The 127,627-nt window shown below is 38.9% G+C and overlaps 2 protein-coding genes across 7 annotated transcripts in view; one reads left to right on the plus strand and one right to left on the minus strand.

Moving 5' to 3' along the window:
* The window catches only part of dcaf8 (DDB1 and CUL4 associated factor 8), a 13,910-nt gene extending 11,197 nt beyond the window's left edge, over window positions 1–2,713 (minus strand). The window contains exons 1-4 of one of the 2 annotated variants that reach the window (XM_047367592.1): window positions 2,428–2,713; window positions 1,919–1,994; window positions 1,721–1,816; window positions 1–628 (exon numbers count right to left, since the gene is read on the minus strand). The exon at window positions 1–628 is cut by the window's left edge and continues 31 nt beyond it. In XM_047367592.1, coding sequence (XP_047223548.1) covers window positions 1–628; window positions 1,721–1,816; window positions 1,919–1,955 — 761 coding nt within the window. In that variant the 5' untranslated portion in view covers window positions 1,956–1,994; window positions 2,428–2,713. The remainder of the gene's footprint in view (window positions 629–1,720; window positions 1,817–1,918; window positions 1,995–2,427) is intronic. The other variant, XM_047367591.1, reaches the window with a different exon arrangement.
* Window positions 2,714–29,598: 26,885 nt separating this feature from the next.
* LOC124869628 (guanine nucleotide exchange factor VAV3-like) lies at window positions 29,599–109,230 on the plus strand. Of its 5 annotated transcripts, none has more exons than XM_047367586.1 (28): window positions 29,599–29,978; window positions 34,200–34,316; window positions 51,432–51,490; window positions 51,976–52,041; window positions 52,631–52,748; window positions 54,117–54,209; window positions 54,600–54,668; window positions 54,762–54,865; window positions 56,264–56,363; window positions 56,731–56,826; window positions 59,335–59,403; window positions 59,674–59,760; window positions 61,333–61,418; window positions 61,616–61,748; window positions 65,623–65,732; window positions 68,518–68,619; window positions 69,032–69,123; window positions 70,638–70,660; window positions 78,449–78,473; window positions 80,601–80,731; window positions 86,391–86,456; window positions 86,705–86,739; window positions 86,875–86,991; window positions 93,952–94,039; window positions 94,309–94,438; window positions 101,351–101,410; window positions 103,149–103,297; window positions 107,253–109,230. In XM_047367586.1, exons 1-28 carry the CDS (start codon window positions 29,775–29,777, stop codon window positions 107,292–107,294), a joined length of 2,571 nt encoding a protein of 856 aa, XP_047223542.1. In that variant the 5' UTR covers window positions 29,599–29,774; the 3' UTR covers window positions 107,295–109,230. The 5 variants fall into 5 exon arrangements, with proteins under 5 accessions (XP_047223542.1, XP_047223544.1, XP_047223543.1 ...); XM_047367588.1 differs by having other exon boundaries at window positions 101,351–101,404; XM_047367587.1 differs by having other exon boundaries at window positions 54,120–54,209.
* Window positions 109,231–127,627: the final 18,397 nt, after the last annotated feature.

Below are 127,627 nucleotides of genomic sequence, written 5' to 3' on the forward strand. Positions count from 1 at the left end.
AATTCCAACTCTGCTCGGCGAATGGTCCAGTCCCAGATCACCACTCGCAGGTCATCACTGCCTGATGCCAGACGCGTACCAGAGGGATTGAAGTGCAACGTGTTGACGCAGCCAGTGTGCCTCTCCAAGCGTCCCTGTAGCTCCAACCTCTGCACGAGCCCGCGGGCTCCACACACGTGCCGGACAAACTGGTGCGTGTCCTTGCCGATCTCTCTAGAGCGAAGAGAGGGCACGGCCTGCCATGTAGGGCCGGGGAGGTCATGGAGCTCTGCTCCCAGCCAGGATTCCATAGCCTCGTCATCGTCGTCATCATCATCGTCGTCGTCATCATCCTCCTCCTTTTGCTCATCATCATCATCGTCGTCATCATCTGAGCTTGAGGAGTGATTGGTGCCACCTCCAGGTCTGATTCTCTTTCTGGCTGCCCTTTTGCTTCGATCCTTCTCTGTGGCCCTCTCTCGTCTCCCACCCTCACTCTCCCTCTCTGCATCCTCAGTTAAAGAAAACAGTCCGCTGCCGTCCATGCTGTCTGTATCTTCTTGATCCTCTCCTTCTCTGTTTGCACCTATCTCTCCTTCTGCCTTTGGCATGGATTTGTCTCCAGATGCCTCTGCTGTTTCTTTGGGAGCTGTGGAAATAGGAAGAGGCAATGTTAAGGCAAGGCCATCTTATTTGGAGATTCAAGGAGAAAAAACATACAAATAAGAAGGTTTTGATATTAATTGCCTAAACAGACAGTAAAGCCAGTATCAGAAGAATAAATCTTTGCAGGTTTGAAAAGAAAGCTGAAAATCTTGTGATAAAGTCCTTTCTAAAGGACCAATTGCTTCCCTACATCGTGGCAGTTGTAGATTTGTCACAACTTAATAACAACCAAATTCCTCACTCAGATCTACAAATGACAGAAAAATAACAAATGCCACAATGGCAAAAAAAATAACAGAAGAAGCAATAAATGAACAAATGCATACATTCAAGACTTAATTGAATATAATTAATGGAGCATCATTGAAAATGTAGACATATTTAAGAAATTTTAAAGGCCTAAAATTAACATTATTAAACTTAAGTGTTTTTGAATACTTTACAGAAACATTTTGTAACATTGGGAGTATGACAATTTGCTGGTTATCTAGTAAAGAATGCAGATCGCTGGTTCACAGACAGCTCACCATCTTTAGTTTCAGAACAGTGTTGCATTAATGTGGGTGGCCCTTTTCCAGTTTCCAGACCATGACTTTGTGTATTTGAAGACCAGTAATATTTCCAAACAGCCAAATCTGACTGGTCAGCCTTCTTTCAGCCAGCTGACCAGCCAGCAGTAATTATGTCAGTAGTGATGAATCTATTTTTTCCTGACTGCTCTCTGGCTCATTTGAAAAGCATGAATTCCTGAGACATGGAATTAAATTGTCAACAAATATTGCATTACAGTCTTTTACAATATTCATATTTTGCATGGTTATACTGTAATGATGATAGTTTTGCACTATATGCTGTGGTCCTAATTGATTTCCATAATTCCTAACTTAATTACAAAGAAAAACAAACTGATGAGCAATGGATTGAGTACATAGATCCAAACTGGTTTGTTTATGGAGGTAGGGTTGGCCCAAATGGAAACAAGTGGGAACAAAATGGATTAGGTGAATTGATCTGGAGCAGAATGTGGCACCTCAGATTTTCAAGGAAACCATTAAGACTACAAAGGTGGGCTTACCATCTTCAGTGGAAGACTGTGTCTGACCGTCTTTACTCCCAGAGGCGTCCCCCTCTTTGTGTTGATCTTCTCCGGGCTGCTTTTTATCTGAACCACCTAATAAACACAAACATTTTCTCTGATAAGCTCGCAGGTCCAATAATAGAAACCTGCAGGGTTATGATCAAAATATAACGAAACTGTATTTTCCATCTCTACCATTAAGCACGGGGGAGTTTCCGTCAGTTTCAGCCATTCTGTCTCCTTTATGTCCTTCGTCGTCCTGAGGTAGAAACTATAAGGTGTCAATACAAGAAAGCAGAATTTTGCCGGTTTTCTTGTTTACTAATCAGTCATGGGCATAGAGTAAGAAATGAAAACAAACAGAAATTAAATTATCTCCGTTGCCGATTCGCTGTATAGCTTTAAAACTATCAGGGTACTTTTAACAGCTTTATATTGCTGAACCTAAGATAACAAAACGGACTTCCCAGCTAGCCGACTCAGAGGCCCAACTAATGCCGTGTTTGCTTTGTGGTGTTCAACTGTCCTGTGCAAACTGCGACTGTTCCTCAAGCTGACACTCGTATTTTTGAAAGTAAAAGCTGCATCGTGTGTGTAAGGCGAACACATATCGAAGCTAAAACGGGGCATTTAAGTTGTACTCAGCAAACTGGTTGTCAAAATGCGGGTACTTGAACTTGCTAACTTAGCACTGCTAGCGTTACCTCTATTCGAAGGCCCGACGAGGCGCACTTCTTAGTTTAGTCCTAATCTTTATTGCAGATTTCTTTTCTCTCCCTCGCTACTTGGCAAACGAGCTAAGTGCCTCGACTGGGAGTTCTGTGACAGGAAATACACGACATTAGGAGTGACTGCATTAAGCTATGGTTCTTGCTTTAAAAAAAGTAAGACAACAATACGAGCTAGCTGCGTTCACACAAGGATGTCTTCTGCTCTGTTTATGTTTTGACGCTCCAGCTTGTTTTTTTTTTTTTTTTTTTTTGCTTAGTCTCCATTTCCGGTGTCGTACGTGCCTCTTATACGTAATTTTTTTGAAACCGGAAGTTTCCAGAAAAGAGAGACTGTGTTGTTATTATTATTATTATTATTAGTAGTAGTATACGGAATCCGCGAGGGGACATGGGGGAATTTTTTTATTTTGCGTTCGCTTGCAATACTTTAGTAGTAGTGATATAAATGCTATTATTTTGCAATCTTTTTTTTTTTTTACTTTTGTTTTATTTTGTATGTATTTTTTTTAACCATCTTAATCATGATCATGATGATATTTTACCAGAGGTCGGTAGAATAGCCTCAAGTAAGAGTAGCATCACTTCAATGTAGTTTTACTCAAGCAGACGTAAAAAGTAGCCACCCAAAAAATTACTCAAGTAAACCTAAACCAGTCAGCCAGTCAGTCATTTTCTATACCGCTTCTTCCATAGTGGGTTGCGGGGAAGCAGGTTCCTAACTCCGACAGTCTACGGGTGAGAGGTGGGGTACGACCTGGACAGGTCGCCTAAACAAGTATTTCATAAAATATCTACTCAAATAGCCTACTGAGTAACATCTGATTTAATTTGTAAAAAAATAATGTAAATGTAACCAATGAATAGAATGTACTCGGGTTCAGATAGCAGTTTACTATCAACCAATTCTGTTTATTACAAAAGCTCTGGATTGAAACACATCCAACTTCATCATACTTTCAGCATAAAACTTTTCCAGTACAAAAAAAAATAATAATTCACTCTAGAACTTTGAAACACTAACCGTGCAGGACAAATAATATATTGTCTTTAGTAAAAAAAAAAAAAATAACGCTGGCCAGCACAAAAAATCGTTTATATAGAGCTCTATATGTGTGTGGTGCATACGAAACAAAATAAGATGATCAGGGTTGTCCTAGCTGGAAACGACCACCAGGAACGATGATGGCAGATGCACTCCTCCACTGATGCAAGAAAAGGCTCAACGTCTCTGTCCTTCGCATCCACAGGTAAACCTCAGCCGTCTTCCCGTCTAGCAGGAAAGCATATTAGCAGGCATAAAAATCAGGTGCAGTGCAGAATGTGAACAGAGACACACACGTCTCAGCTCCGTAGCAGTTCTGATACTGTAAAGCCCGCGGTTTCCCTTAGGAACAGCAGTCGTAAAAGCTGCATTCTGATATAAGGTTTAATAACCTCCATCACAGAAATATAACCACATAAAATAATGAACAACTTTCTGTCAGCATAAGATGCATTCCATCCAACACAACACATCTTAGAAATCGAAAGACATGAAAATTCACTTAACACGTGACTAGCAATTATTTTAGCATGCAATGACCACGGTAAAAACATAAGTTTGGTTTCTAAAACTCTACCAAATTATGATCGACCTAATACGTAAAATAATACAGATGACAACACATTAACAATATTGCTTACCTAGCAGGAAAGCATATTAGCAAGCATAAAAATCAGGTGCAGTGCAGAATGTGAACAGAGACACACACGTCTCAGCTCCGCAGCAGTTCTGATACTGTAAAGCCCGCGGTTTCCCTTAGGAACAGCAGTCGTAAAAGCTGCATTCTGATATAAGGTTTAATAACCTCCATCACAGAAATATAACCACATAAAATAATGAACAACTTTCTGTCAGCATAAGATGCATTCCATCCAACACAACACATCTTAGAAATCGAAAGACATGAAAATTCACTTAACACGTGACTAGCAATTATTTTAGCATGCAATGACCACGGTAAAAACATAAGTTTGGTTTCTAAAACTCTACCAAATTATGATCGACCTAATACGTAAAATAATACAGATGACAACACATTAACAATATTGCTTACCTAGCAGGAAAGCATATTAGCAAGCATAAAAATCAGGTGCAGTGCAGAATGTGAACAGAGACACACACGTCTCAGCTCCGCAGCAGTTCTGATACTGTAAAGCCCGCGGTTTCCCTTAGGAACAGCAGTCGTAAAAGCTGCCGTAAAGTGACGTCACGCTTAACCCTTAAAGGGACACTACCTACAAAACCGAAACAATACTAGTATGACAGTAAACCCTCATACCACACAGACATATAAACAAAACAAAACACAAACAAAAGTGCAGCTGGGTTACATCCTCCCCCACTTAGAATGTGACGTCCTCGGCACTACCAGTAGTCAGGGACTGTGCTAACTCTGCAAATTGTTGTTGCAAGGACATCAAAAAACTACACAACAATGTCTGTTGGGTGGGTGGATACACACTATGATGTCTACAAAGAACTTTAGAGCCGACCTGATAGTCACTGAGATAGGCTGGTTGAACCCTCCACCTCTGGGGTCTTGCTTGTGGCAAAGCTGGACTAACTTCAGTCATTAACCCTGACAAATCAGCCTGGTCTGAAACAAACTCATAAGCGTGGGGATTCAGAGGAGTTTGAGATGGTGACATACTATGCATAGACATTTCTGAGGCTCCACACTGTGATTCCTGGGCTGTATTCCCTTCCTCAGTAGATGTGTCATTTTCTACATCCTTGTCATCAGTTGTCGCCGGAGCATGCAGCGGGAGGATCTGGGCAACACTGTCTCCAGCATCTGTTCCAACATCTGCAGGTAAAAATCCACAGGGAAGAAGCATGTCTCGATGCAGAACCCGCTCTCTGCCCTCTCAATCATCTGGTTTAACAACATAGACAGGGATACTCTCATCAGGATGTTTAACAACGATGTGAACAATGGGTTCCCACTTATCGGAGATTTTGTGTTTCTTTCTGAGACTGAGATTCCTTACAAGGACTCTATCACCTACTTCTAAAGGTAAGGCGGTCACTTTAGCATCCCAGCGCTTTTTGTTCAACAACAGTCTTTTCTCAGCATTTTTAGCTGCCAACTCATATGCATGTTTGAGTCTTTTCTTTAGGTCTCGCACATATTCTGAATGTGTTTTGGGATTGTAGCCTTGAGGGCTGATGCCAAAACAAAGGTCAATGGGGAGACGTGGTTCTCTGCCAAACATTAGAAGAAAAGGAGCTTGCCCAGTCACATCATTTTTTGTACAATTATAGGCATGCACCAGAGGCCTTACATATTTTCTCCACTCCTCTTTCTTTTTGTCCTCCAAAGTTCCAAGACGATCAAGCAGAGTTCTGTTGAATCATCCTACTGGATTGCCTCTTGGGTGGTAGGGTGTGGTTCAAGATTTGGAAATTCCAGCATGTTTACAAAATTCCGCCACAACCTCTGACTCAAAAGAGGCTCCCTGATCACTATGCAGTCAGCGGGGAAAACCATAATGACTAATAAAGTTCTCCCACAACACCGCAGCAACAGTTCTTGCAGTTTGATCTCTAGTCAGATATGCTTGAGCATATTTGGTATAGTGATCTGTTATCACTAAAATGTTTCGAGTGTCTTTGGAGTCAGGTTCCAGAGATAAAAAATCCATACAAACCAACTCGAGAGGAGCACTTACTTTGATGTTTACTAGTTTGGATGCATTCTGTACTCTTGCCGTTCGCCTCACACATCTCTCACAGGTTTTACACTTTGTCTCAATATATTTAGCCATTTTTGGCCAGCTCCAGAGTCCTTTCAATACCCATATGCCCTGTTTCATTATGGACGCCTTCAAATGCTCTCTCTCTGTGACTACTAGGCAGGATGAGCTGGTTAAAAGCTTCACCCCTTTAGTTAACAACTTTACAGTACAGCACTCCACCTATCAAAACTAGCTTTGACCTTTCTCGTAAAAGTAAAGCCACCTCTGGCTCCTCAACCGTGTTTAAAGTCTCAATATCAAGCTCATTTCCTATTATATGGATAACCCTTGCCAGACAGTCATCCTTCCTCTGCAATTGATACCAGTCCTCCCTAGACATTTCAGGCAACGCAAAGAGACCCGGCTCGAAAACTGGGTCTTGCAGGTCCTCTGGAATAGCATCTTCATCACACAATAGTGTCTCAACTGCGGATATCTCTCTGTCCTCTTTCCCTCTATCTTGTGAATCCGTGACATTATTCACACCAAGGCACATGAACAAACTGTTTACTGCCTCCCTATCTAAAATCCTAAACTCATCAGAGGACAGGCTGGCACGATCCAGTAGTGTTGTGATTCTTTGGTCTATCTCCTGAGACTCCTCATCATCTTGAGGTGGCATGTGGGGCCTCCTGGAGAGTCCATCCGCATCAACATTATGTTGACCCGATCTGTAATGAATGTCAAAGTCGTATAATGACAGCGCTGCAAGCCACCTGTGGCTTGTGGCATCGAGCTTAGCGCTGGTCAACACATATGTTAAAGGATTATTATCAGTGAGCACTTTGAAACTAGCCCCATACAAATAGTCATGGAACTTTTCACTGAAGGGCGAGAAACTCTAACTTATGCACAGGATAATTCTTCTCACTTCTAGAGAGACCACGACTTGCATATGCTATCACTCTGACCTGGCCATCCTGAAGCTGATAAAGGGCTGCACCTAAACCCGTCATGCTAGCGTCTGTGTGCAGCAAATATGGGAGTTGCCAGTTGGAGAAAGCAAGCACAGGGACTGATGTTAATTTTTCAATGATGAGCTCAAATGCAGCTTGACACACAGGGGTCCATCTTTCCCCCAGTGGATGTGACCGTTTTCGAAGCCAGTGACTAGAGTTCTTATTTCTAGTGCTCCAGTCTCCCTTTAACAAATAATTCAAAGGTCTAACAACTCTAGCATAATCCCTCACAAAACGTCGATAGTAGCCAGTGAAACCTAAAAATGACCGAAGCTCCTTAGCTGCTTGAGGGCGAGGCCACTCTTTTACTGCAGCCACCTTTTCTGGATCAGGTTCAATTCCCTGTGCAGATATCACATGCCCTAAGTATTTCACAGACGTCTGAAAGAATTTGCATTTGGAAGGGGACAGTTTGAGGCCAAAATCAGCAATGCGTTTAAGGACCTTCATTAATCTCTCCTCATGTTTTTCAAGAGAACTGGAGAATATTATAAGATCGTCAAGGAAAGCAACAACTTCCTGGAGGTTAATACCCTCCATCACTTTCTCCATAGTTCGTTGAAACTTGGCTGGAGAGTTAGTCAGACCTTGTGGCATCCTCCGAAACTGCCAGGTACCAAAGGGTGTTGTGAATGCTGTCTTTGGCCGATCTGTGGGTTCAACATCTAGCTGGTAATACCCATTTTTAAGATCAAGGACAGTGAACCACTTTGAGCTTGACAGCAGCGTGAATGTTTCCTCTATCCGAGGTAACGGGTAAGCATCCTTTTTAGTTAAATTGTTCAGTCTGCGGTAGTCTACCACCATTCGCAGCTCTCCATTCTTTTTCCGGACTAGAACAACTGGACAGGCATAAGGACTGTGAGACTCCTCTATAACACCTGCAGCCAAGAGATCTTGAAGATGCCTTTTTAAATCGTTAAAGTCTGCATGTGAGACACGTCTTGTCCGCTCTTTAAATGGCACATGAGACTCTAGTTCAATGCGATGACATACACCTGTAACACAACCAACATCTAGGTCATGTCTAGAGAAAGCACTAGTGACTTCAGTGTTGATCCTATGTTGGATGTGCTCTTTTAATTGTGGTGATATGGGGCTGTCATCAAAATCAAGATTGAGAATCTCAGTTGTTGACTTGATCTTTACATCACTAGCCATCAAAAGAGACTGTGCGTGGAGAACCTCAGAGTCTGATGAAATGTTTGGGTTGGAGGGAGCAACAGGCACTGCCCAGTCAATTGGGGAGCACACGGCGATGAGTTTTTGGGTATAAAGTTATGTCATGTTCTGAAATGTTTTTGACAGCTACTTGAAACTTGTTGTGGGATGCCAACTTTACATCCACAATCTGGTCGTAAACTATTAAGCCTCCTGGTGTAGGAGTTTCCTCTACACCACCCACAAGGGCTTGAAACTCACCATTCCCTTGTTTAGTATGGCAGATGCCTTTTAGCATGTAAAACTCACCACTCTGTAAGCGTACAGGCACCTTGCTGCTTAGCATGACACGCCGAACTTTAGCACTGTTTGTCTGAGAATCTGTCAAGTTACCACACTTGGAATAAACCATTACCCAATTAGCCTGAATAGGCAGGATTTCTAAAAATTTTGTTCCGCCTATCTTTATGCAATCCCGTATCATTAGACGCAGAACATTTGTGCCAACAAGAAGAGGGTATTTATTGTTGTATGCCTGATCCGGACTGACTAAAGCTAAGATGTGATAGCTTTGACCTGTCCCACATTCACCTTTTGGAAACTGAACCTCTACCTCTACATATCCAACAAATGGGACCTTTTGCCCAGCCGCCCCTTCGATGTCAAGTACCCTTTTGATAGAGAACAACTGTCTGTGAGATAGGTAGCTGGAATAAAAGGACTGAGATATTATTGTCACTTGTGACCCTGTGTCAATAATACACTTGCATTGAACTCCATCTAACCATGCTTCACTGTCACAGGGCTTCCCCACCAGTCCAGCAGGAATCCGAGATATTTCTTCTATATTTGAGGGCTCAGCGATACACCGAGTCAAAACAAAGGAACTCGTTTGACTTTGGGCCCCTGCCTGTTCCACAGCAGAAGCCCTCACTTCTTTGGCTGGGAGTTTTTATGTTGTGGTTTTAGTGTGAGCTGACTCTGCCTAGTTCGATGCCTCTCACACAGTTTCTTTTGCACAAGAGCAGCATTGGTTGGATTGTTGCATTGTGGCAGCATATGTGCACCATCTCTGCAGTTGTAACAAAACTTCCCAACTTTATTGAGAATTTTTGATGAAGTGCCTGGAATCACGGAAGTTGTAGGGCTACTTTTATTTCTTTGGTGAGGTTTCCTTACCGATTTATCCTCTTTGGAGGGATGTGGGTTTTTGACGGACACATTCCTCTGAAGCTCAGCCTCTAGCTGCCCGATCTTCTCCTCCAGTTGCTCCCTAGTAAGAACATCTGTTCCTATGGGGATATTACTGTTAGTGAACTCAGGGGCTTCAGTAGTGAAGTGGGTAATGGTATGGACTTTGGTTGAGCTTGCTCCCATATGTCGCTTTCTCCTTATTTCCTTTACATGACTCTCTTTCTCATATGCCCTTATTTTGAACAGCAATTGAGAACATCAAGATATTCTGATGGGGTTTGTTACTTAACTCTTTTAAATGCAGAGTAGTTGTTAAGGAATCATCCCAGCAGCCTCGGAGAAACTGCTTTAGCAACTGAGAGTCAGCATCCTGTTTAGCTACACCATTACTTTCTACAACTTCCTGTAGCAGTGTTTGGAGTCGACGGAGGTAGTCAAATGCTCTCTCCCCACTGTTTTGATGGGTCTCTAAAAACTGGATATAGAGCTCTTCCCCTCCTGTGACATTACCATATGCTTTGTCTAGTTCATGGAGATAAGCACTGGGTGTTGCTTGAGCTCCAATAAAAAGAGCCATATTTAAGGCAGGAGTAAGTAAGCTATCGAGCATGGCACGACGCTGCTGCCCCTCTGAGAGACTAATATCGTCTATTACTTGCTTAGCTCGAAGCCGCCATACCTTATAATCTACCTCTGCAAGAGGTTTTGGAGAGTTGCCAGAAAATAAGCGTATCTCTATCGTAGGGGGCTGGTGCGCTGGTGAGTCATGTTTTACAATGTGTTACACCACGATTTTCTGGACATCAGCAGGCAGAGGATTGATTAACACAGTCTCATTGGCTGCCTGTATACGACTGGACGCATGGTTTGCATCACCGGAGATCGCTGGTCTTGAATGTATAACAGGGTGGGTTTTAAGTGCAGCTGCTGGGGTTGAGGTTATGGGGCTTTTCTCATTCTTTTTCCCACAAATACGACTTGCGGCTACTTGACTTAAAGTAGCAGGGTCCATGTTGTATGCCAGGGCCAGCTCATGCATTTGCTCCTTAAAATTGACCGTTATGTCTCCAATAGCACGAGCAAGGGGCACTACATCTTCACAGAGTGACGCATTTTCCGACATAGGGGAGCAATAATCTTCTATCTGTATGACCTCCCAATATGCATCATCAACTGAGTGCTCACAGTCCAACAGCATTGGAGTAAAACCCTCACTAAACTGACATAGGAGGGTATCAGGAAGACTATTAATAAAGTGCACTTTAACAACATCATCAAGTACTGAAAAAGCCCTTTTTACATCATCCAGTTTAGTTGTAGCTGGAACACCCTTAAGCATTACAGTACACTCTGGGTCAAAATCATACATTTCGCAGAACTCCATTATGCTTTCTAAATTAACTCAAATGTTAAATTGTTAAATTATTAGACTTTAATTTGTGTATTCCTCTATATTAGAGATGAGTTGGATGCCTTTCAAGTCCCTGTTTGGGGGCCAATTTTTCTACTGCTCTGGTTGTAACCAATGAATAGAATTTACTCGGGTTCAGATAGCAGTTTAATATCAACCAGTTCTGTTTATTACAAAAGCTCTGGATTGAAACACATCCAACTTCATCATACTTTCAACATAAAACTTTTCCGGTACAAAAAATAATAATAATTCACTCTAGCACTTTGAAACACTAACCGTGCAGGACAAATAATATATTGTCTTTAGTAAAAAAAAAAAAATAACGCTGGCCAGCACAAAAAATCGTTTATATAGAGCTCTATATGTGTGTGGTGCATACGAAACAAAATAAGATGATCAGGGTTGTCCTAGCTGGAAACGACCACCAGGAACGATGATGGCAGATGCACTCCTCCACTGATGCAAGAAAAGGCTCAACGTCTCTGTCCTTCGCATCCACAGGTAAACCTCAGCCGTCTTCCCGTCTAGCAGGAAAGCATATTAGCAGGCATAAAAATCAGGTGCAGTGCAGAATGTGAACAGAGACACACACGTCTCAGCTCCGTAGCAGTTCTGATACTGTAAAGCCCGCGGTTTCCCTTAGGAACAGCAGTCGTAAAAGCTGCCGTAAAGTTACGTCACGCTTAACCCTTAAAGGGACACTACCTACAAAACCGAAACAATACTAGTATGACAGTAAACCCTCATACCACACAGACATATAAACAAAACAAAACACAAACAAAAGTGCAGCTGTGTTACATAAACAGACGAAAATATAACGTTATGTGCAAAATTCTCGTATTTAAAAAAGTAAAATAATAAAAATAAGTAACATCAATTCAGTAAGAAGAATTCAATCTATTTTTTCACAACTTAAAGCTTTCCAAAGACAATACTTATATCTCATTTATATGTTAGAATGGTGCAAAATATTTCCAGTCACCATATCTACTGTTTACTGAATATTCACTTGACCTCCAAATAGAACAGCAGGTTTAAAAACAGAGCAATGAAGCTTGTGTACAAACAAGAAATCTGAGTTTAACAACTTTAATACAAACTGTGTGTGTGTGGTGCGTTCTGGCTTGGTATTAATACAGTAAAGTAATTAGAGGTAGGTGGAGTAGGAAGAAACTGTACTCAAGTAGGAGTAGCGTTACTTCAAAATAATATTACTTAAGTAAAAGTACACTGCAAAACAATTACTCCAAGAAATACATTCTTTTCATAAAGTTACTGAAGTAAATGTAACTGATTACTACCCACCTCTGATTATTATTACTTAATAATTATACATTTGTTATTTTGCTTTATTTTGATTTTTTTTTTAACAAATTCAAAATAAAACTTCATCCTCATCATGCTTATGTGTTTTGATATTAATTTCAGATCTTTAGCTTGTGCCTTCTAAGTTACAGTTATTGTGGTTCCTCGCATTCATGAAATATACAACAGTAACAAAGGTTTCTTATGCAACAATAATGTATGCGTTTTTCCTCCCAAAGGGTGTGGAACTATGTCACTAGTCTAGTCAATCTGGTCAATATATGGTCTACCCTACAGGAGGAAAACAAGTATATAATAAAACCACTGTTAAGATGTATAAACTTGTCTTGAGAATTTGCTTCAGAAACCTTGAAGTTACTCTATATCTCAAAGCTGCTACTTAAAAAACATAATCAGTAATATCAAGAAAGTAGGATTAGAATTTTTAGATTTGCATATAAATGCAAGGGTTATTGCTTTTGAGATTGGTATTTACTAAATGAGCTGAAACGTATGATTTTGCATTCATTCTGTTTTAGAAGTGCAATGACCCAAATTATTTCAACCCATCTTTGACAATGATTTGAGCAGCTTTACTCTCTGAGAAACTGTTTATTTTTTTGTCTCCGAGACCCGGTTTCACAATCATTCACTCATTGGATTATACAAGGTGACTAATTTATGAGGGGTACTGGGATGCCGCCATTTCTTTGTTTTACTGCAGTCAGAAGAAAATGGAAAAGGATCAGAGGGTCCAACAGAGAGAGAGAGAGACTTTGTCCTGTGGGGACTGAGGTCGACCCCTGCTAATAAGCCTGTGACATAAACACAGGAAGGAAGGAGATCCTGGATTTCATCCTAAGTGAGGGAGCCAGATGTTTCTGAAGTTTGTGTAGTTCAGGTTCAGCACATATAATGGGGTAGAAAGGAAAACAAGTTATTTTCTTTATACTTCAGTGTGCTAGATTTAACAAAAAGTCATACATGTTTACATGTTATGTCATAACTCATGATGTGAGGTTTGGATAATTTTTGGTAAACTAAGCTTAGGACAGTTGTAAAAAAGATATTTGATATATTTAGTTGATCGAACCACTGAAACATATGTAAGAAGTTGCTAATTAGACACATATCTATATTACTTTAGTTATAGGGTTAGTTATAAAATTATGACTGTTATATGACATAAAATCAGACGTGGCCGGGGTTTGCATTCTGCAGCCCTGGTGCAAGTTGCTCTTTAGCTGGCTCTAATGGTTCTTTATAAATTTAACCTCTGTTGAGGTAGGAAAACTTTACTGGCCGTCAGTTAATTCTTACATTACTCCTCACCTCTCCCCGACTCTTTTATTTGGCTCCCAAAGGACAATCCTCAGTCAGAGATCAGTTGTACGCTTCCACAAGTTTATAAAAAAAACAATCTGAATTCAGAGAGGGGACACACACTTACACTGCTACCTAGAAACGTCTGTGTGTTGTCCGTTTTGGAGGGGCCACAAATACCTTTATATACCCCTCGCTGCTATGCAGTACACATACACAATCATTCTATCTGTGGATATCTCCCCAGCAACCATATAACCTCATATCCAAATAAGGAGTACTTCTGGTTCTTCTCTTATAACAAACGTATCCTGCCTTGTCTCTAGCCTTGTCTCCTTCCCCAATTTATGACCTTGCCCTCTCTGTGCGCTGTTCTCCCCTGTCTTCTTCTCCCCCATCAGTGATTCCTTGTCCTTCACTAATTTATGACTTTGGACTCTCTACTTCCCTCCCCAAGGACCTTGCACTTTCTATGCTTCACTCCCTAAGCTTGACCCCCCTATGCTCTATGTACACATGCCAGTTACACACAGAGATAGTTAATATTACACACATAAATAGTTTATATTCTACAATCCCCCTTTTGAACTCTAATAAAAGAGTTCACAATCTAAAATGTCCTTCTAAAAATAAGTAGAAATAAGTAAAAATATTACTGTACTACCTGTAAAAGAGAAAATCATTAAGAAAACATGCATCCATCCTATTATGCGTCCATGAATTCACACACTGAGTCCTCATCCACACAAAGTTAAATCATAACCTGAAAAGATACAGAAACACCAAAATGTAATATAAAATATAAAATGTTCGCCAAACAGTGTCTTCTGGGGGGAAGGAAGTTCCACCACTTCCAGTGAAAGAAACTCAATCATTCCGCCTCTTCTTCTGTCTTTGGGTTCAGTGTGGTGTCAACATTTACACACAGTATTTAAAGAGTATGTGGGTGTTATCTCTACTTAAAAGAGTTTATGCTTTATGGCCCTGAACCGTCCTCGGGTCAGGTGTAACAACGTTATCTATGCGACAATCCAGCAAAAGGTTTAAACAGGAATGTTCTAGTAATCAAGATCACATTACATAGAACCAAAGAATTGAATTCTGACATAACTATGTGTCTCTATGAATTCAACGAAAACAACAGAAATAAAATCCAGATGTTTATAACTGGAACTCAGTTCCATTAACAACAAAACACAAACTTCAGTTGTTATACAGTTCATCAATATTTCACTTAGAAATAAGTCACATATCATCCTGATTTGTCTAGCATGAAGATAAGTTTTAGATTAATGTAAATCCAATGTAATTTTGACACATACACTAAAATTTAAATCTAATAAATAATTCCTGTCAAATATGAAATCATAACTCTGATTCTTTATCAAAAATATATATTCCTTACTTTTGCATATCTTGAACTGTCAGCTAGCTTAATGGCATCAGGGAAACTTCCAATCTAATAAATCACCAATGATTCTGTATGCAAAACTAATTCTTCAAACTAGTGTAAACTATTTCATTAACCTTTTTATAGTAAAACACATAAATCCAAAAGTCATGCTACATCCTTAATTATTATACACAAAAAAAAAACATGTTTTTAAGGCAACAATCACTACAAGCATTTTGATTCTATTGTCTCTTAAACAGTGTTAAAACTCAGGAAGGGAGGTGCTGAGCATCACCATGACAACAAAGGCATGAACCAACCTGATAAGTGGGCGGAGTCAGGCAGAACTAACCTGTGATTGGCAGCCTATGGGCGGACCCACAGTTTCTTCATTCAAACCCATATTAGTGTAACTTAAACTGCAAAACTGTCAACATGCACCTACCTCAGAAACAAGCTGCTTCTTAACTCTCCTGAAAACTCAAAGTTTAATCAATCTGGGATTTAGAAACATTATTCTAAACATGGATTATTGTTTCATGCAACATATAAACAAACATTCATTCCAACAAAACAAAGACAAAACATCAAAGACAAACAAATGGCCAAATTTGAAGCTTCAAGAATTCAAAGAAATTTTTAACAATCTCTTTTCAGAATATTTTCTCAGCCATATCTTTTAATGCTGTAATTGATCAATTTTGTTATGACAATCTTCAGGATCCTTTTTTAAGATGAATGCACAAACTATTTAGAAGCACAGCAACAGTTTTCTCTTAAATTAATCCAAATTCACTGATGCTGAAACCTTTTGCCAATTCTTTGTACTGTAACTCTGTAATAATAACTACAATCCTGAGAGTTATTGTTATAATTCTCTTTTTGTTTTGCTCAATTTTGATTGCTGCTGCATTCAAGAATTTCTCTGCTCAGGTTAAATGCAAAGAAGTATTTTAAGCCGGCGTTGACATTTTTATGGTATACCCAAACAAAACAAAAACTGCAGTGTTTGACTTAATCAGAAATTAAGATAAGAAACTTGACTCCAAACTGGACTTTTTCCACATAGTGTTTCAAAGGGAAGACCCACATAATTTTCCTTAATTTGGCTATTTAAATTTTGAGAGTTGGGGAGAAACATTAGAAAAATTACTAGAACCCCTCTTTAATAATCCAGATGCTGATAAATGTTCCAATATTTTATGTTTTAATAATCTGAAATTACCTTGTGTACCTTTCCACTCCTATGTATTGTTTTAATCTTTAAACCCTAAGAAATCAAACAAGGAACCTTTATTTCTTTTCTTTTCCTAAAATGAAGGATTTTCTTTATCTTTATTTCGTTATAAAAATCCTAACCTTGGTTCCAAAACAAAACTCTTCAACCCCAATCTGTGTCACCCAGAGTAGAAATTTTGAGTATTATTGCATTTCAAAGCCACCTAATGGCTGGAACCCATCATTGGCTTAGATCTATTTTAATAGGCAATCGGTCTATCTTTAATTAAATATTATAATTTTATGGACCCAAAATCTATGGCTCATGGGCTTCAGGAGTCCAGAAACCACAGGTTGAGTACTCCTGCATTGAACAATGATGTTGGCTCTCTGCAGATTGAAGAGAGGATTGGCTAAATATCCCCAGACCTGTTAGTGTATTATTTCTGCTTGGACAATAATCAGATTTAAAATTATTAGTTCACAGCTCCTAATTTACCTCAGATCATATTTGCTCCTAACCCAGTTCATAAGCAGCTTCAGACAAACATTATGCTAAAAAGCCAAAAACAAAACAAAAATACAGATTTGTTTTAAAATAAAGAAAAAGCATGCTTAAAAACTTGGTACTGTGGTGGAAAATAACTCCACGGTTCTGAAGGCCTTTTCATGCAGAGTTTTTTATGGAACATGAGATTTGTTTAATTTTTGTGTGGTACCACTGTCCAATCAGATTCTTTCTTACCTTCAAAAATAACCAGTTTTCCCATTTTCATTTTAAAGGTTTGTTTTACCAAGGAAAATGTGTTTAACAAAACCAATTCCTCACAAAAGTTTTAAAAGTTTTTAGCTGGTGATATCTCAGAAAACAACAAGTGTTTTAATATTTCTGTGCAGCACAGAACTGATTAGGTGTCCTTTCCTTCCCCAAAGGGAGAAAAAAGAACCTGCAGAACCAAGCCTTTCATAGTTTTTGTCAGGACCTGATATAAGGTACAGTGTAAATCAACACGCGGCATGAATCAGAAGAGGGAAGGAAAAATTAATATAACCTCTTCCCAGCAGCTGCTGTGAAAAACAATGAATTTGTACTTTCCATAAGCGTCAGTTAGCACTTGCGGACAAAAATTGCACCCCACTGTAAGTACTGTGTCAGCGACTGTATGAAGACCATCTGCAGGAGAACTAAGCCTGTTTTAATGAGGTCTCTACACATTAGATTTATGGGATACAAACTCTGACAACAGAAAATAATACCTGAAGGAGAAACCCATCAGGTTTTACGCATGCGCTGGGTTTTAAAAAATGCTCCTTCATGAGATCTGTCCTGAGAATAACATAGAAAACACATGGTTACTGCTGAGTTTTGGAGATGTAACTTCCTCTGCTTTTAATAACTTTTAATAACTATAATAATTGACCCTGAATATTCCACGACGAAAGCGAACTTGTTTCTCTAAAAGAATTAACTGGAAAGTATCAAATGAGTTAAGTTATCACCCTTTTGAAGATACTTTTCTAACCCTAAAATAATATTTTAACCCGCTATATCTGTCAACGTCAAGCAAGCGTCACATGAGCAGCGGTTAATAAGCGTTCTTCGTTGCAGAAAATAGGAAAAGATTTATGCAAATGTGTGTTTGTACGTTACCCCCATCAGTTTCTTAATCGCTCCAGAGTCAGACTGTCATGGCACACAGTCCTCTATCAGTCCAAAAAACAACCAGGCCCTTCAGGTCTGTTGGTGAGACATTCAATCCTTCTTTGTCCGCTTTTAACTTCTCCAGGAGGGAGAAAGAACTTTGCTCCGGCCTGTTTCTCCGCATAAGATGTGCTTCCAATATAAATCCAGTGTATCGCTCTTCTGGCTCTGCAGCAGCATGGATCGTTGTCCATTTCTGTGGGTTTGGGCCAGACTACTTCTGAGTTTCGTTCTGTGGAAACTCACACCGTGATTTACAGCAGACAGGCAGGCAGGCTCTCTCTTTCAGGCTGTGCTGGAGAAGCGTCGAGTAGCCATGAGAAGGGCAGATTACTAAAGTCCAGACTCAAAAACACAGATGTTACACTCAAATCCCATACATGTACAGGTCCTTCTCAAAAAATTAGCATATTGTGATAAAGTTCATTATTTTCCATAATGTCATGATGAAATTTTAACATTCATATATTTTAGATTCATTGCACACTAACTGAAATATTTCAGGTCTTTTATTGTCTTAATACGGATGATTTTGGCATACAGCTCTTGAAAACCCAAAATTCCTATCTCACAAAATTAGCATATTATTAAAAGGGTCTCTAAACGAGCTATGAACCTAATCATCTGAATCAACGAGTTAACTCTAAACACCTGCAAAAGATTCCTGAGGCCTTTAAAACTCCCAGCCTGGTTCATCACTCAAAACCACAATCATGGGTAAGACTGCCGACCTGACTGCTGTCCAGAAGGCCACTATTGACACCCTCAAGCAAGAGGGTAAGACACAGAAAGAAATTTCTGAACGAATAGGCTGTTCCCAGAGTGCTTTATCAAGGCACCTCAGTAGGAAGTATGTGGGAAGGAAAAAGTGTGGCAGAAAATGCTGCACAACGAGAAGAGGTGACCGGACCCTGAGGAAGATTGTTGAGAAGGGCCAATTCCAGACCTTGGGGGACCTGCGGAAGCAGTGGACTGAGTCTGGAGTAGAAACATCCAGAGCCACCGTGCACAGGCGTGTGCAGGAAATGGGCTACAGGTGCCGCATTCCCCAGTCCTGGGCTACAGAGAAGCAGCACTGGACTGTTGCTCAGTGGTCCAAAGTACTTCTTTCGGATGAAAGCAAATTCTGCATGTCATTCGGAAATCAAGGTGCCAGAGTCTGGAGGAAGACTGGGGAGAAGGAAATGCCAAAATGCCAGAAGTCCAGTGTCAAGTACCCACAGTCAGTGATGGTCTGGGATGCCGTGTCAGCTGCTGGTGTTGGTCCACTGTGTTTTATCAAGGGCAGGGTCAATGCAGCTAGCTATCAGGAGATTTTGGAGCACTTCATGCTTCCATCTGCTGAAGAGCTTTATGGAGATGAAGATTTCATTTTTCAGCACGACCTGGCACCTGCTCACAGTGCCAAAACCACTGGTAAATGGTTTACTGACCATGGTATCACTGTGCTCAATTGGCCTGCCAACTCTCCTGACCTGAACCCCATAGAGAATCTGTGGGATATTGTGAAGAGAACGTTGAGAGACTCAAGACCCAACACTCTGGATGAGCTAAAGGCCGCTATCGAAGCATCCTGGGCCTCCATAAGACCTCAGCAGTGCCACAGGCTGATTGCCTCCATGCCACGCCGCATTGAAGCTGTCATTTCTGCAAAAGGATTCCCGACCAAGTATTGAGTGCATAACAGTACATGATTATTTGAAGGTTGACGTTGTTTGTATTAAAAACACTTTTCTTTTATTGGTCGGATGAAATATGCTAATTTTTTGAGAAGGACCTGTATGTGTGTGTGTGAGAGGCAGATGAAAAGTTTAGTATAAGTTCAGATTTTGCACACAGAAATATTATCAGTCAGTCAGTCAGTTGTCCACCATAACATGCACTATAGTCCTTTCTTTTCCGACTGATCGCAATATTTAAGACAAACGAAACTTCCTGCAGGAAAGTTTTAACTCTTTAACACCTTAATTGATGCACTCTGTGCTTTTTAATCTTTTTCTTATGTTTCTTATTTTTCTCATCTCCATCCATCAACTTTTTTACTTGAAACTATTTAAACTATTTAACTTATTTACCCTAAAACTTCCACTCTGTGAAAAACCAAACTTATCTTCCCAAATTAAAGCATATTTAACACAATCGCAGAAGGCCTTAAACCCTTCCACTCAGCGGGACTTTTTCAATCTCTCCTGGTCCGACCGCTGTGATGCCAAACCCAGTTTGACACCTAGGAATCAACACTCCGTTGACTCCCTGGAATTCCTTTTACTTACTCTTATTATTACAGTTTCACCATTTAAGTATCTCAACTGTCTTCCCTCACCTGCCAGTTCAGGGTCTCGGGGTCCTATCCCTGGCCACTTTGAGGTGTCCCAATCCCTCGGGGAGGCTCTTACTAACCCCAGCCTAAACACCCCAGTCCTCGTCAGGACTGAGTTTGGATTGCCAAATCCAGAACTTATTTGCTTCAACACCGTCACCATTTAAGTATGTTACAGCCTCAACATTCAAGTATCTCGGCTAAAATTTATCTTGTCTCAATCAACAAATATTTTTACACAATATATCATTTCTTTAGCGTAAGCCATTATTTCAACCAACAAATATTTTACCCAAAACTGATCAAGACTGTAAATTTAAGAGAAAATAGATATCTATTCCACAACACCACCTACACTATTAGCAGGCAAAAGGAGAATAAATATAGATCTCCTTACCATTTTGGTTTTGGGTCGACCCTGCGGTGTTGTAGAACGACGTCTGCCTCGTAGTCAATTAATTATCCTTTAGTTAATGCCAATCAGGGTCACGGCACCAATTGTTGAGGTAGGAAAACTTTACTGGCCGTCAGTTAATTCTTACATTACTCCTCACCTCTCCCCGACTCTTTTATTTGGCTCCCAAAGGACAATCCTCAGTCAGAGATCAGTTGTACGCTTCCACAAGTTTATAAAAAACCAATCTGAATTCAGAGAGGGGACATACACTTACACTGGTACCTAGAAACGTCTGTGTGTTGTCCGTTTTGGAGGGGCCACAAATACCTTTATATACCCCTCGCTGCTATGCAGTACACATACACAATCATTCTATCTGTGGATATCTCCCCAGCAACCATATAACCTCATATCCAAATAAGGAGTACTTCTGGTTCTTCTCTTATAACAAACGTATCCTGCCTTGTCTCTAGCCTCTCTGTGCGCTGTTCTCCCCTGTCTTCTTCTCCCCCATCAGTGATTCCTTGTCCTTCACTAATTTATGACTTTGGACTCTCTACTTCCCTCCCCAAGGACCTTGCACTTTCTATGCTTCACTCCCTAAGCTTGACCCCCCCATGCTCTATGTACACATGCCAGTTACACACAGAGATAGTTAATATTACACACATAAATAGTTTATATTCTACACCTCAAATGATGCTTGTTGGGGCCATCCATTTTGGTCGCACATTTTGACGCACGCAGCTCAACAGACGTCGCAGCTCTGAAGTCACTGGGAGCATAAACCAGCTGACATGCAGAGTTTCGTTGCCATTTCCCACCTGTCTCACAGGACAGCGCAACGGAGGCGCATATCTGGAGAGATAAAAGCTCGCAGGCGAACGTTTGCTCCACAAGGCCATTCCCGGAAGAGCTTGAAAGCTGGAAATCTGTCTGATACGAGAAGATCAGGAGATTTATTTACCGATCAAAGACCACGCCGACACCCGGCGCAGGTGGAAACCTACAGAGGTTCTATGTCCAAGGAGATGAGTTTTCTTCCTTGTATAATGCAGTCGACTAACGGTTTATCTTTTCCCTTCCTGGACGGATGAGAAATTACAGTTTTTTTTCTTTAATTTGATCACGGACGCGTGGTCCCCCTCCCCTCCTTTTTCAGCAGACCTGATCCATCCTCAATCGGTGGAAAGCAGAAATCAACTTCAAAGTAATTTCGTTCTTTTCATAGTAAACCGGATAGGTGCATTTAGAGGTCTGGGCGGGATGAGGTAGTTAAGGTGATGTAGGATCACCTGTAGTTAATCTCAGGTATTAACTTGTTGCATGCAATACTGATTGAATTATGTTATGCTGAGCTGTGTTTTGATTTGGTGCACAAGGCTGCTGAATTGTGCGTGGTTAATGTTTTGTCCGGCTAATCTCAAATCAGCCAGGAGTTAGAAGTTGGACTTTTAAAAGTTTTCATTCAAAGCAACTGCTGTCTGGGCCTCGCCCGACCACTCTTTGTTCCAGTTTTATTGGTGGAGATTTTCCACTGAGTTCCCGCCTCAGAGTTTTATGACCTTTTGTCAAGATTTTGGGCAATCAGCTGATAGTGGCTAAAGGGGCGTGGCCCCACCATTTCATCAGCTGATCGCTGCAATCGAGACATCAGCACAACAGGAGGACTTCCACCCAAATTACACATTTTGTCCATAAAACTACTGGTTTGATCTTCATAGACACTGTGATGGAAATTCTTGCAGTAAGCATTCCAAAGTGTATGACCTTTGGGTTACCTCACTCCTGTGAACATCTGTGTTAGAGGAGGAAGCTGTAAAAGCCATTATCAGAAGTTTAATGGTTAAGGACATTTGTTACGGTGATGCCTCGGGGAGAGTAGATGGTTGTTCCTAGGTAACCTTCTCACCTCTGAACCCGAGAAGGGTATGGGGTCGTAAAACACAGACTTTTTGAAGTTGAGATAACACTGTCATGTTCTGGTATAAATACTGTGTGTAAATGTTGTTATGGGCTCTATTTCACTGACTAACCTCAGTGTCAGGGTCTTCAAACGCTTTGAATAAAACTTATAAAGACAAAGTCCGGATTTTCTCTTGTTATGAGTCAACTTCTACCCACTTTGATAAGAGAATTCCACAACAATTTTAGCGTCACGAACAGGATCTAACGTGCCAGAGGAGACCGCAGGAGGGGACACGGATGCCTGGCCAGCCTGAGAGTTGTTCTCAGTCCACTTCCATTTTACGGAGGGGAGTTCTGGTGCCCGCCTGCGGCTTCTGGCCGATTTGATCCGAACAATTTGTCGTCAAATATATCTGGGTGAGAAGTTGCTCTGTATGATATAATGTATATTATTATTTTTTATTACACATTAACCATCATCTCCTAACTAATTAATTAGGTTCCAGAGTTGCGAGTGGGAGGACATCAGCTGAGTGCCCGGTTACCCTGCAAAAGGAATGGCAAGGAGGTTCTCATTGGTAACAATGGGATAAAGCAAAACACAGGGTTTTGCGGGTGGTTTTTAGCAATTTTCTACACCTCATAAAGGAGAAAAACCAGTGGGCAGATGTGCCGCTGAACAGGTAAAAAAAAATGGTTCCGGAACCTTGAGGCATCAGGGGTGTCTCCTTCTTCATACTCTGATTTATAAAATAATGAAAGGAAAACGTGGGGATGATTGTGTTAAATGTGCTTTAATTTGGAAGATAAGTTTGGTTTTTCACAACATGGAAGTTTGAGTGTAAATAAGTTAAATAGTTTAAATAGTTTCAAGTAAAACAGTTGATGGAAAAAATTTTAAAAAACATAAGGAAAAGATTAAAAAGCACAGAGTGCATCAATTAAGGGGTTAAAGAGTTAAAACTTTCCTGAAGGAAGTTTTGTTTGTCTTAAATATTGCGATCAGTCGGAAAAGAAGGTAAAAGTGAAAAGGGACATTAGAGAGTCGAAAATAAAGTTGTTTTAGAAAGGAGTATAGTTCATGTTATGAAAGGAAGTGACAGGCAGGGGGACAACTGACTGACTGACTGATAATATTTCTTTGTGCAAAATCTGAACCTATACTAAACTTTTCTTCTGCCTCTCTCACACACAAATACACACATATATGGGATTTGAGTTCAACATCTGCGTTTTTGAGTCTGGATTTTAGAAACCTGCCCTTCTCCATGGCTACTCCGCCAGAGACGCTTCTCCAGCACGGCCTGAAAGAGAGAGATCTGCCTTCCTGCTTGTTGAATATCGCAGTGTGACTTTCTACAAAAAAAAAAAAAAAAAACGAAACTCAAAAGAAGTCTGGACCCTCTGAGATGGACAACGATCCATGCTGTTTGCAAGAGCCAGAAGAGCGATACACTGGATTTATATTGAAAGCATCGTATGCGGGCAGAAGAGAAACCGGAGCAAAGTTTCTTCTTTCTCCCTCCTGGAGAAGTTAAAATGGACAAAGAATGATTGAATGTCTCACCAACAGACCTGGGAAGGGCCTGGTTGTTTTTTTTTTTTTTTGGACTGATAGAGGACTGTGTGCCATGACAGTCTGACTCTGGAGCGATTTAGAAACTGATGGGGGTAACGTACAAACGCACACACATTTGCATAAATCTTTTCCTATTTTCTGCAATGAAGAACGCTTATTAACCGCTGCTCATGTGATGCTTGCTTGACGTTGACAGATATAGCGGGTTAAAATATTATTTTAGGGTTAGAAAAGTATCTTTAAAAGGGTGATAACTTAACTCATTTGATACTTTCCAGTTAATTCTTTTAGAGAAACAAGTTCGCTTTCGTCGTGGAATATTCAGGGTCAATTATTATAGTTATTAAAAGTTATTAAAAGCAGAGGAAGTTACAACATCTCCAAAACTCAGCAGTAACCAAGTGTTTCTATGTTATTCTCAGGACAGATCTCATGAAGGAGCATTTTTTAAAACCCAGCGCATGCGTAAAACCTGATGGGTTTCTCCTTCAGGTATTATTTTCTGTTGTCAGAGTTTGTATCCCATAAATCTAATGGGTAGAGACCTCATTAAAACAGGCTTAGTTCTCCTGCAGATGGTCTTCATACAGTCTCTGACACAGTACTTACAGTTTGGTGCAGTTTTTGTCCGCAAGTGCTAACTGACGCTTATGGAAAGTACAAATTCATTGTTTTTCACAGCAGCTGCTGGGAAGAGGTTACAGGTCCTTCTCAAAAAATTAGCATATTGTGATAAAGTTCATTATTTTCTATAATGTAATGATGAAAATTTAATATTCATATATTTTAGATTCATTGCACATTAACTGAAATATTTCAGGTCTTTTATTGTCTTAATACGGATGATTTTGGCATACAGCTCATGAAAACCCAAACTTCTTATCTCACAAAATTAGCATATTTCATCCGACCAATAAAAGAAAAGTGTTTTTAATACAAAAAACGTCAACCTTCAAATAATCATGTACAGTTATGCACTCAATACTTGGTCGGGAATACTTTTGCAGAAATTACTGCTTCAATGCAGCGTGGGATGGAGGCAATCAGCCTGTGGCACTGCTGAGGTCTTATGGAGGCCCAGGATGCTTCGATAGCGGCCTTTAGCTCATCCAGAGTGTTGGGTCTTGAGTCTCTCAACGTTCTCTTCACAATATCCCACAGATTCTCTATGGGGTTCAGGTCAGGAGAGTTGGCAGGCCAATTGAGCACAGTGATACCATGGTCAGTAAACCATTTACCAGTGGTTTTGGCACTGTGAGCAGGTGCCAGGTCGTGCTGAAAAATGAAATCTTCATCTCCATAAAGCTTTTCAGCAGATGGAAGCATGAAGTGCTCCAAAATCTCCTGATAGCTAGCTGCATTGACTCTGCCCTTGATAAAACACAGTGGACCAACACCAGCAGCTGACACGGCACCCCAGACCATCACTGACTGTGGGTACTTGACACTGGACTTCTGGCATTTTGGCATTTCCTTCTCCCCAGTCTTCCTCCAGACTCTGGCACCTTGATTTCTGAATGACATGCAGAATTTGCTTTCATCCGAAAAAAGTGCTTTGGACCACTGAGCAACAGTCCAGTGCTGCTTCTCTGTAGCCCAGGACAGGCGCTTCTGCTGCTGTTTCTGGTTCAAAAGTGGCTTGACCTGGGGAATGCGGCACCTGTAGCCCATTTCCTGCACACGCCTGTGCACGGTGGCTCTGGATGTTTCTACTCCAGACTCAGTCCACTGCTTCCGCCGGTCCCCCAAGGTCTGGAATCGGCCCTTCTCCACAATCTTCCTCAGGGTCCGGTCACCTCTTCTCATTGTGCAGCGTTTTCTGCCACACTTTTTCCTTCCCACAGACTTCCCACTGAGGTGCCTTGATACAGCACTCTGGGAACAGCCTATTCGTTCAGAAATTTCTTTCTGTGTCTTACCCTCTTGCTTGAGGGTGTCAATAGTGGCCTTCTGGACAACAGTCAGGTCGGCAGTCTTACCCATGATTGGGGTTTTGAGTGATGAACCAGGCTGGGAGTTTTAAAGGCCTCTTTTGCAGGTGTTTAGAGTTAACTCGTTGATTCAGATGATTAGGTTCATAGCTCGTTTAGAGACCCTTTTAATGATATGCTAATTTTGTGAGATAGGAATTTTGGGTTTTCATGAGCTGTATGCCAAAATCATCCGTATTAAGACAATAAAAGACCTGAAATATTTCAGTTAGTGTGCAATGAATCTAAAATATATGAATGTTAAATTTTCATCATGACATTATGGAAAATAATGAACTTTATCACAATATGCTAATTTTTTGAGAAAGACCTGTATTTGTAAGTAATGATTTTTGGTTAAGAAAACATTTTTTTCAAATTATGATTTTAAATTATAATTCTTGATGTATATTAATTAATCAATAGTCATAATCCTTACATGCTGAAATAAAAATGTCTTTCAAAAGTAGCCATAACCCTTAAATGTTTTCAAATTTTGTCACATAAAATCACAGACTTCAATATTTTATTTGACAGATCAACACACAAGAGTGCATAGTTATCAAATGGATGGAATCAACTCGCTCCGATCTTCAACAAGTCACTGGAGACGTGTGAGGTCCCCTCCTGCCTCAAATGATCTACTATCATCCGGGTCCCTAAGAAACCCACCATGCTAGGATTAAATGACTACAGGCCTGTAGCCCTGATGTCTGTTGTCAAGAATCCTTTGAGCGCCTGGTGTTGAAGCACCTGAAAGACATCATAGACCCCTTGCTGAAACCCCTGCAATTTGCTTACCGAGCAAACAGGTCGGCAGATGATGCTGTTAACTTAGGTCTACACTTCATCCTGCAACACCTTGACCGTCCAGGGACGTACGCCAGGATCCTGTTTGTAGACTTCAGCTCGGCCTTCAACACCATCATACCAGACATCCTCCACCAGAAGCTCACCCAGCTCAACGTCCCAGCCTCCACCTGTCAGTGGATCAACAGCTTCCTGACGGACCCTGGTGCCCCTCAGGGGTGTGTTCTATCCCCACTCCTCTTCTCCCTGTACACAAATGACTGCACCTCAGCGGAGTCGTCCATGAAACTCCTGAAGTTTGCAGACGACACCACTGTCATTGGTCTGATCCAGGACAGTGATGAGTCTGCATACAGACAGCAGGTGGATCGGCTGATACACTGGTGCGGTCAGAACTACTTGGAACTCAACCCACTCAAGACTGTGGAAATGGTGGTAGACTTTCGGAGAACACCACCCCCATACACCCCCCTTACCATCCTCAACAACACTGTATCGGCCGTGGACCACTTCAGGTTCTTAGGAACCACCATCTCTGAGGACCTGAGATGGTCTTCACACATAGACACTGTTTGAAAGAAGGCCCAGCAGAGACTGTACTTCCTGAGGCAACTCAAGAAGTACAACCTTCCACAGGAGCTGCTGGTCATCTTCTACACTGCCATCATTCAGTCTGTCCTGTCTTCATCCATCTCAGTGTGGTTTGGCTCATCCACAAAACAGGACAGGTCCAGACTGCAACGAATAATCAGGACTGCAGAAAGAATAATCAGGACTGACCTTCCCTCTATCCAGGACTTATACAGGTCTAGGGTCAGAAAAAGAGCTGCAAAAATCTCTGCAGACCCCACACATCCTGCACATAAACTGTTTAGCGTTTTACCTTCAGGCCGCTGCTACAGAGCACTGTTCACTAAAACCAGCCGCCACGGAGACAGTTTATTCCCCCAGGCTGTTTCTCTGATGAACATTTAATACAACAGCATACAGATGTTGCAAATGCACCTTTTTATTTATATATGTGTATATACAGGGGTTGGACAATGAAACTGAAACACCTGTCATTTTAGTGTGGGAGGTTTCATGGCTAAATTGGACCAGCCTGGTAGCCAGTCTTCATTGATTGCACATTGCACCAGTAAGAGCAGAGTGTGAAGGTTCAATTAGCAGGGTAAGAGCACAGTTTTGCTCTTACCCTGTGTTTTGGAAGTGTGAGTCAGGAAACGTTTTCCTCCACCAGGATCCCGTAGTGACCTGGCCACTATCCTGCAAGAAGAATGGCTTAAAATCCCTCTGACCACTGTGCAGGACTTGTATATGTCATTCCCAAGACGAATTGACGCTGTATTGGCCGCAAAAGGAGGCCCTACACCATACTAATAAATTATTGTGGTCTAAAACCAGGTGTTTCAGTTTCATTGTCCAACCCCTGTATGTATATTCTTTAATGCAAAAAACAAAAACCAGAGAGCAAAGTGTACCGGAATCAAATTCTTTGTTTGTATGTCCGAACTTGGCAATAAAGCTGATTCTGAAAGGATATATGTTTTTAGAATTTGTTTTATGACTATGACCAACATGCTTGCCCCTGATTAAGAAAGTATTCAATGGCATGATGATACCACCACCATGTTTCCCTGAGGTGATGGTGTGTCCTCCATGGGTGAACTGTGAACAGTACATCTGATTGGTTTTCTTGCAACAATGGCTTTCTTCTTGCCACTCTTCCACAAAGACTGGATTTGTAAAGTGCACAACTAACAGTTTTAGAGTGAACAGATTCTCCCACCTGAGCTGTGAAACTCTGCAGCTCCTCCATAGTTACCTTGGGTCTGTTGGCTGCTTCTCTAGTTAGTGCTCACCTTTCCAGAATTGTTGGTTTAAGTGGATGACCATATGTCAGTAGGTTTGCATTTGTGCCATACTCGTGATTTTCAGTTGATGGATTGAACTTTGCTTCATGAGATGCTTAAGTACCTATTGTTTTATAATCTGATCCTGCATTTAACTTCTCCACAACGTTAAGCCTGACCTCTTTGCTGTACTCCTTGATTTTCATGATGATTCAATGTTGTTTTGAAGGACAGTTGTATTTATACTGAGGCATTTTGTATTTTCATCTGGGAACTATGCACTTCAGTATTTTTCTTCATTTTCCATTAATATTGAAAACAACTTGTTCCTGAATAAAGTGCTTCTTTCCCCCCATCATGTTTTTCTTTGTCCTAAATCCAGTTCTAAAAGTAGAAAAAAAAAACCCAGCATTCCTTAATTTTAAAATCAAATAAATTTGAATACAGCATATATATTTAGAAGTCTTGTTGAATAATTTATATTCTCCAAGGCTCAAGTAAACTTCACTGCTGTAAATGTAATTACACTTAAATAATTAAAAATCAACAAAATAATCTTGAATTAATAAATAAAATAAAAAATCAATAAAAATATGTTTTTTCACTTAAACTATTAATAGATAGATAGATAGATAGATAGATAGATAGATATATTTGTGAATTAGTGAACATAAGGAAACTGTGCAGCGCCTATTTTATTGAATTTGACGGGTTTATGTTGTTAACTCGCGTCAGAAGTTATACGTTTATACAAGACTTGCAACAAGAGAAGTAACGACGACTTCTGTGCAAATGTCTCAGAAGAAGGAAGGGGAAGTTTAGCCAGGCTGAGGGGGTTTCGCATCAGCCAACCGCCCCCGTTTGTTGCAGTTAGTCTCAAAATGCTGCAGCGACTCTGTCGTCCTTCCAGAGGCGATTCTGAAGTTCACGGACACGAGTGGACGACTGGAGGCGCAGTTTCTGTCATGACGCACAAGGATTTAAAGCAAGATCCAACTTTTTAACTGTATTTTCACGTTGGCCAGCTGATTATGGAGTACTGGAGGCAGTGTGCGATGTGGCTGATCGGCTGCAACGTGCTGCCGGCGAACCACCGGGTCACCGCGGATACGGCGCAGGTATTTGACCTGGCGCAGACCCTGCGGGACGGGGTGTTGCTGTGCCAGCTGCTAAACAACCTGAAGACCCACACCATCAACCTGAAGGAGATCAACCTGAGGCCGCAAATGTCCCAGGTACGCTGATCATCATTGTTAGTCTGCTTGTTGTTGTAACGCGCGCAAGGAAATGTGAAATTGGCAACTGAGCCAAACTAAAAGGAATCACACCAAAAAGCACCACTCAGACTAAATTTAAACCAATTAACTCAGTCTGGATACGTTTACATGATAAACATGTCATGTTTTAGAAGTGGTGGCCAGTTAGGGCCCAGTGATCATTTTTGGGATGTCACATGTCACCCCAAAACCAGAAAAAAGCAATAACTGAATTTTATTATGTTTTTTTTCCTTATTTACTCATTTATTGTTGGAATGGTAATTGGTGGAAATCCTTTTTTCTCTTTCCCCTTCACCCAAGATCAGTTACCTCAGTTAATTAGAATATCATTAAAAAGTTAATTTATTTCAGGAATTTAATTCAGTTAAATAAACCCTTATAGTCATTACACACACTACTTTTGAAAATTATGAAAAAACAGCAAATTAAAATCCAAAATTTAGATTGACAGAAAATTTAAACATTGATAAAATGAATCTTGCAGAAACGTGGGTCTATTGAATCATGGAGAAGAATGCTGACCTAACAGGTGTCCAGTTGACACCCTTCACATGGTGGTTACTAAAGTGTCTTAACTAAAGAAGCTGGCTGTTCACAGATTGTTGTATTAAAGGATATTCATAGAAAGTAAGGTGGAAGGAAAATGTGTGGTGGAGCAAAGCCTATTCAAAGATTAGACACATATACGAGTGGACATATCATAAAGAAGCTGGATAAACACAACTTCCAAAAAAGAAATATGCATATAAGACTATTAATCTATAACACAATACATAGATTGAAGACGAGGGGTTTTCAAAAAGCTTGTCACACCAGGCTCACTTAAATTGTCTAAATGTTCCACAGGAATAAACAAAATTCATATTGGGAGACTTTAATGTCTCATTTTGTTTTGTTATAGAGCAAAAATTAGCCTTCTTACACTGTAAAAAAAAAAAAAAAAAAGAACAGTTATCAGTTTGGTGTGACGTTTGGCTTTTTGCAAATAATGAAGACTTGTAGCTTTAGGCAACCATTTCCTTTTGGAACAAGCTAAATGCATCTTCTAAAGTTCTTTGGTGTTTTGCCAAACTGTCCTGAGACAAATGCATTCATTACCAGAATTGGTGTTGGCAGCTGCAGTTTAGTGGCTTAATTTATTTAACTCTCTAATTCATTAGTTGGAGATTTTTCCTTAGTACGTTAAACTCCTTACAGTCACTGGAGAGGTCTGATAAAATCCTGACTTTGATCCACCCGTTAGTCAGGAAACATGTGCAGTCTGGGCAGCAGCAGCATGTTTCCTTACGAAGCAAAAACTTTTAGACATACTGGGTGTGAAATAACTATTAAAAACATTGATGTTTTTCTAAGAAAAAACAAAAAAATTCAGTGTATGCTTGACTGTGTGTTTGTGGTCATTGTCTTGTTATCAAGAAAGTCCCAGTAAATTTCTCCATTCATCCTTGCAGTAGAGAGCGCTGCAACAACTATTTCTACTAGTTTTAGATGTTTCCGGAGCTCTCAGAAATGTTGCAAGGAGCACCTAGTCATAGTTGGTTTTGTGAGGAAAAGATGTTCTTTTCAATTATGAGTTATGGATCCAACATGAATATTCAGAATAGGGGTGGGAGAAAAAAAATGTTTTTGACGGATTTAGTTAGGCATCGTAAAAGGAAACACAAGGCAGTAGATCTAATAATAGCTTCCTAAGTTTCTTTCAAAAAGAAGAAAATAAAGCATTCAAGTTTTACATCAACGGCGGGGGGATTCATTCGAATTGAATTCCTTTTTAAGTGGAAAATTTATAAGATATATTTTCATGACCTAATTGTAATCCTTTTTATGAACTGCAGTGGTTGGTGTATGCTTGGTCAGTTCTGTCTACGTCCTTTTTATTTTCATTATAGACATTCAAAGTAAACCCAGAGTACAAAAGCCTGTAGCCTGCAGCTGTAGGCCATATGAGTATATGGTTAAGAGAGGCATGTGTGTCAGTGAGCTCCAGATTTTTAAGTGGCATTTTCATTGTTCTCCACTCTGCTAAGCTATGATTTATAGTAATGAAATGGGGACTTGAAGTGGAAAAAGAAAAGAAACAGGACAGTATGTTGTGAAGTAATTGTGTTCAGCTAAACATGGTGGTTTTGATGCAAAGTGATAGATAATCAATAAATCTTCTCCAATTTTTAGTATAATTTTGCCTCATCTCTTCATAAGTACACAAAGCAAATTCTAAACTAAAGATTTGTTTGCTGTACACAGAAACACCAATAAACCAAATATATATGTATACATACAATAAAGGGACAGAACCCTGATGCATATCAATAGCATAAAGGACCACTGAAACCGGCTGTTAAAGATTATTTCCCCCACAATCCTTCAGTCAGAATACTAAAAACATCAACCCACAATAGCTTTTTAAAGAGAAGTCACCAGATAGCCCATAGTTTCTCTGTTTTGCTTTATCTTATGTGTACAACAGACTGTGCACAAGAGCTGTGACTGTACTCAGAAGTATGAGGCTGCTGCTGGTGCAAAGCCATCGTGTTCAAGCACTTCCTCTGCAGAATACCAGGGCCCCAGGGGGCGGGGAAGTGATTACAGGCGTCTCCATGATAAGCTGATGAGATAAAAAGGAGCCTATCTGTTCTCAAGAATCTTCTAAGAATCTTCTCAGTCTTCTTTCAGAGTTATAGCATAATGACTTTTTAGATTAATTGCAGTTTGATATGCATTGGCAAATTTGTTTATTCATTATTTTTATTTAAATGAATACAATTCTTTTTATGAATGACACAAAAGGTGAATATGAACCATACCAAATTTGTGAACTTTTCTTTAAGTTATAAGTCATAACCATTAAAACGCTGTATTTCATAGAGCTGCCTACCCACTGACACGTAAATCCTGATAGAAAACGACACCTAAGGAGCGCATGGTTTTGGGTTTCATTTTATGCCGATATACTTTTAGTTTTTACTTTCAATTTGCAGAGAATGTGGATCAAGTTCACTATGGAGCTACTATAGGAGTAGCTTCGTATTTTCGGTGCTGTCATTGTAGTGATTATGTGATATTATGTGGGCTAAATAAAAAAAATATTTATTCGTTTCACCAAGAAACTGAAGATACACTTCAGTGACGGTGTTTTTGAATTTATGGTGTCCTGCAAAAAATAATCTTGCCCTTTTTCACATGTTTTCATGCTACACTCACAAACTTAGATGCATTTTGTGGGGATTTTTATGTAACAGACCAACACAAAGTAGAGCATAATTCATAAGTTGAAGGAAAATTATATAAAGCTTTCAAATTTTAAACAAACAAACAAACAAGCGTAGTGTGCATTTGTTTCATCAGCGTCCTTTACTTTTGACACCTCTGAATAAAATCCAGGGCAACTAAAAATGAGGGTCAAATAATATCAATGCCCTATATATGTAAAGATTTTATTCTGATTATTGCATCAGAACTTGAGCAACTACCTAAAGGATACTAAAGTGTGTAAGCACAAAGTTTAGTGACCTGATTAACATGAGAGAATTATAGAGGGAAATTGGTTTTCACATTGAGTGATGAGAGTCAAGAAGTTGAAGATGTCATCTAATTATTCGTGTGGTTCATGTTGTGAAAACCAAATATCTTAATTGTGGGGTTAATGTGAAGAAAGTCATCACACCACCCTCACCAAATAAGAGGAAACAAAACAATCTGTACTGTACTAAAACCAGGATTTTTACTATAATACCTGCCTGATTTAAGGTTTGTTTTAAACTATATTGAGTCCTGCTGAAACAGATTACCTTTATTTTAAATGATTATGTTGATTTTCTTTATTTCTCAGAGATGGTCCTTTCAAAGGACAGAATATCCATAGAAATGAAAAACGAAAGCTTTGAAAGCAACGTTATTCATAAAACTACTGAAACTGTGAGTTAAATGTAAAGTGTACAGTGAAACATTTCCCTGGTAATTGCTGTTGAGTTAAATGATGAGGACCCCAAATTTACTCAGAATTTTACATTTACAGTTTAAATAGCCGTCAAGAGTAAATGTAATTCTGGCACTGGGAAAGAGCCAGTTTGAGGGAATTAAGGTAATTTTCAAATAAATGCAAGAATATAGAAAAATGCTGTACTTTCAGAATTATTAATTATTAATGCTGAATGTCATTTTGTTTTTTCTTTTTTTAGTTCTTGTGCTTGAAGAACATCAGGACCTTCCTGTCTTCTTGCTGTGATGTGTTTGGGATGAAGAAAAGTGACTTATTTGAAGCCTTTGACCTTTTTGATGTCAGAGATTTTGGAAAGGTAAGCCACCCACTCATCAGTCTATCTGTCTGCTGCTGCATCACTGAGCAGATCTGTGTCCGAAGCATGAAGAGTTCAACTTCCCTATGTTCTTGTAGCACCTCTCAAGCGATTTACACATTTCAATGTGCTTTACAAGACAAAGCATGACATGCAGATTCAACAGTAACAGTTTCTAAAGTTAATTTGCATTAAAAGACAAATGTCTAAATTAAGAATATAAATAGGAAAGGTTGTAAATGGCCATTACTATACAATAAGTAATGACTTTTTTTCCTGTAACTTAGTATCCATAGTCGCTATAAATAGTTAGGGAACATGCTATTGAGATCCACAGCATATTCATGAAGACACGAAGGAAGACACAATAGGTTCTGTATTGTTATTTGTATATTTTTTGCAAGGCTTTACTTGTCCGATACATGCATTTAGAGATTGTAGGGTGGAGTGAAGGGACCTTTAAAAACTTTATCTTCAAAGAATTATATGCTTTTTTGTTCATGTTTTAAAATACAATTGAATTGAAGCAAGAGAAAAATCCACACTCCAGGTATTATGCATCATTTATATCCTTATGTCCAAAACGTTCACCTCCTCAGTTAGATGATCTATATATATATTCCCGGCCAGAGGTCTTTCTGCATGGAGTTTGCATGTTCTCCCCGTGCATGCGTGGGTTCTCACCGGGTACTCCGGCTTCCTCCCACAGTCCAAAGACATGCCTGTTAGGTTAATTGGTCACTCTAAAATTGCCCTTAGGTGTATGAATGAGTGTGTGCTTGGTTGTTTGTGTGTTGCCCTGTGATGGACGATGGACTGGCGACTTGTCCAGGGTGTACCCTGCCTCTTGCCCATAGACTGCTGGAGATAGGCACCAGCTCCCCCACGACCCACTATGGAATAAGCGGTAGAAAATGACTGACTGACTATATATATATATATATATATATATAGTATATTCAAAAAATAAAAGGGAACACTTAAACAACACAATATAACACCAAGTAAATCAAACTTCTGTGAAATCAAACTGTCCACTTAGGAAGCAACACTGATTGACAATCAATTTCACATGTTGTTGTGCAAATGGAATAGACAACAGGGGGAAATCTCCATCAGGCCACAAACGTGCATGTGTCTGCACAAACAGTTAGAAACCGACTCCATGAGGATGGTATGAAGGCCTGACGTCTGCAAATGGGGTTGTGCTCACAGCTCAACACCGTGCTGGACGGTTGGCATTTGCCAGAGAACACCAGGATTGGCAAATTCGCCACTGGTGCCCTGTGCTCTTCACAGATGAAAGCAGGTTCACACTGAGCACATGTGACAGATGTGACAGAGTCTGGAGACACCGTGGAGAGCAATCTGCTGCCTGCAACATCCTTCAGCATGACCAGTTTGGCAGTGGGTCAGTAATGGTGTGGAGTGGCATTTCTTCGGAGGGACGCACGGCCCTCCATGTGCTCGCCAGAGGTAGCCTGACTGTCATTAGGTACCGAGATGAGATCCTCAGACCCCATGTGAGACCATATGTTGGTGCGGTTGGCCCTGGGTTCCTCCTAATGCAGGACAATGCTAGACCTCATGTGGTTGGAGTGTGTCAGCAGTTCCTGCAAGATGAGGACATTGAAGCTATGGACTGGCCCGCCCGTTCCCCAGACCTGAATCTGATTGAGCACATCTGGGACATCATGTCTCGCTCCATCCACCAACGTCACGTTGCACCACAGACTGTCCAGGAGTTGGCAGATGCTTTAGTCCAGGTCTGGGAGGAGATCCCTCTGGAGACCATCTGCTGTCTCATCAGGAGCATGTCCAGGCGTTGTAGGGAGGTCATACAGACACATGGAGGCCACACACAATACTGAGCCTCATTTTGACTTGTTTTAAGGACATTACATCAAAGTTGGATCAGCCTGTAGTGTGTTTTTCCACTTTAATTTTGTGTGTGACTCCAAATCCAGGCCTCCATTGGTTAATAAATTTGATTTCCATTGATGATTTTTGTGTGATTTTGTTGTCAGCACATTCAACGTTGTACAGAACAAAGTATTCAATGAGAATATTTCATTCATTCAGATCTAGGATGTGTTATTTGAGTGTCCCCTTTATTTTTTTGAGCAGTGTATGTATATAATGACATAATGCAAGAAAAGGGCCAAGCGGATGAGCCTAAATAATGATTTTTTTGTACATATAATTTAGATATGACTAAAGTTTTATTTTATTTTTACTTAGATTGGGACTTATTGTGAGTACTTCTTTACTTTCTATACTAATTGGCAACATCTGATAGGATAAAGCACTTGAACTGAATCTTCCTAAAACATTTGCTTCCGTATTTACAGAATACAGATTATAAATCAATATAGTTTGGAGACCGTATCGTATGAAAAGGAGCTTTAGGTACCCATGTAAGCATCATGATGGTAATACATAATAATTAGATTTTTTTTGTGTTGTCTTTTAGTTTGTCATATTTCATTTATATTTGAGTATTATTTACTGACCTTTATCAGACAGTTGAGATAATAGATTAAAACATTTTTATTCACCCCATTGTTTAGGAAACCTTAGAGGAGATTATGTGCAACAGTCAGGTGTAAATGTAAATTAAATAGACAAATTAAGCTGCCGATTGAAGACTTTAGATGTTTTTCACATCTCAAGTAAATAAGATTTGCTATCAAAAAATTCATAAATTCATAAAATTTCATAACTCTACTTTCTTATCCCATTTTTGGTCATTACACCAATTGATCTGGATTTTTTAACTATATTCAGTGTCCGAGAGAGTAAAGATATAAATGCATATCTGTAGGCTGTGGTAAATGGTTTTAGAGTGGAAGTGCATAACTGCATAACTAGGTGAGTAAGTTTAGAGTCTTATAATTGGTTGACTTTTGCTCAACGTTCAGAAGCCTAATATACCCCTCTTAAGAAACCACACTGACTGCGAGCTGCTTTGTTCCTACCATTTCCTTAGCTGAGTGCCTCTGATGAGTCACTTCTGCTCAGTGCATCCGGAGCGCTCTAAATATTAATATCTAATCAGTCATAAAAAAAAAGTTTTTAATGTTTTGAGGCATTTAGTTATTGGGGTTGTGGAGTACATGTGCATCTAAATAAATATCTCTATTATAGCTAAGTTTCAATGGTTAAATTAAAAAAGTAAAACCCATATTATATAGATTCATTGCACAACTAATGATATGTTTCAAGCATTAATTTCTATTTGTTTTGATGATTGCAGCTAATGAAAATCCAAAATCCAGTTTCTCAGGAAATGAAAATATTGCTAAAGAAAAAGTTGGCCTACTGGAAATATTTTCCATCTACTGTGCAGTATATGCACCTAAAACCTGATAGAGGTTCCTTATACATTAACTATTGCATCGTGGCATGGAGGCCTAAGGTGCTGCTGGAATGTTAAGGAAGCCTAGGTTTCTTTAAATGTTGGCTTCAACTCATCTACATTGTTGGGTATGGTGTCTCTCATCTTAATGATACAAAATAGATTCTCTATGGGGTATTTTGAAGAGATTATTAAACCAGTTAATGGTAATTTTGTGAGTGTGGGCAGATTGATCCCTAAATCATCACTGACTATGCAAACTTCACTCTGGAATGCAATAGCTTATATTCTGTGCTTTTCCACTCCAGCCTCTGGGACCATGATTTCAAAATAAAATACAAAAAAATACTTTTATCTGAAAAGAGAACTTTTGACCAATAAGCAACAGCCCAGTCCTTTTTCTCCTTAGCCCAAGTAAGATGCTTTAGACAAATTTGGTTCAGGAGTGGCTCAACAGAAGGAATGACGCAGTAACAGCCCACGTCCTGGATATCTATGTTTGAAGCACTGAATGCAGTTTGCTTTATAATACTCTTAGGACTGCTGTTACCCCTGTTACTTGTGCATTTCTACCTACCACAGTTTTTTCTTTCACTTAATTTTCTACATAATATACTTTTATACAGCACTCCATAAGTAGCCAGACTCTTTTACAGCAGTCTTCCTCATCATTCTGCATGCTGTTACAAAGCAATCATGTAATGTTTTTGTATTAAAATACTTTTTCTTGTTGTTCTTAAGTAGGCCTGTAGAATATCTGGAAAAAACGTAATTATACATTTGGTAAAAATTGTGATATTGATTACAGTTCTCCCACATTCTCCTAAAACATTTTATTCCATTACACAATGTCTCCACCATCTTTGAGCTTTAGGATCTTAATATATAAAATATCTACATTAGATGTGGGCATTCGGGAGAGTTGATGTTCATCCAACTGGCCAAATGTATTATCCATATGCAGACTGTGAACCCCTGACACTTGAAATATAATATCTAACCAAATATTACATCCAAGGTGTCCTTTGTGAGTGCAATGCTGCACACTAATATTGCAATGATGAAGAAATTTAATATTTTTGGTTTTCATTAGCCATAAGACAAAATTGTGTAAAAGAAATACACGCTTGAAATACTTTTTACACATTTAAACTTTTGCTAATTCTTTTGATTACATCAATATAATTTAAAGAAGGTATAATGTGGTTTATAACTACGCCTGAGTAATTTAGTTTGAGCTGTGTGCATTCCTGTTACTTTCTTTTCTTCAGTTCACTGTGTTGTGACCTAAAGAAGCTTCTAGTTAATCTGGCTGCTGATAATCCCACAAGGGAGGTGCTGCCTGCAAATATGTACAGTACATCCAAGCTGGGCTGCATAATCTTAGTCATGTTCAAGGGTTATCCATCATGGGTACATGCTTGTGTTGGGAAAGGATTGCTCTGTGACATAGAAATATGGATTTCCGCAGGTTGGACTGGGTGATTGAGTTGGATTTGCCCCAGAAAGTGCTGTACAACTAAACAAGAAGTGGTCAATCTCTTCCTTATTTTAAATATTCACAAGAGAACATCGTAAATCTCAGGCAGTCTAATCCACTCGCGTTTAGGATGTGCCAAATGTGCCCATAGACTAAGCATTAGTCGGCTGAATATCTAATGAGAGCTGTCTAACCTACATTCCTCTGAGTTACTAAAGGCTTCACTGCAGGCTGCTTCTATGAGTAAATGCAGCAGCATGAAGGCTAAAAGCTGCAGAAGAGATGTAAAGAGGAAAAATGTGTGTTTATTTCTTACTTTATTATGCCATAAATTATCCCTTCCCCTGCCTTTTAATGTTAAATGAGTTTTTGGTCTTGGACAGTTTGAGGAAATTACCTACATGTCTTTAATGGGTGTTCTGAGGGACCATTGGTTTGTTAGGTTAACTTGTTCATCTTAAAGGGGAACCAATAGGAAATTCTCTGCTCTCTCACTGTAGTGTAATTTTATCCTTAGAATAACAACAATATGGAGGATAAATACGATTGAAACGAAGGAACTTTATTCTGAATTACAAGTCTTTTTATAGACTGTGGTGGTTCAAAAATTAATAGAAAAGGTTTTAATTATATTGTACACTGTTCAATAAAAAATAAATTATATTTATATATATTAAATAAAATACTGCAATTTTTATTCATTTTGGGAATTATAATTTGTAAAGCATTATTCTTTCAGTTTCAGTTTCCAAAATTATCCCAAATTATCCAAAACCAGAACTTAGTTAATTTTAGTTTTATTAGAATATTTTCATTTTACTGACCTGCTGTCACTTTAAGAGGAATTTGTACCTCCTCTTCCCATGACAGTGATGGGTGTTTGTGATGCCTATGAAGATCTTAAATAAAGTAAATTTGTTAATTCAGTAGTTCAATAACTAAGACACCCTCCAGTGTTGTTTTAGCACTACAGAGGAACATTGTCAAGGGACATGAATTCAGTTTGCTTGCTGCAATTTTACTGTCTCTGCCAGGTCAGCCTTTGGAAGACCAACATTTCCGTTCTTCTGTATGACAACCAAGCCATGGCATTGTCCTGAGTGACACATTTCAGATACTCATTCTTTCACATTGTCTTCATCTCATAATTTATTTATTTTTTTGTGCACCAGCCACATAGCTAATGTGGTCAACTAACGTCAGGAGATATCATTTTAGAGAAAATACCAGTCGCCTTATGTTACAAGTCAGCAAAGTGAAATTACAGAAATGTGTTCAATTTCCAGATTTATTTATGAGTGAAGGTGCAAAACTGGTAGCATTTAACATACCTGCCTTTACTGTATGAATTAAATGTCACATTTTTAAGGATGCCCAGCACACAACCTTATGGAGTCAAGACAAACTGAAAATAGCAGTAGCTAATCTACACCATCTAAGACCTAAAGTGCAGGTAAATAAGTGCAAGCTTCGGGCTGCTTTAAGACTTCTACCTCTCCAATTAGTCTCCAAGCTTGCATGAAGTAAATTCTGGTGAGTGCTTCAGAGCGGAAATAATTACTGAACTGTACGTTTGAAAGTAAAGTTACTGTGTTTGGGAGTTGCACAACGACAGATGACAAAAAGTTGTTTTTTTAAAATTGTCGTAACCTTTTTCACACTGCCCTTAGGGTTGATGATGCATTTACTAAATAGGCCACAGTAACTCAGCTAAGCTTGTGGCTTTGCATTTGATGTCAAATGTGGCTTAACCAGACAAACTGAGAGCAACTTGTTTTTAGGACTTTAAATCAAGCAGTAAAAAAGATTGCATCATTCATGATCAGACTGTCCTCGAACCTGAAGTCTACAATACTATTAAACTAACAGCACTTCCACTGTTTTTCTGAATCACGTCCTATTTTGACCTGTAGGACGTAAGTCTGTTTTTGGTTTTTCCTTGTAAATGTATGCAAAAGTCCTGTTAGGCCTGTAAATACATAAAAACAACTATACTGATGATTTAAATCATCTTGCATCAAGAGCAAATACTTATTTTGTTTAGTATAAAAAAATATATTGTCTGATTTTAATAACCTGTTTTTAAAGGTAGTTTCCAAGCTGGTCTTTCAAGTTATAAGTACACCTGTGTGCGCCAAAGCCACAGCATTTATTTACACAGGAAGAGGAGATAAACTGCATTTAGACAGACTGTTAGTTTCAACCCATCAGCTGTCTTCTTAGGTTTTTTTAATCATGTTTGTAAATCCAAACCCTCTGAATAAAACATTTAGTAATGTACATTATTTACAATTAATACTTTTGTATGCCAGAGACTAATGGTTAAAAGTCATAATAATAGTAAAATGGGATGAACTTTACTACTTCTCTAACAATATCTGGTACTAAGCGCTAGATAAAATGTGGATAATAGCACTAAGACAAGACTTTAGGATTACTATATTGGGGAATTTTATTGTCAGTTTCTTTATTCCAGTGCAACACATTTTTTTATTTTGATGGCAGCCATGCACCCTTTCCATTGAGAAGAAAAGGACAAAAAGAGGAAAAAAAGACAGAAAAAAGAAGTAAACTGATCTTATCACTCCCACTTTTTGGACATTTTTAATTCTTCATTTTAAAAGCTTTTTTTTTAGCCGCACCTTTCTGAAGCTGTTTTATATCTGAAACAGCGCACCCACCACCATCACACTGACACACACAGTGTGATGGATGGTTGTGAGTCAAAGTTACCACTTCCCTCTCCTGGAGACGCTGCATCTGTTTGTGGCTGTCAGTGTTCCCTCTGTCACGTTTATGTTTTGAGTTTTAAGTCAGTGACCCATGAAATGAATGTAGATCACTGGAGTTAAAGATGTTTTGTTATCATTTGCAAATTTTCACAGCACAGGATATTAGACACATTTTTGCAGTAAGAGTTTTAAATTTAAATACAGAAAACGTATGAAGCTGTATACTATGAAATTTGATAAAATACAATTAAAGTAATTCAAATTTTCTAAGGTAAATTATTAATTTTGTTTTCAGCCACCTTATTAACAGCTGCATTTTTACTTGATTGATGGAGATGTTGTGTATATGGGTGCTTCAATCAGTTGCCTACAGTCCTTGACTACGGTGTACCACTGCACTCTGAGATTTATCACTGGCTAAAGCTGTCTCATCCACCACTGTGAACTGTATGCGAAAGCTGACATGCCTTCTTTAAATATAAGCCAATATATAAACTGGATGACTGGTTTACAAGGCTCTGAACCGGTTGGTTCCTACTTATTCCTTGTGTTCGAACTGCCTCGGGAAGGAAAGCTTCCAGTTTCTCTGCCCCCTCTACATGGAAGGTCTTTCAATCTGAACTGAAATTGTTTCTCTAAAAGCCTTCCGCTCAGTCTTAGAAAACTGGCAATGGAAATCATTTGAACAATGGCTGTATTTTAAATCTTAAATTGTTACTACATTAATTTTGTATTGTTACTGTAGCAATAATTCCTTTACTTTGTTTGTCAAATTGCTCACACTTTACATACACTCACCGGCCACTTTATTAGGTACACCTGTCCAACTGCTTGTTAACGCAAATTTCTAATCAGCCAATCACATGGGAGCAACTCAATGCATTTAGCCATGTAGACATGGCCAAGACGATCTGCTGCAGTTCAAACCAAGCATCAGAATGGGGAAGAAAGGTGATTTAAGTGACTTTGAACGTGTCATGGTTGTTGGTGCCAGACGGGCTGGCCTCAGTATTTCAGAAACTGCTGATCTACAGGGATTTTCACACACTACCATCTCTAGAGTTTACAGAGAATTGCCCGAAAAAGAGAAAATATCCAGTGAGCAGCAGTTCTGTGGCCGCAAATGCCTTGTGGATGCCAGACGTCAGAGGAGAATGGCCAGACTGGTTTGAGCTGATAGAAAGGCAACACTAACTCAAATAACCACTTGTTACAACCAAGGCATGCAGAAGAGTATCTCTGAACGCACAACACGTCGAACCTTGAGGCGGATGGGCTACAGCAGCAGAAGACCACACCGGGTGCCACTCCTGTCAGCTAAGAACAGGAAACTGTGGCCACAATTCACGCAGGCTCACCGAAATTGGACAATGGAAGATTGGAAAAACATTGCCTGGTCTGCTGAGTCTCGACTTCTGCCGCGACATTCGGATGGTAGGGTCAAAATTTGGCGTCAACAACATGAAAGCATGGATCCATCCTGCCTTGTATCAACGGTTCAGCCCGGTGGTGGTGGTGTAATGGTGTGGGGGATATTTTCTTGGCACACTTTGGGCCCCTTAGTACCAGTTGAGCATCGTGTCAACACCACAGCCTACCTGAGTATTGTTGCTGACCATGTCCATCCCTTTATAACCACAGTGTATCCGTCTTCTGATGGTTACTTCCAACAGGATAACGTGCCATGTCTACAGTATGATTCATCTCATTCTGGTTTCTTGAACATGACAATGAGTTCACTGGACTCAAATGGCCTCCACAGTCACCAGATCTCAATCCAATAGAGCACCTTTGGGATGTGGTGGAACGGGAGATTCGCATCATGGATGTGCAGCCGACAAATGTGTAGCATCTGTGTGAAGCTATCATGTCAATATGGACCAAACTCTCTGAGGAATGTTTCCAGTACCTTGTTGAATCTATGCCACGAAGGATTAAGGCAGTTCTGAAGGCAAAAGGGGGTCCAACCCGGTACTAGCAAGGTATACCTAATAAAGTGGCCGTGAGTGTATATCTAATGTTTGTTTTGTTGTTGTCTATCTATCTTGTCCAATATGACATGTCCTGCTGCCTTTCTTGGCCAGGGACCCCTGTGAAAGAGGTCTTGATCTCAGTTTGTCTTTTATCTGGTCAAATAAAAGTTTAGTAAAAAAAATAAAAATAAATACTAGGTACACCTGCTTGTTAACACAGTTGGCCAATCACAGCCAATCACATGGCAGCGTCTCATTTCAAAGTTGCTGCCAGCATTTAAGTGACTTTGAGTGTGTCATGGTTGTTGATTTGAGACAGGCTTGTCTGACTGTTTCAGAAACTGCTGGTCTAAAGGGATTATCGCACACAACCAACTCAGGTTTAAATAGAATTGTTTGAATAAGAGAAAATATCCTGTGGGCTTCAGCTATGGGTACCGAAATACCCTGCTGATGTTAGAGATCAGAGGAGAATTGGCCGACTGGTTTAAGAGGATAGTAAAGGCAACAGTAGTTAAGAAAGTAACTTGCTATAACCAAGGTATGCGCAATACCATCTTTGAATGCAAAACACACTGAACCTTAAAGTAGATGGGCCACAGCAAAAGACCACACCAGGACCTTGGTTTGAAGACCTCTGTGCTGCATCCATGCATGCAAAGTAACTAGATGCTCAACTCAACATTATTCATGTACATGAGAAAGATAGGCACCTAAAAATGTAGCCATAAAATAATATTAGTGAAGTACATAATTGCTGGGTAATGGCAGCTTATCGACACAAAATGTACTGTACACTATTCAATATTGTTTAAATTTGTCCTATAGAAGTTTAGAAGTAACTTGGCAACCTCTTCAGTATTCCTTCTGGTGTTCTTTTTTTTTGTATTGTATTTTAAATTTTTTATGTATACTCTAAACTTCTTCCCACAGAATAGTCCTTCATTGTCCAGAAATGGCTTGGGATGTGACTGTACACCTTTATTGATTTGTAAATTCTTATTTGGTCTGCCTACATCTAATTCTGTTAGTTATTTGTAAGGCTCAGAGAAACTAACTTTGATTCATTAATATTGATTTAACTGATAATGTGGAGAATGTTTATGTGTGGAACTAAATTGCAAAATTCGATGTTTTGCCTCACAACTTTAAAAAGCAACACCAAAACATAGCAGATTTTGAGATTCAGGAAACGGTTTCTCGTTCAGCTACAGTGAGGATGGAAAAGCACACATAGAGCGCAGGCCTCCGCCAAGGCAGTAGGGTCGCTGACTCATGTTAGCTTTTTTCTATACTGAAGAGCTATAATCAGGATGACTAAAGACCGCTGTATGTCAGCTGCGGACAGGGTGACGAAGCATGTGGGAATTCCAAGTGGTCACACAATGGTCTGGCAATGATAAACATAAAAAAAATTCTGGATCCAGAAATTCTGGTTCTGCATAACCACCAATATTGAATCATCTGCTTCTTGTCCTATTATGCACCTTTTCTGACAATTTGATCCAAATTCGTTCATAACTTTTTGAGATATTTTGCAAAGACAGACAAAAAACCAACTCGGACAAAAATAAAACGTTGGCAAAAGTAATAAAGGTGGACGGAGCGTAAGCATTAGCTCAGCATTTTTCAACTCACTCTACTCTGAATTTGAAAGTAAACATCATTGGTACAGAGAAAAATAAGCTACAGTACAAGCAAAGCTGCCTATAGCATTCAACCAGCCCCGAATGCTGTCGGAGTCTCTTTAGCAGCAGACATGGGAGCAGACACACCTGGTGTCTGTCAAGAGGAGTCCTCCCTTCAGAGGGTGTTTTCCCACCAGTTACTTTTCCACATTGCATTCAAGAATAACTCGTACACTGGATTGTGTGTATATCAAAACAACTCCCTAGTGATTAAATGTCTGCATAGTCTTATTTTAAAAACCCCTAAACAAAAACACTGACCATTTTCAAGTATTTTAATCACTGTATGACATTATTGACAATCAAATTATTGTCAAGGAATTTTAACATTCTTTTTTCATGTTTGAATAAAGTAAAATAATACTCTTACGCTGAGAGAGAGAGAGACATGCTTGGCTCTAAATCCCAAACTGGTTGTTGTCTTTCATTGTTTGGCAAAAAACAATGAGCTACCAGGTAATGCTCTGCAGAATGAAGCAGAACTCTACCGCCTTAGTTTTTGTTGATCAATATGTCTCTTGTAAGTCATTACACAAAGACTTACACGAGTTCAACAACTTTCAAATTGCGTTTTGTAATTTCATTGGTTTCTAGACATTTACTCTAGATTTCTTAATGTTTTTATGGTATGCTCTGTGCTGTGCTTCACAGAAAAGGCGAGTGTGTGTTTACAGTAAACCACAAAGTCATTTCAAATACAGTTGCCACATTGACTATATAGAGAATGAAGGCAGGTTGACTGCAACACAGTGGGCGAAGTGTTCAACATGAAACTCTGTCTTTGCAAAATGGTTAAGGCGAATGCATTGTTAGATGGCAAGCTGGTGAATAGTTATAGTGTTAAGACTGCAGCTGTACTTGTGTGGTTCAGTTCCTAAAATGATTTATAGCAACGTTATAATGACACTAACTTGCTACTGTCTGAAACAGTTACTCAAATTAAACATCAGTTTTGCATGGTACAGATATCTGTTCAGTCTATTAGGTGCAACAGTTTCATTTTAAACCTTTTAAATCACTTTTTAGCGAATTCCGTGGGTTGCTATCTAACAAAGTGACACTGTACTTCTTTTTCAGTGTCTAATTTTTTTGTGTTTGTATAAAAGAGCTAGAAGAATATTTTAAATCCAAATCCATTTGGTTGCAGGTATTCTGTAGCTAGGTTTTAGATTGTAAATGTCACAGTTTGAGAAGGATATGTGATTATTTGTCCACAAGACAAAAATATTGTCTACCTTTTTGTATAGATATTGATAGCTAAAGGTCTGACAACATCACACAAAAACCGGCAGTGAAAAAAAATTTTTTGTATTATTTTTTGTAAAATAAATGATATAAAAATATTTGTTTTCATTTGCATTATCTGACAGAAGTGGCAGTTTTTGAATGGGGCAGTTGCCCAGGGCCACATCAGAGAAGGGATGGGCACACAACCACAGTTGTCATAAGAAGCTTCATAGATTAATAAGGCACCAGTAATGCTAAATAACATTTGCAAGTTATTTGAGAAACCATGGAGATATTTGCCCTATGTCTGCAAGGAAATACCTAAACTAATTCTTCACACATTTCAGCTGGTACAGATTCTTCAAGCCAGTATTTCAAGCTTGTTGTCCACTTAAACAAAAAACAGATCATAAAACAAAACCAATTCATAAATATGCAACTGTTCATATCTAAACTATTTAAAAGTTTCAGAAATCAGTCAATCTAAAGGAAAAAGAAGATTTTGTTTTTTTTATGATTAAGGTATAGCACAGATCAAATTAAGTAGATGTAAGCAAATATTATGTTTATTAATAATGACACTGTCTATTTCTCAATTATACATATATGTTATATATTTACAGTTCATACCAAAAGATTGGACACACCTTCTCATTCAAAGAGTTTTCTTTATTTTCATGACTATGAATATTGTAGCTTCACACTGAAGGCATCAAAACTATGAATTAACACATGTGGAATTATATACTGAACAAAAAAGTGTGAAACAACTGAAAATATGTCTTATATTCTAGGTTCTTCAAATGGTTAACAGCAGCTCAGATTAGAGAACAGGTCAATGCCACACAGAGTTCTAGCAGCAGACACATCTCTAGAACAATTGTTAAGAGGAGACTGTGTGAATCAGGCCTTCATGGTAAAATAGCTGCTAGGAAACCACTGCTGAGGACAGGCAACAAGCAGAAGAGACTTGTTTGGGCTAAAGAACACAAGGAATGGACATTAGACCAGTGGAAATCTGTGCTTTGCTCTGATGAGTCCAAGTTTGAGATCTTTGGTTCCAACCACCGTGTCTTTGTGCGGCGCAGAAGAGGTGAACGGATGGACTCTACATGCCTGGTTCCCACCGTGAAGCACGGAGGAGGAGGTGTGATGGTGTGGGGGTGCTTTGCTGTTGACACTGTTGGGGATTTATTCAAAATTGAAGGCATAGTGAACCAGCATGGCTACCACAGCATCTTGCAGCAGCATGCTATTCCATCCGGTTTGCGTTTAGTTGGACCATCATTTATTTTTCAACAGGACAATGACCCCAAACACACCTCCAGGCTGTGTAAGGGCTATTTGACCAAGAAGGAGAGTGATGGGGTGCTGCACCAGATGACCTGGCCTCCACAATCACCGGACCTGAACCCAATCGAGATGGTTTGGGGTGAGCTGGACCACAGAGTGAAGGCAAAAGGGCCAACAAGTGCTAAGCATCTCTGGGAACTCCTTCAAGACTGTTGGAAAACCATTTCAGATGACTACCTCTTGAAGCTCATCAACAGAATGCCAAGAGTGTGTGGAGCAGTAATCAAAGCAAAAGGTGGCTACTTTGAAGAACCTAGAATATAAGACATACAGGTCCTTCTCAAAATATTAGCATATTGTGATAAAGTTAATTATTTTCCATAATGTCATGATGAAAATTTAACATTCATATATTTTAGATTCATTGCACACTAACTGAAATATTTCAGGTCTTTTATTGTCTTAATACGGATGATTTTGGCATACAGCTCATGAAAACCCAAAATTCCTATCTCACAAAATTAGCATATCATTAAAAGGGTCTCTAAACGAGCTATGAACCTAATCATCTGAATCAACGAGTTAACTCTAAACACCTGCAAAAGATTCCTGAGGCCTTTAAAACTCCCAGCCTGGTTCATCACTCAAAACCCCAATCATGGGTAAGACTGCCGACCTGACTGCTGTCCAGAAGGCCACTATTGACACCCTCAACCAAGAGGGTAAGACACAGAAAGAAATTTCTGAACGAATAGGCTGTTCCCAGAGTGCTGTATCAAGGCACCTCAGTGGGAAGTCTGTGGGAAGGAAAAATGAGGCAGAAAACGCTGCACAACGAGAAGAGGTGACCGGACCCTGAGGAAGATTGTGGAGAAGGGCCGATTCCAGACCTTGGGGGACCTGCGGAAGCAGTGGACTGAGTCTGGAGTAGAAACATCCAGAGCCACCGTGCACAGGCGTGTGCAAGAAATGGGCTACAGGTGCCGCATTCCCCAGGTCAAGCCACTTTTGAACCAGAAACAGCAGCAGAAGCGCCTGTCCTGGGCTACAGAGAAGCAGCACTGGACTGTTGCTCAGTGGTCCAAAGCACTTTTTTCGGATGAAAGCAAATTCTGCATGTCATTCAGAAATCAAGGTGCCAGAGTCTGGAGGAAGACTGGGGAGAAGGAAATGCCAAAATGCCAGAAGTCCAGTGTCAAGTACCCACAGTCAGTGATGGTCTGGGGTGCCGTGTCAGCTGCTGGTGTTGGTCCACTGTGTTTTATCAAGGGCAGAGTCAATGCAGCTAGCTATCAGGAGATTTTGGAGCACTTCATGCTTCCATCTGCTGAAAAGCTTTATGGAGATGAAGATTTCATTTTTCAGCACGACCTGGCACCTGCTCACAGTGCCAAAACCACTGGTAAATGATTTACTGACCATGGTATCACTGTGCTCAATTGGCCTGCCAACTCTCCTGACCTGAACCCCATAGAGAATCTGTAGGATATTGTGAAGAGAACGTTGAGAGACTCAAGACCCAACACTCTGGATGAGCTAAAGACCGCTATCGAAGCATCCTGGGCCTCCATAAGACCTCAGCAGTGCCACAGGCAGATTGCCTCCATGCCACGCCGCATTGAAGCAGTCATTTCTGCCGAAGGATTCCCGACCAAGTATTGAGTGCATAACTGTACATGATTATTTGAACGTTGACGTTTTTTGTATTAAAAACACTTTTCTTTTATTGGTCGGATGAAATATGCTAATTTTGTGAGATAGGAATTTTGGGTTTTCATGAGCTGTATGCCAAAATCATCCGTATTAAGACAATAAAAGACCTGAAATATTTCAGTTAGTGTGCAATGAATCTAAAATATATGAATGTTAAATTTTCATCATGACATTATGGAAAATAATTAACTTTATCACAATATGCTAATATTTTGAGAAGGACCTGTATTTTCAGTTGTTTCACACTTTTTTGTTCAGTATATAATTTCACGTGTTAATTCATAGTTTTGATGACTTCAGGGTGAAGCTACAATATTCATAGTCAAAATAAAGAAAACTCTTTGAATGAGATGGTGTGTCCAAACCTTTGGTCTGTACTGTATATTTAAGTAAAACAAAGCATAAAAACTGAAAAAAAGTTTAATGAACAGCAGAAACAAATTTTACTTAGTCCTAAGAAACAGTTGGTTTTAGAATGAGAAATGGATGTTCATGATATTATCTAAAGTTGACCTTTTAGTTAACATTTTGTTTAGCTTTCTCTGCAGTTTAAACAAAGGGCAAACATTCTAATTTTGAGGTTTGATAACTAATAACTAGAGGAGTTTGATGACAGAAAAAAATAAAGAGGGATTAAAAATTTTGACACTACTTGGGCAGGCCAGTTTGTCGCCTCTGGACAAAAACCTTATTAGAAGAAGCACAATACTTTACTGTGGTCTTGATCTTGGTGTGTTACCTCTCAGTAAATCAGATTAGGTCTTTTTACTTGCAGTTCCCTCTGCCATATGTTCCTGCCCAGTGTCTCAGCTCAGCTGGGATTTTGCACATACAACAGCTTGCTCATTGTGCTGTAATTTATAGCTTATATTTCAAGATATTTCCAATTTAGATTTTAAATGTTGTTTTTGAACATGCTTACCCAATATTATTAAAAAACCATCATAAACCTATATAGCACAGTATAAAGTAAATAAGTGGACAAAATAAACACACATATAATGCAGGTATTAACTAAATCATAGCAAAGAAACTTAAGGGTACTTCACACAGAGTTTGAAAATGAACAAGTTTAATCTCTTTCTAGTACTGTCCACTGAGCATAAACGCTTATTTATATTTCTAATGGGATAATTATAGCACTTTATCATCTTTTGAGATAATATACAGTGGTCTATAGCTATTTTTTACATGCTGATGTAAATGTTAGAACATTGAAAGATAATTGTTGGCAAACATTAAATGACTAAAAGGTAATTGTTTAATGTTGATGTGTCAAATTAAGTCCAAGAAAAAACAGCAAATAATTGAATTCGTAACCAACAGCAATGCAGTGATAACATGCATTTGATGAGAAAATGGTTTTTTCAGTCAACTGGAAAAGAGACTTGATTTAGACTTGGGGTGAAAGACTGAAGACCTGACTTGGACTTCGGACAATTACTAGTGAACATCTTTTTGTAAAAGAGGTTGCAAGCAATGTTTCATCATCTTATTATTACATCTCTTTGAGTTTAAGGTACTAAACGTGTAATAATTATTTTGTATTATTTACGCAAAGAATAAAAACTATGATAACATTATAAAAATAAAATCAAATTTTTCACACTACGTCATTTAGAAATATGATCATGCAATTTTGTTTCACCAGGTCATGGACACTCTGTCAAAGCTCTCTCATACAGCAATTGCTCAGCAAGGAGGATTCAAGTAAGTCTTCAAACATACATTTTATGTATATATAAATATATATTTATAAGAGGTTTTGCTTGCACCTCTGTTTTATTTAAATTCACCTCCACCTCCACCCTCCCTCTTTACTGACACTGCAGACAAAATTACAGCCACAAGTCACCCACCAAATTTCCGTTTATTTCATTACAAGAAATGACATAAAAACCCCTGTTTTTCTTAATAATCAATATATTTATTTAACCTTTGATTAAGAGTAAAAGACAAAAACACAACCACTAAGTGCTGCGCTTTCACCCTGATTGGTAATGTGGAAAGACTAATAAAACTGAAATATGTTGAATTTAGGTTTGACCAATTTAGCTCTTGTTAATGTTTTATGATAGCACATCTGTTTGTTCTAATGTTTTGGTACAGTTAGAGATAAAAAAAAAAAAGTCACTTTTGCTATTAAATTTTCTTGTTGAATGACTGAAGTCCTGCTGCTTTACCGTCCTTTCTAGACCGTTTCCAATGGAGGAGAGCCTGAAAAACGAGGAGATTTACAACAACCTGGAAGACTTGATTGAGTATGTATGAGGCTCCGCTCTGTGGGCCCTTTAGTGGTGTTGATAGAGTGTAATTATTTCATTCAAACGAAATGCCGGTTTTAAAACTCACCATCCAGGATCTTCAGGGGGCTGCAGACACCCACATGTTTTGGTAAAAGCCTTGACTTAGTTTCCCTCTTACTGTTAGAGAAAACAAATGAGTAATTTGGGATGTTTTTGCTGAGTGCCGTTGTACCACCCACATTAAGATTCTGGATGAGAGCTGTTGTTAGTGTGATTGATAAAAACAAATATACCTCTGAGAACATATGGGGCAGATGCTATGTTTGTATTTGTTTTTTACAGCATCAGTGTTACAGATCAGTGTTATTTGAGTCATGGGCTGACATGTTAAAGAATTTCATTCTTTCATAACCACCTGTGGGTATGATGAGAAGCAATGATAACCAGCAATCCTTTTTTATGAAAAGAAACCTCTGTTAAATTGTACAAGCTTGTTCTGTACATTTAACACAAATTTTGGTTAATGCAATAAGGTACCTAACTTGTGACAGATGGTTTGCACAATTTAGACTTCTTAATGTTTTTGCATACATGTGTGCGATAGTGAGAATGTTCCTGAGGACGAAGATGACTTGTATGCAGCGGTATACGGGCTGGAAGAGGAGTATGCGGGCGGAGAGATCTATGCAGACCTTATGAGGACAGAACAGCATGCACCACTGGTACCACAATGAGTCAGACACACACATGCACGCACCAACAATTACTGGCAACATGAAACTACAATTTCTTACCAGGTGTATCACTATCTAGTGTACATCAACATTACAGTAACTTTAAGTACTGACATTTTAAAGGGCTAAGTGGCTTATCTGTCACACTGTGGTATGAAAAGAAAATACCCAATACCAGTTAATGTGCATTACCAATATCAAATCTTTTTGTTTTTTCACCAGAACCTAACTTCCTGGAGGCTTTTGTGTGTGTTTTGTGTGTGTTTGGACTGAGGGTTTGAAACTCGGACCATGTGCATAGATTATGGCCCCTAACAATTAGCAGGTCCTCCTCCTGCAGGAGTGCTGCTGCGATCTGGGGACCCAAATCCCCAACCACTGCAAGAGAAAAGTCCAGAATGCTATTAAAAATTGTAAATCCAGATTAATACATAATTAATCACATGTTGTTCGGTTATGGTAGTGGTATACCTCTGGCAAGAAAATAAAAAATTACTGCTACAATATTACAGTTGCCTATCTAGACACATCATTTTTGACAATTTCCCTGTGATGAAGCTCTGAAGTTGAATTAATACCAATTTTAACTCAGAAGAAGTTTGTAATTTCAATGATTTAACTTAAAATCCATGAATGATCAACAATTCTGTGATTGCTTTGATCTGCATCTCAAAACAAAAACAGTGAAAAAAATATTTCTACTTGATTGATTAAATTCTCTTAAGAAGGTTTTGATGAGAGTGTACATTTCTCTCCAAGGATCCATGGAAATGTTGAAAGCGGAGGTCCATGCTGTCTTTAATTAAATATTTCCACTAACATTGGTAGATTTTATCATAGTATTTTAAATCAAACTTTGTAAAACATTGTGATATTCATTTAAAGTTAACAGAAAATTGCAGAGGAGGATAAACTGGGAGGTGACCGAAACAAAATGCGAGGATTCTCAACCCATAAGAAATGTTTAACAACCTCTCAATAAAAAGTTCCACCCTAAGTTCAGGCGAAATACAAAAGGTCCTACGTCTCTAACCAGGGCTGTTGTCGAGGTCGATTCCTACCTGCTTAGATATTTTCCTTCCATTTTATAAAAATTCAAACTCTGTGTTGGTCTGTCTCATACCCAACCCTCCCAACATATATTGAAGTGTGTGGCTGTAACGTGCCAAAACGTGAAAACCATCAAAAACCAAAAAATGGCTACATATGCATAAAACCTGTTTATAGAATTGTTTTGTCACTTGCAAGCTTGTTTCCTGCACGTTTCTTGCCTTCGATAACACAAAAGAAATTGATGTTTCCCTATCAAATGGTGACCTTCAAACAGCATTTCCTCTTGTTCATGTGTATTTATAGAAGCAGGTGGAGGTTGATGTGCGTAGCTGCTGCCTTTCAGAGATTAAACAGACAGAAGAGCGATACACAGAGACATTGGAGTCCATTGAGAAGGTGCTGAAGTCATTTTCTGTGCAATCTTTTAATTATATTTATTACACATTAGGTGATAAATAAAATTAGATATGTCAGATAAATACCCTTCTAGGTGGCATATTTATATTCCACATTAAAACAACTGTTGTTGACTTGCTGTATGTCAGAAGTAAAAGTGATTATGATCTAAATGTCTCATAAATCCTGATCTGGTTACATGAAGATTATTCAACATAAAACAGAGAGAGGAAATTCCCAGGTAGCATTTCACCTCTCTTTCACACTATTGTCGTTTATGAATTGATACATCTGCGTGGTTTTAATATGAGTATCTAATTATTTTGAATTGTGGGAAGAAGCAGTTCCAAAGTATATTTTTACTATTGTTCTTGTTTCATGTCTTTCTAGTATTTCCTGAATCCATTGAAGAAATTCTTTTCTGAAGCTGAAATTGATAAAGTTTTTGTTAATATTCCTGTAAGTAGAATAGTATTTTTCACCTCTATCCACATAACATGAAGAAAAAATGTTCTCCTGTTCAGATGCTCATGGCTTTCTTCTACAATACAGGATTTGGTTAAAGTTCACAAGAGCCTAATGGTCGATCTGCAAGACTCGATCCTGAACAAAAACGCCCTTAATCTCTACCAAATCTTTATCAGCTATAAGGAAAGGTACTAAGTTTGACACAAGATAAGTTGCTTTGTTTGAATTATTGGTTCTAAAGTGTTAGATTAATTTCATTGTTAAAGACTTGGAAAATCATTTGTTGTTAGATGTTTTTTCATTCTATTTGTTGGTGTATTTCCTAGTTGAATTGCGTAAATCTTTCTCTTTTATCAACTTAAAAATGTTCGTTCCTTTAAGATCATATTTTGCAATATTTTCTTACTGCTTTGGTTGTTTGCATTATAACTTTTTTGAGAATGTGTAAGCTCATAGCAGACACATTTATAATACCACAAACATTCGTGTCTTTTACTGCGAGTTTATTTAATGATAAAATCTGACACGTGTGGTGAGCATGTTTGTTTAATCTCCAAATCACCTCCATCCCCCAACCTATCAACCTTTTCTAAAGCCACTTTTATAGTTACAGTTGCAACACTATTTGCAGCTGTAACTATGGCTCTATCATCTCTGCATATCTAAAGGCAAAAAAACTGCTGCCAGTTCTTAAATAATTTAAATTCAGTCAGATTAGATGGAGAGTATCTGTAAACACTGAAACAGTTTCATAAAAGGATTTGGGTTTTCCACACTGATTTGGCCATTCTAATACATTAATCTGTTTGATCTGAAGCATTCTTTTGTAGCTCTGGCTGTATGTTTAGGTTATTTTCCTGCTGGAAGGTGAACCTCTGCTCTAGTTTTAAGATTTTTGCCTCTAACGGGTGTTCTTCCAGGAAATTTAGCTCCACCCCTCTTCCCATCAACTCTTACCAGCTTCCTTGTACCTGCTGAAGAAGAGTAACCCACAGCATAATGCCGCCACCAGCATGTTTCACCATCCGGCTTCATTCTTCTGTGTTTGCAGTGGACTGAACTTTTTATACGTTTCTTTTGGAATGACTTTCTTCTAGCCACTGTTTAGTAAAAAGTCAGATTTTCTGAGTGCACAACTAACAGTTATCATGGTGATAACTATTAGTTATCCCCCCGAGCTGCAGCTGTAGCCTCTCCAGAGTTACCATGGGCCTCCTGGCTGCTTCCCTGATAAACGCCCTTCTTGGCTGGACTGATAGTTTAGACAGACAGTCATGTTTTGGTGGGTTTGTAGAAACTCTCTGAAGGAAATTGGTGGCAATAGATTTTATTTAGGCATGAAAGAGTAAAAATAGCCTAACCTAAATGTACTCGAACAGTTTAAGATCAGGTATCCTTTTTCCTACACTTCGTTTTGTCCTATCATATAAACTCCCAATAAAATACATTGATGTTTGTGGGTATGAATGCTTTTCAAAGCACTGTAAGCTATGACTATAAGCTATGATGGTTTTAAGGATGTTTTGGATGCATTATAGCAGTATCTTTCTCTCTTTAGTAAACCATCCTTTCATTGTGACTTGTAGACTTCTCATTTATGGGATATACTGCAGTCGGGTGGAAATTGCCATTGCTGTTTTAGACCTTATCTGCAAAGAGAAAGAGGACGTCCGCCTGAAGCTTGAGGTGAAACTTGTGAAGACCACAGTTCTAAAACTCCTCATGCCTCCTCGTACTGTACATTTAATGCTGTTGATAACCTGTACTGACCCCTAGTGTGTATTGTCTGCATTACATATACAAACATATGTTGAGGCTTTATTCTCGTTCAGGAGTAACAAATCTTGAACGTAATAAACCAAAGGGATTTGCATAAATGATTTTACATGAAGCAAAATATTTAAACCAGCAAAAAAATGTATACTTGAACAAAACATAGGCTTATTCCAGACCAAAAACAGTTAAAACCTTTTTATCACAAACATATACAGTCTTTGTCATTATGCAAATTGGCTTACACCAATGTAAATATGTGTGTTGTGTATTTTTGTAGGAGTGCTCTAAAAGGGCCAACAATGGGAAGTTCACACTGAGAGACCTGCTGGTTGTTCCCATGCAAAGAGTTCTAAAGTACCATCTCCTGCTACAGGTAGACCAGTGTCACTCACTGATTTGAAGAAGTATTAAAATAAGGATTATGGAAAAAATGGCAGTCTGTTGAACAGTTGATGTTTTAAGTTTCTGATTTTGAAATTAAAAGTATTATCATGGTGGACATCTTTTTTCAGCAGTCCCCTGTTGTTTTACACTTTATTCTTACTATACCCATCTCTACTATACCTATTTTCAGATAATTGCTTTAATGTTTAACCATATGAATATCTATTTTAATCTTTACTAATAGAACAATTATTGTATTTTAATTTTTGTTTTGGTAAATAAAAAATTCTAAATGTTGAATTGAATCAAATGTTAGAAAAAAATATTTTCTCTGTGAGACTGAGGACAGTTATTGTTTCCTATATTACTAATAAGGCTATATCTACATTTCAGAAACACAAGTAAAAACTAGTAATTAATATTATCATTTTGTCCAAGAAAATCTTCAAAGTGCTCAGAGTGATGGTCCAAAAATACAAGGTGCTAACATTTAACCCAAGAAGCAGAAGCTTTAAGTTTTTGAGCTGATACAATATTTTTTGTTTTAGGATGTAAGTCAACACTAGGGGGCGACATCCTCCACATGTTTGCTTCATAATTTTCCTTTTAGTCCTGTGGAGCAAAACTATATTTATGAGTAATTAACTTTTTGCATTACTTTTGAATTGTGATTTAGCAGACCAAAAATACTTTTTTTTCTTAAAATATGTCATACTGTAAAGATTTTAGGTGGAAAATCTCCTGTTAGTCACACCACTGAAAATGATTATGCATTATTTTTAAAATTTAAATTTTTTTGATCATCTGCCACTTTAGAAATTACAACTTGGCTTCAACACAAGGCAATATTGGGATGTGCTGTGAGGTTTCCTATGGAAACGAGCCTCTTCCATCAGATCTGGTTTGCATAGTTCCAACAACTGTTATGTGATAATTAAAGAAAATAAAAATAATTTAGCCAAACGTATATATACATTTTTTACAGGCACAAGTTAGGCATAATTTGTTCAACACAAGTTGGGAAAAAATATTCTGAATTCAAATACAATAAAACAGTTAAAACAAATACACCTTCTTTTAAGATTACATTACAAATCAACAAGAGTTAATCACTAAAATCCAAAGTTGAGGTTATTATTAATCAAACTTATGTACTCACAAATGCAAAAATGAATAATTAAAAAATGGAAAAAACACTAAGATCCTACACTAATTACATTCATATAAAGGGAAAAACACAAACATTCAAAACACTAATTAACTGATTAAATCATTAATCAAGAGCCGATCTGTCCCCTAAAAATCTAAACAAAGGGGTTTTACCAAGTAGTTCTGAGTTCTACTGTTTAATTTAATCAAAGAGGGGAAACTAAAAAGGGAGGATGAATTCAAAGTGGAGCAACCGAGACCTGCCAGCTTTCAGCACCAGAACTTCCACATTAGAACTTAAAAGAGTGCCTTACTTTTGTCCAACATGGTCTTTTATGGTCTCTCTCACAGACTCAGCTTAGATCTCATAATGTGCAGTTTCCACAGTCCTGTCTCTTGGGTCACTGAACACACAGACCATGTCAGTTTTAAGGTCACTCAAAGACTGGCTAGTGGTTCTGGTACAGGTTTTTTTTATCTAGAAGTTTTCATTGTTGGATTAGGAACTAATTAACTTAGAACGACATGATGCCATAGATAAATAACACTCCAACTCTTTCTTAGTATGCTTTTGAACCTGTAGTATATACAGTTCAATCACCATTTAAGCCAGGTAGCCACAAATGTGTTTTTTCCACGTGGTGAAAGCACTAAAGTTCTCATGTTCCATCTAGATCATGGGGCACTTATAGAACATTGAAGTCATTCCCAGATGGTCAGTTAAACAAAAGAAACCTGTGTTAACAATTTAAATGTAACGTACCAACTGTGAACTTCACACCTTTGATGCCACTACACATGCAGTATCTGGTGAAGCACAACATTTCCACTCATTTCATTATGTTGAGACCTGTTCAACATAAATTTTTCCAGCATAAATGGCAAAATAGGAAACAGTGTGTCGACTACTATTGTTGAAGGCTCCAATAGATAGGTTTACTGGGTTAAGCAGACTAAGACCCTACAGTGTGTAGGAAGGAAAGCACATACGAAGTTTTGACTAGATTTAAGGTATGGCAATGACTTTATGAAGTGTAGCTGAGTTGTTGTTCATGAAATACAACATTAAACAAGGGATGTTTATCCCACCGTTGAGGAGCGATTCCCTTGTCTGTTTTAAATTCTGTTTGAGGAACCACTACAACTAACTTACCTCTTTAACTGCTCTGAAATCAGAGTAAACGAAGAAAAGCACAGTCTTTTGAAGAAAAAAAAACAACACTCCTTGTCTTTATCAAACCAGTACTTTAGGTTATGGTTTTGAATGTCCATGTAATTGCATCTGTGTGCGTACGTTCAGATGAGAGATGTTGTCAGTTTTTGTTTTTTTGTCCTTTCTCTCTATCAGGAACTCGTCAAACACACTCACGAGGCTGCTCATAAGAGCAACCTGACGATCGCTCTTGATGCCATGAAGGCAAGTGCCTGTTTTGAATGGTATATAATCAGAGATATATAGCAGATATAGCAGATACTTTGACTTTACAGTTGCTTATTTGGTCCAAAAAGGTTATTAAGTAAGCTTTACTGTTATGCAGTAGTGAGCTGAGAGAGTTTAGTACATTAGTGCGCTACTAAAGTGCAATAGGTAGTTAGTTATATATATTTATGTATGTATACATTTAAAATGAAAATTCCCTTGCACAACATTAATCCAGTATGTGTGCTTTTTGTGTGTACTACATAGGACCTTGCTCAGTATGTCAACGAAGTGAAGAGAGATAATGAGACTCTGAGGGAGATCGACCAGTACCAGAGATCTATTGAAAACATGGTAAACCAAGAAATGTTTTTCTGAAACTATCAACGGCTGTTCGTATATGCGTTGTGAGATTTTTTAATATGTTAAGTCGAAAACAACAAATGATCATAGCTCAAATAAACTATATTGCCAAAAGTATTTGTCTGTCTACTTTTACATGTACATGAACTTTGATGACATCCTATACTTAAACTATATGGTCCAATTTGTTGATGGACCCACCGCTGTCAGCAATAGCAACTTTAACTATTCTGCAAACATCTTCCTAGAGGTTTAGGACCCCGTGTTCATAGTTAGAGGAGAAAAACAGAATTATCCCAAAGGTGTTCATGAAGGTTGAGGTCAGGACTGTGCAGGTCAGTCAGGTTTCTCCACACCAAACTTTATATACCTGAAGCCAGGGAAGTGATTGGAACACCAGAAGTCATTGATTTGATGGTGTGACCCAAGACTTTTGGCAATATAGTGTACCTGTATAAATGTTGAGGACTCTTCCATACCTCATTCTGAAACAGCAGATACTGATATTGGTTTATCTTGATAGGTCTGGGGATTTTAGCAGTTTTATTTTCCTTTTTTTATCCAGCAGACATCTTGCAAATACCAGTAGCTAACCAAAAAAATCTTTACTGATAACAGGAAAGCCTCTCCAAAATGGCTGTGCATTTGGAAGTTTTGGAATTTGATGATTTCAGTGAAAACACTTTGTAGATGCAGGTTTATATCATCTTAGGTTTTAATTTTTAGACATTCATAATCTAGAAAAACATTATTTTGTCTGTATCAGCTAAAATTTGTTTTAGCAGATTCAAGTTTTAGAAAATCGGTGTTCTTAAATTGGCCACAAAATCTCTGATCAGCACATCTCTTGGAATTTTCTTAGCAAGGTGTCTAACTTTCAATAATAAATGCAGGTCCTTTAAAACAACTCAACATTTTCTACGTTTTAATGGGTAAAATTGTGTGTGAAGATTAGTTAAAATACAGACTATCTGATCCTCATCAAACATGAATTAACCTCAGAGAGTATTTATGTGAAGGTTCTGAGTCAGGGATCAAAAAGCATTTAAAATTGGACCATCAGTTGCAGACAAACTCCCACAATGATGAAATAATATAGAACTCACACATAGTTAAGGCATAAAAAATACCCCAAAGACCACAGAAACATCAAACTCAACATTGCTCTACATACAGTTTACTGAAAAAGATCTGATATCATCTGTTGTAGTGCTAGTGAAGATCTCTAGTAATCCTCAAAACATCCACTTTCACAAGAAGATCAATGCTTGCGTGCATGAATATCAAACTTATCATTTACGAATTGTAGTTTTACATCGTGGAGGACCCGGAAAGATCTCTCAGCTCTGTAATTTTATATGGCCATGGTGTAGAGCAGCTTCATAAGCTTGTGCATTTCTGAATGTATGTTGCAGGTGTGGCATTCATTGCAAATGATACCAGAATCCCAGAGGTCCGACTTGCATTGCCTTATGCACAGACTTTTTGTGTCCAAATCTTTCGCAAAAGTGTCAACACCAACAGAATACATCAGTGCTTAACTCTTGTGTATTTCGTCTGCAGAATCAGCCTCTTGTCACTTTTGGTCGGCCAAAAGGAGATGGGGAGGTACGCTTGGTCTCCAGTGTTGACAAGAAGAAACAGGACAGGTTGGTGTGCTTCAGCATTGTTGTCCTCAAAAAGAAAGTACATTTTTAGACAGTAAAATTGCTTGTTAAAAGATGGATAAATGAACTTAGCCTTAGGATCAAGCTAATTGTGAGTAAAATGTAAAACAAATCAAGATGAGACTAAAGATAGGTATTGAATTACGAAAAAAGTGAAATACTGTGTTCTTGTTTTATAGGCACATATTTTTATTCGATGTAGCAGCCATTGTTTGCAAGCGAAGAGGAGACAACTACGAGATGAAGGACATACTAGATCTTAACTACTTCAAAGTTACAAACAATCCTACATCTGACAGAGAAAACAAAAAGGTCAGTTGAATAAAAAAATAAGGTTTACCATGAATTTTGTCTTGTGTTGCAAAATTGATCTCCAGATTTTGAAGTTGAGCATTCATATAGTCAGTGAAGAGTTAACTTCTTACCTGTTCTTTAGACTTTCTCTATTGAAAGAAATCCTGGTTTAGGAGCAATCTAAAGTATTCATCCCCCTCCAACATTTTTGCATTTTGTCATGTCACAAGCATAAACTTCAATGTATTTATTGTGATTTTATGTGATGTACCAAAATGTTTTCCATTTTAAGATTACACAAATGGGCTTTGGAGTACGCTTTGGACACCCCTGATCTAAGCTATTCCATTGTTGCTCTTGCTATATGTTTAGAGTCATTGACCTGCTGGAAAGTGAACCTTCACACCAGCTCAAGTCTTTTGCAGCATTTTCTTCCAGGATTGACCTGTATTTAGCTCCATCCATCTTCCCAACCACTGCGAGGAGTTTCCCTGTCTCTGCTGAAGAAAAGCTTTCACACCATGATCCTGCCACCACCATCATTCACGGTGGGGTTGGCATATTCAGAAAGATCTGTAGTTTTAGTATTCCCCCTCACAAAGTGTTTGTGTGTAAGCCCAGTGGTTCAGCACCTTCTTCCACATGCTTGCTACGCCGCATTTATGGCTTGTGGCAAACGTAAAAGGGGACATCTTTAGGCTTTCTTTATTTTTGCTAATCTTCCATAAAGGCAAGCTTTGTGAAGGGCACTAATAGTTTTACTGTTTTCCCAAATGAGTGGTGGATCTCTGGAGGTCTTCCATAGTTACCATGGGCCTCTTGGCTGCCTCTCAGATTAATGCTTCCCTTGTACTGCTAGCTAGTTTAGATGAGTGAACAGGTTTGCTCTTGTGCAAGGCGAGACAGGGAGATTGATTGGCATTGATGCAGATGGACTGAATGAAGCTGATAATTGGTGGCAATGGCTGAGAGTTGAACCAATCTAACCAAAGGAAATCTCTACTGAAATAACAGAACTTAAAATGCACCATGTGCAACCTGGAGAACATAAACAATAAAGATCAGAAGCCAGACCCAAAAAATAATAAAACAGAAATGAAGTCTGCCATTCTATTGTGACAAAATGTAAAACAGCTGAAGAAGTTGCAAGCCTCTGCTCATTGTTTTTTTTTTTTTACCAAATTTAACTTTTTCCCTTTCAGAAGCATATCCAGGCCATATTGCAGTGTAAGAGACTCGCTGATGTTGTGTTGATGGATGCCCACAGATGGCGTCTTCTCACTCTGGTGCTGATTGCTAACATGAAAGCGACAGCTCGCCAAAATATGATGTGGTTTTCATGAAAGGGAGCCTATTATCATCATCATTTCCTCTATTGAGCCATTGTGAGATGTGTGTTGGTGTGGGGTTTGTGCAATACAGTGATCGGTATTTAATATGTCATTGCCTTGATGTGCTTTTCAGGATAATTCATTTTTATGTGTTTTTTTTAGTTGCCAGTATTTTCAAATTAAATACAAATTTTGATTCAAGCCCCTTTTCAACATACAACTAAATCTGTTATACATTTCCTTTCAGTTGCACAAAGCAACACAACAGTACATGTAGAGATGTTTGGGCTTAATTTTAACCAATGACTGAAAGCATACTCTGCAGGACCGAGATGCTAAACTCAGATGATGAATTTGCATACTCTTCTAAGACTGCTTATCTCTACGCATCATTTTCTACTAAATAAAACTTCAACCTTTGAAAGTGGTTCTGCTGAACTGCACCCACACAGTCATCAATGATTTAAGACCCAGCAGAGCTCTTAAAGACTTAGGACTTTGCAGGTCAGCCTAATCACTGCTGGGCAAACTCAACAACTTTTCTCATTACTGAACATGACACCACCAGCAGAAGCAGATTGTTAGCTAAAGCAAGGACACTGATTTAAAAATTGATAAATCTAACGTGCTGCACTTGAGCTACTTAGTGGTCAACAGGTTAAAGAAATCCTTTTCTGAAATGTCTAAGAAATCCTTGTCATATTTTATGCTCTCATTTATCTTAATAACTGTAATACTCTTGTAACATAGAGTCTAAATCATTGACAGGGATTAAGTTTAGAGGCAGTAGTGATGAATTTATAAATTTAAAAGGAATTTAGCTCCACTAAAGCTGCATTTTTACAACCTGAACCCTTCAGTGCTCTTCAAGCTGAACTCTGGTTAAACTCATATTGGAGTTGCAGCTCTGTTGATGTTGAAGGAATTCAGCTGCCAGCATGTTTTCCTTGATCTGTGCAGCTGGTGACCTTATTGGCCCTAAAACCAGGGAGGATTGCTGACAGCGTCATGTCAGAGAGACGCCACTTATGCCTACCTTCTCATTATTAGAACTGGATAACTGGCATGGTGGCAACTTTAAAGTTGGCTTAGAGTGATTCACATTTTTGGAGATTACTGAATATTTTATTAATGATATTAATTATTCATTAAATTCTTCAACTTTAGAGTGGTGTTAATAATCATGTTTCTATTTAGCTATATAATTCAAAAAAAATGAATCTGCCCATCAGTGGGATTGAATGATTAAAATACACATGAGGTAACATACTGACAGGAACAGCTTCTAATTCTAGACAAAATTTTTATTTAGAGGATAATTATAAGTATAAAAATAAGCTCAGTACTTGTATTTAAGATGTATGTTTTGCTATGTGTTCAAAGAATGTTCCAGATTTTAAAGAAATTAAAGTACTATATATATATATATACCGTCATATTCAATAAATTAGAATATTACTGAAATAAATAACTATACATATCTATCTATATAGGTATATATGTAGTGTATATATATATATATATATATACACTACATATATACCTATATATACATATATATATATATATATGTATATATAGGTATATATGTAGTGTATATATATATATATATACACTACATATATACCTATATATACATATATATATATATATATGGGCTGCACGGTGGCGCAGTTGGTAGCACTGTTGCCTTGCAGCAAGAAGGTCCTGGGTTCAATTCCCGGCCTGGGGTCTTTCTGCATGGAGTTTGCATGTTCTCCCCATGCATGTGTGGGTTCTCATCGGGTACTCCGGCTTCCTCCCAAAGACATGCCTGTTAGTTTAATTGGTCACTCTAAATTGACCTTAGTGTGTGCATGGTTGTTTGTGTGTTGCCCCTGCGATGGACTGGCGATCTGTCCAGGGTGTACTCCGCCTCTCGCCCATAGACTGCTGGAGATAGGCACCAGCTCCCCCGCGACCCACTATGGAATAAGCGGTAGAAAATGACTGACTATATATATATATATATCAGCTGAACTAATAAAATGGACCAATTTTGCTGTTGTTCGGCCTTCCTGTTATCTGCTAAAGTCTCACTCCTTGTTGCAGTTTGACTTTTCACTGACTTCTCCACAAGTCACTGATACTAAAAATAGCAAACTTCTTTTTGCTGTAGTTAAAACTTTCACACCGAATATGTTCTGACTACCCAGTTAAGCTCAAAATTTCTGGTCACCAGATGATTTCTTCGCTCACTTGAAGTGCTTGGTAAAAAACAAAAAACAAAAAAAACATCAGTTCTTCATATTAATCTTTATTTAGTGCCTTTAACGGATGCATCACAAGTTGCACCTGTTCTTTGACATTTGAAAAAGGTTGAAAATTAGACCTACAACAATTCCACACCAACCTGCTGCGTTACACAACTGAAACACGGATGGAAAATACAAAAACATAATCAAACACGATAATGATTATTAATTAATAATAATTATTAGGTCATGGCAATTATTCTAACTCATGCATATGAGGCTTCAGAAGGTTTTACTTCTATTTTTCCTTTTTCTTGATATCCACAGTGGTGCTATGGCTTCTATGTGACGCATCAGCAGGGACATGCAGGCTTCGAGCTCTTCTTTAAGACCAGAGAGCTGAAGAAGAAGTGGTTGGATCAGTTTGAAATGGCGATGTAAGTACACCAAGGCAAGAACACCCGAGTCGTGAGTGGTAACTGTTTGACAAAAGGTCAGTGTATGCTTGTCTATACGTAGAATTTATTTACCTTTGTTTGCAGCTGTGTTGTTTCAATGCTGGGAGAGCTGTTGACTCTTTCATGTGTGCTGTTTGATCAGGTCTTAGCTGTAATCAAGCACACACGGCTGACAAAAGTACGAAAATACACATATACACACGCTTACACAGCTATGTGTTGCTATAAACAGAGCTGCGGAGCTACAGTAAACTCACGCTGCTGTGATGATTCCGCAGTTCAGTGCTCTGTGGACATAAACAGTTTTATTTGTGTTGTTCTGTAACATTTGGAGGAGTTTACTGGTAGATATCCTCTTTGTCTTTTTGATTGGAAAATGCTGTTTTGGTTTGACATTGCCTTATAAGTTTTGCTATTTTCCATTCATAAACACTTGAAGCTTTTACCTTACTGAACATATTTGAGCTCTGAAAATGTCATGATATTCTGAAGTGTTTTGCCGTAATGTAAATTGTACATTCCCAGGACCATAAAACCCTTGATACTTGCCTAAAACATAATGTGCATTTGACAAACATTACAAAAGAGAATTTTCTTTTCTCTCTTGAGTCCATACAGTTTTTTCTGCTGGGTTTAGTCAGAAATAAGCTTCGTGTGCTTTTGTGCATTGGGTAATAACACCAGAAGGTCCAATTCTGGAAGTGAAAATTGTGCCAAGTGAAGATGTGAGCTCATGATGAAAGACTCACTTGAGGTGGGGACTGATCTCTGGATTGGGTGTTCAGCGCTGAAAACGTTTTTGTTTATTTTTGTCATGCATGCTGCTTCTTCTATATTCCAGCTCATACAGAGCAACAATTATTTGCACTCTTTTACATTCTTCATTGGAATAAACATCATTTTTGACTCGGTAAAGCTGTTTTATTAATGTTATAAAGACCCTCACTTACATTGAAACAATAAATGTGCCTATTTCTTTAGATAAGGATGCACCGATTAGGCTTCTATTGGCCAAAGCCAATTTTGGATGACTATGTCACATATAAAATAATCACATATATTCTCCTTCAGGATTTTCTGCTAGTGAGCAAAATCATAGTTCTATCCATTACAGCAAGTCATCCAAGTCTTTAAGCACTTGATCTGTGCAGCTGGTGACCTTATTGGCACTAAAACCAGGGAGGATTGCTGACAGCGTCATGTCAGAGAGACGCCACTTATTCGCCCTCTATGCCTACCTTCTCATTATTAGAACTGGATAACTGGCATGGTGGCAACTTTAAGGTTGGCTTAGAGTGATTCACATTTTTGGAGATTACTGAATATTTTATTAATAATATTAATTATTCATTAAATTCTTCAACTTTAGAGTGGTGTTACTATTTAGCTATAGAATTCAAGAAAAATGAATCTGCCCATCAGTGGGATTGAATGATTAAAATACACATGAGGTAACATACTGACAGGAACAGCTTCTAATTCTAGACAACATTTTTATTTAGAGGATAATTATAAGTATAAAAATAAGCTCACACACTACCACACACTACCACCTCCATGTTTGACTGTTGTAATGATGTCTGAAATCCCGTTAGTTTAATACAAGATGTACTGTGATGTGCATCTTGCATAAAACCCCAATTTTTTCTTGTCAGCCCACAGAATATTTACCAAAATAACTTGGAGATGTACAATGTTTTTTTTTTGACAAATGTGAGATCGGTCTTTGTGTTTTGGTCATCAGTAGTTTGCATCTTGGATCTCATTGTAGCCCAGTCTATTTTCTTCTTGTTCCTCTTGATATTTTCCTCTTGATCTTAACTGAAGCATTTCCATTTTTACAACGGGCTGAGTTGTGGTTTGGATATCTATTTTTTCTTAATAAAGAGGATCATCATCTGAAAACTGATACAATTTTTTTGGTGATCTGAAACATTTAACTGTGACAGAAAAACAAAAACAAGAAATCAGTAAGGGTCAGCATTGTAAAACGAGAGATAATCTCCAACTGTCAGAGACCTCAGGCAAACCAGGCTCGTCACTGAAGTAATTAGTTTCTTAGGAAAAAGGAACGCCTGGTGTTAATACCGCAAAATCCTTTAAAACACAAAGATCAGCAATACTGATGTTCTAAAAGAACAAAAAACATAATCTTACCCACCCAAGACTTCACTGCTCTTAAAAATAACTTTGAACTCTGGAACTTTCTCCATCTGACTGTTCAGATATTAGGTGGTTCAAGCGAGAGTAGGTTTTGTTCACGTGGTCCTTACTACTGACTGGAGACCTGTAGCATAACCTGAGATTTTTCCTCCCAGTGAGAGAATTAGTTGTGAGTGCAGATTCTTTGTCAAGTGGTTTTACCCTAAGGTATTTGAAGGAAATATTGGACCATTTTTACAGAAAATTATGCTTTGAGCATCTTCAGACACTAGATTTTAAAATGACCGCTGAAAATGTCACAGCCTCTGTGAGATCTAAACTCATAGATATCTTTTACCAGATGTGAAAATAAATATGAAAGGCTAACAAGTGTCAAATTGAGCTCTATTCATAAAATCATATAACACTTATCAGAGTGGAGATTTATTTTTCTATGGTTATTATTGATTATTGATTTTATCTGTAAATACTGTATATCATATTATTATAAAGTAATTTCCTATTTGTGAATTTTACAAACTTTTCATCAACAGGTCTGCTTTTGCAATATCTGCGAATTTATAATTCGCAACACATTTTTTTGTTTTATTTTTGCTTTTAGCTCCAATATCCGGCCTGAAAAAGCCAACCACAACTCCCACCAGTTCAAGATGCACACATTTGAAAGGATCACTTCCTGTAGTTACTGTCACCTTTTGCTCAGGTAAGATTTAGGCACCAGTTAGACTGATCTGCAAATAGTTATGCACACCGAATGAAGAACCATTAGGGTAAAAAAGCTGCTGGAAAACCATGGTTTAATTCTGTTCTTGGATACATTAAACTTCTCAGATTTAAGGTAAGAAGGAACATAATGACATTTTACAGCTCAGTCTTCTAAAATGTTGAGATCCAACTGAGTTGTCCACTGTCATACAAACTATTTGCGGTCTCTGTTTTAAGCTCACCAGAGCAGTTTTTTTTTTTTTTTTTTGCTTCTTGAAAGCTGAGAGACATTTTCCGAGTCATTTCATTTATTTTGACAATGTGACAGAAGCCAAAAAATTCAAAATGTCAAAGAGTTTCTTTTCATTAAATATGTCCAGTGTTTTGATTATTTTTGTAACTGTCTGCAGGGGCATCTTTAACCAGGGTTATCTGTGTCAAAAATGTGACCTGGGGGCTCATAAAGAATGCCTGGGTCGACTGGGAGTCTGTGGGAGAACAGGTGAGGCAAAACACTAAATTAGCATTTTTTTTCATTTAACATAGTTTTACATGCATAGATGTGGTGTACAAGTGCGCTTAACAATTATTGGCACCCCTGGTAAAGATGTGCACAAAAGCTTTCAAATAATTGGTTGTTGTCGGGATTTGGTGACCCTAAGACTTAACCTTTTGCTGTAGTTCTCCAAAAGTGAGCTTTGTTTAGGTTTTTTACCGTTCTTACCATCCTTCTCACTGTGTGGTGTGGTAAGATCAAGTATCAGTATTAGTATTGTTTTGTTATAGTCCCTAGAGAAATATGCCATACAGCAAAGTGAAACACCTAAAAAACACAATCCATGGCCTTGTTTGCCAGGTTTTTAATTGAGTAATTATTGCTCTGACTGTAGGTATGAGCAAGTTTAAGCAGTTATCTATTTTCTTGTAGCCATTTTCTTATAAAGGTCCGCACATATCTGTTGGACCAGAGTGACATATCCTCTTATCTTTCCCAATTTTGAGAGTAACTATGAGAAAGGGCGTTCTTCTGGCTGTAGATATGCACAAGTTGTTAAGATTGGCAATTTCCTATCGTTTGACGATCATATCTCCCTTCCTTAAATGGCATGTTCTCTTGTTTTGCTTGTTTTGAAGAGAGTGTATTACTTTGACTCTAGATAAGATCAAGAATAAGCCAGTAGAATATTTCTTTTAGCTATTTCCTGGTATATGATGATCAACACACAGGTGCCTTACATGAATGGTATGTTCTGTTGATTTTCCTGCACTAGTTGTACATATTGGCATGTTTTGGCCAGTAGCTATTTTCTTGTTCCAATTTCCTGACATATGAAGATCCGCACACATCTTCTTTATACGAAGGACATGTTCTCTTATCTTTCCCATTTTGAATAGTGCCTTAAAGAAATGAGGAGAATCATGTCATATTTATAACCCAGCAAATCCAAAAGTCAAGAACTACTTATAAAAAGGTTTCTAGAGACTCTAATTAAGATAAAACAGTATAAACAGAAAAAAAGAACAATTTTTTCATTTGTTAGGAATTGTTGGGGGTGTCACTAAAGATGGAACCAGATATTTTGGTGAAAACTGTTAATGCTTTAGTTTAATTTTTGTAATAATGTAGTATGTTAACCTTACCCTACCCTTCTCTCCTAAAGAAAACATACTGTATTCTGTAATAAGGTGTTAAATAAAATATACTTTGTACCTATTTTAACAGTTTAAGAATATTAAAAAAATGTGTAGTTGTTGAATTTTAATGCTGCGTCTAGCCTTATGTCTGTGTCTCCAGGCTGGTACTTTCAGATACATTACCCTCACCTAGTTCACACACAGCCAAGGCCAGGCCAGGAATCTGACAAGCTTCCCTCTTTCACAACCACTATGGTTTTTATGCATTCAGAGGCATGATAAGGGGCCAGCAGAGGTTGACAGTTGAGGTTGGATGTCAAGAAGCCACCATAGTCTAATATTGTATTCCTCTCACTGTGTCTGTTTCTCACCTGCCTGCAGATCCTGTCAAGCCGAGGCCCAAGGTAAGACCTAATCTGTTTCTCTTCTTCGACTTAAGACATCTTAGCTAACGTAACAATTCAGGCATGAAACAGCAGCTGGACTACTATTTTGTCTGTGGTTACAGAGATAATGAAGGCTTTTGGTAATAACATCACCAAAGCCTTTAGTGACCTTGTTATTGCAGTTATAACTGTACTCGTTATTCTGGGATGAGGTTGATATGAGATGTGCTTTTTGAATAATGACTTCTCATTTCACTTTTAGATTTAGAGCATTTCTTAGAAGCTTTAACTCTTTAACTATTTTTCCAGAGTAGGTAGATAAAGTGGTGCTAAATGTGTTGCTGTTAATGCAGTAGTTTTTCCCATTTTGTCCCTTCTAGAGCTTGTCGATTATTAGGATTATGACTTAAAATGACAATTTTACTAACTAAAAATTCAGTTAGTGCAATGACCCTTAAAATACACTTGGTCAGAATATTGAGGCCTTTTTGTACAGAGGAATCTGAATTAATAAGCTCTATGACTATATAAATATTTATTATATAGGGATAAATATTTTATGTAATGGGCATCATTGTCACCTCTCTTTTACAATAAGAAGCAGAATTGTGACAACATAAAATTCCTGTATTTGTAAAAAAAATAAAAAAATACATTGAACTGTCCTTCCATCTATTCTTTCATTCACTTTCTTCTACTTTTCTTGGATCAGGTCCCGGAGGGAAATTCAAAAATACTTTATTCATTCCAAAAGGAAATTAAGCTCATATTATGCAGGTGTCCAAAGAGCTGTTTTAGATTCAATTCAATTCAATTCAATTCAGTTTTATTTATATAGCGCCAATTCACAACACATGTTGTCTCAAGGCACTTCACAACAGTCAGGTACATACATTCCAATTAATCCTAACCATGGAACAGTGCAGTCAGTTAGTTTATTTATTCAAATTGGATAAAAAGTTTTTCTGTCTAAGGAAACCCAGCAGATTGCATCCAGTCAGAGATTTGTAGCAGTCACTCCTCCTGGATGAGCTTGTAGACAGTCACTGGTGTTGACTTTGCAGCAATCCCTCATACTGAGCATGCATTTAGCGACAGTGGAGAGGAAAAACTCCCTTTTAACAGGAAGAAACCTCCAGCAGAACCAGGCTCAGTGTGAACGGCCATCTGCCACGACCGACTGGGGGTTTGAGAGAACAGAGCAGAGACACAAAGAAGCACTGATCCAGGAGTTCTTTCTATGGGAAGGAAAAGTAAATGTTTATGGATGTAGCTCCTTTACTCGTTTCACCTAGAAAGAAAGAACAGATAAACTCTGAGCCAGTTTTCAAGGTTAGAATCTGAAAGAGAGCACATAGAGTTTGTTACAGTTAAGCTCAGTCGATTGCTATGTCTAGGAGAGAGAAAGGATTAAACACTAAAAGACAGGGCTATGTGGATCATCGGTAGAGGGTGAGCATTAAGTTGTTGCCAGCAGAAGCTCGGACGATTCCCCTCTCCAGAAAGGTGTCACAGGCAAACACAGAGCCAGGCCAGGTGTAGCTTCTAGGAAGAGAAAAGAGAGAGAAAATAAAGTTAAACGCTGAAATAACAGCAAATAATGCAAAATTGGAGAGTAGTGTGAGAATGTAGCGAAGAGGGTGAAAGTGGTCGTTATGTCCTCCAGCAGCCTAAGCCTATAGCAGCATAACTACACAGATAGTTTCAGTTCAGATTATTTAGTTAAACGGCGCTTATTTACAACAATGTCGTCTCAAGGAACCCCACAAAGGGTCCCACTGATGGTCATTGTTATACTAAAAACCACAATGATTGAGATACCTCTCACTGTCACACTGATTATAACCATTGGAAAAGAGAAGGGGTCACACAGGTAGCAGAAATGGAGGGTGTGTTTGCACCTCAACCATTACTGAGCCGGTTTAGGCTAAACCTGACTCCTCCTTACTCCAACCAACAGGGAGGGAGGAAGGCTCCCTCCCTGATAACCTAAGCCACTCTAACTATAAGCTTTATAAAAAAGGAAAGTTTTAAGCCTAGCCTTAAAAGTAGACAGGGTGTCTGCCTCACGGACCAAAACCGGGAGCTGGTTCCACAGCTGTTTTAGATGCTGATAGTTGTGGGCAGGAAGGATCTCCTGTAGTGGTCCGTCTTACAGCAGATGTGAAGAACCCTCTGACTGAAGATACTCTGTTTTTGTACAACAGTCTCATGAAGAGGATGCTCAGGGTTCTCTATAATGTTTCTCATTTTATGAAGCATGCTTCTTTGCACAATGAGGAGTCCCAAGATCAGAGCCAGCCTTCTTTATTAGCTTGTTGAGCTTTTTTAAGTCCCTGGCTCTGATGCTGCTTCCCCAGCAGATGATGGGAGAAGAGATCACACTCTCCACAACAGATTTATAGAAGATATGCAGCATCTTGCTGCAAACACCAAAGGATCTAAGCTTCCTCAAGAAGTACAGTCTGATCTGTCCCTTCTTGTAGACGGCTTCACAGTTGCATCTCCACTCCAGTCTGTTGTCTAGGTGAACACAGATATTTACATTTGTCCACCATCTCCACTTCTCCCATGATGGAAATAGGGTTTGACCTATTCCCGTTTCTCTTAAAATCTACAATCATCTCCTTTGTTTTATTCATGTTCAAAATGAGATGATGGTTTCCACACCATGCCACAAAGCGGGCCATCAGCTCCCTGAACTCAGCTTCTTGTCCATCTCTGGTCCACTCCACGACTGCAGTATCATCCAAGTATTTCTGCAGATGACCGGAGTCTGTCTTGTACGGGAAGTCTGAGGTGTACAGAGGGAAGAGGAATGATGAGATAACAGTCCCCTGAGGTGCTCCTGTGCTGTTGACCACCTGGTTAGCCTCTCAAACTGTGTTCTGTTGATCAGGTAGTCATTGATCCAGGAGATTGTTGAAGCCTCCATCTAAGTTCTGGAGTTTCTGACAAAGCAAATCCGGTTCGATTGTGTTAAATGCATTGGAAAAATCAAAGAACATGATCACAGTGCTGCTGGCTTTGTCCAGATGACAGTGGATTTGTTGAAGCAGGTGTATGATGGCATCTTCAACTCCAACTCCACAGAGAAAGGCAAACTGAAGGGTGTCCTGATAGTTTACTGTTTGCTTACTCAGGTGGGCCAACAGGAGTCTCTCTAGGACCTTCATGATGTGGGATGTCAGGGCAACAGGTCTATAGTCATTGAGGACTGATGGGTGAGTTTTCTTTGGTACCAGAACAAGACAGGAGGTCTTCCGCAACACTGGAACCTTCGTCTGGACCAGGCTAAGATTGAAGAGGTGCTGCAGAATCCTACAGAGCTGCTCTGCACAGGCCTTCAGGACTCTAGAGCTGCAGCCTTATTCTGGTTCAGTCTTTCAAGTTCTGTCTTCACCCGACTTTAGACACAGATGGGATCCGGAGGCAAAGGGAGCATCAGCACCTTCTGATTTGGTTGAAGGTAAACATGTTGAAGCAGAAGGGTCCATGGCTGAGGTGGAAGATAAAACATTTGAGGTGTGACAGGAAAGGTGTGTGTCAAAGGAGGGTTGGATGTCTGTTTGGCTGTGAGCAGGAGAGGAGGATGCTGACCTTGTTTCTGAACTGAACCTATTGAAGAATGTGTTCAGTTCACAGTCCGATCTTTCTTCTGCTTGAAGCCTGTGATCTTCTTCATCCCTGATCACACATCTCTGATATTGTTTTGGTGGAGCTTGTTCTCCAGCTTCTTCTTGTACACCTCCTTGCTGTCTCTTATCTTGACTTTAAGTTGCTTCTGTAAACTCCTCAATAATTCCCCGTCTCCCTCTTTGAAGGCTCTTTTTTTCTTGTTAAGCAGGTCCTTCAGGTCACTGGTGATCCAGGGTTTGTTATTGGGAAGCATCTCACTGTTCTGGTGGGGATGGTGTTATCCACACAGAAGTTTATTTAGTGGGTGACACACTCAGTCATGGCATTGATGTCCTCTCCATGTGGCTGGCACAGTGCATCCCAGTCTGTAGCCTGAAAACAACCTAGCAGGGCTTCTTCAGCTTCCTGTGACCATTTTCTCACAGTCCTCTTTATTATGTGTTGCCTCTGAACAAGGGGCTTATAATTTGAGCAGAGAAAAACAAGATTGTGATCTGATTTGCCTAGAGGAGGTCTTGCTGTAGAGATGTATGAGTCCTTGACATTTGCATAAAACAAATCCAACATTTTGTTTTTTTGTGGTCAACTGACAAACTGTTGAAATGTTGGAAGTGTAGCAGAAAAGTGTAGCAGAGAGTGAAGCATGGTTAAAATTGCCAGATATTCCCACAAACGCATTGGGGTGTTGTGTCTGTAGCTTAGCAACAACTGAGCTAATGGCATCATATGCTGTGTTGGCAACAGCTAAAGGTGGAATGTAAACTGTTGCCAAAAAAACACTGGTGAACTCTCTGGGTAAATAATATGGACGAAAACGTAATTAACTCTTAACTCTGACCAGCTTCCCTTTCCTCCTTAATAAATGCACCCTACAGCATGCTGCTGCATCTTCTTCCAAGTGTTTGCCTTGTTCCCCATATGACTTGTGCAATTTGCAAACAGGGGTTCTTGTGGCTTTTTCTCAGCAATAACCTGTTTTTTGTGTTTTCATCGACGCAAACTCTGCCTCTGACTGTGGTAAACTGGTTCTTTCTCATCACCAGCTTGGAGCTGAGCCAGAGGAAGGAATCAATTTCATCAGGAGCTGGGGGCAGGCTTTTTAAGATATATAACCCATAAAAACGTTACAAGCGGCAGGTTAGAACTCTGCAGTAAGCTTAGTTTTTGATCTAATTTAAGACCAAAAAACACCCAGCTTCAACAATAAGAAAATGTCAGATAAGTATTGGAACAACAAAAGTTTTCTCTCTCTCTCTGATCATCCTTCCTTATATTTTGACATGACCCATCACTGGGTTTAAGTAGTTTCCAACTCAGTTCTTAAGCACTATCAGTCTTTAGTATCATCAGGTAGTGTCAATAAATTCTGTTGTAAATATGTGTAATTCCAGTTTTCTAGCGCTGCTGAGATTAGTAGATTGGGACTGTGACTCACTCACAAGCACTGTTTGCTGTTTTAAAACAGCATTTATAAGTTAAGTTAAGGTTGGTATATTTGGGGATCTGTTGGTGTGGTTTAATTGTCTCCAAGCACTATGATCCTACACAGAAACTCAATAAAACAGAGAGAATATTAAACATTTAGCGACAGTTGGCTCTTGAATTGCAGAAAACTAAACCAGTTCTTTCATAGAAACAGTTAGGAACAGATAATAGTACCAGCCCTGGTTAAGGACAGGAATAGCTTTGGTGGAAAAGCATTTTTGGGTTGCTTCTCTGATTTACTGTTTTTACCTGACCCATCAGTTTAGTTGGATGGCCATGCCCGGATAGGTTTGCAGTTGTTCATTCTCTTTCCGTTTTTCAAGTGATTCTACAAAGTATTGACTCAGAGCGGCTGAATACATTTGCATGCCACACTTTTCAGATTTTTATTTTTATAGTTTATTTTTATTTTTTAAAACCATGTATCATTTTCCCTCCACTTCACAATTATGTTCTACTTTGTGTTGATTTATGATGTACAATCTAAATAAATACATTGAATGTTGCTGCTGTTGTGTAACAAAATTGGAAGAATTCTAGGGATATCAATACTTTCACAAAACACTGTGTATAATCCCTGCACTGAGTCTACCCTGGGGTCCCCTTCCAGTGGGATGTACCTGGAAAACCTCAAAAAGTAGTTGCCTCAAGAGGCATCCTGATCAGATGCCCAGTCAAACTCGGCTAACTTTTTTCATTGATCTTTCCCAGGTAGACAGAGCTCCTCACCTCATATCTAAAGCTGAGCTCAGTCACCACAACGAGGAAGACAATTTCAGCTGCTTGTTTCTAGAATTTTTGTCTGGTAGTCATGATCAGTATTTAATATACTTGAGTGAGGGTTGGAAATGTAAATGGACCAGTAAATCCAAAGCTTGCATTTTTTTGGCTAAGTAGTAGGGTCATTTTAATCAAGTTAGTAGCTGCACTGTTTCATCCACTGTTGTCTTGGTTGCAACCATTAATTAATTTACTGTTGAAAAAATTTGGTGAATAAGTTTGAATGTAAATGACACAACAAATAAATTTTTTTAATCACATTTAACTGTTTCAAAAATCTTACATTTTTAGCAAAATGGAAAATTGAATATGAGCTTGAATGTGTCTATTAGAGTCCAGTTCTTTATTAATTTGTCCCATACAAAAACAGTTACCTTGAAACTGGGTCTTTAATGAGGCTCGAGCTAGAGAAGACCTCAGTTTGCCCCTTCTACTGTCTGCATGTACTTGCTGGCAAAGCACATCATAACGCTATCAGGTTATAAGGCTTTAATTAAAAAATCCCACATGAAATATGAATAAACATATTTGAGTGACATTTATAGAAACTGAACTGTTAACCAGGACAGAAATCATCTTTGAATAACAGTTTACTTTAAAAAAATATTATTAATATGGTGAATAATATTTGTCATATTTACCAGGTTTTGTTTTTGAAAAATACATATCTGAATATTTTTCAGCATGTATCATTAGAAATGTTTAAAGACACTAATTTAACATTGATGGTCTTAAAATATGTTTTCTCTGGTTAAAATCCAAAAACAGTTCGTCATTGAGTCATGCTTTTATTTTGAAAGCGTCTGTAAACGTGAATGCCTTAAAACTTAGTACTTCATCAAACTGAAATATTCTCTTGGTTAGAGTCAATAGGATACAGTAAACTACCACGACTAACAGTGCTATCTACTACCACATATACAACCCTCCTGACTTCTTTAGCAACAACATGACACAAATTAGCTGCTGCTAGCAGCACCTTTTCAGAACCAGTCAGCCATAATGAGGCTCAGCATCTAATTCCTAGAGGCTTGATCTCAGCCAATAGGAGAGAAGCTGAGAAGCATCAATGTCTCATCCAGGAGGTCTCAGACTTGAGATAGTATTTTTGAATATTATAGGTTTGAAAATATTTTTAATAATTTGCAGCCTCTCAAAGAGGGCCTACTAAGGCTTCCCTTTTGCAATGTAAGTTACTTGAATATCCCACAGACAAGGCAAACAATTATGACCTAATGGCTGAAATATAATATGTAAAATCTTTAAGATAAAGGGACCAAAGTCCGTCAATTTGGGCGGTATCATCTTAAGTGGATAAACAACCTCAGCAGGAGGACTGATGATTTATCTGCCATTTCTTGAACAAATAATCCCAACCTGTTTAAAAACCACCCAAAGCAAAGGTGAAGATGAGTAAAAGGTTCATAAAACAGCATTTGTATGACCTGCTATGACGTTTTTGAGATGAAAGTTGTTTTAAGATGGTAGAAGTCCTCTTTGGTCTGATTTCTGAGTAAGTCTCAACCTCTGGGACCAACTAAACTGGATTTATACCTGAAGAGAGCTACACTTTAGAAATTATGAACTATTCCTTTAATGGTGAGAAAAACTCTTGGCTTTAAAGAAAATGGGATGAACTGACCTACCTACCAGCCCATTGAGCCTGCAGAAGGTTTTTAAATCTTTGTTATGGCAGAAAACAATAGAAAAGAGTTCTGAATATTTTACTTTTAAATATAATTTTATCCTTTATTACTGCAAATGTTTAAAATGGTTAAACACAGTGTAACCCATCAACGTGATTGAGTGACTCATTTTTCAGGTCAGTCTGATCCTGCTCAATTTATTTTATCTTGTTCTCTTTCTCCCTTTCTCTCTTTTTCCTTCTTTCGCAATTTACAGGAGAACACAGCACGACCAGACTCAGGTCAGTATGATTTGACCATATGACCCAGTTTGTTAACCTGCAGAGGGCTTCACATGCTCTTCTAAAAAAAATCATTTAATATCATCTCTATAGCAGAGTGTTCACAGAGAGATGGAAATTATAGCTGATATTATATTTTCAGTCACAGAACTTTGCATTTTTTTAAAAGACATTCAGAATGTTATTTTTCTGTGAAATGCATGTCCATAAATCGACTCTCTTCTAAAGCAGAATGTCCAATTGACTGAGACATTTAACAAATTTTAATAACCGGATAAAAGTATGAGCTCGGGATCGTTAAACAGAGCCGGAAAGAAAGCCTCTTTCCTTCTGCTCGCCATGGTGCCTAAACCCTTGATCGCATTGAGATGAATTGGAGTGGGTGGAATGATTATGAGAAGCACGCTGGAGAAAAACTGGAAAAGAAATGCAGAATCGCTCCCCGAGCAATCCGTGGTGCCTCAGCCTCGGCTGGTGAGCTGAGCGAGCCTTTGTGATAAATCAATTTCCATAAGGGGTTTATGAGGAAGACAGCCGTGCTTATTGTTCTTATTAAAAACATGAATGTGAGCTATTCCATTCATCTGAGGTCACAGTCAGCTAATAGTTTCCTCAGGCTGGTTTGCAGGGGAGCGGGAGCTCGAAGGGTGATCTGTCTGAGGCGGGCTGTGTGAGTCAGTGGAGAGTAAGTGGCTGTGTCTTTTAAGTTGGCAGGGCTGTTTAGTCTTTGCCTCAGCCCTGTGCTTGTGGCTGTGTTGGTCTGCCGTACAGAGGAAAGATTGGTGCGGCACCTTTCAGGAATCAAAGAGATGGATTTCCTGTGATGGTAAATTGATGCTTTTAGGGTGGAATCATTTAAGTGCTTTAGATCTTTAAAGACATGGAAAAGAGTCAGGAATGAAACCAGCAAATTAATAGTAATAAAATAATTTGATGTGTTTGAGAATAAGGAATAGAACATTTAACTAAATGATGATCTGAATAACATTAGATATGTTGCCGTTGTACTGCTGAGTATCAATCCAAACACACATTTGTGGAGTTAAAAATCGAGATTTGTAATAATGTACTGGAGAATTTTGCGTTTAGGGATTACCTGATAAGTATTTTTTGGGGTCCCGATGAAAATAGTCATTCGCAGATTGTCAGTGTCAGTCTGATATTTCATTAGAGTAAAACAAATCCTTGAAAACATAGTAGCTTCAAAGGGCAGTAAAATAAAACACTGCATTTCATCATTATTACACGCACTCATCAATGATGTTAAGGACGCTGCAGCCTGTCCTGTACGGTTCTGCTTGATAGCGACTTTTGCTATTGAGAAAATGTGTTGATAGTGACAGTACTATTTGCCCCGTTACAGATTTCTTCTGTATTTGCTTTTTTGTCACATTTAAAATTTTTTATATCAGGCAAAGATAGTCTGATTGAACTCAAAAGACAGTTTCCTTCTTTTAGATTTTTTGGCACTAGTGGCCTTTATTGAATACTGATTTGACAGGAATGAGGGTTTAGTGAGGAGAAGGGAGCCAACAAATGGCCAGAGACTGGGAATCAAATGCAGGACGACTGACAACTGTATCTTTTGCAAACGGTGCTCCTGCTCTACCAACTGAGCCACGCAGCGCCCCAAAAAAGAAGTAATCTTTAATAAATGAATTCATCTAAATAATGATTTCATTTATGAAGGGAAAAAGCCAGCAGACCACCCCCACCATTAATGCACAATTCTTACGGATTAGTAGAATCAAGAAACTGCCTCACTAGAAACTGTGACACTAAAGAAATTCAACAACAGATTTAAAACAAAGTCATTGAGATCTATCAGTGTTCTTGGAAAACAAACGTTTTAGGATTTAAAGATCCTCTAGATGGCTACATTGTCATATTTTGTAGCAATTGGTAATTTATTTTTAGTTTTTCTTTATGTTTTTTAATATTTCTTGATCTTAGCATTGTTATAATATGCACCAACTGCCTCAAATTATTTAACTGGATTATTTTCAATTTCTTACTTAAAAGTGACAATTAGTCCACATAGTGATATTCCTCTACTTTCCTTTAATAATACTGGAAGCTAAAAGTAGAGAATGCTGAATTTGACTGTTTGTGTTCCCTGTCTGCCAGGTTTACCGAGGATGATTGTGATCAGAGACTACAGCGGCATCCCCAGTCCCCTGTGTGGGCCCCCACTAAGCATTCAGGCGGGGGATGTAATTGAGTTGATGTTTGCTGACCTGCACAGCTCCTGGTGGCAGGTGTGTGTCACACTCAACTCATTCCTGTTTTATGTCCACATCTGTGACTTTATGAAAAAATAATATGTTCAGACTCACTTCATTGGCAGGACACACACAATATCTTTGCACCACTACTGGTTTGAATATGTATTGCATTTTAACTCTGTTGTGTGTGACAAGCAAAAATGGTAGACTATTAACAAGATCAAAAACATCAACTGTTTATTTTTCTATAATCTTTTATGCTGATGAATGGCTTACTGTGTTGAGGTTTTTCCATCCTATTCTGTGTCTCGCCTTATGAGGTCAGCAACAATCAGAAATATCAAGGATTTGAATGAACTCACTGGACCCCAGCCGCATTACAGATAGGATGTCTGTCTTTTCTGTCACTGTTCAGATTAAATCAGAGCCCATATTGGTTGATCTAACCAATTAGTGACATCAGTTGATTAATTTTGTGTCACAATGAAACAATAAAACCACAAACCCTTTAGCCCCCGGTGGATGTTTTCCTGCTTATTTGCCACCTCATGTTCAGGCACATTTAGCAAACATGTCACGACGTCAGCCAGCAGTCCGGGGTCTTTGACCTTATCTATTTTCGAGAGGATAGTGATTTCTGGGGACCCTGGTAGCCCACCTCACTGCTTCCAACTCTGTTTTATGGTGGCATCAAAGCTTCATTCTCCTTCTGGTGCTGCTCCAATTACAGCGCAGCCTTTGCCAGCAGTCCGGCTGGGATTGTGGGCAGTTAACCCGAATTCTGATGCCCTATGATTCTCTCTGTTGTGTCACTGCACAAGTTGGAGGATGCATACATGAGTGCCTGGAGACTTGTTGTAAGCTGGCTGAATAGCAACCAGAATGTCATGCCCCAGAACTGACGGCACTGCATTGTTTGCTACCATGGCAACGATACATGCTGTCAGACATAATGAAAGCAATAATGTGGCGAAACACCTTTCTGCATCTATGTCTGCTGCATAATGATACTGGAAACAGCTTAACTAAAAGCAAGCAGTGGTAGAGCTGTGTTATACTAGACAGGTTCCCAGCATGTGGTCCAACAGTACTCAAGTAAAAATACAGTGCTTCATACCCATTGGAATTTCTCACATTTTGTCATGTTATTGCCACAGATTTGAATGTACCTAATTTGGATTGTATGTGATAGAATAACAAATTGTTGCAAATGATTGAAACTGGGTTAACAGTTTACACAGGGAACCAGGGAAACAAAGAAACCAGAAATGTGTACAACCCAGAAACAGAGCAAGATACCAAACAAAAGGCAACAAATAAACCCAGAAACAGGAACAACTGGAAAACATGAAGTTAAAAAAACACAGACCTCAAGGAAAATAAAACAGGAACTACTGTAAGATCTACGACTGCGTCTCAGATCAGGATATAAATACATTTGAAATATTTAAAGTACAAAACACAAGCACCAATAGTCTAAACTAAGGAATGAACTGAATATGAAATCCCAGGACTGACAATCCACAAATAAATTAAAACACAAAACCAAGGGTATAGTTTTCAACATGCTAGTGTTAAATATAATGTATCAGTTTCAAAATGGATCCTTTTACATTGTTTAATCATCTTTGGGCAGATGTCTTAGTGATTTTCTATTTAAAACTGCTTCTTGGTTGGGCTGTATCTACGTCCATCTTTCAGTCAACTCAGACCAACATAATGCTGCCACCACCATGTTATATGGTGGGTAATTGTGTTTTCAAGTTGTTTTTTGTAGGTCTGCATGGCTTGTGGCAAGCTTTGTGACTTTTCTGGAGTACATGAAAAATAGTTGTCCTGTTGACAGATTCCTCCATTTAAGCTATAGATCTCTGCAGCTCCTCTAGAGTTGCCAGAGGTATATTGGTTAGTTCTCTCCTTGCCTGGGCTGTCATTTTTAGGTTTTGGTAGGTTTGTTGTTGTGCTATGCTCTTTATAATTTGGGCATTGTTTCATAACCTAACCCTGCTTAAAACATATCCACAACTTTCTCTTTGACCCGTCTCCCTCATCTTTATCAAGCTTTTTGCTCTGTAATGATGTCTAGCAGACCTCTGAGGCCTTCACCGAACAACTGTCGTTATACAGATTTTACACACAGGTGGACTTTATTTACAATATTTCTGTGGCTTCTGAAGGCAGTTTGGTTCACTAAATTTATTTAGAAGTGTAAGATTAAAGGGTGTTGAATATAAATGTATTAAATGCTATCAGATTTTCATTTGTAAAAGAAAATTGGTGTTACAGTTTCAATAAACTACATTTTGGTTTGCGGTTGTCTTGTGACAAAATGTGAAAAGTTACAGGGGTATTAATAGTTTTGAATTTTATGCCTGTAAATATGATTTGAAGGAGTAAGCTCAACTTTAGAGAAAGTAAATAATTTAGCCATATGTGTGTGAGCTTAGGAATTCTCTGGATGACTGTTGTACCTAAAACATTGTTACTGTATTTATCAGGACTGTGCATGACTAACAGCTGAGAGTTTGCAATGAACATTAAGCTCCACAAGATTGTAATTAGTATGAAAAAGCAAATTCAAGCAGTCTCTTACTGCAGATGTTTTATGTGATATTGCATGAGATTATGTAGAATTATAAATTAAGTCAATTTTCGTTCTTCATGCATGTCATTATGGAGTTTTATCATAATCTTGAAATTTATTTTAATTGGGAAACCCAGCGTCTTGAAGGTGTAACAGCTTATGCATTTTTTACAACCTTTCATCGGATATTGGGGACGTGCAGTTGAACATAGGCCACTGTGAAATACTACTTCAGAGGTACTATAGGGTCGGATGGGTCTAACTTGGGTCAGCTGAAGGAACTCTATTGTGCAGGCCTGTAAAATGTGTGCGATTAAATTTTGACTATTGCAGTTCTGCACAGAATTACACAGAACAATGAGACAGGACCTCATCCAGAACCGCTAAAATGTGTCTGTTGAATATTATATTTGAAAAACATGATATTAAAATGAGAAGATACAACATTTACAGAGACTATTTGTGTAAAGAACTACTTTCAGGATTTGTCCTTTTTCCTCCTTCATTCAAAAATTTTGCAAATTTGGTGGGCAAGGTGATTGTTTCCAGCTGACCCAATTGTCCAGTCCAGATTTGATATGCTGGGACTGATCATTATACATATGCACAGACTTATGCCAGGTTTTTAATAAAAAGAGGCCCAATGTAACTAATTACTGATGGCAAATGTTATGAATCTACTCCACTGAAAAAGTGTTTGCTTTTACATGTTTCTAACATCACTTATCTTTGGAGTGAAAACCTTTACACAGTTAATTGAAAAGCAAAAATTGATTTAGACAACCACAATTAAAAAAGGTTTACATTGCCAGCAAATTTAAATTGTTTTATTATGTTTTGTGGCTGTGGTGATGGATCTCAAGAGCTAGTGGTGGTAAGGAACACCAAAAACTATTAAAGAATAATAAAACAAACAATTCTCATGAAGCTGCTTCATATAAACAAGTTTTAAAGGTCTTATAGTTGCACACAATGTGATTTTGGGAGAAACACAGAATCGGAACAGAACCTTATTTGTTTACAATGAAAACTCCACAGGGGGCCTTTAATCTTCAGCGTCCCCGGTGGCCCTAGAGGATGGAATTACAGAACACTGAGAATTCATATCCCCTGTTACCCAGAAGGCAATTATCCCCCATCCCCTTGGCAGAACAATACAATCAATCACTGTAATTTCATTTGATCCTCTGGCTGCTGCCTGTTTATGCCAACAGAGTAATAAGTTTAATCTGTATCATACGCTTATCGAAAGCATAACAAATAGAGAAGGGCTCCCTTAAAAACCTTTGATGAAATGTTATTACACAGAATGAATCATAGAGATGGGTAAAGATTCACTTTCCAATTTAGTTACTGTGAGGGTTTGCAAGGCTCCAAAAAGCATTTCATACCCTAATAAAGAGGAGTGAAGAGGAAAGCACAACCAGGACAGAAAGCTAAATGAGGAGTTTACTGTGTCCTCTCCACTCCTTGTCTTCTCGGGTTCGATCAGTGGACTTTAAATTGACCACAAATTCAGACCTGTAAACCCAGATTATTAGGTTAATGCTGACATATATTCTTGTTGTCTAAAACAGGAGATACATGGCAGTGAGTTAAAGGTGTATTTAAACTTTATCTTAGAATGGGTGCATGTTCTTACCATGGATGTGTGGGTTCTCTCCATGTACTCCGGTTTCCTCCACAAGTCCAAAAACATGACTGTTAGGTTAGTTGGTCTCTCTCAATTCCTCTTAGGTGTGAATGGGTGTGTTTGCACTGTGTTTCTTTACATTGCGACCTGTCCGGGGTGTACCCTGGACAATTGTTTTTTTTTTTTACCTTTTATAGCAACATTTCAGCTGCTAATTAGATATAGACTTAAAGTCTTCTAGTTGAAACACCATTTCATTTTATTATAGGATGCTTGTATTATTGGTTAGGAGTCTATCAGTGTGGCACATCTTGATTTTGGAACATTTTCCCACTCTGCCTTTCAAAATTACTTAAAATGTGTCAGATTTTTAGGACTTTCACGTGTCAAGCCCTCTTCAGATCATATGGTTTTTTGGTCCAATTTAGAGGTCTTGGCTCTGGCCAGGCGATTCCGAAACTGTAATGTTATTTCAAAACAGAAATTCCTGCAGCTCCTTTAATGCTGGTGTAGGCTTCTTAGTAGCCTCCCTAGCCAGTTTTCCTCTTTATCAATTTTGGATGGATGTCCAGTTCTTGGTTTTGTTATTGTTGTACCATCTATTCTCCATTTAATAATTAGTGTCTTGGCTACAATGCATAGTATACCTAATTCCTTGGAAATTTATTTGTATCCTTCTGACTGATATCGTTTGACAAAGAGATGCTGTTGAAACTCTCTGTAGACCATTTTACTGTGAGATGTAAGTAGGACAAATTTTATTATAAGAGGCTGAACTTTATTTGGGGTTTATCTGAGTCACTTCAAATGATGGCAGGTGTGTGCTGACCCTTATTTAAGACGAGTGTGTATGTGGTGGTTAATTCTGAACACAGCCACATATTCTGTAACAAAAGGGCTTGCATAGTTATGCAACCACATTAATTTAGTTTTTCATTGTATTGCTTTCCTAAATGATTTCAATTGACTTGTACAGGCCAAAGTCCACTTTAAAGTCGGAGAGACGAATTGTAACAGCTTGTAGTCTTTTTTATATGTTCAGTTTCTGCATGAGGAATAGAGCTGTTAGTTTTGGCAGTTGGGTTTATGGGACGCAGACAAACGTTTCTGTTGTTTTAAAGAAAAATCAGCATATAGAACTTGTGGTTGCTTCAGGCAGGCTTCTTAAAAGGGAGAATCATTGGCGTGAGCCTGTGCTCACACTGTTTGGTTATTAAAAGACCAGAATAAGATCCATTATTTAGTGTTAAACGAGGCTTTTGTTTTGATGCAGTATAAATCTAACTGCCGGCAGAGTTTGAACCATAATTAACTCATGCTGCAAATTAGATGCACTGCTTGTTGTGTACTAATTGCTAAAGATTAACTGAAGCGAAAGTGGGGGTATGGGGGGTTGCAAAAGGGAGAAATCGAGGGAGAAAGTTCATCTGAACCCATTCAAGTATAATGCAATTAACAAGCGGCTGACATTGCAGGGCAAAATTCTGGCGAAAAGCAAGACTGGCTTCTTTCCAAGTGATGCTGTGAGACCGTGTCCATGTGTAAGTGTTTGTATTTATCCAAATCAATAACACAAAATCTAGTGTGATTACAATGCATTCAGTAGATAATGGCTACTGTTGATGTCTCTGCAAGAAGATGTAGTACTTAGAATTGTCTTTTTTTTCACTGCAGAAGACATATTTTAGCTATCAGATGTGGCTTGAGCATCACATTACCACTGGTGACCTCCACCCTCTGTATTGATTGTATTGAAACACAAAATAACCACGATTCCTCTTTCCTCCAGGTTCCAAAACCTATCGATTATTCTTCCCAGCTTTGGTAAGAAAACAAAGATTGTGTCAGATTAACCATAATTCATTTTTACACTATATTATCGATTGCTATTTACTGTGTTAATTGTTATGTTATGAATGACCGTGGTGTAAGTGCAGTAGTTGTTTATTGATTGTTCAGGTTTGCAGGGCTAATGGAGAGACACCAAGCTGAGGTGGAGCTCATGGACAGAGGGAACAGCACTTATCTGGTTCGACACCGGAGCAAAGAGTGCAACGAATATGCCATCAGCATAAAGTGAGTCACATGATGGCATCCTTAAGTTTCCCATATGTCTCACCACAAGTAGTAGAACAGCAGATGAGGATCATGTTGTAAAGTTTATCTGAATGAAACCTAATCATTAGATTAGATTAGAATGGATACTGTATTACGTTGGGAAATTGGGAAATCATTTTGTAGCGTATAACATGATTTACAACATTTAAAACAATATGCACATCAAACAAGAATACAAATTAGAACTAAAAGCATTACAAATCAGAATGCAAAATCTAAACACTGCTTCTAAATGTATTAATCAAAAGAACAAAGAGTAATGACAATATGGATAATGGTTCAAATGAAAACATCACTGTCAGCCTCTAAGGCCCACTTCACAACAAATTTAGATCACCAAATTAAAAATTAGCCAGGACACAGATGGTCTCTGCATAGTCTTGGAGAGATCTTCAGGGTTGCAACAAGAATACAGTGTTCTCCCCATTACTCAAAATGGAGCTTGAGAGGTTCCCCGACTCTTTTGAGCTTTCACAGAACTGACGTTATAAAATTAAGGTCCTCTTGTTGGCAGCATATCAGGGCCCTGGGTGATGTGTCCAGGAGCCTAGTAGAAGTGGTATCTAGATGACGCTACATCCTTATCCCACCCACACAAGGCTGTCAGTGTTCCAGTTAATGTAATGTAATGTTCTTGCACCTGCAATGCACAATGATCAGCCTAAACAAAAAAATATGATTTCCTCATCAACAGATGTTTTGCCTTGTAAAGTTGCAAAATATGAAAAATATTACCACAATTTCTGTGTGCACAAAATTTTAATCACAAAAAATAGTTTGGAATGCAATATTTGTATTATTATATTTCAAACATCACAAAATCACACTCTACATGGCAATATATTCAGTGAGGAACATGATTTCCTATTATTATGCAACACCATCACTATGCTTAGACCCCTTGCATATAGACATTTGGGCTGGAATCCCCATTAAATTGGGCTCCCATCTGGGGAGAAGCACACACACCTCCAAATTGCACATAGGCTAATTGTTTGAAAGCAGTATAGATCACATGCCATTATTGAAAAATAAACAAAGAAGCCAATGACAGAAATGGTGGAACTTATCCATCCACAGTGGAGCATCCACAGTGCAATGCATGTAATGCCCACACAGACCATGTCCGTCTGTGGCGCCTACTGCGGTGCATCTTTTTATGTCTTTTTACCCAAAATGCAGATGATCAAGATATTCCCAGCTGTCGCTATGTTTATTTTCTTCTGAATTCTGAAAATAACTTAGAACCGTCTTCTGGTGGTTTCATTGCCAAATCAACCATGCTGATTTAATAAATGGATTGAAAGCAAAAGGGCAGGGACATTTGACTACTTTAGAAACACGCTGACCTGTGCATAAAAGGAGCATAAATGGGCTCTTACAGGGAAATTCTTAGATTTTGAAGCAAATCATGGTGCAAAGCTGATAACCGTGATAGGAGCATTATAGTAGGACGGCCAGGTAGGCATAGGAGAAAAAACTATTTATTGAATAGTAAGAGCGCAGTAGTACCACGACTGCCTTCACAGAGAAAATAGATTTTCCAGGTTTATTGCAACCCAGCCACTTTCAAGTGGTCATTGAGATCCTGGAGACTGTGGATCGTGTTTATCTTGTTGAAGAAACCTAATTAAAGAATGATGATTGTCTGCCTGGGTTTTGTGTTGCACAATTTAATATATTTACATGTGACATTTACCAGTGTTTGTCTGGACATCATTAAAAAATATACTGAACAGCTAAAAAATTATGATCATGAAGCATGCAACAAGCTTTTTAAAATTTTACAAAAAAAATGATTATAACAAACCTTATAAGCAAGGTATCATAAAATTTTCTAACCATAGAAATTAGCTCCTCAATGAACTTAACCCATGTTTTTCTTTCTCTTTTTGCCTTTTATTGAATCAATTTGTACATTAATAGCTTAAGGGATACAGATTTCTCTGAACATAAGATGCACCGCAAAGGCAAGGCAAAGGTTACTAAATTAGTTTATGATGGTGTATTCAGACTGACTGCGAATGACGCGACAGGAGCGAGTGATTTACATGTTAACCCTGTGTAGAGGCGCGTTCAGGGCGAAGAGATGCAAAGCGATGCGAAGGGTGCATCAGATAGAAGCAGATAGAAGCTCCTCCAATTTGATGACACGGTGAAGGGAGTGGAGCGTTGTCGGCCGTTGGCCATGCGAATTGCTGGCGAAATGTCAGGTGAGTGACAACACATGAATGAGGCAAAAATTTTGCTCAAATCGTGGGCGATCTGGATCTGAACGCACCATTAGACTGCCAGTCTAGGCCAGTCAAACATATTAGATTTAGAAGCAGCAAAACTAATAAATGTACAAAGCTGACATGCCCAATTTCCTATGATATATGAAGAAAGCTTTTACAGAAAAGCAGATTTTATGACTACTATGCCTACAAAATGATTTCCAAGAAAGGTGATTCAGTCAACCTGCTGCAGAATCCCTACTGTTGCCCAGTGTTCATTGATGTGTAGGGAGCAAAGGTGACGAGATACTGTGGATCCCATTATACAGCCATTAAATAGCTGAGAACCTTTATGTATGCTCTGATAGAAAGGTGTTAGATCACACAGTCTGACCGGTAAGGACGCCCATGCTGAGCTTTTTCCATTGTTAAAAGTGTCTATGATGGACAGGCAAGTGAATGAAACAATGAAATATCAGTAGTCTGATTTCATGAATCACTTTTTAACTTTCTATCATGTGGAAAAACGGTGTCAAAAGAATGCACAGCAGGAAGATGGCAATCTGATAGAGGAACTATGGTGCATTGAGTGATGATCCTCTTGAAAACCTCACACATTTTTTTAAAGCAACATTTTGTATTTCCTGATGGCATCCAATAGCAGTAGAATACACCATCGTGAAAGTGACATATTGTCTTGGTCTCTTTCTTGGTCTTGGTCTAAAACCATGGACCATTCACCTTCCACTTGCAAATTATTACATTGGTCTATCACATAAAATCACAAAAAACATACACAGAAGTTTGTGTTTGTAATGTGAGTACTTCTGCAATGCGCTGATTTCATGTAAGTCTTATAATACTTACATGAAATACTTGCTATAAGATAAGACTTTGTTTTGGTATAAACGTTATTTTTAACTCAGTTCATGCATATCTTCTAAATATGGCCTTGAGAAAATCTGAAAATGGATCGTCTGCTTCATTATCCAGCTATGATTCTCAGACCTAGAAAATACTCAATAGGTCTGAGAATCCTATTAATGGACTTTTGTTACAACCCTTAGAAATGTATTTCAAAGGAGGGTTAACAGCACTTCTGAATGGTAGATACCACATACAATCTCACAAAGCCTCAATAATAGGCTGTTTTATCTACAAGCAGTCCATTCTTTTCTCTTGTTTGAAATACAACTTTGTCTGTTTAACAAGTGAACATCTTTCAAGCCACATTAAAACGTCTTCAGTCTTTTAAAAGAAAAAAGGACCCATGGAGTCCTCCTGACCTGGCATGACAATTGCAGGAGATTATAACGATGGACTCTGAAATAGTGTTTGGATGTTAAGACTGTTTAGCCAGTGACACACCATTCCAGCCCATTTATTTTTGGTCGGCTCATGCAGTTACTCATTCCTTGCTTTGATCTAGCGGGCCAGTTTCTGAACAGTCCAATCCTAATTGCCCGTCTCAGTGCTTAAGATCATTATCAGGATGGCTGTTTGAGATAATGGAGCTTTCTGGAGCAAGCTCTAACTGATCAACTAGAACTGTTTAATGACAAACTACACCACAAGTGGTCAGCCTATGTGCATATTTGTGTGTTAAATTCTATTTTTGTACATTTTGCTGCCTAGCGATTACAAGATAGACTCTCTCTTCTGGAAACCCACTTTATCTGTCTCTATGCATTATAATGCAACACATGCTGTATACATTATATATTATTAAGTAAAGTATAGAACTAATGGAATAAATACATGCCATATTATTTTAGTTTTAATCCTGGCCACTGTTTTTATAAGTTTTAATGGGCAAGAAAGCTTGCATGAAACTGATTTATTTAAATATTAAGCAATACCACCATGACCAGACACTCCTGAAAAGCTTGATGTAATATTATGTAGCAAAAAAAAACTGAGGAAGAAATAGTGGCCAGAAAATGCAGTAAAAACATTTCAGTTATGTTCAATTGAAATTTTTCTTAAAATTCTCCAAATTGTCCAAACATCATCTCATCTTCAATATTGAGGGCCAAACGTGCCTCAATTCTACACATATAGGTCTATTATTAGACATTTATATATGTAACAAATGTGATAAAATACAAAATTCATACATTAAATAAATTAATATGTAATTATTTTAGTGTTTTAATAATATATTATTATATACACAATTAGATATTTTAATAATTGATTGAAATTTGGATTGTATATCATTGTTTTTGTATTTTATTGAATTATTCTACAGGCTTGTTTTGCAGCATATCTTTACCAATCACAGATGCTAGCATCTACTTGACAAGCCATAGAGACATTTCATTTTATGAAGGACCGTATAACAGGAAATATTAAATAGTAACTTAATTGATTTTGATTTTAAAACAAAATTAATATGTTTTAATTATTTAATACTAATTCTGAATTTTGGATGCCTTGCTGGCAAGGAAGTACAGGTTGATTTTGCACAGTGTACAAAGAGTTGTAATAATCTAAGCAGGAGGAGATACCTATTTCCATAAAGACCAGACTTGTCAAATGCATCACTAATAGTAGAGGATTACTTTCTTTTTTGGTAAGAAAACCTTCATCTTAGATCAGTTGTCCACAGCATGTTTTAGATGTGTTGCAACTCCAAGACAGCTGATTTAAATGGTGTGATTATCTCCTCATTATGCCATCATGTGCCACATTTTAATATTCATTTAATTCATGCGTGTTGGACAGCAGAAAAATTTGCTGGGCGCCAGCGCTTGAAAACCGATATTGGATACCATAACTTTACACAGTTTAGCTCAAATAACCCCCCCTAATTTGGGTCTCAAGTTTAAAATCTTCAAAAATATAAATTAAGCTAGAGGGCCAATGGCTCTGTGGTAGTGATCTAAATAATGAAACAATTTCAGTTTTATTGTTTGTTAAAATTAGGCTATTGATCAATTTAAGACGATATGTCCTTAAATTGTACTGTAGGTTTGTTATTATCAGCAAAGAAAGGAAAATACTGTATTGTATTATTATCATCCCAGTGGTAACAAATGTACATAAAAAAATATGGTCCGAAAATAGAGCCCTGAGGCTCTCCAGATCTAATAGGCAATGCTAATAAGGAATACTGAACAAATGAATAGAAAAGCTCCTGTTTAACAAAAGGGACCAGAATCATTTAAGACTGGATGAGATGAAAGCATTTTATGGTTCACTATGTAAAAAGCAGCTGGGTGTTGCAATTCAAAATTGTTTATGAGGAAAAACTCTTCCAAGTAGAACCTTTTTTAGCCATTCTGCTCAAACTGTTTCTAAACATTTTCCTGTAAAAACAACTTCATTCTTTCATTCACCTTCTGTAACGCTTATTCCATAGTGAGTGTCTAAGTACCTCTTTAAAGAGGCCTTCTGCGCGTTCGTTTATTCACCATAACCTGGAGGAATTCACACACATTAGGATAAATCACACAGAGACAGCTGTATGTTATTCAAAGTACCTGGACCAGGGAAGCTCTCATGTGATCAGGACACACACCGAGACGACTTCAGAGCTTCTCACTGGGCACATTGCTTTTATTAAAACACACATTAAAATGGGCAGCGCCCTGTTTACAGTTTTTTCTCACATGTAGTCACCTACACACTTTTTCCGGCTTACCATATTTAGACAGTCATTGTCCAGCAGCTGCACCCCGTATCTACTGATATAAGCAGGGAGTAACACTTATCACTAATTTTCACACACTTCTGCAGTTTTCAGTAATTTTCCACTTCACCTCTTCTGTGAGAAATGCTTCTGCTGACCACACAATACACAATGTCTTTATACTAACACATGTTATACATTTTATTTCCCACACTGGTTATGAACATAATAATAATGATGCACACACATAATATATCTCCACATGGGTCATGGGGGAGCTGTTGCCTATCTCCAGCAGTTTACGGGCGAAAGACGGAGTACACCCTGGACAGGTCGTCTAGAAAACAACTTTTATATTTAAATTTAGTGACATAAAAGAGAAAATGGAAGAGCTAGATGATTATGAACTTTGCCTGATAAAAAGAAAACCCCAACACAAACAGTAGTATGCCAGTATGCCGAGCATTTTTCCTTAAGAAAAGCTGACAAGATGGCAGTAAAGCCACATGATTAAACTGCTCAGCACTTCAGTTCAGCTCTTGGTTGTAACTAATTGCATTAATAAGGGTTCCTACTTTGTCAAATGGGTTGTGATAAAGACATATTCTATATTGTAATGATATATGCCACTAAACAGAAACATTATACATTAAATTGTAAGTAAATATATATTTTGTTTTGTTATCCAGCATAGCCCAAATTGTTTTTTTTTTTTTTTTAAATCCTTTTAAATAATTGGTTTATTACATAAAAGTTTGTTAATGCCTCTTTCATGGTGTTATGAATATAGTATCAGCTGATCAATAACACATTAAAAGAAATATAGCTTAAAATACATAATTTCAAGTAACATTTTACTGAGTAAAATTGATGAGGTCTGTGACACTTTCAATTTTTATAGCGGAGAAAACCATTTTTCCTCTTCAGTTTGTTATGCAAACATACTTGCTGGCATGACAACCAACTATCTTCTCAGGCAGACACGCTTTATGGTTCACCCTAGAGACCAAATGAATGTGAAAGCATGTATAGTTGATTAGCAGCCCGTGTCCTATTCATCTTCCACAGGTTCAACGATAAAGTCAAGCACATTAAGATTCTGACCAAGGATGGATGTTTTTACATCGCTGAGAGTCAACTATTCAAGACTGTGCTGGTAAAGGTTTTGATTCTGTATGGATTTTTAAATTTTGCGCCACAGAACTCTTTGATATTAACAGGTCAAATCATTTTGACATTAGTTTTGCTGCTCGCTGTTGAGATATATGCAGTTTTTGAACACTAAAAAATGTTTCCTTGTGTCAGCCTTTTTGTATTTATACTGAAAATTAAATGATCAGGATCCATCTATCTATGTATACACTAGTGTAAATAATACCCAGGCTTGGTAAGTTTGTTTTTTCTTCTTGTGCTCGTCTGACACAGGACTTGGTGGAGTACTATAAACAGCACTCTCTGAAAGAGGGTTTCAGCAGTCTTGACACCACTCTGCAGGTTCCCTACCGAGTGCTGTCCAATGGAAACATGCCTACGGCCATTACCAAGGTTGGCAACGGTGAGTCTGCTTCACAAACATCCAGGTTTCTTCCCTGACATTTTCTGCCTGACAGGTGGAAACACTACAGGCTCAGATCATATCATATCGGTTATATCTGAAAGACATTCATAGCAAAGTTTTTGTTTTTGACCTGTTTTCAAGACCAGCATTGTGGCTTTTGCTATAAACAACAGTTCAGATAAAAGAAAGATGAGTTTTGTTCTTTTTTTTTCTTGGATGGCTCCTATCCTTCCAACTGTGCATAACAGGCACAGTCAGTTCTGTTTACTTTCATGTTATTTGAAATTGTTTTATGCACCAATTTGCTGAAATCTCACCCAATAAACCTAAAACATTTTTTAAAACAAGCCAGTTTGTTCTTGGGGAGCTGAGATAAAAACTGCAGTAATATGTGAAGTACTCTGACTTATAAAGTAGCAAATCTGCCATGAATTGCACCCTGGAGTAACCCATTCTGCTTGCCCCCTTCACGTCCCACCCCACTTTGATTCTCCATCCGCCCAAACAAACCAACAAAGCTCATTCAGCTGAAGCACTAACACTCACTCTCTCTGCTACATTCTCATTCTACTCTCCAATTTTGCTGTTATTTCAGCTTTTAACTTTATGTTCTGCCAGCAACTTAATGCTCACCATCTACTGATGATACACTTGGCCCTGTCTTTCAGTGTTTAACCCTATTTTTCTCCTAGACATAGCTACTGACCGTGTTGCTGGCTTATGAAAATCTCTAAATGGCATTGTATTCAGGCCAATCTACGCCTGCAAACTCAGGATACTACCTTCCATGAAGGGGGGAGCGCAATTCAGGTGGTGCTTCATAACACCAGATTACTTAATTTTGGGACCTGTATTCTATATGATGTGATCTCTACTTATAACTAGGATCTATTTTTCATAACGGCAAACTGGCAAACTCCAGAGGACAACTGCGCATTCTCGGATCTCCTTCCCCTGGATTATTTCTATCACAGTACTCCAAGCTGAGGGGGGAGAGGTTGGGGGAATGTAAGTAAGTAGGAAGTAAAATGGATTTATAATTTCACAGACACACATCACAAAGTATTGTACAAAAAAATCACATTAAGATCTACATAAAAAACACAATAAAATCATGACATAAAAGCCTGATGGAACAGAACAGTTTTCAATTGGTTTTTAAAAATCTCTACAGTAAGCAAAGCGAAGCTGCCACCTCCAACTTAGTTGCCACCGCCAACTTAGTTCTCCAAAACTCTGACAACCCAGGGTTCAGACCAGGAAGCAGGGTCGTAGTTTAATACTCCTCTCTGCAGCTTCTGTACTGCTACCCACCGATTACCCTATTAAGACAGTGTCTCGCCCACGACCAAAATTGAATAGATTAAAAAATAACCTAGAAGGGGGAAATCATGAAAATCTCATAAAAATAAACACAACTCAGACTAAAAAGAAAAATAAACAAATGTGGCTTGCATTTGATACAGTTGATCACAATATTCATTTAGAAAGGCTGTAATATGCTATATGGATCAGGGGAACAGCGCTAGGCTGGTTTAAATCTTGTCTGACAGGTTCCAGTTTGTTCATGTAAATGATTAATCATCTTCAAACTTCAGGGTTAATTATGGAGTACCACAGGGTTCAGTGCTTGGGCCAATTCTCTTCACTATATGTATACTTCCAATAGGTAAAATTATCAGGCAGCATAGGATACATTTTCACTATTACACTGATGATACTCAGCTTTACTTATCCATAAATCCTGATGAACCCAACCAGTTAGATAGACTACAAGCATGTCTTGAAGATATAAAAACTTGGATGACTTTAAATTTTCTGCTTCTAAATTTAGACAAGACAGAAGTTGTCACCTTTGGACCGAAGTCTTTAAAAAAGCAACTGCTTAGCCAATCACTTAACCTGAATGGCATTAAATTGACCTCTGGTAATAAAGTAAAAAACCTTGGTGTTATTTTTGATCAGGACATGTCATTTAAATCCAATTTTAAACAGCTTTCTAGGATTTCCTTGTTTTACCTCCGGAAAATGCCAAAATTAGAAATATCCTGTCCAGGAGTGACACTGAAAAACTAGTCCATGCATTTTTTACTTCAAGGCTGGACTATTGTAATTCCTTACTATCAGGATGTCCACAAAATGCAGTTAAAAGCCTTCAGTCGATTCAAAATGCTGCAGCAAGAGTTCTGAGGAAAATTAAAGAGAGATCATATTTCTCCTATTTTAGCTTCCCTTCATTGGCTCTCTGTTAAATTTAGAATAGAATTTACAATTCTCCTCCTCACATATAAAGCCCTTAATGATCTAGCTCCATCATACATTAGAGATCTGATTGTTCCATATATTCCTAACAGAGCACTTTGTTCTCAGACTGCAGGTTTACTGGTGGTTCCTAGAGACTCTAGAAGTATAATGGGAGGCAGATCCTTTAGTTATCAGGCTCCTCTCCTGTGGAACCAGCTCCCAGTTTTAGTCCGTGAAGCAGACACCCTGTCTACTTTTAAGGCTAGGCTTAAAACTTTCATTTTTGATAAAGCTTATAGTTAGAGTGGCTTAGGTTATCCTGAGATATCGCTGTAGTTATGCTGCTATAGGTTTAGACTGCTGGAGGACATAATGACCACTTTCATTCTCATTCTCATTCTACTCTCCAATTTTGCTGTTATTTCAGCTTTTAACTTTATGTGCTGCCAACAACTTAATGCTCACATACAGATGATCCACATAGCCCTGTTTTTCAGTGTTTAACCCTATTTTTCTCCCAGACATAGCTACTGACTGAGCTTTTACTGTAACTAACTGTATATGCTCTCTCTCATACTCTAAACTTTTAAACTGGCTCAGAGTTTATCTGTTTTTTCTTCCTAGATGAAACCACTAAAGGAGCTACATCCATTAACATTCACTTTTCCTTCCCATTGAAAGTACTCCATCAGTGCTTCTGTGTTCTTTTTCCTTCTCTGCTCTGTTCTCTCTAACCCCCAGTCTGTCGTGGCAGTTTGCTGCTCACACTGAGCCTGGTCCTGGTGGTGGTTTCTTCCTGTTAGAAGAGAGTTTTTCCTCTCCACTGTCACTATATGCATGCTCAGTATGAGGGATTGCTGCAAAGTCAACGCCAGTGACTGTCCACTGTCTCTACATGGTCATCCAGGAGGAGTGAATGCTTCGGGTCACTGACTCGATGCAATCTGCTGGGTATCTGAAACTGCCCTGTTTACTTAGTTTTAGAAAGCAATGCACAATAACCAGCATGTACAACATTCGCTACATTTGTTCTTAAATAAAAGCCACCTGCCACCTGATTGTTCACAGATGACTTCAGTAAATAAACTCCACACTGCAGCATGCATGTGATGAATGCTGGGTCTGTTAATGTTCTGTTCATCTACTACACCTGCTAGTTACTACATCTACTAGTACAATATTTGTCATGTTGAATTATAATAAAATAAAAAAAGATCAATCTGGTTGGTAATGTTAACTGGTACTATTTAGAAAACAACTGAATGTCCCATATTTCCCTTATACATGTTAAGAGTAAATAGCTTTAAGGACCCATAGGGGAAGAACATGCTTTGGAAAATAAAGGACTAAGCTAAAAACAATGGAGAGAGTGGGAAGCAAACTGACAGATAAATAAAAAGGAGCCTCAGCAGCTCATCGTCTTTTGCGGGAAGGTCCCAGTAAGGGCTGAGTGCCTCAGGCAACCACCAAGAACCTTCTACTCCAAAACGTCACACTCCGAACTCTCCTTAGCTGTGAGATGGCTTCACAATCGTACTGACAGGACATGACATTTCACTTGGGCTGGCGGCAGCAACAATAAAAAGTGGTGTGACAGTCGCCTCCTGACATACACCTGGGGGAATACCCCTGGTCCAACTGAGGGACTGCGACTGCTTCCACAAAACAGGGAAAAGTTTCCAAATGTGATCTAATCTAGACAAGCGGAAGGCAGCTGGAGGTAAGCTGTCTTTACTTAAAGAGAGGCAAATAGGTAAACAACCAGAAGCGAAGGCGAGCAGAAGAGCGCTGAAACAAAGTAAGAGTTGGTCCTTTGTGGCTGTTTGGATGTAAAATTCTGCTGCATCCTCGTCCCTTTGCTTCTTTTGGCAAAGTCGGTCTCGGGGTGTATCAAGCTGCAAAGCACCTCTGTAAGAGGTGCTTTTGTGTTCTGCTGCCACTCACAGCACTACATTCTCTCATGAAATCTTGACAGAACCGCTGCTGCTCTGTGCTTTGCGGGGTGGATTATTATTGCCTTAAGTCATCCACCCCCGTAGACACAGTAGTGTGGGCACCGTATTCTCTGTCAGGTAAACAGCCTTTGTGGAAAGATAGATGTCATGCAAAATCAAAATAATAATAAAAAAAGCTTTGAATCTCAAAACAACGTGCTGCATGGCAAGGAAAAAACAAAAATGTATGGCTGAGCAAAATACACAAAGATTCAAAACTACAGAAAAGCTATTACAGTTGCTGATAAATGTTCTTGGACAATGCCAAGCAATGAGGTTTAATGAAGTCTGACTTAGTGCTTGTTATTGTGTATTTGTATGCTGGAATCAGGAAATGATTTGCGATGTAATGATAATAATGAAAAATCTTTAAGAGTTGTTTTATTCATGTTACTAGGGTTCTCAGGTCTGCTTTTCTTCTGTGATGAAAATCTTAAAGCCAGTACGCCTGCAATAAATTAGGTCTTTGAATAAGTAGAAATGTTACTATTACCAGTTCTGAGACCGGATTTCATTTGATAATTAACTTGTCAAATACACATCACTATTTGCATGTAGGCAAAAAAAGTTTAGTTTTAGATTTCATCTGACCCAAGTACCTTCTTCCACATGATTGCTGTATTCCCGCAATCTCTTTTAACATTAGCTTTCTTCTTTTCACTCTTCCATAAAGCTCAGATTTTTAGCTGTGCTGGACACAGATTCTCCCACCTGACCTGTGGATCTCTGCAGGTTCTCCAAAGTCACCATGGGCCTCTTGGCTGCTTCCCTGATTAAGGCTGTCTGGGTAGGCTTTCTATTTTCAGATGAGGGATTGAACAGTGCTCTGTGAGATGCTCAAAGCTTGGAATATTGTTCTATAGCCTAACCCTTCTTTAAAATTTTCCACAACTTTTTTTCCTTGTCTGCTGTGTAGGGATAGGTACCAAATTTTAACAACTTTTAAATTTTTTTTTACTACTTTTATTGGTATTGACCGAATTCCATCGGTACTACCGAGTACCTATTCACGTAAAATCAAACGGTACCATGTTTCGGTACCTAAACGCATCATTGTGACACTGAGGGAGTGGATGAGTGGGTGATTTTCCATGCCAGACGTGAACACAGCAATGGACGCACAAGAGCGTAATGATGTCAGTAGCTGCTGGTACAGTCAATAAAGCAAGCATGGCTGATAGATAGCGCTCGAAGGTATGGCTCCACTTTTCAAAATACGATGCAGATTATGCTCGCTGCAATATTTGTGACACGAAGTGCAAGATCACCGACAGGAATACCTCTAATCCGAGGAAGCACCTGTTTAAACACAAGATTCCTCTCAAGGCTGAAGAGTGCACAATTTTTGACAGCCTCAGATCTACGGCTATAACTCCTACATTCGGCACCATTAGCACGCCTGCATGCGTTAGCAACTTGTCGTCCGCAACCAGCAACATGGGAGTAGAAATGTTTGAAACAACTGAGATGTTACAATACCAGCAGCTGGATGTTGTTTTGATATATTCATTAAGTGTATATTATTGAGAAATGGAGCTGTTGGTCTGCATGTTGCTGTTTATTAATGGATGTTCTCAAACCTCTGAGGTCTTCACAGAACAACTGAATTTACATTGTGATTATATTACAGGTGAATTTACTTTTTTTGTTGTTGCTATTTTCTACTGACATAACTGTTGGTTGTACTGGATTTTATTTAGCATATCAGAATAAAGAGAGTTAAAAACAAATGAACCCCACTATTTCAGTTTTGTTTTTCATTTAAGACCATGCATTATTTTCTTTCAGCTAGAAAATTTATCACAAAATACCATCAAGTTTTTTGTTACAACATGAGAAAATGACAAAATAGTCAAGAGGTATGAATATTTTAACAAGACACTGGTGGGGGAACTGCTTGTCAAAAATCTTATGCATGTGCTCATGTCAGTATTGCAGAGTTACACGCCATGCCCCTTTTGATTCTGTGATTGCAGCTGCATGTTTTGAAAGCCCACCAAGCCCATCTTAGTTATCTTAGGGGCCCATTTGTATGATGTGACACAAAAATGATTTGTAAAGAGGAGTTGGTAGTGGTGTTATTTTCACAGAGCTATGACCTGTTTGAGGCTTTAGATGTGTACTTGTCAGGCCCCCGTACTTGACTGCATTCTTTTGGCTCATCTGGACTGAAGCTGAAAGGATTGTTAATACCAATAGATTATAAAGAGTTCCCAGACAATCCCCATTAACTCAATAGTCCAATAACAGTTAGTTATGACTAGCCTTTCCAAATTGTTTGTATTACTGTCATTTACTGTTATGTCTCTGCCTTGTACCTATACTAAAACGTATGAAATGTTTCAGAACCATTTTCCAAAAACGTATGTGTGCAAAGTTTTCCTTAATACTTACTTGTGCCTTGTAAAATGACAATTCTGTCTGATGGCTTCACTCTTTTGCCCATTTCTCTCACAGCACTTCAGCTGTATTTTCTTTTTCTTTTTACTTTGACAACTTTTCTTTCTTTCTCCTCTCTGCACCATCTCACACCCTCTATCTGTCAAACTTCTGTTTACTTTACTTATGTTTTCTCTCTTTGCTCCCACTACGGACTGAACCTCCTCCGCCCTACCCACCACCCCCACCCCACTCTGCTTTCTCCTCCATCTCTTGCTATGTTTCTCTGTAGTTCCTCCTGGCGGCGGCAGCTTTGTTCCTCCTTCCTCCTCGCCTTTCTGGTCAGGTACAGGTGCAGCTTTTCTGTTCTTCTTTGTCTCTTGCTGTATGCCCACATTTCAGAGTTTATCAAGCAGAATGGACTTTATTTATTATGTATTAGGTAACATTTAAATGTATCTGCATAAATTACAACAGTGCCAAAAAGTGTATTTATTTCAGTAATTCAATTCAGAATGTGAACGTTTGTTGCATACAGAGTGATATGTTTCAAACTTTTATTTCTGTTAAAAAAGATAATTAGCTTACTTAAATTCATTCATTTATTCATCTTCCATGCCGCTTATTCCATAGTGGGTCACGGGGGAGCTGGTGCCTATTTCCAGTAGTCTACGGGCGAGAGGCAGAGTACACCCTGGATGTATTGCTTGTGTTAGGCCACTCCTGAACCAGAGATAACATCAGAAGAGTTTAAATTATGTGCTTCTCCACTCCTAAACAGAGTCTAAATCAAAAATAAAATCTAATTTAATCTTAAAACAAGACTGAGCAGCAGACCAGGAAAGGCACTTCAGATGTTGTCTCTGGTTCAGTAATGGCTAAACACAGTTGTCACCAATGACCTGGAAACATGTGTGTGTGGTGGCTGAAGTTATCCCTGTTCCTTGAGAACCTCTCTACCACACTTCGTCCTTTCGCTCAACTTTCCATTGTCATGCTTGAATACAGCACTATGTGAAAAGCAAGCTTTTTAGCAAGCACCTTTTGTGGCTTATCTTCTTTGTGGAGGGTGTCAATTACTGTCTGCTGGACAACTGTCAAGTCAGCAGTCTTCCCCCCCGATTGTTTAGATCATAACACAACATTTCTGTATTAAAACGTTTTTTGGGTGGTCTTATGTTGTAGTAAACCTTTTGAATTGAATCATTGAAATAATTTGTAATGCTGCTACTATATCATATTCTATAGTGCCAGTAAAATAAAGAGAAATCAGAACATCTTGAAATTTAAATTTAGTTATTCTGCTTTTCTGTCAGATTTAATCATCTTATCTTTAGCTTTTGTACATAGAGTAACTGTATAGTTTTGAAATGAAATGCAACTAGATATAAGCACGTTTGTTATCCAGAAATAATGAGGAAATACTCATAGAGCGAGCAGCAGGGAAATATTTTTCATGGTCACTTTGCTGGTATGATGTAAATGCAGGGTAATACTGAATGCCTTATTGTGTAAATTGTATTTGTCGCTTTGTGAGTAAAAATGCTGTATAGGTACATATGTATATGTTGGGAAGAGCACCTATTATCATACGTTGTGCCTTTGTGTGCACTAGGAAGCAGATACACTGCTTTCATCCAGCATATCTTCAGAGCTATGTCATCTGTATTTTCACTGATAAGGCAGACAAACCTTTCCACACCTGTGTTCACATGTGATATGAGCCCCGACCTGCATGTAAGGAATAATCTTGAATATCCTGATAAGTGAGGACACATTGCATGAACTGACTTCAGGATTAACGTTTAGGTTTTGCACATGGCTACGATAACCCCGACCTCAGATCGTCACTATGCACTGGCTACGAACAAGCTGGAGTGGTGAAAGTGTCTCCCCCAGCCAACCTGTAGTTGTCTTTTATTTTTAACTTTTTTAATTTGCTTCAGCAGTGAGTATAATTAGTGCCTCTATCTGACCTCAACCCTTAAGGTTACAAACATTTTAACTCTTTTGGGAGTACTCTGAAAGTAAAAAGAGTAAATTTTATTGGTGACTCGCAAGCAAAATAACGAGATCTTTCTCTGTGTCAGTTTTTTCTCCCAGGGTAGTGGGTATTGCAGTGGCACGTTACGACTTTAGCTCCAGAGATATGCGGGAGCTCTCTCTACAGCAGGGAGACATCATCAGGATCTACACCAAGATGTCCAATGGCTGGTGGAAGGGAGAGGTTGATGGCAAGGTTAGTTTTTGCTGCGTTTGAAGAAATTCACAGTATTTTAGGCTCATTTTTATTTTTATTTTTTCAGTCTATGAAGATCATACAAATGTTTTATTTTTTTTAGCATCTTTATATCACCTTTTGTGAAAAAAAACTATTATGTAAATGTTGAAAAATGTGTGTAGTTTTTACAGGAATGGGCTAATTCCTTGATTAGATCTAAAAACAAACCTTCTCTTCAGTACGTTACCTACACAACTAGCTTAGGAAGGTCAGCTCATTAAAATGAAAGTCTTAAAAACATCTGATTTCAGTAAAACCACTTTTGTTAACAACATGGAAAAAATTTGTATACTCTCAGAAAACGTACCTGATTAGACAAGAAAATGTTTATAGAAGAATAAAATAATCAATTTTCTTCCAACTAGCCCAAGGGTACAAAGCTGCATCACTCTGCATCACAGGAATTCTGCTAATTCCTATAGTTTTATGGACAATGTTATTTGTACCAGCTGGGGCCAATATAGACCCCAGCTTCAGTAGTTTGGATAGATATTTTTCCACGTTTAAAAAAAACTGAGACTAAAACCATATATGCTGTGCTCTAAGGTAGCAATAACATCAACTTTGACATTGCTCTGAAATTTATTTGCTTCTTTTTTTTTTTGCTTTCTTTCTTATCTGAAAAAGTTTAATATCAGACAAAGATAACCTGAGTAAATACAAAAAGTAGTTTTTAAATGATGATTTCATTTATTGAGAGGAAAAAAAATCAACAGTTTGCATATCTTAAAGTGAGTCTTTTATATTGCTGTGGAGGAATTTTGCCTTGCTCTTTTTTCCAGAATTGTTCAGCTACATTTAAGGCTTTTGGAGAATAAACAGCCTGCTTAAGGTCATTCCGCAGCATGTCAATCTATTGAAGTCCAGATTTTTGCTTGGCCACTTTAAAATCTTCTTTTTGTGTTTTTTGAGCACTTCAGAGGTGGACTTACTGGTGTGATTTAGATCTTTGCCCTGCTGCATAACCCAAGAGCACTTGGGGTTTAGTTTACAAATTGATGGTCAGTCTGCAGAATGTTCTGCTCAAGAGGAAGTTGATAGTTCTATTAGTTATAGCTAACTGTCCAGGTACTGAAGAAGCAAAGCAGCCCCAACAAATAACACTGCCCCTACCAGGTCTGACTCTAGGTATGATGTTCTTTTTCTAAATTGTTGTGTTAGTCTGTTGCGCAAGATGGTACACCATCCAAAATGTTTGACCTTTGTCTCCTTAGTACAAAGAAGAGAAAGGTGAGATGGGCCTATGTGATCTCTTTGGTCAGCATTAGTTTTGGCATTGGAACCCTCCCATAGATGCCATTTTTGCCTTGTCTCTTTCTTATTGTTGAATCATGAACACTGGTCCTAACTGAGGCAACTGAGGCCTGCAGAACGTCAGATGTTGTTCTGGATTATTTTATTGGCCACCTGGATGAGCCATCAATACAATTTTTGATTGATTGTTGTAGGCTGGCCACTCCTGGTAAGGTTCACCACTAATTGAAATCTTTTGTCCTGTTTCATTTTGTCACAAAAAGTTCAGTTTGACTTATGTCTTGATTCTATAATTTTAACAGTAATCAGGCTTGAGTGTGGTTAGTTCAATTGAACTTAGCTGTCCAAATAATGAGGTTAATCACAGTTAAATCATCATTTAAGAAGAGGGGCACATATTTTCCACGTATGGCCAGGTTGGTTTGGAAAGATTGTTTTTCTTAATAAAAGAAATCATCATTTCAGAACAACTTTTTAAATTTATTTTGTGATGTTAAAATGGGGTTGAAGATCTGAAACTAAAGGTGTGACATGAAAAGCAAACAATCTTTAAGAAATCTTTAAGGAAGCAAATACGTTTTCACAGCTCATGTTTTCTGTGACATTATTTACCCTTAATCAGTATCCTCATCGGTGTATATTTGAAGTTTAAAAAAAGCATAGCCAGGACAACGTGTGGCAGATGTGAAACAACCAATAAAAAAACCTGCCTCACCGTTGGTGTGGTTTCCTGCACAAATACCAAGAGTGGGCCGTGCTTGGTCCGTTTTCACCTTGGAAACAATTTTTGAAATCTTAAGTTTTTTCATCAAAAACTCTGCATATGGATGGTAGGTCCAGAAAAAATAACTGTAACCCTGTTTTGCAAAATATTAATGTCGGTGTGGACAATAGCTTAATATTTGGGGAAAGCTCTGATTAACTGTCAGATGTATTCACATACAAAACACTTTAAACTTAAGAAATATGCAAACCTTAGAGGTTGTATTTAGGTATTATGGTGCTTTGAGCTGGCAAAACAAAAGCATGCAACCATTTTCTCATGGTTCTTGAAAAACTGAGCAAAAGTGGAAATCCACAACATCAGTTAAATGCATGAACATCATTTCCTTCCAAACACTGGCTGTCCAAGAAAATTTATTTTTTTGATATTTCAGGTCAGTTAGTCCTTGTTTTTATTTAGCCCGCAAAATGCACAAAAAAATGTGACTATTAATCTAAATGCCATGTTTAAATTTAGCCTAAATAAAAACACTGAACGTCCATCTTGGTTAACTCATCTGATCAGTTCTACAAATCTTTCAACCAGATTTAATTATCAGTACATGTCTTTATGTATGTCTTTTCACCTTTCACTTTTCAGCCAAATTTTACTCTGCTTAGATTCAGAAAATGTAGCGTTATGTTAACAACTTAAGTTTATTACTATGTATGACAGTTTGTTTTGATCTCTAAATGTTTTCTCCATCTATGCTATGTACACATTTTCAGTTACAAGTAATTGCTGTTAACCCCTACAGAGTAAATGTGTATATGATATTTTTGGTGTCTGTGAGATCCATCTGTCTGTCATTTCTAACTGCAGCAATCCAGACTTTTGATGACTAAATTACAGTCATGATTGGTGAATGATGTCACAGAAGTTATTTGTTTCAACACAGTTTATAGATATAAATCCAGCCTGTTGTAATTCCTCTGCAGAGATTCTGGGTAGTTGGTGGGTTTTCTCCCATACATCACTTCAAGTTGTCTGATAACTGTGATCACATTCATCGTCCATAATGTCTGTCCTGTGCGATCTGATAATGTCTGGACAATGCTAAGGTGTCTCAGACGTGGTCTGGGATGCTTGTATCTGCATTAGTAAATTGCCCACTGAACTGACGTGACTTCCCTCAAGAAGCAGAAGTGCCTAGACAGCTCCTATTGTAAAAACAAATTGCCCCCGAAACCTTATTTAAACATCAAAATGAGCATTGCTGTTAGCTAATTTCAAAATGGCAGGACTCCTTTTTACGGAAAAGTTTCTAACAACTTGAAAATGGAAAAAAGACGTTCTGTGAAAAGGACTTTACTGGTTGGGGGATATCTAGGTTAAGTATAAGTGAGTGTGTAGTTTATTTCTATTTTGTTTTAGCTGTCTGTACCCACTGAAGTCACTGCATTAAGAAATGCACATGTAATCTTTCAAATGATGATTATCCACTCACTTTAACACAGCATAATATACATAAATTAATTAACAGTTCGAGTGACTGACTGGATCAGTGATGTTATAGAGACATTCTCTGTCCTGTTTATTGCCCTGCTCTGTGACGTGGCTGTTTGTTAATTTGCAAAAAATTTGATAAATTTTAACTGATTGCTCAGAATAAATTTTAATTCCAGCTGTGAATAATCTTTTTAGACCGGTCTACTTACATCACTTACTAAGAAGTATTAATGTCAGGTCTGATTTAGTTATCCCAAAATAATAACCATGTTTTTCTTTGACCTGAGATTTAGTTTAGGATCAGATGTTATTTTTAATTTCTAAAATGTTTTATTTATTTAAATGCTTCACTCTTGTGAAAATCAGTTTTAGGTCGCAGGACACAGATACAACAATTTCAAATTTTTCAAAGTTACTGTGATTATTATATGTTCTGCTGTTTCTCAGGTGGGCTGGTTTCCCTCAACTTACGTGGAAGAAGAAGACTAACTTCACTCAATGATAAGGGAAAGTTGGTGATGTGCAATGACCTCCACCCTCCGTACCTTTACTCAGACCTCTCTGATTAAACCGGGATATGAGACGAAGTGACGTTACCCTTTAAAACCTTCTCCTGGTCGCTGGCAGACTCTCACTTAAGGAGGAGGAGGAGGACGTTGGCAAAACAGAGATTCCAGAGGTGTCACATCGTATTTTGATTCTGTCTGTCCTCTCTGTTCCCTCTCACCTTCTCTTATTATTGATCACTGCTTTGGCTGGGGTAATACCTGCCTTTGCTGTCATCATGTTTCGACACCTGGAAGGCTCAGTCGTCTAGCCCAAATCGCAGATCCTGCTGACAGTGCGCCGTGCAGGTACTCCCATCAAGGAAAAAGAAGGCGCTTTTTAATTTCCCTTAACCAAACCTCAAAGAACTGGACAGATATTAACTTTCATTTATGGCAATTCCTGACATGGTCATTGAGTGATGCTTTTTAAAAAGAGTATGAAAACTTTTCACTATTAGTTTGGTGGACTCAGTTTGACTTGGAGAGGAAGGACACATGTTTAGAATAAGCTCATAAAAAAGGCATAAATCTATATTTTTTGAGTCCATGGGTCCAAAATTCAGTTTTATTAATATTTTTTGTTCTTAACGGGTGAAATCATGCTTTGAAATCCTTCCTTTTCACATTTAAATCATTGAGTTGTGGTCTATATAAAGTGGAACTGCAATGCTTTGGTCTGGATTCCTTGTTATTGTAGCTCCACAGGCTACTGTTTTTCCCCTGTTCTGAGGTGAGTCTGAGAGCAACATAAAAAAAATGTGTTCATTAGCTAAATCTCAGGTTAAAAGGTCTTTGGGTAAATCTTTCTTGATACCGGTGGAGGTTGCTAAAGGCACTCGTCCTTGAACTGCTTTGCACATACAAAGAGGAATTTCCCTACTGGTGTGGGAACATTTCCATGAAAAATCAAATTTAACCAGGCACTTTGAAGAGATTCTGCTGGGGGGTGGTGTATTGAATTGTGTGTGTTAATATACCCAACAACTGAAGATTTAGACTCATCCACTTGCAGCTTTGGCGTACTTGAGCTCAAATTACAAAATCGCAGCGAGGAATAAAATGGCGAATACGCAAAATTGGTTAGCCGGATGTTCATGACTTTGTTTGGCTGTTCTGCAGCAAATACTGTGAGAAAAAACTGAACGGATTAAAAAATATGACCCAAACAGAATATAAAGATATATACGCAGCACCTGGAGAGACTAAATTCAACTTTTCTGCACTCCTACGGACTCCAGGTACACAACAAAATGTATTTAAGAGCTAAAAAAGTGGATATTGCTTATGTCCACTGTAATTTGAATCGTCACTGTAACTTCCCCTTTTGAAAGGTAGTTTGAATGGTTTACACCTAAATAGCTTCTTTTTAAGCATGTTTATCTCCAAGTAATGTTTATTCAGTCAATCACACATTCACACACCAGTAATGTGCATGGTCGCCATTTTCAGTAACACAGGGTTTCAAATCTTCCTCAAGGACAATTGCACTCCACATTATTTTCACAATCTGCTTAACCTCTTACATGTGATGAAATTGTGTTTTAAAAAAATACTCTCTAATATAAATTTATTAAAGCATATATGCTCAAATGCAATCAAATACAAAACAAAGCCACACACTTAGGTGATGTAATTTGTGATACAATCTTATACCTCACTGTGAGGTACCAGAGTCCTTTGCATTTCAAAGATTTTAGTGTTTACCTCAACTCTTTTTACTTTGAAAATGAGTGATTCAAGGGTGATGTAACAGCTGTTCACTGTTCAGCAAAATAGCACAAGGGCGTCAAAGTGATGAGTTTTCCTTCAAACGCCAACACCCTGCTAATCATGTGTGTGACATCAATATTTAATAAAAGCTTTCCATTCAAATTGTACTTTTGAAATTTTGATTGGCAAGTCTTTTCACTTTTTAAGACAAATGTGATATTGCATTAACAGTGCCACTGCAGTTGCATCACAAACCACAGCTTGGTTAGACACGTTTGTGGAGGAGCGGTAGAGAACTGGAGGCTCTCAAATATGACTAAACAAGCACAAGAGACAGACACCTGAAAGCAATTATGCTATATGGAAAATGGTGCCGAAAAGTTTGGTTGCTTTCTCATTTCTGTAACCACAAATTCGTGAGAGGGATACTCCAGTCTCCAAGTAAAATGGAGTTTTGACGAAAATTCAATCTGGAAGACTCACCTCCACCACCGGCTCCATACTACGACTCCATCATGTGTCTCCTCTCCAACCAATCAGCGTCAAGTCTGCATTCCTCCTCAGCCAATCACCCTTCAAGGCTTCGCTTTTAAGGACCTCCAACCATGGATCTCCCTGCTCTCTTGCTGAGCTTCGACCCTCCTAAACCCCATCGCCACCATCTGGCTTCCTAGCTCCTTCCAACTCCCTTATTATCGGGCCTCCACTCCATCACCAGTATCGGATCCCGGGGGAACAGACATCTCTAATCCTAATCCTGAATCATTCATTCACACTCATGTCATACATAGTATTCATGCCTTCCTCCGGGGTCCGAGCGCCAAAGAAATAATCATCTGCTATTTAACTTCTCTAATCGGCATCTTTGTGTTTTTATTGTGAGTCTTTACAGGATTGAAATATGTTTTAAAAAGCTGGAAACAAGAGCATCTTAATAAATTAGAATGTTGTCAAAAAACTGTTTTAGTAATTTAATTCTTAAACTGAAACTTGTCTATTAAACTGCCTCATTACTCACATGGTGTTTTATTATGATTATTTATTATGATTATGACTTACAGCTAATAAAATACCAAAAAATTATTTCTCAATGAATTAAATTATTACTTAAGACCAGTTAAATATTTAATTTATAATATGTGATATGGCTTACACAATCATTGTGAAGACTGTTGACCTGACAGTTGTCCAGCAAACAGTCATTTACCTCCCCCACAAGGAGGTTAGGCAGCAAAAGGTCATTGCTGAAGAAGCTGGCTCTTTACAATCAGTCTTTCATCTTCTACAGGTCCTTCTCAAAATATTAGCATATTATGATAAAGTTCATTATTTTCCATAATGTAATGATGAAAATTTAACATTCATATATTTTAGATTCATTGCACACTAACTGAAATATTTCAGGTCTTTTATTGTCTTAATACGGATGATTTTGGCATACAGCTCATGAAAACCCAAAATTCCTATCTCACAAAATTAGCATATCATTAAAAGGGTCTCTAAACGAGCTATGAACCTAATCATCTGAATCAACGAGTTAACTCTAAACACCAGCAAAAGATTCCTGAGGCCTTTAAAACTCCCAGCCTGGTTCATCACTCAAAACCCCAATCATGGGTAAGACTGCCGACCTGACTGCTGTCCAGAAGGCCACTATTGACACCCTCAAGCAAGAGGGTAAGACACAGAAAGAAATTTCTGAACGAATAGGCTGTTCCCAGAGTGCTGTATCAAGGCACCTCAGTGGGAAGTCTGTGGGAAGGAAAAAGTGTGGCAGAAAACGCTGCACAATGAGAAGAGGTGACCGTACCCTGAGGAAGATTGTGGAGAAGGGCCGATTCCAGACCTTGGGGGACCTGCGGAAGCAGTGGACTGAGTCTGGAGTAGAAACATCCAGAGCCACCGTGCACAGGCGTGTGCAGGAAATGGGCTACAGGTGCCGCATTCCCCAGGTCAAGCCACTTTTGAACCAGAAACAGCGGCAGAAGCGCCTGACCTGGGCTACAGAGAAGCAGCACTGGACTGTTGCTCAGTGGTCCAAAGTACTTTTTTCGGATGAAAGCAAATTCTGCATGTCATTCAGAAATCAAGGTGCCAGAGTCTGGAGGAAGACTGGGGAGAAGGAAATGCCAAAATGCCAGAAGTCCAGTGTCAAGTACCCACAGTCAGTGATGGTCTGGGGTGCCGTGTCAGCTGCTGGTGTTGGTCCACTGTGTTTTATCAAGGGCAGGGTCAATGCCGCTAGCTATCAGGAGATTTTGGAGCACTTCATGCTTCCATCTGCTGAAAAGCTTTATGGAGATGAAGATTTCATTTTTCAGCATGACCTGGCACCTGCTCACAGTGCCAAAACCACTGGTAAATGGTTTACTGACCATGGTATCACTGTGCTCAATTGGCCTGCCAACTCTCCTGACCTGAACCCCATAGAGAATCTGTGGGATATTGTGAAGAGAACTTTGAGAGACTCAAGACCCAACACTCTGGATGAGCTAAAGGCCGCTATCGAAGCATCCTGGGCCTCCATAAGACCTCAGCAGTGCCACAGGCTGATTGCCTCCATGCCACGCCGCATTGAAGCAGTCATTTCTGCCAAAGGATTCCCGACCAAGTATTGAGTGCATAACTGTACATGATTATTTGAAGGTTGACGTTTTTTGTATTAAAAACACTTTTATTTTATTGGTCGGATGAAATATGCTAATTTTGTGAGATAGGAATTTTGGGTTTTCATGAGCTGTATGCCACAATCATCCGTATTAAGACAATAAAAGACCTGAAATATTTCAGTTAGTGTGCAATGAATCTAAAATATATGAATGTTAAATTTTCATCATTACATTATGGAAAATAATGAACTTTATCACAATATGCTAATATTTTGAGAAGGACCTGTATACTGCTTCTTCCATTGTGGGTCGCGGGGAAGCTGGTGCCTATCTCCAGCAGTCTATGGGTAGGAGGCAGGGTACACCCTGGACAGGTCGCCAGTCCATCGCAGGGCAACACACAAATGCTCTTTACAGTGCACTGCATTTAATCATATCAATAAAAAGTTGAGTAGAAGGAAGAAAAATGGTAAAAAGGTGCACAAACGACAAGGATAATTGCAGCCTTAAAAGATTGTGAAGTGAGAAACATTAGAGAGTTTGGGAGAAATTTACAAAAAGCAATACTTGGGTTTTCCACCTGCACACAGATAAACATTATTACTATCTGGACCACAGATTTATGGTTGTTTATCCACAGGAAGAGATGATAAAAACCAACATACTTAACTAGCCTTGGCTGGATGGTGTTGCTGAATCTTCATGTGCTTCATCTTCTAGAGCTGCCTTGTAGTCGAGACCTTCCAGATCAAAGTAAATAAATAAATATATTAAGCCTTTAATTGAATAAGTGACATTTTTGATGTTTTATTTTAAATCTACTGAAATGCACCTGTATGCAAGAATTGCTTCACCATGGTTATATGATCTCTCCCAGTTTTGACTAGTTAGTGGCTGAGCTAGTTTTTGCAACCTTCATATATGAGAAATGTGTCAATGACTTTTCCGCAACAGCCTTTCAAGAAAATTGTGTTGGATTCAGTTTGCACATGGAAGTTAGAATTTCAGAGGTCCACATTGGGAAGCTGCTCTGGGATGCCAGTTGAAGTTGAAATTATGACTTGGAAAGTCTGAGGCTTCATCTCCAACCTCAACCTCCAAATCCAATTTTGCTGCACTTCCAATCTAAAGTGTTATTATATAGTGGACATAAAATAATGCACGGTTAGGTCCCTTTACTATGATACTTCAAATAAACTCCATTAACAAATTGGCCAAGAGGTTATCTAATTATTAAATAGAGTCCCCCTGTGTGTAGATCTGAGAGGTTTGTTAGAGAATATTAGTGAACAAAGAAGCATCAAAAAGCATCATGAACCAAGAAACACAGCAGAAAGGTCAGGGATAATGTGTATAAATATCAGTCAGTTTAGTTGTAAAACAACATCCAAAGCTTTGAGCATCTCTAAGAGCACTCTTCAAAGTCCATCTTCTGAAAAGGAAACAGTAAAGTACAGCTAACCAAGCAAGATATGGCCGTCCACCTCGACTTGCCTACCAGGTAAGAAACACATTAATAAGAGAAGCAGCCAAGAGGCCCCTTAGTATCTCTAGCTGAGCGCAAATTCACAGCTCAGGTGTGAAAATCTGTTGACAATACAATCTTTAGTCATTCAGTCCTAAAATCTAGGCTTTTATTGAAGATTGGCAATAACAAATTGCTCAAGCCATGTAAGGGACACAAGCAAGCATGTGGAGAAAGGAGCTTTCATAAATGCCAAGATACAACTATTACTACACATTACCCTAAACACATTCCTCAAGGTGAAACATGGCAGTGGACGTATGATGTTGTGGGGATTCTGCTCTTCATCAGGGATTTAAGTTGGTTAGAGATGTCTGGAAGAAGAATGGGACCTAATAGAGGACAATCCTGGAAGAAAACCTGAAGCTGCAAAAAAGCTTAGGGTGGGGGTAGAGATTCACATTTCAACAGGACATCAGACCTAAATACAATTGAAAATTTTCAGTAAGGCTGAACTGCTGCCTTGCAATAAGAAGGTCCTGGGTTCAAATCTTGACTTGGGCTAGCATTTTCTCCCCTTGCATGCATGGGTTCTCTCTGGATACTGTGGCTTCCCAAAGTTAGTTGATCTGTCTGGATTACCCTTAAATTTGAGTCTGTGCATACATGTTTGTCCTGTGTGTCTTTGTGTTGTTCTGTGATGGACTGATGACCTGTCCAGAGTGTTCCCCGCCTCTCACCCAATGACCGCTGGAGATAGGCACCACCAAACCCCTGTGACCCTGCATGAATAAGCGGATATATACGATGGATATAATGGTATGGATTTGGTGGAAAGTACATGCTTCATAGAAATTATAATAGCTCACATACTTGATAATTTAATACTTGCTAATGGCCTGGAGCATTGCTCACTGGAAATCAAAAAGGTACCTGACTAATGTACCGTAATAATTCCTACACCTGTCCATTGTTACTTGTCTTGTTATACCATTTGTTTGTATTGAATTTTTTTCATGTAGTTAAATAATCTAAAAAGCTATCCTAATAGCGGTAGATTCCATAGGATGATATTTTTAAGTCGTTTATATAGTCTTTAGCACCTTTGTCTTGTACTTTCCAGCCACTGAAGCTTTCCAGTATTGGTGTTCTTGTAATGTTAACTGTCCCTCAGGCGTATGTTCCCTTCTGCTACTCTGCTACCTTCCTATTGACCAAACTCTGCAGAGGGAGAGCTCTGCTGTGCAATAACAGTAACACTTGCCATCACAAAGAGGCAGAACAGCTCGTCTAATACTCTTTCTTTCCTAAATCTGCCTGTTTCTGTCTTAGGCAAGGAAGATGAAAAACTATAACAAAGATGTTCGAGAGCAGCCAGAGAGAAACGGGCATATAAGTTTGCATGGCCAATGTTCATGAAGATAGCTGTTTGTGCACAGGTATGCATGCAAGAAAGGTAAAAGCCAAGGAGAAAAAAGTGGTCCTGCATCCTCTTCATATATTTAAAATATTTTCTTAGCACGAGTCTCTGACAGTCATACTCCCAGGATCTCTGTGCAGAGGTTAAACAGGGATTTAGCGAAAACGGAAGCTGCCCTTACAGTAAATACTCTCAATCACTCACAAAAGAGCTTGGCTCTGCAGAAGACTCTATCTTTCATATGTACTTTCAACTGCTGACTTGTGACCATCAGTCAATCTGCAAAATCCCGAAAGCACATTTTGTCTAAAAAATGTCAAACTAGAAATTCATGACGTTTACTTAAATTACATTGTTTCAACTCAGACATGATTAGAGTCTGAAAATATTAAGATTATAGTGTTTAATTATGCTGCATACAGGGCATTCAATTTCTATTTTGGTGTAAACACTATAGTCCCATAAATGACTCATGCAAGTACTCAACATTTTCACATTTTTATCTTAAAAACCCAAACTTCATTGTATTTTATTGGGGTTCAAAGTTGATAGACAACACAAAGTAAAGTGTAAATGCCATGTGGAAGGACAATGATGCATGGTTTTCATAATATTTTACAAATAATAAATATGAAAAATATCCATAGAACCACTTCATACAAGCCTTCAACATCTGGAGACAAAACATTTTACCCTTTTTTTTCCAGCTACCTTTTGCTGAATCAGTTCGAACAGAGAACATCTGGAAATATTCGTTTTTAAGTCTCAACCAGAATTAAGGTTTGGACGTTGACTTGAATATACTTTGATATAGATCATTAAGTGCTAACAAAGCTTTTAGTTTAAAATTTGAAGATGTTTAAGTTAAAGTAGCTTTACTAGATTTTTATTTACACCGACGTCTTGAAAGAAGTTAACGTGTTCATTCAACAAACATTTTTATGTTGAAAATGCTCTATTTTTTAGCTATACCAACTAACCTCCTGAATTGTTTTTTTGAATGAACATATCCAGTTAGCAACAAAATGGATAGCACTTCAGTTATGGAAACTATCAAAATTGTTTAGAACACAAAATGATAAGCAACAAGAAGCAAACCCCTAGCTGTTGCAATAAACCTTCCCATTTTATTTTATTTTTTTGCCTGTGAAGGATAATAAAAAATGGGGTATTGAGGCATTATACTGTACATACGTTTAGCAGGTCTTTTGCTTGTCCACCTTTTCCAGACACACTTTTTTCTTCAGCTCATCTTTTAATTAATATGCTTTAATATAGGATTTGATCAACAGACATTTTCAGAAATGCTTGAAACATATCTCTCTGTGAATATGTATATTATATACGGTTCCACTCTTTGAATTAAGTAACTGAAATAAATAAATTCTTCAATATTTATTTAATTTATTGAGATGCACCGCTACACAGATGCAGGTATTACTCTCTGAACTATAGATTTATGGTCAGTGCATCTCCAAATAAAAGGTGTGAGGAAGAGAAGGTAAAAACAACTTTTTTCTTTTCTTCATCCTCATGTGGATGGTGTTGCTGAATTTTCATCAAGACTCTAACAAAGCTGCCCAGCAATTAAAATCCCCCAGATCAAAGCAGCCTAAATGAGCTAATCCTCAGAGAACTACTGTCTATCCTTCTCTATCTCCTTATTTTCCCTTCTATCTCTTGCTCACCCCAGTTACTTCCTCTTGACTCTTGGCAGTATGTGCTGACTGGGCTTTGATGCTTACCAGCAGTTGGTCCTATAAATATTAAATGTTGAATAAACATAAATTAGTGGCTTTCACTTCATATCCTTAATCACAACTTGCCCGAGCTGGGGAGGTTATTTTCTGAGGTCTTAATATGTAATCAGAGATCAAGTATTTGGAGGCACTTAACGTGAGGCCCACATATGGAGAAGCTTGGTGAAGTAGCCCAAACCGATGATGGTTGTATCATCAGCCTGGGATTTAGGACACTGTTTGGTGTTAATATGACCAGGCCTGCATGAAAACATATGGTGAATAAGGCTTCTTGTGAGTGTGGTGAGTTGGAACTGCAATGGCGTCAAAGTGACTCACAGCTCTTAGGTCAGTAGTTGTTCAAAGGAGCGTGACGTTGCTCACTGCTTAGCAGGTCTGTCATTATCATAGGAAAGCAGAGCATCTGCCTGTGGCTCCTGGGGACAGCTTTAACAAGGAGGCGCTGCTTGTCCTCTTTGGCAGGGGGCTGTCTTTCTCCCGACCCACCTGCTGGGGCTCTCTTTCCAACTGTTCCCATCTTCCAGCTCTGCCAAACAGGAATGTTCAGGTTTGCTGCTGCCACTTTCCTTTAGGGAACCTTTGCTTCATAGCAGCCTTTTGTGGTAAAAATCTTTTATGCCCAACGTGACAAGATTATCTTTGTTGTTTTTGTGCCAGTTATCTGGCTTTAAATTGATTCTGTATAGAACGTCTGTCTGGTTAGGTGTCTCTTTGTTTACTGTGGTTTTAGGATTCTGTGCCATCATCACCAGTCCCTCGTGTAAAACAAATACTTCATTCTCATCACAAAGAAAGATGGGACAAAATAGAAGTGCTGGTTAGTTAATGAAGTTCTTTATTTTATTCTCAATTTATCTGTGTAAACGCTGCGAATACAAACAGGTGCTCAAGCAACATTTTGTTCAGTTGGCTAGATTTTTCTGATCCAACTGATCCAACCAAATGGATGATAAACTAATATTTTCCCACTGCAACCAAATGGTATTCAAGCAGAAAGAGTCCAATAAAATAGCATGGTATTTTAGTAAATACTAATTTGCTGGTTTGAAATATTCACATTAACTCTGCTTCATCTTTTAACTATTTCCTAACTCTGCCTCACATGCAGACATTTCTGGAGCCAGACAACTTTTTTGATTGTTGATGACCAAATGCATGTGTTTAAATAAAATGAGTTGCTTTCATTTTATGTAGAGTTAAAGCCAGATAATTATATACGATGTATACAAAAACATTTTGTCTCACTGTCTGACATTAAATCAGACTAGACATTTAATGTTTTGAATTTCTTAGGATTGCCAGAAGTATTTCTTTTTACATACATTTCAATAGTATTTAGTAGAATTGCCTTTTAAATTGTATGACCTCAGTCAAATGTTTTGGTTATCCTTTCGCAAACGTCTCACAAGAGTTTGCTAAACTTTGTGTCCACCTTGCTCACACCCACCTTTTCACCTCAGTTAACAAATTCTCTATGGAACTGAGGTCAGGCATTGTGATGGCAACTCTTAGATATTGACTTATTTGTCCTTGGGCACTTTGTAACTAACTTGGTAGTATACTGAGGGCCACTATCTCTCTGGGAGACCCACTTGTTTCTAGGCTTCTACTGTCTTGGTGATGTAGTGAAATCCTGCCTCAATATTTCCACATATTGTTCTTTCTTCATGATCCCATCTGTTTTGTGAAGTGTACCAGTCTCTCTTGCAGCATACGCCCATATGACACAATGGTGCCACACTGATACATCAAAGTTGGAATGTTGTTTTTAGGCTTAAAAGTTTTCTCCTTTTTCCACCAAATCAAGCAATGTTTTTTATTACCAAACATTTCAATAATAGTTACATCAGACCAAAGAACATGTCTCCAAGAACCATGGTCCTTGTTTTTTTGGGTAAATTTACAAATTGTAATCAGACTTTTTATGTTGCTCTTGGAGTAATGGCTTCTACCTGACACACTCTTGCCAGCTACAGCCAGCATCTTCACAAGATCTTTTGCTTTTGCTCTGGGGTTGATACACACATTTTACACATGTATATGTGTATATATGATGCTAGTGTTCAATTGCCCTCTTCCACCTATTGTTCTATAATGCAACCACATTTGGCTGGGATTACGAGGAACATACCAGACAGATTCAAAGCTGTTTGGCTAACTATTCCTGATCAGTGGGTGCCCCTATTTGTTAGTCTGACAAAAAAACAAAAAAACAAAATTGGATTCTAACTTTATTCTGTTAACAATAAATTGTTAATCATACTTATTAATACCTGCTAATAGTTGTACCAAAGCTGCACCGTGGTGCAGTTGGTAGCACTGTTGCCTTGCAGCAAGAAGGTCCTGGGTTCAACTCCCAGCTGGGGGTCTTTCTGCATGGAGTTTGCTTGTTCTCCCCGTGCAAATGTGGGTTCTCACCAGGTAGTACTCTGGCTTCCTCCCACAGTCCAAAAACATGAATGTTAGGTAAATTTGTCTCTCTAAATTGCCTTTAGGTATAAATGAGTGTGTGCATGGTTGTTTGTCCTGTATGTCTCTGTGTTGCCCTGTGATAGATTGGCGACCTGTCCAGGGTGTACCCTGCCTCTTGCCTGTAGACTGCTGGAGATGGGCATCAGTGACCCAGCATGGAATAAGCAGTATAGAAAATGAATGAATGAATATTTAAACCAATCACTGTTGCCCAACAGTGGTGCTTTGGTTTGTTGAAAATTTAATATTCTAACTTTATTAATAATTTTGTCAATAATAGTTAATTATCCATTATAATTAATAATAGTTGCTAATAGCCAAACTAAACCTATTTTGCACATTATGGGAATGGAAAGACCAAAAAAACAGTTGACACTGGTTTAGCTGAAACACCTGCAGGACCAGCTGTTTTTTTAACATCTTGGCTTTTCAGCCTTCCAAGTTTTACGGATAACAGAACTAGCAGGCAGATGGACTACTGGTACAAGTCATGTAGTGACTGTGTCAAGTTGTACAAATCTCCAGGAGTTCAAAAGATTAGAAAAATGTTTTAACTGCAATATGATGACCAGATGAGTACAGAACTCTTCATCTGTTTTTAGCTGGTTCCATAATCTCAGTGCTGCAATGACTTTCCAATATGCCGTGATAAAAAAAGGTAATTCATTTCCTTCATTTACTGTATTTAGATAAGTAGGTGCAAACCTTCCACAGTTGTGCTTAATAGCGTAGCAAATTCCCATTCTCCAGGTATGTTATTTTTGTTCTCCAAGTCAGCGGTAATCATGATGTAATCTCCAATAACTAACCCATAAAGTACAGACTCTCTTTCGGCAAGCACAGAAATAGGTGGCATAAAGCGGTGTTTTCCAAACCCAGATACTCTGGAGCAGACTGTGAATGGCATATTTTATTTATGAACCATACCACTGTGATGTGTAAATGTTTTTTTTTTCTCAGGGTGTTAGAGCCTTGCTGTGCGAAAGCCAGGTATGGCTCATTTGCAATTTAGTGGTGGCAATAAAACCTAAAAGTGCTGGATTTGGCATTTAGGAAAAAACTAACGATGAGACCTGCAATCATGCCTGAGAATGAATAGGATTACCATCTGTGGGTGGACAATGAAATACTGCATATAGATTTAGACAAAAATGAGGGAAAATCCCATTATGTTTGCTGAAATTACAAGGAAGGAAAATGTTTTTCAAAGCTTCCACCTGGTTTCATAAAGTTAAATCATCCTGGTTAAAGGTTATTGTTTTTTTCCCCGAGCTTGTTTATGTTATTTACGACACATACTGTAGCAGCTCAGTTGTAGATTTAGAAGATTTAAACATGCAATTTTCTCGACCCCCATCCTTTCTGGGGTAAATGAATGGGAACAGATCCATAAAATAGCTCTCTTGAAAAGTCTACTGCAAGAACTGAGTAATTGGGGGAGAAGGAAAAATCATTTCAATCATGGTCTAGAACAGGCAGCTTAACTCTGTCTTTGTTCTATTGATTCTGGTGTAGTTGGGGTTCTATGTGCCAAGCCAGCAAACCACCCACCAGCTGTCCTTGCAATGTCAGAGATGTGAATAGCAGTTTGATAAAGCCACATATGGCATGCTGCTCCAACCTTTCTATAAGTGCCATTTCTTTCTTTTTGTTGCACAAATAGGGTCGAAACACTTCACTACTGATGTTGACTTCATGAAACTTAACATATATTTTTATTTCTGTATTTCTGAGACCTTTAACATATTAATTATTAATATTTATACTTTCCTCAGAACTCTGCTTTATCATAAATATTTTGCTAAATATAGTTTAAACATGAACCGCCACCTCTCCTCCTTGAACCGCCACCTTAACGTGGTGGAGGGGTTTGAGTGCTTGAATGATCCTAGAGGCTATGTTGTCTGGGGCTTAAATGCCCCTGGTAGGGTCTCCCATGGCAAACAGGCTGTAGGTGACGGGTCAGGCAAAGAGTGGTTCAAGAACCCCTCATGACGACTACAAAATCGAGGCACATGACGTCGCCCGGTACGGCGGAGCCAGGGTCCCACCCTGGAGCCAGGCCTTGGGTCGGGACTCATCGGAGAGCGCCTGGTGGCTGGGTTGCTCCTCGCGGGACCTGGCCGGGCCAAGCCCGAACGAGAGACGCGAGACCATCCCCCAGTGGGCACATCACCTGCAGGGGGAACCGTGAGGGACCGGTGAAAAGAGGATTGGGCGGCGGACAAAGGTGGAGACCTCGACGGCCCGATCCCCGGATGCTTAGGCATGTTCTAGGGACGTGGAATGTCACCTCACTGGGGGGGAAGGAGCCTGAGCTTGTGCGGGAGGTCGAGAGATATCGACTAGAAATAGTCGAGCTCGCCTCCATGCACAGCGTGGGCTCTGGAACCCATCTCTTCGAGAGGGGCTGGACTCTCTTCTACTCTGGAGTGGCCCACGGGGAGAGGCGGCGGGCTGGGGTGGGTTTGCTTGTTGCCCCCCAGCTCAGCCGTCTAGTGTTGGGGTTTACCCCAGTGGATGAGAGGGTCGCATCCCTGCGCCTTCGGGTTGGGGAGAGGTCTCTGACTATCATTTCAGCCTACGGGCTGAGTGGTAGTGCGGAGTACCTGGCCTTCTTGGCGTCCCTGTCGGGGGTGCTGAATAGTGCCCCTGCCGGGGACTCCATTATTCTGCTGGCGGACTTCAACGCCCACGTGGGAAACAACAGTGACACCTGGAGAGGCATGATCGGGAGGAATGGCCTCCTCGATCTGAATCCGAGCGGTGTTTTGTTATTGGACTTCTGTGCTAGTCACGGATTGTCCATAATGAACACCATGTTCAAACATAAGGGTGTCCATCAGTGCACTTGGCACCAGGACACCCTAGGCAGGAGGTCAATGATCAACTTTGTTGTCGTATCATCAGACCTTCGGCTGCATGTTTTGGACACTCAGGTGAAGAGAGGGGCTGAGCTGTCCACTGATCACCACCTGGTGGTGAGTTGGATCCGCTGGGGGAGGGGAAAGCCGGACAGACTTGGCAGGCCCAAGCGCATAGTGAGGGTCTGCTGGGAACGTCTGGCGGACCCCTTGGCCAGGGATGTATTCAACTCTCACCTCCGGGAGAGCTTTGACCAGATTCCGAGGGATGTTGGAGACATAGAGTCCAAGTGGACCATGTTCTCCGCATCTATTGTCAATGCTGCCGCCAGTAGCTGCGGCCGTAAGGTCTGCGGTGCCTGTCGCGGCGGCAATCCCCGAACCCGGTGGTGGACACCGGCAGTAAGGGACGCTGTCAAGCTGAAGGAGGAATCCTATTGGCTGTGGTTGGCTTGAGGGACTCCTGAGGCGGCTGATGAATACCGTGGGGCCAAGCGTGCCGCGGCCCGGGCGGTGGCATAGACAAAAACACGGACCTGGGAGGAGTTCGGTGAGGCCATGGAGAAGGACTACCGGTTGGCCCCGCAGCGATTCTTGTAAACCGTCCGGTGCCTCAGGAGGGCGAAGCAGTGCTTCGCCAACACTGTTTACAGTGGGGGTGGGGAGCTGCTGACCTCGACTGGGGACATTATCGGGTGGTGGAAGGAGTACTTCGAGGATCTCCTCAATCCTGCCATCACGCATTCCCTGTTGGAAACAGAGGCTGGGGACTCGGGGTTGGACTCTTTCATCACCCAGGCTGAAGTCACCGAGGTGGTTAAAAAGCTCCGTGGTGGCAGGGCTTCGGGGTTGGATGAGATCCGCCATGAGTACCTCAAGTCTTTGGATGTTGTGGGGCTGTCATGGTTGACACGCCTCTTCAACATTGCGTGGCGGACAGGGACAGTGCCTCTGGATTGGCAGACTGGGGTGGTGGTCCTCATACATAAGAAGGGTGTGTTCCAACTACAGGGGGATCACACTTCTCAGCCTCCCTGGTAAGGCCTATGCCAGGGTATTGGAGAGGAGAGTCCGGCCGATAGTCGAACCCCGGCTTCAGGAGGAGCAGTGTGGTTTTCGTCCCGGCCGTGGAACACTGGACCAGCTCTATACCCTCTACAGGGTACTCGAGGGTTCATGGGAGTTTGCCCAACCGGTCCACATGTGTTTTGTGGACCTGGAGAAAGCATTCAACTGTGTCCCTCGTGATGTCCTGTGGGGGGTGCTCCAGGAGTATGGAATCGGGGGCCCTTTACTAGGGGCCATCCGGTCTCTGTACAAGCGGAGCAGGAGTTTGGTTTGCATTGCCGGCACTAAGTCGGACCTGTTCCCGGTGCATGTTGGACTCCAGCAGGGCTGCCATTTGTCACTGGTCCTGTTCATAAGTTTTATGGACAGGATTTCTAGACGCAGCCAAGGGCCAGAGGGGGTCTGGTTTGGGGACCAGAGGATTTTGTCTCTTCTTTATGCAGATGATGTGGTCCTGCTGGCCCCCTCTAGCCAAGAACTACAGCACGCACTGGGGCGGTTCGCAGCCGAGCGTGAAGCGGCAGGGATGAAGATCAGCTCCTCCAAGTCTGAGGCCATGGTTCTCGACCGGAAAAGGGTGGCTTGTCCTCTTCAGGTTGGAGGGGAGTTCCTGCCTCAAGTGGAGGAGTTTAGGTATCTCAGGGTCTTGTTCACGAGTGAGGGAAGAATGGAGCGGGAGATCGACAGACAGATCGGTGCGGCTGCCACAGTAATGGGGGCGCTGTGCCAGTCCGTTGTGGTGAAGAGAGAGCTGAGCCGAAAAGCGAGGCTCTCGATTCACCGGTCGGTCTACGTTCCTACCCTCACCTATGGCCATGAACTTTGAGTCATGACCAAAAGAACGAGATCCCGGATACAAGCGGCTGAAATGAGCTTCCTCCGTAGGGTGGCCGGGCACTCCCTTAGAGATAGGGTGAGGAGGGGATTGGAGTAGAGCCACTGCTCCTCCACATCGAGAGGAGCCAGTTGAGGTGGCTCGGGCATCTATACCAGATGCCTCCTGGACGCCTTCCTCGGGAGGTGTTCCAGGCACGTCCCACCGGGAGGAGGCCCAAGGGACGGCCCAGGACACGTTGGAGGGACTATGTCTCTCGGCTGGCCTGGGAACGCCTCGGGCTCCACCCGGAGGAGCTGGAGGAGGTGTCTGGGGAGAGGGACGTCTGGGCATCTCTGCTGAATCTGCTGCCCCCGCGACCCGGTCCCGGATAAAGCGGAAGACGACGAGTAGGAGTACGAGTAGTTTAAACATTGTGGCATGTTTTTAAGCGTTTATTTATAATGATTACACAAACTGAAAAGACTACTGCCTCAATAATAATACAATAAACAACAAAGAAAAACTAGAAAACATGACAATTGAAATATTTAGTGTATCAGGCTTTTAAAGCATTAACTAGTAAGAATGAGATCACTGTTCTTTGACAGTTAGCACATAAACTATAGTGAAACCAACGGTCAATAGTCTGCCCTAAATCTATTCTCTTTATTATATAGCAATCAAAAAGGAAGTCAGTAGGTAAAAGATGCTGCAAGATGCTATTTGAACGGAAGCTATTTTCTCAGCATGTCCATTCATTGAGGCTGTTGGACTTTAACAGATAACAGAAAGGCTGAACAATTTACAGTATATTTGCTGTTTTATAGTGATGCATTTGGAAATATAGAACTTCATTGTTACTGTGTTTGCCAGGTCTCCCTTGGAAAATAGATTTCTGATCTCTAAGAGACTGCTTAGTTAGAAAATATTTAGGGAATGTAGAGAGAACTTGATGTATGCAGTAACTCATGCTAATGCTAATGTTAATCATGCTAATCCCTTGTATAAGATACCTATGGTATCAACTCTGAATATGCTGAATATTGCAGTCTTCTATGATCACCAGAAAAGATTGCACCTTGTCATTGCTCCAAGGGGTGACTTTTCTGGATGACTGTGAGGACTTGGTCTCTCACTTGGTTGAATGCACATTTGAAAATGCCGGTTGTTTTTTTTAACAGTGGAAAAGGGGCATATATGGTATTTCTAAAATGCCAAGACAGGACACAAAAAGATGCAAAACTGTAATTTGGTTGTCAATTTTGGGTTTTATGCAGGTTTTTTGTAAAGCTTTGATCTGCTGATACTGGACCTGCTTCTGAGTTTGAATTCTCTTTAGGATTTATAACATATAAGATCCTCACCTGAGTGGACATTTATGATTTATATTAGAAGCAGAGTCAATGGCACTTTGCATGTGTGAAGCTGTAGTTGCTGTAAAACAGGGTTTTACTCATTTGAAACAAAGACAAAATGATATTAACAATTAGTAGAGCTGTCTCGGTAAGACCCTTCCTTTAACTCCGAGGTTTTCAAAAAGGCTGCCCAATTCTGCATCTTCCAGAGCAGACGATTGCTGATTGAAAGGATAAAACAGCACAACCTTCCAGTAATAAGTTTAGTTTTACTGGTATATATATGCTCAAAGTCTTACTGTCTCCCAGCCTAGATTATTTGCAGACAACTTCAAAACTGAAGAGAGCTTTTGTCAGCATGTCATGGTTAGTCCAACTAGCTCTCAATGGTGTCCATTTCTTCCTAATATAAGTTGGGCTACGAGAAAGAATGGCTAGAAATGGTTTTGGAATTGGTGATAGTTATATCTTCAAATGAAGACAGAACTGGCTGAACCAGCAGATCAGAAATCAGCAATAAGACTTTGATCAGTGCATTTCTTTTGATTTAGCTATTGAACCTCAAACATTTGAATTTTAGCCCAGTCAGCTTTGAACCTTATAAAGTTCAATCCAGTGGTTTAAATGTGTCGTCATTTCTTCCTCAAACAACACAACACTTAAGATTTTAAAATAAATGTTCATAAATAAATAATTACATGGTGGCTGCATTAACTTAGCCATGTAAAGGTTGTGACAAAACAACATTATTCTTCAGAAACAAGTTATTGTAGCATATAACTTTGTTCAGGTCTGATGTTATTTATGCACAGAATGTGATCAATTAAAATTCCTTTATAAAGCAAAATGACATACCTCTCCATCCATTCACCTATAGCCAGTTCATCTGTTCGGACTCTTTTGCATGCATTCTCCCAGGTGTTGCAAAAGATGCTCAGCTTGCTTCAGTCAAATAAAAAAAAAAATTTAACGTCGTTGCCATATTATTTACTTTTACAATCAACTTTAATATTTATTTTAAAAGGTCTATATATGGCTCAAACATATGATAGAAATAAAGTGAATTATAAACCCAGGATGATTTAAGTGTGGGTAATATGCTGCAATGTCCCAGGAGCACAAATCACATTCCGGTACCTAAAAGGTTAAAAAGGACAGGAACTGGATCTTTTCAACAGAATGGAATCGAATGAAGAGTTCCTCGGCATAAAATATTTTCAGTCAAATTCTGTCTCCATATTGCAAAAGTTTTGTACAAGTCTTTTAATTTTGTGCATGCGAACATTGTGCAACAGTATGTAACTTCTTCTTCCTCAACTTGATGCCAGCATTTGCAAAGAAACTTTCTGAACAAATAAAATGACAAGCAAACAAATAAATAAATAAACTTTCATTCCCAGGCAGCGCAAACTCTTTGAGAACAGTGCGAACAGAAAGAAAGTCTTTCTAACAACTGCAGCTCCCCATATGACATCAGGCTGTCTTTATTTCTTATCTTTCAGCAACAGTTGAACCAAGAGGAAAAGTTTTCTTGGTGATAGGGTCATGGACAACTTCTTGTGTGAGAAATGAGAAATGCAGGGACCTGCAGCTGCTTAACTCGAGTTCTTGAGCAGTGAATGTAGATAAACATCCTGCTTTTCATGATTTAAATAGATCCCTTGATTTTAAACAGCTGGTGGAAGAGTTTTGGAAGCACAGCTTCTGTCCCTATTTTAAGCATGAAAATCATAAATATTCAAATTCTCTGGAAAATTAGCAAAGTATGGAAATTTGATATGCTGACACTTATTACACATGCAATAAAATAGTACTATTTACAGTGTTGAATGATGGAAAGGTTTAGCTTCTGTCCCAGAAGAGTTCTCAGTTCTGCTGCTGACCATCTTCACCCAAGCTGAATATTGATATTGATTTGCTAATAGGCTGAATACCCCAGTCATGTTGCTGAGCCTCCTCTTTTTCAGACACTGAATACCCCTGAATGTCTTCTGTTACGTAACTCTTGAGCTGGTGCCACTAGCGCTGACAGCGGCAGAACACAAGGACTGCCTGTGTCTAAAAGTGTCCTCCTGATACCCCCTCCTGGGTCTCAGATGTGAAAAGAGGAAGGATAAGTAACTGCTGTGACACTGAACAGTGGGGAATGTAAGTGGTAAACAGAATCTGGTCTCTTTGGAGCTTTGAATGTAACCCCTTGGAAGAACCCTCGTGCTGCATCTGCAAAATCAGACCAAAATTATCAAGCATATGAAATACTTTCAGTGCTGGCAGAAGCATTCGTTTGAGGAAAAAGATAAAAGTATTTAGGTAAGAGAGCATAAATAACGTCATAAGTCAATGGTAAAAAATCCCATATTTCATAATGAAAATAATCCTTCTTTATTAATAGGCGGGCAAAGGTATAAACCTACTTCACTGACTTCTAACTGGCTTGATTTAAGGTGACATGTTCCTCAGATTTAATTTGGACTGGTTGACATGTGAATAAATATACCTTAATTTTCTATGTACAGTTTCTTTGAATGAGCTCTCTTGTTAAAAATGAACCAAATCTGAACACAATAATTTATACTGTATTTGCATACTTGCATGTAAAGATTTAAGAGCATCATTGTTCTAACATCACTAGACCTATAAACCACCGGACAATGGTATGAGTGGCAGTATAGCATTCAGAAAACCAGGGGCATCCAAAAGATTTGTTGTAGATTCACCAACTGTGGAGTTTTAT

This window comes from Girardinichthys multiradiatus, chromosome 6 (genome assembly GCF_021462225.1).
Source record: "Girardinichthys multiradiatus isolate DD_20200921_A chromosome 6, DD_fGirMul_XY1, whole genome shotgun sequence".
Classification (NCBI taxonomy): Eukaryota; Metazoa; Chordata; class Actinopteri; order Cyprinodontiformes; family Goodeidae; genus Girardinichthys; species Girardinichthys multiradiatus.

Excerpts from the sequence above, each read along its gene's own strand:
- LOC124869628 (XM_047367586.1), top strand. The coding sequence starts at position 29,775 with ATGGAGTACTGGAGGCAGTGTGCGATGTGGCTGATCGGCTGCAACGTG. Across the intron at positions 54,210-54,599 it reads CATTGGAGTCCATTGAGAAG|TATTTCCTGAATCCATTGAA; the intron begins GTGCTGAAGTCA and ends ATGTCTTTCTAG. Across the intron at positions 70,661-78,448 it reads CTGTCAAGCCGAGGCCCAAG|GAGAACACAGCACGACCAGA; the intron begins GTAAGACCTAAT and ends CGCAATTTACAG.